At 34.6% G+C, this 141,358-nt stretch overlaps 6 protein-coding genes, 1 long non-coding RNA gene and 1 other non-coding gene across 12 annotated transcripts; 5 read left to right on the top strand and 3 right to left on the bottom strand.

Annotated features, from left to right (window-relative positions):
• The first annotated feature begins 11,443 nt into the window (after positions 1-11,443).
• On the top strand, positions 11,444-17,249 carry LOC120085574 (polyamine oxidase 2). Of its 2 annotated transcripts, XM_039041623.1 has the most exons (11): positions 11,444-11,759; positions 11,957-12,020; positions 12,698-12,813; positions 13,398-13,486; positions 13,579-13,692; positions 13,857-13,944; positions 14,075-14,160; positions 14,245-14,347; positions 15,744-15,841; positions 15,935-16,364; positions 16,477-17,249. In XM_039041623.1, exons 2-11 carry the CDS (start codon positions 11,981-11,983, stop codon positions 16,780-16,782), a joined length of 1,470 nt encoding a protein of 489 aa, XP_038897551.1. In that variant the 5' UTR covers positions 11,444-11,759; positions 11,957-11,980; the 3' UTR covers positions 16,783-17,249. The 2 variants fall into 2 exon arrangements, with proteins under 2 accessions (XP_038897551.1, XP_038897550.1); XM_039041622.1 differs by having other exon boundaries at positions 11,444-12,020.
• Positions 17,250-24,912: 7,663 nt separating this feature from the next.
• Positions 24,913-25,353, bottom strand: LOC120084998 (serine/threonine-protein phosphatase 7 long form homolog). Its single transcript, XM_039040813.1, has one exon. The coding sequence runs from the start codon at positions 25,351-25,353 to the stop codon at positions 24,913-24,915; it is 441 nt and encodes a 146-aa protein (XP_038896741.1).
• A 10,209-nt stretch (positions 25,354-35,562) lies between these two features.
• On the top strand, positions 35,563-35,669 carry LOC120087369. Its single transcript, XR_005484507.1, has one exon. It is a non-coding gene; the product is annotated as a small nucleolar RNA R71 (small nucleolar RNA).
• Positions 35,670-54,271: 18,602 nt separating this feature from the next.
• Positions 54,272-60,981, bottom strand: LOC120086346 (protein NPG1). Of its 2 annotated transcripts, none has more exons than XR_005484186.1 (7): positions 60,721-60,981; positions 59,805-60,044; positions 58,363-58,615; positions 57,062-58,272; positions 56,276-56,423; positions 54,714-55,091; positions 54,272-54,625 (listed from the first exon to the last, which is right to left on the bottom strand). XR_005484186.1 is itself a non-coding variant. In XM_039042956.1 (7 exons), the coding sequence occupies exons 2-6, from the start codon at positions 59,997-59,999 to the stop codon at positions 54,772-54,774; spliced, it is 2,127 nt and encodes a 708-aa protein (XP_038898884.1). In that variant the 5' UTR covers positions 60,000-60,044; positions 60,721-60,981; the 3' UTR covers positions 54,272-54,625; positions 54,751-54,771. The 2 variants fall into 2 exon arrangements, 1 of the variants encoding a protein (XP_038898884.1); XM_039042956.1 differs by having other exon boundaries at positions 54,751-55,091.
• A 2,159-nt stretch (positions 60,982-63,140) lies between these two features.
• Positions 63,141-67,795, top strand: LOC120086787 (pentatricopeptide repeat-containing protein At3g59040). The gene is made up of 7 exons (XM_039043580.1): positions 63,141-63,298; positions 63,852-64,164; positions 64,772-65,062; positions 65,453-65,701; positions 66,256-66,380; positions 66,728-66,826; positions 67,005-67,795. The coding sequence occupies exons 1-7, from the start codon at positions 63,243-63,245 to the stop codon at positions 67,612-67,614; spliced, it is 1,743 nt and encodes a 580-aa protein (XP_038899508.1). The 5' UTR covers positions 63,141-63,242; the 3' UTR covers positions 67,615-67,795.
• A 9,007-nt stretch (positions 67,796-76,802) lies between these two features.
• On the bottom strand, positions 76,803-82,549 carry LOC120087254 (N-acetyl-D-glucosamine kinase-like). Of its 3 annotated transcripts, none has more exons than XM_039044190.1 (8): positions 82,388-82,549; positions 81,998-82,227; positions 81,342-81,489; positions 80,658-80,849; positions 80,118-80,246; positions 79,344-79,513; positions 78,039-78,169; positions 76,803-77,567 (listed from the first exon to the last, which is right to left on the bottom strand). In XM_039044190.1, exons 2-8 carry the CDS (start codon positions 82,203-82,205, stop codon positions 77,493-77,495), a joined length of 1,053 nt encoding a protein of 350 aa, XP_038900118.1. In that variant the 5' UTR covers positions 82,206-82,227; positions 82,388-82,549; the 3' UTR covers positions 76,803-77,492. The 3 variants fall into 3 exon arrangements, with proteins under 3 accessions (XP_038900118.1, XP_038900119.1, XP_038900120.1); XM_039044191.1 differs by having other exon boundaries at positions 82,342-82,548; XM_039044192.1 differs by lacking the exons at positions 76,803-77,567; positions 78,039-78,169 and adding an exon at positions 78,178-79,142.
• Positions 82,550-102,442: 19,893 nt separating this feature from the next.
• On the top strand, positions 102,443-107,531 carry LOC120086234 (DEAD-box ATP-dependent RNA helicase 53, mitochondrial-like). The gene is given in 9 exon segments (XM_039042780.1): positions 102,443-102,925; positions 102,927-102,999; positions 103,450-103,577; positions 103,697-104,108; positions 104,742-104,840; positions 104,997-105,221; positions 105,498-105,659; positions 106,521-106,927; positions 106,929-107,531. Coding segments are annotated over 9 exon segments (1,899 nt in total). The 5' UTR covers positions 102,443-102,602; the 3' UTR covers positions 106,999-107,531.
• Positions 107,532-115,290: 7,759 nt separating this feature from the next.
• LOC120086732 lies at positions 115,291-122,293 on the top strand. Its single transcript, XR_005484302.1, has 3 exons — positions 115,291-115,671; positions 116,640-118,033; positions 121,455-122,293. It is a non-coding gene; the product is annotated as an uncharacterized LOC120086732 (long non-coding RNA).
• The last annotated feature ends 19,065 nt before the right edge of the window (positions 122,294-141,358 follow it).

The following is a 141,358-nucleotide window of genomic DNA, read 5'->3' as shown; positions in this document are numbered from 1 at the left end:
ATAAAAACCTTCCATGGAGCTTCACGTTTCTAAAAATATGGTTTTTTGGCTATTGGGTGGAATATGATTATGTAAATAATGACCTAGCCTTTAATTAGACTCATACATAATCACTTCAATCTTCATTGCCATTGCTAGTTTATCCATTATTCTTTTATTTTTATATCGATATGGAATTAGACTCTTTAGGTTTATTATGGCTTTTGCTTCTTGTTTTTCTTTTCTTCTCCTTTTTAGATTGCAACTATGTCGAAGGGAATTCTCGTTCAAGAAAGCTAGGGAGGTTACAAGACTTGGCAAGCATAAGTATTGTGGCTTCTAACAGAATTTGTCAGGTGTCTCAACAAATTCTTGCAGTTGTTGATCACCACCTCTCTCCTTGTTCTGCAATTTGTTTGAATCTAATTACTGTTGTTTGACCATTATCACCGTTCTTGGCAGGTTTGTTAGCCTCTTGATTAATGTAGAGAACTAGTTTACAGAACAAAGTGATGTTCAGATTTCGGAATGGTCCAACAACTCCTTAGAAGATGGTGTGTCCTTTGTAAATGTGGAGACCCAGTCTACAGAACAAGTGTGCACTTTGTTTTGTTTTGTTTTTTTTTTTTTTGTGGGGGGGGGGGGGGACAAGTTTAAGTTTGTGTTTGTATTTTATAGTTTATAAGTAAGTTCTCGCTCTTGTTTGGATCAAAATTTTAATTTTGCTATATAACGCTTATGAGTTTTTGAAATTTGTTGATTACTTTGGTTTTAGAGTTAAATTATCATCTCCAATTCCTCTTTTGTAACTTATTATTATGGATTTGTGAAAGCAATTAAGAATTTATTTTATGCATGTACATGTTGATTGCTTTGGTTTTAGGGACATGTCGTTTTTAACTTTGTGACCGACATTAAAAATGGATTGGACAATAATTATATCGAACACACGGACAATAATTGAAAAAAATGGACATGATATTTACAAAAAAAAAAAGGATAATAATTTTAGGCTTTAATGTCGGTTTAAAATTGATATTAAAGGGATTTAATGTCGGTTGGCAACCGACATTAAAGATAATATTAGTAAAGCCCTTTAATGTCGGTTTTAAACCGACATTGAAGAGGATGTACAATGTCGGTTTAAAACCGACATTAAAGGGTTTTAATAACACTATCTTTAATGTCGGTTCCAACATTAATGCCCTCTAATGGAATACTTTGCTTTGTGGGTGGAAAGGAAAAAAGAGTAAAAGATGAATTATATAATGAGATACTCTTGTTTTTATTATTATTTTTTTTATGTTTTGTCAATTCGCACGATAAGATATCCTTACCTACGGAAGCACTTGAACATTTTTTTTTTTAATTTAACAAGTAGATCTTGAGGACCCGCATCTCACATCTTATTTATGTGAATATAGCTCAACTGATATCAATTTGTACTATAAATCCCGAAGTCAAAGATTTGGTCCCTCCACTCCACCTGTTGTCGAAAAAAAAGAGAATAGAATCCATGGAAGCTTAAGGGAGATAAATAGTTTGTTGATTAATTTAGTTATGTTCGAATTGATACATGAATTCCATTCAATATTCTAATGGATTTCCACATCAATGGTAGTTTGCAACTATTATGAAAAGTGAAAAAAAAAATATTACAACTTTTAAAATTTAGGTATTTTTGTAACAAATGGCAAAGTTAATGAATACTTTTTGTATTTTACCCATAAATTAACTATACTCTTTTTTTTTAACAATATATGGGACTGAAAATCTAGTCTCGAAGTTGATGGTACGAGGGTATGTTGGATTAACCTAGAAAAAAAATGTTTTTCAAAAAGTCATATTCATTTAAACACTTTTGATAAAAACTTTTTTAAATAAAAATACTTGTGTGTAGCAACTCTTTCTCAAATTTGTTTCTATTACAATTTTTTTAAAAATTTTTATATACTAAGAGTGTTTTTAATAATGTTTAAATTACTGTATAAGACAACTATAAAATACTATGAAATAATAGTTGATAGAGTTGGTCGTTACCGGAGTTGGTGGAGGTGGTCGTCGGCGGGGATGGCGACAGCCAGAGTTGGTTGTCATTGGCCACTCATAGTGGGCAAAGATGGTCACTAGAGTTGGTTTGTAACCATGATAACATAGTGGAAGTGAGGTAGATGATTTATGGGGTATTTTGACAATTTTAATAATTATACAAATTAAGGAGAGATTAACCATTAAACATCCTAAAAGTCATTTTTCTTAAAATTGATTTCAAATTATTATCTTAAACCAATTTATTTTATAAACTCATTTTTTCAAAATCTATTTTGAATGATTGTCAAACATTTGAATTTTTTTCAAAATGATCTATTATTTAAATTAAATACTTGAAAACTACTTTAAACACACTTTAAATATATGTAAGCTAGGTTCATATTTACAATTTAAACTACACTTTGAATACGTTAAGCCCCATTTGTGCTCAAATTATATGGTCCAAGAATCCAAATGTATAATTAATTATGGATTAGTCAAGAAAAGCATAATTAAGGGAGAATTTAGATTTTTTTAAAAAAAAAAAAATAGGGAGAATTTAGAATTAAAAATGTGTTGTAATTGTAATTGTAATTAGTGGAGGAATGTCGGTGCTAAAAGAAACACCGAGTCGGCTCCCGACAGGACATGTTCCAACATATGTTATTAGATTTTTCCATGGATATTGTTTTCAAATATAAGAAAATGAATCGAAATATTTATAAATATAACAAAATTTTATATCTATTTGTGATTGATCGTGATAAATTATTATCTATGTTATAATAGACCTATAAAATAGTCTATCATGATCTATCATACATAGATGATAATACTTTACTATTAAATTTGTAAAGATTAGCTTTATCCTTTAAAATAATTTCTCAATAAATAAACCTAAAATTCAAGTATCTATAATTTTTTTGTTACTATTTAAAAAAAAAAACAACAATAACAAGATACAACCATAACTAGAGAGATCTTTAATTTATAAAAAAATATTCTGGTCTTGACTTTTGAGTATAGTTTTATTTCAATTTAATCTTTAAATTTTAAAAAAGAAAAATACTTTTCATCCCTAAACTTTCTTGAAAGTAACAATTTAGTTCTTAAACTTTGGTTTGTAACGATTTAGTCCATGTACTTTTAGTTTTGTAACAATTTAGTTCATGAATTTTAATATATAATAATATAATCTTTGTACTTTCAGATTTGTAACAATTTAATCATTAACATAAAAGAGATTTATCAAAATTTGATGTCAATTTTTATTATTTTATGATGTAGACTTTGTATTTTATAAAAATATCGAGTCTTTAATTAGTTCATTGGTTTATTTATGCAAAAAATCTCATTAAATCTTAATGTTAATTTCTACAATAGGAACTAAATGTTACAAATTTTTAAGTAAGATGACTAAATTATTACATATTAAAGTTCAAGGACTAAATCCTTACAAAATTGAAAGTTTAGGAACTAAATCGTTGCAAACCAAAATTCAGAGACTAAATTGTTACTCTAACGAAAGTTTAGGAACTAAAATTGATTTTTAACCTTAATTAAAAGATGTTATAATTTTACGTTTGAAATAAGAGTTTTATTTTAATTTGATTCCTAAGTTTCAATATTTACATCGTTAAAATCTTGATTTTCTCTAAATAATCTTTAATATCAATGTCTATTGATTAATTTAAAAGAATTGATTTTTTAAAATTTCATTAATTTTTTCTCTATAAATTTAATTTTAAATTTTCACTTCATAATTACAAATTCAAGGGGATATTATTTGTTATTTAAGACGTGTTTACTTCCATATAATGAAATCGAGTTAGAAATTGTAAAAAGAATCAATTGAAATGAGAGTGTGATATCGTCTCTTAATTCAAAATCTACAAGTTATTCTATATCTTATAACTTTATTTGTTATTTCAAATTATTAATATAATTAAATTGACAAATTTATATTCTATAAATTAACTTCCAACAAGTGAGAGCAATCAAACAAAATATCACTTTCATGTGACAGAAATTTCCAACAATGTGGCACGTCCATCTTATTTATTTCAAATTTGAAACTCCATGATTTTTTTTCCCTTTTAGGAGGAATGCTGTTGATGAAAATTTATTTATTTTTTAAATGAAGAAAAAAAGGGAAGTTAAGAATTCAACATGGGTTATTTTCCCATTGAGATGTCTCCTCAAATATCCCATATTTCATCGTAGGTTTGTACCCTAAGAAGTACTCATGTTTTAGAAGGATGAGGAGATAGACAAACGTGGATATGGTGGACATCTCACACATGCGTCGTCGTTTGGTCGGACGACGTGTGGCGCGCGTGTGTGGAATATTTCATTTATTCAAACAAATTCTTCATCCGTGCATTTTTCAATCTATAACGTGGTCTTAGAGACATAAATCAATCAATTAATTCTCTCCTCTCTTCTCTCCGTTCTCTAATTCACCTCTATTTCCCGAGCAAACCGTAGAAAGGGTATGAGTTTTCCGACCGGTTCCAGTGCAGTTCCATTCGAGACAATATTATCTGGGTTGTTTTATCCAGGGGATGGCGTGACCATTGTTAAACTGCTTGCACGAGAGGCAGAGTCACGAAACGTTTTAAAGAGAGCAAGCTTCGCTACTCAGCTTGTAACAGGTTTCTCTTTTGCAGGTCAAATTTTTATGTCCTACATCGTTCGAGTCGTTCGATCGTAGTTATCTTTTGTCCACTTGAGGTAGCAATACAATAATTAAGAGATATTTTCAAATATAGGAAAATGAATCAAAATATTTATAAATATAATAAAATTCCACTGTCTATCGATAAACCGTAATAGAATACTATCTATGTTTATTTGTGTTATGATAGGCATATATAGTAGTCTATTGCAATCTAAAGTTGATAAATCGTGATATTTTGCTATTATTTATATATACTTTTAACAATTTTGTCATTTAAAATAACTTTCCTATGATTAAGTATTGAAATAATAAACACTAGTTAGCTTAGTAAAATAAAGCCAATTCTATTTCAAATAGGCGATCCATAATTTTTATTCCATGAGAATTAGTTTTAGCTCCACAAAAATATTAAAAATGAGACAAACAAAATTTGAATTCCACATTTTCAATTTTATATCTCATTGACCATTCAACTTTAAAAATATTTATTTAAAATTTTAATTTTATATTGAATATGTTCTTGACATGCACGTTTTGTATTAAAACATTAATGGATCTATTAAATATAAAAATTTATGTTGAAATTTAAACCTTCTTTTTCTTTTTTCTTTTTCTTTTTAAACAATATGTGAGATGGTGGATCAAACATCTGATCTTGAAGTTAATAGTACATATTTGATACCAGTTAATCTATGTTCATTTTGATTAGTAGTGCAGGTTATAAACTCATTTTATTTTTGTCAAATTAAAATATATTGTACAATAATATTTATATATAATTTATAACACACATTTGAAAATCAAAATACTCAACAAAATTGCAATAGAATTGTTTTAGATTTCCAAAAAGCCAAAATGTCATATGGGAATACCTTTTTAACGAATCTTTCGATGAAAACTTATCCGTGACGATATTTTTTCAAGATTAAGATTGTTGGAAAGTCTTGAATTTGTTATTTGATACTTCGAATAACCTAAATTATTTACGTATTTACTATCTTTATGTTATCTACGTTTATGATCGTGGAGGACAAATCTCCAAAAATAGAAAAATAAGAAAAACTGTTTATATAAAATAGCAAACTTTAATCTTCTTTGATAGAGGCTGATAGAAATCTATCAATATCTATTAATGATAAAAACATGTGGAAATTTATCGCTGATAGACACTTATAGAAATCTATCACTATCTATTAGTATTTATTTTACTATTTCTGTAATTAATTTGATATATGTAATAATTTCATAAATTAAAATTAAAATTTCAATTTTAATGTGGTCAATATTTTAGTCCTTTCTTTGAAAAAAAACAGACTACTTTGAAACATGATAACACGAAGTAGGTTAAACTGAAAGATTTAAGGATCTTTCCAGAGCCATTATTTCTAATTTCAACATTTTGAAATGAAAATTTGGTGCCTTTGGCCACGGCTAAGTTCCGTGTCCAACCATTATTTCCATTCCCAATATTTTCATCCATTGCCAAAATTGGAAATTAATGACTAATGTTCAGAATTTCCTATCTTATTAAATGTAATTCCTTTTTTCCCTTCTTTTTTCTTCCTTTTTTTTTTTTTTTTTGAAATTTTGTACATAATTATTTGAAAAGTGAAATTACTTGGACAACTTTGGCTATGTAAAAAAAAATTAGTTGCCCACGAACTTGCATCTCATGCTCGTAAAAGTCGAGTGTCGATAATTTGAAAAAACTTCAAATCAAAAAATTAAAGAATAAAACCAACCAAACCGACTTTTACTCCTCGATGGTCAATGTTGGTTTGAACATTTACTAAATCGACTATAGTCGGTTCGAAGACGGTTTGATCGAAAAACCGACTCCGACCAACCAATGCTCACCCCTAACACTCATCAATGAAATGAATATTTGTTAATCACTGTTGGACTATACTAACGTAATTATTATTATTATTTTGTTAACTATACTAATCGATCATACCAGGGTTTAAGATTAAGTAAAACATAGATTTTTTCTTTTTGAGTTGGTAAAATACAATATTTTAAAAGACAGCCAGTGAAGTTTAACCAAACTATACCTATATTGAGACTAAACCCAAAATCATAACCAACCCATTAAAACTTTCAAACCTTTATTTACTATTTTAAAAAATAAAACTTTCAAACAACTCTAAAAAAGATTGATATTTCTAAAATCATGTAGGAACCAAATCAAAAATTACATTCAAATCATATGGATAATTGTCATATTTTTATTTGTTATTAATAAATTGGAACTAAAAAATAAATTCAAATTTGGAATAATTATTTTGAACTAATTAGTATGAACTTTCTTTCTTACCATTCAAAGTTGTCTACTTTTTCAATAGCAAAAGAATCAATAGCCAAAGGCTTCCAGAAGAATGGCAGAATGTCATAGAGGCTTCCAAATCCAAATTTGATTCCAAAAATATTAATGACATCACAAATAACCTCCACATATAGAGGGAGTATGGTTTGGTTATTTATATAATTAAATTCATCCAAAGTTATCTAAGATTTTGAGTTTAGTAATTATTTAAGGTAGTCTTCAAATTGATTCTTTGAGCTCTTATTGAATTCAATGATGATTTAATGAGTATATTATAAAAAAGAAAGTTTTAGGATGAATTAGATTTATCCTAAAATTTTTATTTTTTATTATATTCAGATAGAAATGTTAAATAATATAGAATTTTACCTCATAACTAATTAGTAATGAAAAGAGTAATTTATGTATATTTTAAAGATTGTAAAATTTTATCTTTCTAATGTATTTTGAGTTCATTGTTCTTAAATCATATCATATTTTTTCTTTTTAAACGAATGTCAGTCAGTTGAGCTTCATATACTTTGATACCATATTAGAAGATAGCATCACCTCAAAACCAATTGAGTTCTCCCATATTTTCAATGTGAAATTCTCTACAATGAATGGAGAGCGTCCTACTCATTTGTTGACATTTTATAGTTATTCTGCTTGAATCTGAGTTTTCTTTTTATTAGAATATGATATTCAATTTGTTTTCACATATTAATTTAAATTTTTTAGTCAATTAGCCTTCTTTAACAGAGTTCAGAAATATTTTTTAAAATAATCGTGTGCGAGTGGATTTTCAAATTCTTAGATTGAATTATTGAAATCCACTTTTCAATTTCATAAAAGGAAAAGTTAGACAATTAATTAATTATTATTATTATTTAAAAAAAGGTGAAATGAATTTGAGCTATAACACAAGACATTATCACAATTAACATTTTTCTTTATGAATATGACATTTATTCCGAGGGTGGACGGTGGGATGGATTCTTGTCTCCATTTCCTTTTTTTTTTCTTCCCCAAGATTAATGCACATCTACCAACAAAGTGATTCTTGGTCGCATTATCAGATCATTTTGACTATTTACTCGAACATGATTCAATTCTTATGTCTTCACAAAAAATTCAAGTATTCATGTAATAGTTATGAATCTTTTAATTTATTGAATTTATTTCAAAAAACGAAATAAACAATTCATATATTCAATAACAACTTTATCGATTTACAGAATACGTTTATTGTTTACAAACCACAAGTTATAGGACATAAAACCCAACAAACTCCCACCTAGACTAAAACTCTGTGGTAACATACATATGAATACATTGAGTTTTTGAGTTTTTTAGAGAAATACAATCAACTAGAGCATCACATACCCATGATTTACCTTTAAGTATCACGTACTCATCCTTAGGCATCAGATACCCATGGTTTGCCTTTAGGTATCACATACCCATGAGTTTTTACTTTTATTACAAAAGAAAAATAAATATTTTTCATGGGTTTTTACTTTTATTACAAAAGAAAAAATAAATATTTTTAAGTATTAAATTCTAACGATAAATCTCATTGTCATTAACACAAGGTATACTTTAAATTGAATTATGCCCGTTTTAGAAGGAATCAATAAAATTAAAAATAAATTATAATTATTTTAAATGGTAAAACTGTTGAAAATACTTTCAAGTATAGTAAAATGTGACTGGGTGATAAACTGCGATATACTTCTATCACTCAATTATAGAAGTCTATTGCAATCTCACTGATAGACAGTGACATTTTGTTATATTTGTAAATAAATTCAGTCGTTTTTCTTTATTTGAAAATAAATTCTTAAATAAATTATTTTATTTTAATTAATAGTTAGTTTTTCGCTAAAAAGGTTAATTTCACACAAACAACAACAATATATTATTTAAAAAAAAAAACAATAATAATATATAAAAAGAGGTAAACGAGATGAGAGGGATTAGTTTCTTTTTCTCCTCTAACTTCCTTTCTATGTACTGTCTAAACGAGAATTCTCCTCGAACAGTTCTCGAACAAAAAAAAAATCTCTCTACCTGAATTTTGGATATTATTAATGAAAGACCTTCATCAACTAACATAAAAGCTAGGAAGCTTTTTAAATTTATGAATAATTGCTACACCCTCTTTCTAATCTTAGGAACCAACTTTTAATCACTAGATGACGATTAGCAAACAAAAAGAAGTTTCACAATCCCCAAATCTTGGAGTTGCTTCAAATCATGGTTTGGGGAGATGTCCCTTTTAGCTGCTATCATTTTTTTTGCTGTCTTTTATTAAATTAAATAATTAAAGTAACATCCTAATCAATTTAGAAACATGCTACCCATCTGTTTGATTTTAGGGTAATTATTTGTAAACAATCTGGCTCATTTTTTTTTTTAATATTTGAAAACAATTCTTTATTTTAGTTTTAAATAGATTTTAACCTCATTTTGGTTGGATTTTTTTATCTTTAAAATTTTAAAATATCTATTTTAATTTTTAATTTTTTAAACTATTTTAGTAATGATTTTTTGTCTTGCTATGTTTCTTTATTATTATTATTTATATTTTACCCTAAAACCTTTTTGTCAAATGCTTGTGATATAACCTGTGTGATTTGAAATCACGTTTGCATACTTGTAGTACACATATATACTTGAAGCTTTATTATTAATTTGTTAAAATTAAAAAAAAAAATGTAATGACCAAGATAGTCATTTAAAAAAGAAAAGGACCAAAATACTCATTTGAATAGTTTGGAGATAAAAATTGAAAAAAAAAATATAAAAATTTATGACAAAGTTTAGAAACTAGAATAATCTTGAATTCAAAAATTAAAATAAGAAGCTTTTTTCTTTTTTAATTTAAAAATAGAAAATTTAAAATAGTACAAAACATGATTAATAATATTAAAGATGTATATGAAAACATTAAGCATGTAGAAGAATATTTAAAAGTATAGTATTTTAATCGAAATATAGCCAGCAAAAACAATCATGAATTCAAAGGATGAAAAGAAGATTCATGAACTAAATTGGCGTTTGCGAGTCAACATTTGTTCTCTTTTTTTCTGTCTCATACGTCATATATAATCGATTCTAGTGTTGACAACACGTTTAAGATAATCTCATTCTTAAAATATTTTATTATAAAAAAACAAAATTGCATAAATTTAGGTCAATCAATAATAAAATACGACCATAAGATTTATGCACAGATTATACAAAATATTTCAAAAGAAAACAAATTATGTTTTAATTTTAAAATTCCATGCTTAAAAAAACACATATTTTTCATGATTCTTTTCAAATATAAAAAAATGAGCCAATTTATTTATAAACATAGTAAAATATAGATCTATTAATAATAAATATTGATATTCATCTATTAATATTGATGGATGATATGTAATAAAATTTTGTTATATTTAAAAATATTTCTAAGTCATTTGAAACAATTATTTCTTTTGTTTTTTATGGACAAAAAAAACTCATCTTTATTTTAATTATAAGATTTGTTGTGATGTGAGTTAAAATAAAATAATTAATAACAACCATCTTAATTTTTTATCTTTTATGTAGTTGTGAATAATAACAAGGTCTATACTTTTTAATTTTATACATCACATATCAAGTAAATTTTAATCTTTAATAAAGGAAAATATATATATTCCTTTAAACAATTTCACTCTCCAGTGATATTTAAAAAAAAAATACAAAGTTCAAGATAAAAAATAAATTTTTTCATTGTATAAGAATTGAGGCCCTTCGTTAAGAAAAAACAATAATAATTGAGGTCTATATCGACATGAACTATGAGCATAGTTCAATTTGTTACAAAATTTTACCATTGATCTCGATGTCTGAAGTTCGATTCTTAATTCCATGATATTATTAAAAGAAAAAATAATAAAAATAAAATCTCTCAAAGTCTAAGAACATAATTAATGTATATTGTCAAAGGGAACATATCCTAACAAATGACTTAACTTTTTGCTTGAAAGTTCAAATCTTTATATCCATATACTAAATAAAACTTATATCTACATAAAGTTCGTAAATGTTTTTTTTTTTTTTTTTTATATATATAATTTAAGTCTAAATACATAATTTTACCATTGTTATTAAAAAGAAAATGCAACGTGAATTAAAAATAGCATATATTTGTTCTTACAATATTCCACAATTAAAATATTTACAGCTCCGCCTTCCTAGAAACAAGCCAAGGCCATTTTTTTGTATTCCCACGTGCCATAGTTTGGCGGTGAACAATACTCTCATCCGCCGACCTTGATATTCCATTCAGAAGTCAACACGTGGCGTACGTGACCTCACGCGCGTAAGGTTTGCATGGTTTGTTTTTCAAAATTGAAAACAAAAATTTTGTCTCCGTGTTTTTGTCTATAAATTCAACGAGGGCTCATAATTTTGGGAACGTAGCATCCTCTCAGTGGCACGGAAAGTGTTTTCGCTTTCACGAGAATTCGATTTGCCTTTCGTTTCCTCTCTGATTTTTGTTTCGATCTGGGGGTTTTCTTTATGCTTTGACGGATCGGAGAGATTTTGTTTTGATTCGTTCGGCAATCGGAGGTGTGAGATCGCGATCGCTTTTCTGTAGAACTTAAGCGGACGTTTTTTGAATCGTAATCGTGGATTTCTTCGGGTTTGATCGATTGGAGTTGGCTGAAGAACGAGGAGGAGTTTGGTCGATTGAGAATTTCGAAAACCGAGGCGCATGAACTGGTTGGGAAAGCTGGGTTTAAACTTGAGTTCTAATTCTAATCACTTCATTACCTGTCTTTTGCTTTTTCTTCTCCATTATTCCCCTCAATTGACTCCTTCTTTGTTTAATTTCGACAATAAATCCATTGATCCCTTGTTATTACTGCATTTGAATCCTGATTCCAATCATTTTCTTAATAATAAACCGACGACTTAAGTTGATTGCTGCTCGTCGTTCAACAATGGAGTCTGGTTCGAGGAGTAATTCCCAACTTCGTAAAGGTCCGGTGTACCCCCTTTTCTCCTCTATTCGTGTTTCCTATTAACTTTTATTTGTTTATTTTTTTAACTCCTATTTACGTCTGCTTAAGTACTTCATGTTGTGCAACTTCCGAGAAAGCATGATCAGCTGAAAATGCCAAATGCGGCTTAATTTGGTTTGATGAAATACAGAGATCGATTCGAGAAATAGGGAGATTATGTTTAGGATCGATCGTTTTGAGGGGTATATCCTAATTGTTTGTTTGTTTGTTATGTTGTTGTTCTTGATTTAGTAAATATTAGTGGTTTCTACTCGTACATTATTGATACAACTTAATGAGATGCTGTCCGTGCAATTTATCGGGATCTCTGAACTTTAATTTTTTCAATGGAGGAAAGTAGTGCTAATCGTTTTGGAATAGCTTCGAAACAAAGCTTCCGGATATGCATGTTAAATTTATCAAAAGAAGGTGAAATAGGATGCAAAATTTTTAAAGGCTTTCTGGCATAGATTGTCTCTACACGTTGGAACGACGTGTGATTCTAATTTGAATTGTTAATATATTTGTCTGCACCAATATTATATTTTTGTGCTTAATTACAGAATGAGAATCTTTGTTATATTCCTGTTATGTAGACTGCAAATAGTTTATATAACCTTAAGTGTGTTTGCTCATATTAGAATTTGGTTGATGCAGCTGTCTGCCATTCAAGTCCTGAGAAAGGACAGGTAAGATCACCTTCGGTGATTGTCATTGGTGGTGGCATTGCTGGAGTAGCTGCTGCTCGTGCTCTTCATGATGCTTCCTTTCAGGTATGTACTATAATATAGAACCAAAAAAATTAATAGTCAGTCACAAGCTATGATAAAATTCAGATTACCTATGTTGCGTTATGTTTTTTTGTCTCTACCATTAAATTTATGACATCACATGGCGAGGGGACCTAAAGAAACCAAAAACTAAAACCCCCTGCACCCTTTTACTGCTGCTTATGATTATCCTAGGAAACTTGTTAGCTTTATTGCATCCCTTGACTCGGAAGGTATATTTGCTGGAGTATTATGTCAGTGAAGTGACATAGCCACGATGTCATTTGGGAGACCTTTGACCTTTTCCCTTCTAAATGGATCTTCCTGAAATGAGGAAAAACAAGTTTGCAGATATTCTAGTTTTGTTCCATCAATATCTTTGAAAACGAATAGTTAACTGGTGGCAGAAGCTTGACATCGAAAGTCTGCCACAGCCTTCAACCATGCTTGGTGAAGGGGAACAATAGGAAACCAATTCCTTGACTGGTTAAAGAAAACTGGATAACTTAGATTACTTGCTTGCGTTTTGGTGTTTTCTTTCAAGTTTTTACGTTCAATTAGATAATTTTTTAACTTCCATTGAACAGGTTATCTTGTTAGAAGCAAGGGAGAGACTTGGTGGTCGCATTTATACAAATTATTCATTTGGTTTTCCTGTTGACCTTGGTGCTTCGTGGTAAGTTTGTTATTTTAATGGCCTTTTTCTAAAGAAACTAACATTCATCACCCACATTTATGTTATAATATCACTTTTCTGTTGATTTTCAGGTTACATGGTGTATGCAAAGAGAATCCGTTGGCCCCCTTAATTGGCAAATTAGGATTACCCCTGTACCGTACCAGTGAGGACAACTCTGTATTATACGACCATGACTTAGAAAGGTAAATGCTCTATTTTCCATCATCTAGTCATGAGTATAGTTTTGGTGGGTTTTGTTTTTATGTTTGTACCCTTATCAGATATGGAGCAAATATGTTCCTTTATTAGAATTCTTACCATCGTTATTGCTATATGTGAATCGTTATAAATCCGATGTGTTTTTCAGTTATGCACTCTTTGATATGGAAGGGAAACAAGTTCCTCAAGAGCTAGTGACAAAAGTTGGTCAAGTATTTGAGGCCGTCTTAGAAGAGGTAAGTTGTCCTTAGAAATCAACATTGAAGTTTGAAGTTTCTGGTTTGCTCGATTTTATTTAAGTTTTATTATTTGTTCCTTTTGATTGTGTGGCCACTTCTCTGAGTCAATCTCCTATGCTTTATACAGGCTGATAAAATAAGAGATGAATATACTGAGGACATGACTATAACTCGTGCATTCTCAATTGTTTTTGAAAGAAGACCAGAATTGAAGTACGTTCTCTCTCGATGTGGTTATTTTAACTTGTCCTTATTTTGCTTCATTTTCAACACTAACCGATAAACATCCTTAAACAGGATGGATGGGCTTGCCCACAAGGTTCTTCAATGGTATCTCTGTAGGATGGAAGGATGGTTTGCTGCAGATGCCAATACTATCTCACTAAAATGTTGGGATCAGGTACTCCATGATTAGTGTCTTTATAATCCAATAATCTCTTTCTTCCTATGTTAGAGGACCGTATAGTGATCACTAAATAGAAATGAGTATTTGCTTTTGCATCTATTGTCGTTAATTCATGGAAGCTGAAAGTTTTTGCATGTTCGAATGATATTGGCTTATAGTAGTGTAGTTGCAATGTCAATTGATCTCTAGTTTCTAGGTACAATCATAACAATTAACAAAAATGTAGTGAACAATGTTGGATGATCTTTCTAATTCTGTTATGGTATTGATATTATGTTTGGCGTGATACTTAACCTGCAGCAATGAAATTATACAATCAGGTCATTCTATCTAGATCCTTATGAAAATATATAAAGGTAAGATAGTTTTTGTGTCTATTGCATCAATTTTTCCGTATTTGGCATTTTATGAACTAAGGGTTAGAACTGCCGACCTTAGACCATAAGGTCAAAGGTTCGAATGCTCACCCACTCCCTCATGGTGTTGAACACAAAATGAACTAGAAGTTATAACTGCCTCTCCAGTCATTACTCTCCTCACTATGGACAGATGGACGTAGAGGTGCAATCATTACTTGGAAATTGGAATCCCTCATTGGCCATGGCCCATTACGAAGTAAATATTTTCCTTTGTTTAGAGAATTAGGCAGTTGAAAAATTATTAAATGGTATACAAGATTGACAGTGACAGGTTCCATTCTAGCACATGCCAGTTTTATTAGCTTTTGACTACTTGAGCACTAGTCTCCTTTGTTTTTTCTTGTTGACTACTTGCTTTGTGGCATAATCATTTTGCCTTTTCCCCCTTGACTTCCAGACCTGATTTAGTCTGGAAACAGATCAGACGAGAGAGGGAAAATCCATGTAATTTCGGACAAAAGCTGCTTCATCTTTTTGTTCACTTTGTTGCTGTTTCTATTTGTGTGGCAATATTCTATGATGGGAGTAGCGATTGGTGGACTTGATGTTTACTTGAGACAATTTAACTAATTTGATACTAATTTTAGTGTCTTAAATTTTGATGGATTAAGTATACAACCATATTCAATTTTTAAAGTTGCACATGCACCTTTCCACCGATAAAAAGATGACTTGTTGGGAATAATATGGGCAAGATGCTTACTTGTGGACAATTTAACTAATTTGATACTAATTTTAGTGTCTTAAATTTTGATGGATTAAGTATAGAACCATATTCAATTTTTAATGTTGCACATGCACCTTTCCACCGATAAAAAATGACTTGTTGGGAATAATATGGGCAAGACGCTCACACTTCAGAGATAAAATCAATTGTGACCTAAAACTTTAGGATTAGTTTTGTTCTTTTCATGCATTATTCTCTTCAATCTTTTCCTAGTTTTCTAAAAATGTGATCCTGATTATTCCAGGAAGAGTTGCTGCCTGGAGGTCATGGGCTAATGGTAAGGGGATACCTTCCTGTTATCAACACTCTTGCAAAGGGTCTTGATATTCGTTTGGGTCACAGGTAAAGTTTGTCCTCTACTTTCTCTTTCTTGTGATTTATATTTTGACCAAGACCTCAGCTTATGATTTAGAATCTTCCTTCTTTGGTTCTCAGGGTTTCAAAAGTAATTAGACGATATAATGAAATTAAGGTCACAGTCGAAGATGGGACAACATTTGTTGCTGATGCTGCTATTGTTGCTGTCCCTCTTGGGGTGCTCAAAGCCAATACCATAAAATTCGAACCTAAGCTCCCAGACTGGAAGGAATCCGCCATATCTGATCTTGGGGTAGGGGTAGAGAATAAAATAATACTGCATTTTGAACAAGTGTTTTGGCCGAATGTGGAGTTTCTAGGAGTGGTTGCGGAAACAACATATGAATGCAGCTACTTTCTCAATCTTCACAAGGCCACTGGTCATTCTGTTCTCGTTTACATGCCTGCCGGGCAGCTGGCCGAAGACTTAGAGAAATTGTCCGATGAAGCAGCTGCTAATTTCGCTTTTACACAACTCAAGAAAATTCTTCCGGATGCATCTGACCCAGTTAGATTTCTTCTTTTTTAAATATTCAAATAAATAGTAGTTGGATTTAAATTGTGCACACAAAAAGCTATTTTGGAACTAGAAAAACTCATCACAATTTTCAAATTTGCAGATTAATTTCCTTGTTTCCCGATGGGGTACAGATGTTGACACACTTGGATCGTACAGTTATGACATAGTTGGGAAGCCCCACGATTTGTATGAGAAGTTGAGAATCCCCATTGATAACATATTCTTTGCAGGTGAGGCAACAAGCACAAGTTTCCCAGGATCTGTGCATGGTGCGTTCGCAACTGGTGTAATGGCTGCCGAGGACTGCAGGATGCGTGTACTTGAGCGTTACGGAGAACTAAACATATTCCAGCCCGTCCTAGCTGAGGAGCCAGTATCGGTACCACTACTGATCTCCCGCCTGTAAGTCGATTCATTCCTTCAATATTGATGATGGGTTTGGCTGGGCTAGTGGTATTGAAAATCACTGCTTTTTGCATGGGATCGATCAAACAATCAATCAATATTTTGGTCAAATGTTGTGGTTTTCTCAGAAGCTGCACGCTGGATTTGGGTAGTAGTGGTCAGGGATGGATGTGCTTTTAGGCTAGCCTTATCTCCTTGATGTGATGGGGGAAAAAAAAACATTTTAAGTGTCTAATATTTTTACTGAATAAAGTTGTCTTTAGCCTTTGGTTGGACATGTACTTTTTCTCTCTTCTGTAGTTGTATGAGGTAATCAAATTATTGATGAAAAATCTGATGAGATTGGGAAAAATGAGAAGAATCTTTTTAGGAGCATGAGCATGTAATGTGGAATATCTTTGCAATGTTGTTGGATCAAGATTCCCTTGATTGATTCTTCTACAACTTGTGAAGTTTAAAGTTTTATCATGTGGAGTCTGTCACTATAATTGCCTTCCCATGTTGGATGTTGGCATATGCCCTGCTTCATTTCAAGCATTCTTGTGACCCTCTGTAATGTTGAAAGGTCAGATTTTTTTTTTTTTTTTGCCCAAAATATATTAATCTCTTATTGTTTGATAATAACAAAACGGTGATGAAATATGTTCAATGATGAATCTTTCCATTTTTCTAATCTTTTTTCTAATGAAAATATTAAATATCCATTCCTTTTTTTAGATCCACCAGTGGCCCACATGATGATGATGATGATGATTATTATTATTATTTTGAGTACGAGGATAGAAATTTGAATGTCAAGAATATATGTTTCGAATTAGGTATTATAATCGTACCTCTATATCTTAACTAATAAAGTTTTGATTGGTAGATCATCATAAACAATCAACTCTTTTCCTAATACCTACCCCCATCTGTACTAAAGAAAGTGTTATTTATTTATTAATTTCCTTTTAAAAGAATAAAATCCCAGTAACTTATTACAAGTGGAAGCTATGAGACAAACAGGAAAATAGGCTAACAAAAAGGGTCATCATTTTTTCTTTTCCATTTTTTTTCAAGAATATGTGGAGTAAGGAATTCAAACTGCGGTCAAGTGTACATACTTATGAATTGAGTTAAATATTATGTTGTAAAAAAAAGGCATATGACATTCATAACGGTTTATCATTAAATTTGCTTGGAAAGTTATATATATATGTTATTTTTTATTAAAAAAAAAAAGGAGAGGTATACGGAAAGAGTATGAAGGATCTATTTTTATCTTTTATTGGGATAAAATTCAAGAATATTGTGGTTTTTGAAATTGATGATAAAAATGGGATAAATGGTAAAGAATTTCAAAGAATAGTGTTGGAATGCAAAGTATTGATAAAAAAAAAGGTTGTTTTGAGGGAAGGATAATCGTGTATCCGGTGCACGATTATGTTTTAATCTAGTTAGTATCATGTCGGCGTTGGTGGACTTGGTCAAAGTCAAATTCGTAGACAGGGTTCATGATTTGATAATTTCTTCTACTAAACTTAGTTATATACTTTGTTGTGTAGTTGTACGTCCTACAAATAAAAAAGTAGAACTCATGTATATGGTAGAGTTTACTTTAGATAAAGAGACATTAGTTCTTTAATTTCAAAATAGAAGTTTACAGGAAATTAAAAGACGACTCTCTTAAAGCTTACCCCATAGGGGATTATCTTCATATGCATCTAAATTAACTTCGTTTTATTGTCATTGTCGTCTACAACGAATACGTCTTCGATTAGTGTTAGGAACGTTGAGTTGTCTTGTTTGTTGAATAATACTTTCTACATAAATCAAAGTTTGGTCACATATTGAACCCAACTCCGATAAATTGTGTTGAACTTAATATTGTTGTACATCTTGGACAAAATTATTCTGTATGATGAAAAAAAATTAATATTAAATAATATTCATATAATATATTTGAGAAATGTAAGATAATAAATCTCTTATCATGCAGTAATAATAAACGCCGTCAGGTCTGATAAAATATTTTGTGATTGAATCATACCAGGAAAAATAGTAATCTAATACAACTAGTCCATTTGTTATTTCTCTTTGTGCACAACGATCATGACGTGCATCAACATGACATGTATTCTGCTTGAATTTGGCGTCAGTCTTGGTCGTGCTTACCTCTTAAATCAATTCGGTGTAGTGCCAGGAGTGTATAGCACAATGAAGTACCGTTTGTCGCAAACCCAATTGTTTCAACACATGATCTGGATGATGTCACTCTACTATATGGAAGCATATAAGAAGGCTAACGGTCAACCAGATATCGTGACCATCATGACAGTAATCAGGTGGTGATGATCAAATATCTTGCGTGTATGGTGTCATAGTTATGCTCGTCCAGGGTGTGTTGCCCATGGTCGCATGTTCGCCTCCACCTCGTTTTACTATGCTTTCATCCTATGTATTTTTTTTTTTGCTAGGCAATTTACTTTCTATGTACTTTTCTTAGTGTTTGACCGCTTGCCTATTTCCATACCTCTAAACCTGTTTTCTAAAACATTTTCTCAAGAACGGGGTGGAGGTTATGAGAAACACTCTTTGTGTCATTGGCTATTTGGATTTAGATTGGTTTACTTGTTCGAGGGCGAGAACAAGTGCCACACAATCGCTTCGAGACCCTTACGAAGGTGCGATTGTGACAGTTGGTATCAGAGCCAAATTGACTCGCGGAGTTGAGAAGTCGTGATCATGTCTACTACGAAACAATGGGGCAAGTCCCATGTTGACCAATTGGGCGAGATAGAAGAGCAAATTTTCTACTTAATAGAAGTTCCTGATCAGGTTCGATTCCTAGAAACTCAGTTACAAAAAGTCTCTAAGAAGGTCGATGAAATCGACGCAGTGGCTGGTCGCTTAGCGGGATGCCCGTCAGGGAATTTTTAACAAGGATTGAAACCCAGAGGAAAAAGCTATGAGAACTGAAAATTCCGAGCATGGGGATGGATTGTCGAGCTCTGTTGCCCTTATGAAAAAACGTGTCGAAGAACTAGACAGCTCGCAGAAAGCGATAATTCAGATGGTGACTGAATTATCCGAAGACTTTTGAGGCACCCTCGATGTTGTCCAAGCAGAGATTGCGGACATCAGTGTAAGAGTTAACCTCACCATGAGAGCGGTGGGAAACCAAGCCCTAGGGGTGTAATCCAATTCAACAGTGTAAAAGTACTCAAGCCTAAGCCCTTTTGTGGGACTCGTGATGCGAAAGCACTAGAAAATTTTATCTTTGATATGAAGCAGTATTTCAGAGCTACGAACATAACGACTGAGGAGTCAAAGATCACCTTAGCGACGATGCATCTAGCAGAGGATGCCAAGTTATGGAGGAAGTTCAGTTTCATGGACATCCAAGAGGGTCAGTGCACCATCGACACGTGAGAGAGACTGAAACAAGAGTTACGTTCTCAGTTCTTTCCCGAGAATGTTGAGATTGTGGCAAGACGTAAACTACGAGAATTGAAACATACTGGCACTATTATGGACTATGTGAAACAATTTTTTGGGTTGATGTTGGACATAAGAGATATGTCTGAGAAAGACAGTTTTCTATTTTGTCAAAGGCCTGAAACCGTAGGCAAAAACAAAATTGTATGAACAGAGAATACAAGATCTCCCAATCGCGTATGCAGCAACCAAACGATTGTTCGACTTAATTGATGAATCTCAAGAGGTGAGGCAACACTCAAGATCTCTTAATAGAGGGAGAAAGAGCAACGGTTCGAGCCCATCGAGAAATAGTGGGGGGATAGAGACATTAGTGGGGATGGTAAAGTACCTCAGTAGACGACTGGAAATACGTGGCAGGGGTAAAATTCTTATTGGCCCTTATCTTGTTATATATGTAAGGGGCAGCACAAGGCGAGTGAATGTCCGAAACAAGCAACCTTTAACACTTTTCAAGCCTCATGAGCCTCAGACTCGAAAGGCAAAGCTGTTCAAGTAGAGGACGAGAATATACAAGCAGAAGAAGATAGAACCCCACGAGTTGGGGCCCTAAGATCTTTAGGTGCCCTCCAGAAGAGTATGGGAGAAACAAAGGAATCTAAAAAAGGCAGACTGATGTATGTAGATGTTTGGGTCAACTATAAGTCAGCCAAAAGTACCATGATCGACTCGAGAGCCACCCATAATTTTATGTCCGAAACAGAAGCTAGACGATTGAATCTTCGTTGGGAAAAAGGCATAGGTAAAATGAAAGTAGTGAACTCTGCAGCCTTACCTATTACAGGAATGGTAAAGAGAACAGTTGTAAAATTGAGGGATTGAAACGGCCCTGCCGATTTCGTGATCGTCAAAATGGACGACTTTGACGTGGTGTTGGGGATGGAATTCTTGCTTGAGCACAAGGTAATACCGATACCCTTCATCAAGTATTTAGTGATCACAGGGTCTACGCCCACTGTTGTGCATGCTGGGATCAAACAGCCAAATGAGATAAAGATGATCTCGGCCCTCCAATTGGAGGACCTTACCCACGAGTTAGTTGAAACCATGGAAGAGAAAGATCCTCAAGACATTTTGTGTGTCTTGAAAAAGTGTCGCGTTATCGAGCCAGACAGTTTACACAATTCCCTGCCTCCAAAGAGGAGGAGAAGGAAGCCCAGACGCCGAGAGTTTCTACACGGGACAGAGTTTGGGTAAGATTGTGCCTAAGACAGTTTTGATGTTGAGGCCAAAGAGAACGTCACCTCGTAAGTAGCTACAGAAGACCCGTGGAAGTCATCGAAAAGGTTGGAAAGCCCCTTATAGGTGCAATTACCATCGTGGATGGAGATTCATCCTTTCCTCCACGTGAGCAAATTGTAACCCTTGAAGGAACCATTAAAAGTCCTTAAGCAGAAGCAAGGGATCGGACCCAAACCCAAAATTTACATAACATAAATTTTACAGCAAAAACATACAAATTATGCATTTAAAAGATAATTCAATATGCTTTAAAACAAAGATTACAAAATAGAAAATGGATTTAGGAAACCTTATCTTGAAGAACCTTTCTTCACGAGATTTCTTCTCCGAATCTTGTCACGTACAATCTCGAACCCTCTAACCATCAATGAGGACACCACCATGAATGTTACCTTTGTATTCTCTGAGTGAGAATCCAAGAGTTTTGTGGGCTCTGTCTATTTTGGAAAAAATGGGATTTTGAGAGAGATGAGAGGAAAAAATGGGATTCAAATTGCCTCAGAACTTTTTTGTGGCTCTCTCATCGTTTTAGTGAAACTACACTAGGAAAAGAGGGGGGATGGAGTAACTCCCTCCCAAAATGATTTTTAAAATAAAATAAAATAAATTTATTTATTTTGATAAATATATTTAATATATATTTATATAATAACTACCTTATCATATAATATTAAATATATATTAAACTATATGTTATATCAAATATAACACATAACTTATAGTTTCTATATTGTATCAAATACAATATAACCTATAGTTTCTATTCTCTCATTAATGACTTTTAATATAAATCTCATTTATATTAAATTTAATTATGTGAATCAAATTCATATAAGTAATATTTGAATCATATTCAAATATTTATTTCCTCTCAAATAAACTTTATCTTATAATGTATCAAAATACATTATAGTAATTACATCATATATAATTAGATTAAATTAATTAGATCACATATAATTAATTCCTTCAATTAATTTGAACAATTCAAATTAATTCAAATATTGATTCTCATTAATTCCCGATGAGCTACAGATGGGACCTCATGGACCAGTAGCTTAAAGCTCTGATGGTACGTGAATAATTAATTAAACTCCTTTAATTAAATTATTCACCATCTGTTAACTGCCGGACACTCCACTAAAGACCGATGCACTCTTCACACTACAGATATATTTCTGTGTCCATTGGATATAACCCGTCAACAATACAATGACCCTTCACAAATTGCTCGTAAGTACAGTTGGGCCAAAGTTACCGTTTTGCCTCTATAGTTACATCTAACTCCTTAAGTACCACTAATCCATCTAATGAACAATAAATCATAGTTCAACTATGATCAAACCCCTTTCGGGCCAGGAGAGGGTGTAGCACCACATTGTTCAAACCCCGAAATCAGCTCTTAAAGGAGCAATTTATGTACTTACCCGATGTTAGGGAAGGAGTGAATTCCTTCTTGTGTAGCTGTGTTCTCAGCTCCCCAATCTGACGAATCCTCAAAATGGTAGGCTTGTTGAGTCAACGATCTGACCACTCTTACTCAACAAATCAAAGGACCATCCTTATGGGCAGGAGTTCACAACTCACTCAAGATTCAGGTCATGTTACCTATAGTCATCCTAGTGAAAGGTAAGTCTCTGTTGTGAACGGCGTTATATAATGAGACTAAACATTTCATAGTCCAGTCTTATACAAAGGCAATTGTGTTCCCAGCTACTGAATCAGACGAATTCCCAAAATGGTAGGCTTATTGAGTCAACGATCTGACCACTCTTACCCATACAAATCAAAGGATCACCTTTATAGGCAAGAGTTCACAACTCATTTAGGATTCAGGTCATGTTACCTATAGTCATCCTAGTGAAATGTAAGACTCTATTATAAACGACGTTATATAATAAGACTAAACATTTCGTGGTCCGGTCTTATACAAACTCTTTTGTATAGAATATCCTCACTCACATGTCTCCACGTGAATGATCAAGATCAGATCATTTGTAGCACTTTACAACAATTGTAACATCTACAAAGCGAATCATTCTCATAGTGTCACCAGGATAAGATATCCACCCTTATCCATCTACTATAGACCATTTAGGTTATCACTTAAACATGATCCACCTATATTTCTCTACATACATGTTTAAGCTACAAAATAACCTTGGATATTAGTTTATTAGTTTGTGGTTAATGCAACTAATTTTGAAATGAAACATCACATATTTTATTACATAAACAAAATATTTGCATAATACAATTACAAAATATAGGACCCTACGAGATTTAGGGCATCAACCCCAACAACTTTATCACCCGACCATGTCGATGAGTGATGTAGGATGGTGACCCGTCTGCCTGCCACAACGGAGAGAATGATAGAGGAAGAAATCAATTAGAGATTTACTGGAAGAAGCGACAGAGTTGGAAGACCAGGACTAGGTTTGAAAGAATTCTTGGAGAAGTGAAAAAGCCTCCAAGACAGAGAAGTTCGTTGGGAGCGCGCGGAAGATCGCAAGGCAACTGCTCAACAATTTGCTGAGTTTGAACAGAGTTGGTTGATGGGGACGTCAACCATTTGAGTGGGGGAGAATGTCACAATCATACTTGTCCAGGGCTTGTTGCCCATGGCCACATGTCTGCTTCCACCTCGTTTTACTATACTTTCATCCTATGTATTTTATTTTGTTAGGTAGTTTACTTTCTATGTACTTTTCTTAGTGTGTGACTGTTCACCCATTTCCATATGTAAGAGTGGTGGATGTATTTTTGTTCAGAATGCACTATATGGAGGTAAGACTAATCATCATATCCTCATACTAGTGAGTTGTATGCTATAAAGTCGTGTTGTTTCTTATTGCTTTCTTGCTATACGAATAATGTTCATTACTTACACATGCTTTCAAACATTTGCGAAAACCTTTTCCTTTAAACCCATTTTTCAAAACCTTTTCTCAAGAACGGGGGTGGAGGTTGTGCGAAATGAATTTTGTGCCATTGGCTATTCAGATTTAGATTGGTTGACTTGTTCAAGGGCGAGAATAAGTGTCGCACAATCGCCTCGAGACCCTTAACGAAGGTGCGATTATGACATACGACGTCCAATTAATCTGACAAAAATTGATAATTAGACACCCAAATTTTTTGTAATATTCATGTATATATATTTGTGACCTAATTGTGCATTAGTCTATCAAATATTTGTCGGTATACTAGCAACATATTTGCTGACTGTTCAGAGGCAATTAATACACCACTTCATCTAAAGTTATAAAAAAATACAATTAATTTATATTCTTACATATAATAATAACGTAATAAATATATAAATGAAATAATACATAACACTGAGTGGACGATGACCTGGGGCCTATAACTAGACTTGTGGTGCTATAATTTTAAATCTATCATAAGTTCATACTTCCAGTAGTATAAATGATCCCACTATTTTCAACGCTTGTGCATCAGTAGCCCGACAAAGTTCTCTATAAAACCATGCAAGACAGGTACCATCCCACGAGTACATACTGACATGCTCGAAATCAGACAATAGAGGGAGAAACATAAGATGTACCAGAGTGTTCGACTTGTCAGTGAACAAAAATCCTCCAATAAGCTGCATAATGTATGCTCGTGCATACCTACATACTTTGATGTCATCGACATCGAGAGGCAAATCTGGAAATTGGGACACTAACCACGGGATACTCGATCTTGAGCCTTTCAGATCATCTGGTAGAATGCCCAATAGCTCGTCACAAATAGTTTTCCAATCACATTGTAATGAACCTGTCAAGGGTTCTCCGCCCACTCTTAACTCAAACTGAATAGCAACACCTGCAACGTAATTGTACATTTCTCACAAGACAGGTGAAATGGGTGGGTTTCTGGTCTCCAATGCTCTACTAACGTAGTAATGAGGTGTCAATCAAGTTGGATAAATCTAATCTGTGCAACTCCAAGAAAACCAGCCTGTTGTACATAAGGAGTAATATGTGGATCAAATGGGATAGTATGTTGTGTAGATGCCTCTCTTCTCCGACAACCCAAAACTACAGTCGAAGAATTATCCCATATCAATTATAAACGATGGATATTTTGTTGATATAGTTGCACAGGATTAGAAGGATCAGGTCTATTACCTAAGAAATTCAAATTACATTACATATAGTCAATTTCATAACAAAATCCATTATATAAAAAATTCCAATATATAAAAAATACAATTACATAATAATAAAAAACATAAAAAATGGATTACATAAAAAAGTCATCAACGACCTGAAGAGGAAACACCAAATCTTTCAGTTGTTTCGATTTATATTTCGTATTGAAAATATTAGCAACATGATAAAGACAATATCGATGATAAGCTCTAAGTTCATTCAAATCAATTTCCTCATTGTTAATTACAGCGAGAATGCCCTTACTGTTTACTGTTAGGATCTATGTCCTAAACTTACAGTTTGTAAATTTAACATATTCTATTTGAAATAAAGATGTTATTGAAGTTTATTCAATAAATGTGTTATCGAATATATAAATTGCACTTATAAAAGCCTAAATCCAATAAACTAAGATCCATGACTATTACATGAGTACTTGGACTTTATGTGGAGACATAAATTGGATCAAATTCGAGTAGATAACCAAAACGGTCTATAGTATACAAATAAGGTTAGGACCTTATTCTGGTAACACTAGCGAATGCGACCCACTTTATATTTAGTACAAATGATGTAATCCTGAATCATTGATGCGTGGAGTTATGTGATGAAATAATGGAGTAGAATGCGATGGTGGAAAATGCGTTGTGCATGCAATTTTTCTCAGTAAGACCCAAGTATAAATCCTACTGAGTTGCTTGGTAAGTCCAGGGTCGAACACAAGGACTAAGAAAAATAGTATGCGATGGAAAATTTTAGATCACTTTGCGGTAACAATTAAATAAATGGTTTAGTTGGTTTGTTGTTTAAGGTATAAAAAGTATGCGGCGAATTTGAGAAAAGAGTAATTATGCGACAGATACACTGAGTATGCGGAGGAATGGGTTAAGAAGGACTTTAGCTAGCGTTCCCCGAGAATGCGTTCAAGCTATGCGATCATGCTACACTCATGCGACAGCAAATCATTTTCCAATGCAAATGCGATAACTCCTATTAGAACTCATGTGATGAATGTGATAATGTCTATAGAACTTATTCCTAAGTCTCTAATTCTTGCCTATGCGATGACGATGCATACAAGGACAACGCGACCACATACAATCATATCCTATCTCTAGGGTGCTTGCGATGCGTTAATAACAAACAAAGCTTATTCCTATTCTTTTATCTCTTGATTATGCGGTTCTAATCTGACTCTTCCGAGCCTAGATTCTAATTTGACTTTTTCAAGCCTAGATTTTATCCTTAGACTACCCTCCCGAGTATCTCTAATGGACGAATGATGCATACATAATACAAGATAATCGCATAGAATGAAGATCTCGGGTTATGCTAGCTAAGTGCTTTTCAACCTATTCGACAAATTTAGCTACTCATGCGTAATGTACATAGAGTGGACAGATATAAAGATGCAATTTCCATTTTCATAAATAAGTTCAGAGTACAAAATGACAATGGAAAATAAGGTAGAAAGCCTGGTAGCAATTTCTTGCTTCCTAAGGCTTTTACACTGTTATCTCTATTCTATCCAAAAGATGTTCTTGCTTCCGCAAGAGTTGGCCCTCTCTCTGATTTTGATGCTCCCGACGCTCTTCCGAGTTCACCGAGACGATCTCTCGGTGTAATCTCCCTTCACTCGCTTCCTCCTTCTAATTAAAAGAAAAACTATGAACAAGGCTAACTTCTAGCTATATGGTGAATTATGTAAACTGAGCGAACTCTTTCACTGAAGATAGCCTTCGGTATTTATAAAGCTTCACGGTGAAGTGCTTTTTATCTCTTATGATTGCATTGATGGGATGACATTAATTCTCTGTTTAATGCGCCGAATATTTGTCACCGAAAAGTTGAGTGTACTTGCTACAGTAGGTCGTTAATGGCTTGTCAACTTAATTCGGAATCGACCGTTATCAACTTTTTGTTCCATCGTGATTTATTAAGCTTTCACCCAGATGCGCCGACTCTATGCGGCCACCTCCTTGAGCAGATTTTCGCGAGTGCAAACGATCGCATAGCCTTGCAGTCGCAGTCTCTTAATGCGCTCGGACGTTAATTTCTTTGGATCGCATTTTGACCTTGCATCAACGCATTTTCCTGCATAAAATATATAAGTTAGTTGTTTTAATGTGATGGACGCATGCGATCGCAATGTTGTGAACTTGATGCTTTTGGACGCAATATTGTCTATTTTTACCATCGCAATCTTGCATTGTTTTATAACTTTGCGTTGTAATAACGTGCATTTCTGTCCGTTATCACACCCCCAAATTTAAACAATGCTTGTCCTCAAGCATAAACTAAAGACTTTCTTTAAAAAGTCGACCGCCTTCTCTTTCCTAGATTTCTCAAGGATGCCTTATTCAAATCCTATGTAGCAAAATATCCTTAATTTTTATCCAGGCCTCTTAAAATAATTCTAAAATTTAGGGACCACAAGTTTAACCTTAAAAAAGACTTTACTAGATTCCAGGGCATCGCATGATTTATTTCAAAAAACTTTTCCAACTAGGATGTTTTCAAATGATTTTTTACTCCTTGCATATTTTAGATATATATATATATATATTCCTTTATGACCTTGCGCTGATCCAAGTGCCTAGCCTTCGTTTTGGCTTTCCCCCACGTGTGTCATGCGGACATCCAACTACGAGCAAGACGCTTTTTCTCAATCTAAACTCATGCCCGTTTGGCAGCAAAGTTACGATCATTTTATTTATGCGTTGATCACGATTCCTACCTTCATTTTGGCTTGCCCCCACGTGTGTCATGCGGACATCCAACTACGAGTAGGATCCGATCGTAACGTTATGATTTTTTTAACCTAAAATTAGCAAGGTTGAAAATAAATACTGCACCCCCAAATTTAAAACACAGCAATGTCCTTATTGTTGAAAGATTGAAAGAAGTCATGCGATGCTCTTAGGAAGTTTCGTAAAAAGTCAGTTTTAAAGAAAGGTAGTAGACTACCAACTTCTAGAAATATTTCATGAGGTGACAGTCCTAAAATTAAGTTGACTCTAGTATATATGAAAAAATAGAAGCATGCGTTTCATCATTGAAATCATAATTGGCAAAGAGAAATCATGTGGTGACTTACTAAATTAATCAATGTTAAATGATTGCGCTGACTAAAGAGGATGCAATACTAAAATGATCAAAGTTAAAATGTGATGCGATGGTGCAAAATTTGGAATGAATAAAGTTAAGGAAATATCCCCAAAATTGTGCTGTCGCCCACATTATTTGTGAACGCATCCTGCTTTGCGGCAAATTGCTTTCTTTGATTGCGGTGACGGAATAAAGTGGTTGCGTCTTTCGTGTAGCACCTCCGAAATCGTTCACCTCGATCGTTGCAATGAAAACATTGAGAGGGTCAAATAATTAAAAAAAAAAAAAAGTTAACAAATTCTCTCTCTCTCTCTTTAAAGATGCCTAAACGATAATCAAAATAAAAGAAGAGTAGTGAGAGTTTGTTAATCATTGGTAAGAAAAGGATATTCCAAAAGGCTTGCGCCCCTGATGATTTTCTGTCGCATGCCAGCGCAGGGGCCACTCGATTTTTCTTCATTCCGGATTTATCAGGTCTACAGAGGTATTTTCCCGATGAAAATCACCCCCGCAATATATCTTGACTCTTTGCCCGTTAACCTTGGACGTGTGGGTCCCATTCTCATTAATCAGCTCGACCACGCCATGCGGGCATACTTCTTTCGGATCAGGGTGACTTTAATTTGCCGGGAAAGAGCCATAGCCGCGAATTGAAAAGTAAGACCTTTTGTCCGATGTGGAGATTTTTTCCGCATATGTTTTGTCGCAAGTTTTTCTGTTCTTGTGAAATTTTGGATTTCTAGCTTGGTTCTCACATCATCAAGCTCGACGATTGGGTTTTCTTGCTTCCTGCTTGCCTTTATAGTCGAAGTTAAGCTTTTTCACCACCCACAGCACTTTGTGCTTCAGCTCAAGTGGTAAATGACATACTTTACAAAACAACGCCAAGGAGTACATGCCTATAGTGTCTTATAGGCGTCCTGTATGCCAAGTATGCATCGTCAGTTTGTTGCCCAATTTTCGTGAAGGCTTTACTCCTTCTCTAATATCAGCTTGATTTCCCGTGGACACTTAGCTTGAATTCGTCTGTGGGGTATGCAGTGCCATTTATGGAGGATATTTAATTTAGCAAAATTTTGACGGAGTAATGACAAAGTGGAGACCTTTTCATTATTATGACATGTGGAGTGCCAAACGAGGGAAAATATTCTTCTTCAGGAACTTGGGACTACCGGCACATACTTGTGGACATGCTTACGCTTCTGACATTTGGAAATGGAGTCGAGGCTACAGATATATTACAATGTGAGCCAATTCGATGGTGGGAATTGGGTCATGAAATCAATGCCCAGACGAATCGAACAATTCCAGTTCTAAAATGATGTTCATGGGCATCGCATGCTTCCATGAAATATTACCCGTGCGTTGGCACCGGTCACACTTCATCGCGTAGTCTCTTGCATCCTTGAATAGTGTTGGTCAATAATACCCACTTTGTAATACTTTCGCTGCTGTGCGTTGGCCTCCAAAGTTCCCTTTATAAGGCGAGTCATGACACTGTGATAATATGCATTGGTGAGCAGCATTTGGTACACACAGGCTTAGAATCTAGTCTAACCCCCTCTTATAAAGATTTGGCTCATCCCAATTGCATTCATGTCTGAGCCGCCTCTTTTGGTGGTCGGTATAGTCTTCGGGAAATTGCTAGCAACCAGAAAATTTACCACGTTTGCATACCATGGCAATTCTTCAATCTTAAATAGCTGCTCGTCTGGGAACGTTGCGCTCACTTTTGACTGGTTGCGGTCAACTTCTGGGTTTTCTAATCTGGATAAATGGTCCGCAACTTGGTTCCCCATCACCTTGCGATCAATGATTTCCATACTGAATTCATGGAGGAGGAGAACCCATCTAATCAATCTCGCTTTGCATCTTTCTTTGTCATCAAATATTTTATCGCCGAGTGGTCAGTGTGAATGAGCACTTTAGTTCCCAGCAAATAAACTCTGAATTTCTCCAACGCAAATATCACCACAAGCAATTCTTTTTCTGTGGTGGTGTAGTTTGTTTGAGTAGAATTCAAGGTTTTGCTCGCATATGCGATGGGATGTAGTATTGTTTTTCTCTTCTGCGCCAGCACTGCTCCCATCACATAACCGCTTGCGTTGCACATTAATTCAAAGGGTTGTGTCCAGTCTGGTGCGATCAACACAGATGCGATTGTCAATGCGTCCTTCAAAATCATGAATGCGTTGAGGCATTGGTCATCAAAGTCAAAATTTCTATCTACCTCCATCAACGCACTTAGTAGTCATGCAATCTTTGAAAAGTCTTTGACAAAACGTCTATAAAATCCAGCATGTCCCAAGAAGCTCCTGACAACCTTTACATTCGTTGGAGGTGGGAGCTTTTCAATCGCTTCAATTTTTACCTTGTTCACCTCCAACCAATCCTTGGAGACCTTGTGCCCAAGCACAATGCCTTCCTTCACCATGAAATGGCATTTCTCCCAATTAAGCACAAGGTTCGTCTCTTCACATCTTTTCAATATCTTCTCTAGATTGTTAATACAGACTTTGTATGTTTGCCCATACACTGAGAAGTCGTCCATGAATATTTCTACAGAGTCTTCGAGATATTCAGAAAAGATGGCCATCATACACCTTTGGAAACTGCTCGGCACATTACAGAGGCCGAATAGCATGCGTCGAAACCCAAATGTTCCATACCGGCAGGTGAATGTAGTTTTTTCTTGATCTTCAAGAGCAATCATGATCTGGTTATAGCCAACATACCCATCCAAGAAGCAGTAGAAGTCATTTCTAGCTAGGCGATCTAGCATTTGGTTGATAAAAGGTAAAGGGAAATGATCCTTCTTTGTTACCGCATTTAATTTGCGGTAGTCTGTGCAAATTTGTCATCCCATGACGGTCCTTTGTAGTATCAGTTCGTTATCTGCATTAAGGACTACCATCATCCCTCCTTTCTTCGGCATACATTGCACGGGGCTAACTCATGTGCTGTCAGCTATTGGATAGATGATGCCCGTGTCTAATGATAACGGGCAGAAATGCACGTTATTACAGTGCTAAGTTATTAAACAATGAAGATTTGCGTTGATAAAATATGTTAGATTGCATCCAAAAAGCATTAAGTTCATAACATTGTGGTCGCATGCGTCCATCCCATAAGTTAACTTGTGTATTTTTGTGCAAAATATGTGTTGACGCAAGGCGAAAAGTGCGATCACTAGAAATCAATGGTCCAGCGCAGCGTTACCGCAAGACTTTGCGGTGATTTATGCTTGCAAACATCTGCTAAAAAAGGATTGTCGCATAGAGCTGACGCAACTTGGTGGGCACATCTGGGTGAAAAGTATAATTTATCATGATGGGACAGAAAGCTGATGACGATCGAATCCGAATTAAGTTGACAAGTCGCTAACGATAACAAGTACACTCAGCTTTTCGGTGACAAATATTCGACACATCAGTCAGAGAATTAAAGCCATCCTATCTATGCAATCATAAGAGAGAAGCCACCTTTCACCCCGAAGCTCTATAAATACCGAAGGCAACCTTCAGAAAAGGGGTTCAGCGAGTTCAAATAGTTCAGATTCTTAGATAATTTTCTCTATAGTTAGAATAGCTTTGTTCTTAGATTTTCTTTTATTATAAGGCGGAAGCGGAAGAAGCGAGATTTTGCCGATAGATCGTTCTAGTGAATTTGAGAGAGTGTCGGAAGCGTCGAGATCAGAGAGAGGGCCAACTCCTGCGGAAGCAGGAATATCTTTTGAACAGAATAGAGTTGGCAGTGTAAAGGTTTTGAGAAGCAAGAGATTGCTAATAGGCTCTCTATCTTTATCTTCCATTGTCATTTTGTACTCAAACTTATCTATAGAAATGGAATTTACTTTTTTATATCTTTTCACTCTCTGTTTATTCCGCATGAGTAGCTAAATCTGTTGAATGGGTTGAGAAGCACTTAGCTAGCATAACTGGGGATCTTTATTCTATGCGATTGTCTTGTATTATGTATGCTTCATTCGTCCATTAGAAATACTCGGGAGAGTAGTCTAAGGACAGGATCTAGGCTTGGAAAAGTCAGGTTAGATTCTAGGCTCAGGAGAGTCGGGTTAGAACGCATAATCAAGAGATAGGAGCTTAGGAATAAGCACTATTTGCTATTAACGCATCACATGCATCCTAGAGATAGGATATGATTGTGTGTAGTCACCTTGTCTTTGTGTGCATCTTGCATCATCGCATAGGAAAATAGTAGAGACTTAGGAATAAGCTCTATGGAAATTGTTGCATTCAACACATGCGTCATAGAACTAGGAACACTGCATTTGCATTGGAAAATGATATGTTGTCGCATGAATGTAGCATGATCGCATAGTTTGATGCATTACCGGGAAACGCTAGTGAAAGACCTTCTCAACCCGTTCCCCCACATACTCAGTGTATCTATCGCATAATCGAACCTTTCTCAAATCCGCCGCCTACATTTACTTTTACACCGCAACCAACAACACAAACAACTATTTGATTTAGTTGGTCACCGCAAGGTCTTCTTAGAAATTATCACCGCATACTGTTTTTCCTAGTCTCTGAGTTCGACCCTGGACTTACCAGGAAACTCAGTGGGATTTATACTTGGATTCCACAGAGAAAACTTGTTGCTCAATGCATTTCCATCACCGCATCTCATTCCATAATTTCACTTCATAAAATAATGCATCATCTAACCACATTATTATCTCCTTCTTTACGACCTCCTTCATCACAGGGTTGAGTCTGTGTTGATATTCGTGTGATTCTCTTCAAGACGAATCCTATGCATGCAATATGCAGGGCTGATTCCTCTAATATATGTGAGCGTCTAGCCAATTGCTTTTACATACTTTCTTAGAATGCTCAGCAGTGCATTTTCTTGGTCTTCATTAAGTGTAGAGGAAATGATTACAGGTAGCTTTTCATTCTGCTCCAGGAACACATACTTCAGGTGGTTAGGAAGGGTCTTCAACCCTATTGTTGATGGTTATTCCAAGGATGGTTTTGTTGTTTTTCTTTCTTCATTCACTGCTGGCTTATCATCTTGGGATGTGATCATCTCATCTTCTTTAATTGTTTTTTCTGTGATCGCATTGCATACTACAATGGATTCAATCGCATCCTCATCTTCATTTTCATCTTCAGGCTTCTCTTCTTCATTCAAACTTTGTTCATCGTCGAATTCATTGAGGTCTTCTTCATCAAGATATTTCATGGCTTGGATAATCTCAAACCTGAGCTTCTGTCTATTCACGCTCAGTGTGATCTCTCCTTTGTACACATTAATCTGGGCGCGACCGGTAGATAAAAATGGTCGCCCCAGGATGATGGGCTCATCTTTGTCTACTTCATAGTCCAGGATGATGAAGTCTGCTGGTAATATATATTTGTTGATTGTAACAAGAACATCCTTCACCTTCCCCTCTGGATGCACAAGAGATATATCTGCTAATTGAAAAGTCACTATCGTAAGCGCAAGCTACCTCACATTCAACTGCTTGAAAATTGACAAGGGCATCAAGTTGATGCTGGCCTCAAGGTCGCATAGCGCTTGACCGATGTATAATCCTCCAATAAAGCAAGGTATAGTGAAACTTCCAGGGTCGCGTATTTTCGGTGGGATTATAGATTTTGAACTCTGCGTCAAAGCCACCGTTGCGAACTTTCCAGTGCCTCTTTTTTTTGTCACCATATCCTTTAGAAACTTCGCATATGCGAGCATCTTCTCAATTGCTTCAGTGAACGTAATATTAATATGCAACTGTTTTAACATATTCATGAAGCGTTGATACTGTACCTCATCATTTTTCTTCTATTTGAGTCTTTGAGGGAATGGTAGCAGCTGTATTCTCACGGTCCCTTGTTTTTTGGCTCTGAGGTGGACGCAATCTTTGGTTCCATTGCCTCTTTTTCTTTTGTTTCTCCTGAGTTACTGCAATCTCTGGTTCCAGTGCAATTGGAGTAGTCCGGCTAAGCTCTTTTTTCTCCCCTACCACAGTCTTTCCGCTCCGCAATGTCACAAGTTGACATTGCTCTTTTTTCGTACCCCCTGGGTTGCGTGGGAGTTCCGTTGAACTCAGCAGGACCCCTTGCGGTCTATTCTTGAGTTCGCCCGCAATCTAGCCTATCTGAATTTCTAGGTTGCGGATAGACATCGCTTGGTTTTGAAGCACTATTTCATTCTTTTTAATGTATTTCTTTAACTAACTATCCAAAGTGGAAGATTGCGGCGCCTGCGAACTGCTAGCTTGATTATGCGTTTGACCATTGGTTCGCGGGAAAAATCCGAGTGGCCTTTTTTTTTACGCCACTGATTGAAAATTTTGCTGTTGATTTTTCTACGCGAAGTTGGGGTGGTTTCTCCACCCAGGGTTGTATGTGTTAGAGAATGGATTATTCTTCACAAAATAGACTAACTGTGGGTTTCTCAGGCATTCCTCTATTTGATGTCCTTCACCGCAAGTAGCACAACTTGTGATCGTCTGGTTGATTGCGTTCACTTGCCCACTATGCATTGCTGGGCTATTGATTGTGATTCCCTGTATCAAGTTCATCATCACAGTCATTTGACTCTGAAGGGATGCGATGGCCCTATTATTCACGTCACTGTCCTTGATTCTCAATCTTTGATCGCTTTCTCTCCAATCTTCATGACTTTTAGAAATATGATCAAGGATATTCTTGGCCTCATCATAAGTTTTATCCAGCAGACCTCTAGTTGTTGTCGCATCGGCAGTCGTCTGCGATGCAGGGTTTAATCCATGGTAGAAAATCTCCATCTGTAAGCAGTCTGGTAAGCCGTTATGCGGGCAATCTCTTACCAGTCTTTTAAACCTCGCCCAAGCGTCGTTGAGCAATTCGTCAGTATCTTGTTCAAAATTTGTGATCAACTTCCTGCTTCTTGCGTTCTCCATTGGAGGGAAGTACTTCTTCATAAACTTCTCAATTACTTGCTCCTATGATATAATCTCCTGATTCAAGAGAATAAGCCCATTTTCGTGCTTGGTCACACAACGAAAATGGAAACAAAGTTAGTCGAACCTTCTCATTGGAGATGTTAGGGAACACACACGTGTTGTAGATCTCAATGAAACTCCGGAGGTGGGTGTGCGGATCCTCGCCACGCCTACCACCAATCTGTCCGACAATTTAGATCATCTGCAGCATCACCGGTTTCATTTTGAATCTTGATCCGTCAAGAGCGGGTCTCATGATTCCTAGGGAGAAAGCATAAAGGTTGGGCGATGCATAGTCCCGAATGGGCATATTGCGGTTGTTCGCCAATAGAATGGGATTCGCCATGACATTATTTTCGTTTGGTGCTCCATTTCCAGGTTGTTCTGCCATGTTATCTTTCTCTTATTGTTGTTGTTGGCAGTTGTGTCTCAATCTTCGTCAGAACATTCTTTCAATCTTTGGGTTGTAATTTGCCAGAGATTGAAAGCTGTAAAGAAAATCAAAAAATTACCGTTAGCACAATGTATTGCCGAAGTCCTTAGTAACGGTGCCAAAAACTTGATGCGTGGAGTTATGTGATGAAATAATGGAGTAGAATGCAATGGTGGAGAATGCATTGTGCATGCAAGTTTTCTCAGTAAAACCCAAGTATAAATCCTACTGAGTTGCCTGGTAAGCAGGGACTAAGGAAAACAGTATGCGATGGAAAATTTTAGATCACTTTGCGATAATAATTAAATCAATGGTTTGGTTGGTTTGTTGTTTAAGGTATAAAAAATATGCAGTGGATTTGAGAAAAGAGTAATTATGCGACAGAAACACTGAGTATGCGGAGGAACGGGTTGAGAAGGTCTTTAGCTAGCGTTTCCCGAGAATTTATTCAAGCTATGCGATCATATTACACTCATGCGACAGCAAATCATTTTCCAATGCAAATGCGATAACTCCTAATTTTAGGACGCATGCGATGAATGCGATAATGTCTATAGAACTTATTCCTAAGTCTCTACTTCTTGCCTATGCGATGACGATGCATACAAGGACAAGGTGACTGCATACAATCACATCCTATCTCTAGGGTGCATGTGATGCGTTAATAGAAAACAGAGCTTATTTCTAAGCTTCTATCTATTGATTATGCGGTTCTAATCTGACTCACCCGAGCCTAGATTCTAATTTAACTTTTCCAAGCCTAGATTCTATCCTTGGACTACCCTCCCGAGTATCTCTAATGGAGGAATGACGCATACATAATACAAGCATAGAATGAAGATCTCGGGTTATGTTAGCTAAGTGCTTCTCAACCCATTTGACAAATTTAGCTACTCATGCGTAATGTACAGAGAGTGGACAGATATAAAGATGCAATTTCCATTTTTATAAATAAGTTCAGAGTACAAAATGACAATAGAAAATAAGGGTAGAGAGCCTGGTAGCAATATCTTGCTTCCCAAGGCTTTTACACTGTTATCTCTATTCTGTCCAAAAGATGTTCTTGCTTCCGCAAGAGTTGGCCCTCTCTCTGATTTCGACGCTCCGACACTCTTCCGAGTTCATCGAGACGATCTCTCGGTGTAATCTCCCTTCACTCGCTTCCGTCTTCTAAGTAAAAGAAAAACTATGAACAAGGCTAACTTGTAGCTATATGGTGAATTTTGTAAATTGAGCGAACTTCTTCACTGAAGATGGCCTTCGGTATTTATAAAGCTTCAAGGTGAAGAGCTTTTTCTCTCTTATGATTGCACTGATGGCATGACATTAATTCTCTATCTGATGCGCTGAATATTTGTCACCGAAAAGTTGAGTGTACTTGCTACAGTAGGTCGTTAATGGCTTGTCAACTTAATTTGAAATCGACCGTCATCAGCTTTCTGGCCCATCATGATTTATTAAGCTTTCACCCAGATGTGCCCACCTTGATGCGTCGGCTTTATGTGGCCACCTCTTTGAGCAGATTTTTGCGAGCGCAAACGATCGCATAGCCTTGCGGTCGCAATCTCTTAATGCGCTCGGACGTTAATTTCTTTGGATCGCATTTCAACCTTGCGTCAACGCATTTTCCTGCATAAAATACATAAGTTAGCTGTTTTAATGCAATGGACGCATGTGTTCGCAATGTTGTGAACTTCATGCTTTTGGATGCAATGTTGTCTATTTTTACCATCACAATCCTGCATTGTTTTATAACTTTAAGCTATAATAATGTGCATTTCTGCCCGTTATCAATCATTCATATGGAAATATGCGAGTGGAGCCATTCTATGCAATGAGTTTGTATAAGACTAGACCAAGAAATAAGTCATTCTTACTTTATAACGTTGTTTAGTATTTAAGACCGACTGTTTCAAAATGATGACTTAGGTAACTCGATCTTAATCTTGAGTTAATTATGAGCTTCTGTTTATTCGAGATCATCCTTAGATTTTCATAGGTGAGGATTGGCTCAACAGTGCTGGCTCAATCAGCCTTCCATTTCAGGGGTAAGATCGGGTAGATAGTTGTGGACATAGGGTGCAAGAAGGAATTTACTCCTACCCACTTTTAGGGATAGTAAAGAAGTTGTTCTCTTAAAGTATTGATTCTAGGTCTTGAACAAAGGGTTCCACCCTCTCACTGGCCCAAGAGGGATTCAGTTTGGTCATTGGATTAGAAACCAATTGTTCATTAAAGGATCAGTGAAACTTAAGGAGCAAGATGTAATCTCAACGGTGAAACGACATTTTGATCCAGCTATTATTACGAACAACCTGTGAAGGGTCGACTTACTGATTACGGTTAAATCAAGTGGACAAAAATATCAAATATATCTACAGTGAGGGAAGTGCAATTGCTGGGCTTTAGTTGAGTGACCCAGTAGTTAACGAATGGTGATTAATTCGGTTTAAAGGTTTAGCCAATTAATCTCGAATCATTGGAGCCCATGATCTGTAGGTCCATTAGGTCCCCTACTAGCTCATAAATGGACTAAACCTTAGAATAGAGTGATGAGTAAATTTGAAATGTTCAAATTTGAATTAAAGGAATCAGTAATTATATACGATATAATTACATGTTTAATTGATGAATTAAACGAAATTTGAGAATTGGATAATGTTTAAATTTGATTTAAATTTCAATTACATGAATAGAGATTCATGTTTATAGAACTAGTGTTTTAATCATTTAATATTGGATATTAAATTATTTTAATTAATTAAATTATTTAATTAGATAAATAAACTTTAATTACAATTTGAAATTTTGATTTTTATGAAAAATTAAATAATAAAATCAATTTTGTTTTAATTTAAGATTTAGAAAATTAAATTAAAATGTGAGAATTGATTTTTAATGTGAAATTAGTTTTGAATTAAATTGGTTTTTAATTGATTTCACTTAGGGGGTTTGTTTCACTTTCAATACCAAAAATTCCACTCAAAATTGCAAGGAGGTGGTGTCAATCTATAATGTAATCTAATTGCATGAGAAAAGTGAACAAAAACAACTCATTTCAGCTGAGATTGAGGGCCATGCATCTGGAATTTCGAAGCTGAAGTGGTGGAAGAAAAGTTCTTCATCCTTTAGCTGTTATACCAGAAAAATTCTCCAAAATTCCCAAAGATCCAACTCATTTTGAATTCCATAATTCAATCTAAGGTTCAAGAGAATAGTAGGGAATATCAACCGGTGGTCTACAACTATTTGGAGTGGAGATTAAAGCTAATATTGTGCATTGAAGAGGTTCTTCAAAGGTATGTTTAGAAACCCTCTTTTTACCTTATAAGCATGCTTACTTAGATGCTAAAAAATTGATGAATTAGAGTGCTTAATGATCCTGATTTCTTTCGCTAATTGCATGCTAATTCTAACACTTATTGTCACACCCCGCCCCGAGCCTGCACTTCTGAGCTCGAGGAGAGGCGTGAGGGACCGCAGATACCACCCTTTTGTGATACCTACTGTCCATCTGAACCTCTTTACTCTTAGTAAACTTTAAGTCAAGGAGATAACAACAACTGATTAAGTAGGCCCACGCCCATTTTTTTTTACAATAATGTAGTATTTAACAACTCTAAGACTTAACTACAAAGTTTACATCAATAACTTTTAAAACCCTCCGGAAGTATGACTGTGGCTTATGGCAGACCTTGACCTTAACAGCACCCTGGAACTCCTCAACTTTCGCTACCTAGGAAGAAAAACATTTGAAAACGAGGTGAGCTTGCTACCCTGGTGAGTGACAAGAAAACCGATTCTTATGTAAAAGAAGTATCGTCATGCCTTAGGTACTTTTACTCAGATACCTTCTCAAAATGTCCTTCAGTATCAAGCTGCTCGGATACATTCTCAAATGTCCTTCAGTATCAAGTTTCAAGTAAAACTAGTCATACAATGACTTTCTTTAAAAAAAAACATAGAAAACATGTAAAGTTGTTTTTATCATAAAACATTAAAATTGTTCCTTAGTTGAGAATAACCCTACTGTGGTTAAATCCCAATGTCAACTGCTAGTCAAGAGAGAACCCTTTTGCTCAATCTCTGACTTTAACTACCTATGTGCACGTAGCCATAACTAAGTACCGTCATACCTGAAAAAAAATGAATAACCTTTTATAAGACTTTGCAAAACCCACATTTTAATTAGCCAATTAATTTTTAGCAAAACAGATTCCAAGTACCCTAAGTGAAAAGACTTCTATTTTGCAATGATGCCCCAGTAAGGCAGGACAAACATCACCGGTGGGGTGATCGGATGACCTTTCACTGGGATGAGACATTCTCAACCATTAGGCAGAACCAACTCTTGGAACTAAACCTAATAGCCACCATTTGTTCGGTCCAGAATAGTTAACCCTTAACAATTCTACGTTAGTAACCCCTCGTTTCCGGCCCTAGAGTCCCGCCCTAATACACTCACCGTAGGGAAAAAGACAGATTAGGACAAGAGACTAAGTAACCTTATCCTCTTACAGGAGATCAAATAAAGAAACGAACAAAACAACCATCCTACAGGAGGACACACCCAGGGTGCCATGAGGCGATGCGCAGAAACTTTATTCAATCTAACGAGGGAGACCGAGGGATATGTTGTCGCACTTCCCACTCCCACTTACTATGAACACTCTTTCCATCCCCCTTAATATTGACCTACCCAAACACCATCCATTGGGGGGACACGCCAAAGTTGCCTCTAGGCCGAGGGTAGATCTCACGGTGTGGACTATGAGGGAGAAACACAAAAGGTAAAAATGAGGCATCAAATGCCCTAAGAACCTCCCACTGAATGTTCTACCTAGGGGTTTATTAACCTAGACAATCCGGCTACTGATTATGATCTAAGTCATTTATAAAGTTTGTTAAAAAACAACTTTTGTCTTTGAAATAAATTAAAAAAAAACAAAAACAAAAAAAAAAACAAATACAAGTAGTCACATTAAACTCTTTAATGGACTGGCCTTAGTTTGCATGCATGCATCAAATCTATCTAAATTACCTTTCCAGGTAGGTTTCCAAATAGGTTTCCAAATAGGGGTGTTCCGTTGCCATCATCTTAAATACCCCAGCCTAGACAGAACCCGCCTTCAACAAAAGGTCTACTATAGATAGACTTGCTACATATTAATCTTTTACTAATTATTTTAGTTCTAATTTCATTTTATAACCATTTATAAAATAAACAACTAAAACACTCATCTCACATAACGAAGTATTTATAACGCTTATAAATATAACATTAAAAAAAAATAATAAAGCATACATAAATATAACTCTTATATTATATGATGCATAAGCATGCATTTATGTAAATTAAAACATGCTTCTCTCAACTATAACACTTATAATAAAGAGAATATGCATGACCTAAAGTGGGATTTATCTATATATGCATACCATATGACATATTAAAAACATACATTGCATATAATAAATAAAAGAGTAATGGATCGGGATGAGCCTTTACAAAACCGGAATGAAATAACTCTATCTATTACATTTTTCATCGAGCAAATGGGTTCACAAGCGAACCGGGTCTTGAATCGCTAGGAGGACTCCATCGTGTAGTAAATGTCGTAGGTAGACAGTCGTCCAGCGCAAACTAGACGATAGGAGAAAAATTAAACGATCGCGTAGACGACAACGAGGCAACGAAGCCTGATCGTCTATGCGATCGCTCAACGCGGTGATAAGTAAACGATTTACCTTTCGTTACTAAGCGATCGTTTAGTTAGTTACTAAGCGATGAAGCTTGCTAATCAAAATGATCGCCTATGCAATCACTTAACGCGACGACAGGCAAACGATTTACCTTGCGTTACTAAGCGATCGTTTAGTCAATTACTAAGCGATAAAGCTTGCTGACCAAACCGATCTTCAACACGATGCGATCAACCGTTGATCACTTACCTGATTGTCTACACAATGCGATCATCAGCGATTGCTTCCCTTTCGACTGCACGATGTGTTGGGTTCTATGTCCTAAAACTCATCGTATGTAAACAATGGAGCTTATTTTGAAAATTCAATAAAGGTGTTATTGAATAGATCTATTGCTTGAATAGAAATCCAATAAACTAAAAGTCCCTTGACTATTGGATTAGTACTTGAACTTTATGTGGAGACATAAAGGTGGATCTGGTTCGAGTAAATAGTCAAAATGATCTATAGTACATGGATAAGGTTGGTTACCTTATTCTGGTAATACTATTGGATACGGCCTGCTCTGTAGTTGTTACAAGGAGTCGTAAAGTGCTACAAACAAAGTGATCCTAATTCGTTCATATTGGACATGAGAAGTGGGGGTGTCCTTGTGCAAAAGAGTTTATACAAGATTGGACCACAAAATGAGTCACTCTTACTTTATAATATTGTTTACTGTTTAAGACTGACTATTTCAAAGCGATGACCTAGGTAACTTGACCTTAATCTTAAGCTAACTATGAACTTCTATTTATCTTGGATTGCTCTTAGATTTGCATAGGTAAGGGTTGGCTCAACAACGCCGACTCAATATGACTGCCATTTCAGGGGTAAGACCGTATAGATAGCTGGGGACATAGGGTGCAAGAGGGAATTCACTCCTACCCGCTTTAGGGATAGTAGAGAGGTTGTTCCCTTAAGTGCTAATTCTGAGGCTTGAACAAGGGATCCCGCCCTCTCATTTGGTATGAGAGGGACTCGGTTTTGTGATTGAATCACAAAACAATTGTTCATTAGGGGATCAATGGGGACTTAAGAATAAGAGGTAATTTCGGGGGTAAAACAGAGATTTGACCTAGCCGTTATTGCGAACAACCTGTGAAGGGTTAACTTGCTAATCATGGTTATATCGAGTGGACATAATATATCTACAGAGGAGTTCAACTATGGGCTTTAGTGGAGTGACCTATTAGTTAACGAATGAGGGTTAGATCAGTCTAATGAGTTTAGCTAATTGATCTCGGATCGTTGGAGTCCATGATCTGTAGGTCCATGAGGTCCCCCTACTAGCTTGAAAATGGATTAGCTCTAGATTAGTGTGATAAGTTAATTTGAAACGTTCAAATTAGAATCAAACAGAATTGGAGAATATATATTTAAATCATATTTAAATATATGAAGATGAATTTGTGTAAAAATTAATTTAATATTAAATTAATTAGAATTATTTAAATTGTTTAAATAATTATTTATTAATTTTATTTGAAAATTAATTTATGAAATTATTTTGTAAAATTAAATTTTGAATTTAGAAATAAAACATGAATTTAAAATCAAAAATAGATTTTGGAAATTGAAAAATTACACAAAATTGAAAATGGGTTTTTCATGTTCATCTTCAACTAGCTTACAAGGAACCCACCACCTCTTCCTTTGGTTTACTCCAAGCATGAGCTGCAACCCATGCAGCACATCTCTTTGCATGATAGTTTGTAATATATTGAAGAGATTGGAGTGAAGAAATGAAGGATGAACCGATTGAATTTTTGCTAAAAAATTCGGATGAAGAAAATGTTCTTCAATGGGTTGGTTCAGTCATTTTCCCTTTGATTTCAGCTTATTTTGAGTCCCACAACTCAATCTAGAACACCAAGAGGATAGTAGGGAAGATCTTGTGGTGGTCTACACAAGGATTTGGAGGATTTAGCAGCTGGAAATGGAGATTTCAATGGTTCGGCCATGGTATGTTCATGAAACCCATTATACTCTGTTTTAGCATGTTTCTTTTCAACCAAAATTAATGAATTAGAATGCTTATGGATCCTGTTCCCTTCTATTGCGCGCTGGTCTTGATCCAACACGATGCGATCAACACTTGATCATATACCCCATCATTTAACCGGCGCTATCAATAGCGATTGCGTACTCCATCGATTGCACGATGCGATCAACCCTTGATCGTCTCCTTCCTAGAAGAGCCACAATGCTTACTCCGATCTTTTTCACGAACAACTCAAAACTCAAACAGACTTTGAATACAGACTCGATAACGATTATTAATGCCCAAAAAATGCAGGGTCCTTTACAAACAACCGCAAATGTAAAAGCATTAAATTAAACCGAGGCTAACATCCATAAATCCGCACATCCACAATAATTTAACGATTAAACAATGTAGAAATGCACCCACCAGGAATGTATTTGTAATTCTTATGCAACAATGAATTGGAATATCAGAAAACTGAGTGCTCTGATACCAATTGAAGGAACTCTTATTCAAGAGTACTTACAAGCAGAAGCTAATGTTTCCAATTCATTGTGACAGAATTACCGCATATACATTCAAACATACTTTCATAATGCTAAAGGGATCAAGAAATCATACCAGATGAAGATTTCTTCTTCACAGCGAGTCTGAAGCCCGACCGTCTACCTCAAACAATCACCACTCGGACAGAAGGAAACGGAGAAGACAATACCACTCAGAGCTCTCAGTATTCTTGGAGGGAGAATATAAAGTGTGGCCTTTGTTCGGATTTGGTAGAGGGAAGGAGGAAGAGAGATCGTACACAACGATCAAGCAAGTGGGAGATGTGGTTGTCTATCGCATAGACAATATGCTTGATCGTTTAGGTAAAGTATACAATCATGTAGTAAAAGTAAGTGATCGTCTAAACGATCATGTAGGAAAAGGTAAACGATTGTCTAAACGATCATGTAGGAAAAGGGTGAGCAATCGTCCAAATGATCGCGTAGGAAAAACTAAGTGATCGTCTATACGATCGTTTAGTAAATATCATGGGCTAAATGATCGCTTAGGAAAAAGGTAAACGATCATTTAGATAATAGCGCGTGACGGTGTAAACGGTATGCGATCGCTTAGCAATATCGTATATGTAAGCGATCGTGCAGTCACTATCGTATGGCACTGATTTTCTAAACGATGACACTATCTTTTTCACAATATTCGCGCACTCCGAGATCAACACACCGTCTGCTATTTATAATGCACTAATCTGTAATTTAGAATGAAGAGGCGCATTCCCATTTCCTTTTTAACCGTCCATTGAATGTGATCTTATCACATTCATAACTTATAAATTAATATCATATATTAATTCTAATATTTTTCCTCTACTAGATATAAATCAAATTTATATCCAATTTCCTCCAAATAATGTATCTCATACATAAAGTTAACTATATCATATTTAATTAACTCGTTCAATTATATCATATATAATCGAACTCCCTCTTGTCAATTTGAACATTTCAAATTGACCAAAAAACTGACTCTCAACTTGTATCCAAGCTACCAAGGGGACCTTATGGACCTATGGTTCGAAGCTCCAATGGTACATGAATAGCTGACTAAACTCTTTAGGAACGATATCCATCATCTGTTAACTGCCAGGCCTTCCACTAAAGACCGACAGTCAAACTCTTCTTGCCATAGATATATTTCTATGTCCATTGGATATAACCAATCATCAGTACGATGACCCTTCACAGATGCTCGTAATTATAGCGGGCCAATTTACCATTTTGTCCCTGTAATTACATCTTCCTCCTTAAGTACCACTGATCCCTCTAATGAACAATACAACATAGTCCTACTATGTGTGAACACTTCTTGGGCCATGAGAAGGTGCATGGCACCACATCGTTCAAGCCTTGGAATCAGCCCTTAAGGGAGCTATCTATCTACTTACCCCTACCTCGGAGAAGGAGTGGATTTCATCTTGTGTAGCTGAATTCCCAGCTCTCAAATAAGACGAATCCCCAAAATGGTAGGTTTGAGTCGGCGTTCTGGCCACTCACACCCATGCAAATCAAAGGACTGCCCTCAATGGCAGAAGTTCCCAACTCACTCAGAATTGAGGTCATGTTACCTATGGTCATCCTAATGAAGTGAAGCCTTAGTCATGAACGGTGTTATATGACAAGACATTAACACTTCGAGGTCAGGTCTTATATAAACTCTTTGTATAGGATGCCCCCGCTCGCATGTCCCCTACACGAATGATCAGGATCAGACCATCTGTGACAAGTCACAACACTTGTGACCATTCCAAAAGTGGGTCGCATCCGTAACGTTACCAAGATAAGGTTTCCCTCCTATATCCATATACTACAGACCATTTTGGTTATCACTCAAGACATGATCCACTTGTATGTCACCACATACATGGGCTTAAAGTTACATAGCAGATAACCAGGGATATTAAGTTTATTGATTTGTGGTAAAATGAAAAACATCTAAATGTGCAAAGTCAAGTAGTGAAGTAAATATCATTTATATTATATATCACAAGTGTTCGTACAAAGTTGTTTACAAACTAATGGACACGAGACTTTAGGGCACAAACCCTAACAATACCTTAGGTACTTTTGCTTAGATACCTTCTCAAAACTTATCCTTCAGTATCGAGTTGCTCGGATACCTTCTCAAATGTCCTTTGGTATCGACTTTCAAGTAAAATTAGTCATACAATGAATTTCTTTTTAAAGCATGTAAAGTATAACACATAGAAAACATGTCTTTAAAAATACTAACGCATGCTTGGTGTATTTAAACACACATAAATAGTTTTTCAATAAACATTCATACATGGCATACGTTTAAAACATAACTCATGGTTTGCTTGAAAATTACTTTGTAAAACTAGCTAGTATGAGAATAATCTTTCTTTAAAACATTGTAAAGATTTAATCAAATATTTAGTCACTCACCTTGATCGTTTAGGAACCTTTCTCTCTAGAAGTTCCTTGACCACCTCGAGCTCCCTTTTGAACCCTAAGATCTAGATTCAATTTAAAGCTCAGATTACTCATAGTTTTAAGCCTTATCTCGAGATACTTCTTTCTAAAAATATGCTCTAAAATGTCTCAGAAAACTTACCTCAAAATCTTAGCTCATAACTTCTCGTGGTTTGGCTAAAATCTTCAAAACATTAAGACTGGCTCAAGCTTACCCGACAGCTCGACCCTTCTATATTTTCCTCACTCTCCAGCCTGATTCCTTTGAGCTTCTTCTTCGGCAGCCCTACTCTAAAAACTAGACTCTCAGAGCTTTTAGATGGTAATAAAATCACTCCAAATGCACGAGTATTCTGGGAGAAATTTTCGTCCCAAGTTGATGCTACTTCCAGACTTCCCTGTCCATCAGCATCACCTCCTCTTGGAACTTCATGACCAACGCATGATCTTACTCCTAATGCATGGTCTCTTTCAGATCCACTTTCTAACACCCTTCTTTAAATTCTTTGAAGAGGATTTAGCTTATTAATGGAAGAGACATCTTGTGGTGGTATTTATAGGCCAAAGGAAATGATCCTTATCATCTTTACCAAGCCTCCAATGCAAGACACCTCCTACTCTTGAAATGTTTGCACCATGTTTTGCCACCACCTACTTCCTTGACATTTACCTACTCTCATGCCACTGCCACACACCTATTTGTGTTGTCCTTCTCATGCATAAGTCTTCCTTTGCATGAAACTTAATTCGTCCAGCTCCTACTAACTCAAGTCTAACCATCTCTCAGTATAGACATTTGTCCGGATGAGTTCATCAATCTTGCGTAACGCAAGCCTCAGCACCACCCCATCGCTTAGTTCCTGCATCTATCGCTTAGCTTCAGCGGCCCATCATGTAGCTCAATCGTTTAGTAAAAGATCTCGCTCTCAACGATCTCACGCATAGCCTATCGTTTAGTTATCACACCCATCATTTACCTCCACCGTTTAGCATTGACGCCGTATTGCCTATCGCTTAACGTCATCGCCTATCGTTTAACACTCGTGCATCGCTTAACGCTTAACGTTATCGTATAGCACTATCGTCTAGCTTCCACGCTTATCATCTAGCGGTTACACTGATCGTGTAGTACGTTGCCTATCGTATAGCCGATCGTCTAGCGCGTCACTTCTCATCGCTTAACGTCACGCGCATCTACACAATCGTCTAGCGCATCGCTTAGCTCCACGCATCTGCAATACGATCGCCTACCTCATCATTTAGCTCCCCATATTGCTACACAATCATCCAGCGCCCGCCTACACGATCGTCTACTTCATCGCGCCGTTCACTTACTATACGATCTTCTACCTCATCATGTAGCGCCACTTACTGCTACACAATTGTCTGCCCAGCGCCTTGCACTCAACATCTCGCTCTCTCCGCTCTTGTTCATGCATTCTCAACGTATGAGCAACTCTTGCCAACGCCTCTTGCCAACGCTTCGGCCAATATGCGTCCAACCCTATAAATGCATGGTTGCCTTTCTTCTCATCTTATGCGTTAATGTCTCCTAACGCATGGTTCTTTTTTTACTTTACACTTAGCCAAATTTCATTAATTAAGGCGTAACTCAAAATTACTCAAGGAAAATCTATTCAACACTTAGAAATTTCCTTCATTTCAACATTGGATTTAACTTTCACTTAGTTAATTCCTTTTATCACCTGCTTAAGTAGAAAAAATGGAAATCCGGGTTTCACACTTATGCTTATCAGAAATCAAGCAAATACCATCTCGTTGGGTAACATATTCACGCAATGCCCACAAAAATTATGACCAACTAGACGAGTTTTCACCTTTAACAATAGCAAAAGCAAGGGAAAATATATGCTCGTACGCATTAATAGATAATGCGGTCAATAATTTCCCCCTATACTTTCCACAGAGATGAGTTCCATTAATCTGAATTAATGGTCTATAATATTTGAACTCTTCTCTTGCGGGACTGAAGGACCAGAAAACTCGACAAAAAATAGTTGTATCTGACACATCAAATGGAAGGAAATACCAATCTGATCGTGTTCCTGGATTGTAATGAACAAAAGTACTCGACCAATATGGAAGTTCTGAATATGATTTCTCTCAATCACCAAACATAGCAATCAATGCTTTTCTCTTGCTTGTCACACCCGCCTATAATTGACATTATACCCATATTGTTTTTTAATTACTTCTTGGAGTAGGGCCATAATGTTGGGATTGGTGTCCTAATTCTCTCGGAGTCTCGTTGTTTTGTAAAGATGCACATTGTTAAATGAATAAAATAAGTGTTATTTAATTCTGGCATTTACTCATATCCAATAAACAAAGCTCCTTGGTCATAGTAGGACTATGACTTATGTTCATTAGGGGAATAAGTGGTACTTAAGGAGACAGATGTAACTATAGGGGTATAACGGTTTATTGGCCCAGTTGTACTTACGAATGATCTGTGAAGGGTTTTCGCACTACTCATTAGTTAAGATGGACAGATAATATATCTATAGTGAGGAGAGTTCAGTTGTCGGCCTTTAGTGAAGTCCCTGGCAGTTAACGGATGGTGGATCCCGTGACTAAAGAGTTTAGTCAGTTATTCACGTACCGTTGGAGCTTCGGATCTACAGGTCCAAATGAGCGTTCCCTTGGTAGGCTTGGGTTCATGTTGAAGGATCAGTTCTTGGTGTTGATTTGAAATGTTCAAATTGACAAGAGGTATTTTGATTATATGTGATATAATCGTATGATGTATGAAATACATCTAGTGGAGGATTGATGTAAATGAGATTTACATTAAATACCATGGAATAGAAAAAGAACTATGGTTTATATGTTTCATGAGATGAAATATTAAAACTATAGGTTATAAATATAGTATGATAAGTTGGTTATCATTTATATTTATAATAATATTGATTATTAGATAATTAATACTTTTTCTTTTAAATAACCAAATGTAGTGAGTGGTTATTGATCATGGTAACCGTGAGGTTTTAAAAGGAAATCAGTTTCCTATTTTTTTTATAAAAAAAAAAAAGAGGTTTTGGAAATTTTGAAAAGTTTTGAGTTTTCTCTCCGGCGAAAAGAAACTCACGAAAGTCGTTAAGTAAATATAGATTTACTAAACGACGGCTGGGCTAGGTAAACAATCGTGCAGCTGCTAGCTAAACGATCGTGCAGTGTTTACTAAACAATTGCATAGCTTTGCTAAACGATCGCTGGCCTAAAGTAAACGATCGTGTAGAATCAGCCAAGCTAAACGATATAGCTAAACGATCGCATAGCTTTTGCTAGACAATCACATAGCTTTATCTAAATGATTGGGCATCGACCTACACGATAGGTCTCCGAATTTTCCCACTTACCCAGTCGTGTACACGATCTGTCTTTCCTCCGTTCGTCTGTCTCACACCAAGTCCGAACAAAGCCCACCCTCTGGATTCTCACACCGAGAATACCAAGGTCGCCTTGTTGGTGGTGTCAGACTCAACTCGACACCCTCGAGGTTTTTCGGAGGTCGTTTGTGGTGCTGTGGAGGCCGTTCGCTGTTGCGAAGGAGTTCGTGACCAAGGAGTTTGTTAAGGACGAACGCGAAGAGTTTGTGCTGTGTTCGTGCGGTGTTGTGATCGTGTAGATCGAGCGCTTGTGATTACAGTTGTTTGATCAGAGTCGCACATCGGAGTGTGGAGACGCGTCCTCTTATGTGCGTTCAGTTTGCTCTCTGTTCTTTATGTTGTTTCATGCTGTAATTTCTCTATATATTTGCATAACCACTTGTATTGAAGTCGACTGTAAATGTATTATTGATTCATGATTGTAATTTGGAATAGTCTTGCTTCCGCTACTCACAGAAATCATTGTCCCGATTTCCTTCACATAGGTATCCCAGGATCAACTCTAACCATATTTTGGATTTCGATACTCATAAAATTTGAATCAAGTTGTGAATGATCTTGTGACAATTATGAGTACAAACATGAGTGGTCCCCTTCAAATCCGATGATTTCAAACATCCAATGGGTTTTACGCCGACATGCCCATAACCTCCAATCACAACCATCCTATGTTTGCATCTCACATACCAAGTATCTTGATTTGATTCTACAACGACAATCTCATAGTGTTCTGTCATGCGGTATTTTTTTACAGCCAACTATAAATCTTCTTTAATGTCAAATAACATTCCTTTTTGTATTAAACTAGAATTATCTACACATCTACTCCTTTCCTCCAATGTTGACATTCGTTCACAAGTTTAATTTGTAATTTTTCAATCTATTTGTGTGACCGACGAAACCAACTCAATATCATGTTCCCCATTTCTATCGTTCCCAAATAATTCATCAAGTTTGACATCAATATCACTGTCTCCATCATTTTCAGGTTCAAGAATGACTAAATATTTAGGAAGCATCAACATATTTACTCAAATTTTTACCATTGTTATAGTCAACCAAAAATATGTTAATACGACAAAAACTTTGTTTCTTCTTTTAAGCCGTCCAAATAAATATATGTTCCAAATAGTCCAAATATTTTTATTTTTTTTACCAGTCTAAACAATCCAAATATTTTCCTAAGTCAGCCCAAATTCAAATGGAAAAAAAATCGAATATGCATCAATCAAATGTAACATTTCAACTGTCACTTTAAATTAAAAAAAAAAAATCGACAATCCAAGTTATGATATTCAACTAACAAAAAAAAAAGTAATCAGTCCAATATGAGATCTATGGAGTATACACTTAAATCAACCCAAATGAAAATAAATTAAAAAAGAAATACCTACGGCGGAAGGTAGATCAACGGGAAGAAAGATGGCGAACGGTAGATCGGTGAACAGCGACAGCAACTAGATCGATAGACAGTGGCGGCAGTTGGATCGACGGTTTTAAGAGAGAGGAAAAAAGTTGGAAAGTTTCAGATAGGAAGAAAGGGAAGGAGAAGGTCGTGGGGTGTAGGGACCACTAAATCGTGTACTTGGCACACAAGTTAGGGTAATCTTGGACCCCGTCCACGATTACCTGGTTAACGTTGCATGACTACCCATTTGGCAGTCTGCGCGTGCCAGGTCACTACCAGGTGTGGCAGATTTACGTGCTCTGAAGGAAGTCGTGTACCGGATACACGATGTAAAGGTAATCGTGTATCGAGTCCACGATTACACAACTCTATTTTTGCCAATAGTTTCAATCCAACCCTATTTTTGTTAATATTTATTAAAATAATATTATTTAAAAAAATCCATTGCAATGTATCGACTTAGATCTCTTTACAACAACCCGGTTTTGATATTATCGCATAAAAAATGATTCAAGGGTTTCGGAAATACGTCTAACTCTCTTTTCAAATGTGATTTTTGCAGAAAAGTAGATTAGGTGTAGTTATCTTATCCTTCCCCTTTTTCTTACAAAACAAAATATAAATAGTTTCAATTTTTTAAAAAGAAAAAAAAAATTATCATACAGTAGATTTTTATTAGGTATTGTTTAGGCTGCTTAAATGATATCTACAATTAAGACTACATTCAAGTTTTTTTTTTTTTTTTTGCTACAAAATCAATGTTATGGCCACCATTTTGGCGACTCAGTTACCACAAAATATACCTATCACAAAATCAAATATAGATTGACATAGACTCGATCGTATAAACACTCCAATGTGATTAATTTCAAATCGTCATTAGATCCAAAGCTTGTACTATTTTAAAGGCATGTGTGAGTAATATGTAGCTTACTATTATTATTTTGTTTTGCAACAAATGAAGATCAAGGTGGGGGATTTTTCAAACTGAGCTATACTTAGACTAGACTGATGTAGTGCTAGTTATTTACAAGTTTTTACATACATATATTTTGTTCATTTTCTTAGGAATAATTATACAGATAACCCAAGAATTAAACCCAAAATACAAACCTAAATTTTTTTAAAAAAATGTCAAATAAACTTCTGTTGATGACATAAACAAGTAAAGCCACGGTATTTTTCTTCCTTTATTTGTTTTTCTTTTTCTTTCTTCTTCTCTAGACCACCGACAGGTCTGGTTTTTTTTCTTCTTTTTCACATTTTCTTCTTCTTCAATTGGGTTTTTTCTTCTTCTTTTTCACATCTTCATCTCCGCGAGAAGTCTTCTTCTCCTATTGGTTTTTTCCCTTCTTCACATCTTCTTCATCTCCACGAGTCTTCTTCTTCTACGGCACTGCACCTTCTCCGGCGAACGAGAGCAAGAGCAAGATTTCCAACTTCTTCTCCGGCACAACAAATCCAAATGAACAGCTCTGATACAACCAACTTCAGTGAACAAGAGCAAGAGAGATGAGTGATTTTGTGAGGAAAGGAAGAGAGAGATCGAGAGAAACCAAGACCGAGAGAGTGAGAGTGACCAAGACCGAGGGAGCAAGAGACATAGAGAGAGTAGTGATTTGTGAGTGAGAAAAAGAGAGAGCAAAAGCAATACTGAGAGAGAGCGAAAGCGAGAACGAAATGCTTTTCCGTGTGTGCGTGACTATATTTTGATAATTTCATCCGAATTTGACGTGAGCAAAGAATCATTCAGCATTTTTTTTTTTTTCAAAAACTAGATTCTTTGACATTTTTTTTGTCTAATTTTTGGATTATTTGTACAAATTCTCCATTTTAGATTGTAATGATCGTCTCCAAAGTCGTAATTAAGTAGCCTTTTCATGAGGCTGAGGGGGAGTGGAGAAATTACCCTTCAAAGTAATTCAATTGTTAGATTTGAGTTTTTATACTTTTGTGTTTGTGCAAATGTCATCATTCTACCCACAAAAATTTCAGCTCAATAGGTAAAAGAGCGGGAAAAAGATATTTTTAAAAAACGTTATTTTTATTTAATTTTTTTTAATAAAAATTGTTTAAAATATACTTTAAAAAAAAGTATTCCAAAAGTTATTTTTGAATCATCGCCAAATATTTTAACTTTTTTAAATAACTTATTTTCAAAATTAAACCAAATACTATGTTATCCCAATAGTTCCTACTGTCAACCAAAAATAAATAAAATAATAAAATGAAAATGAAAATAAAGCAATGGCCTTGTTGATTATATTTATTTATTCATTTCACACTATTGTCACATATATTCAAATATGGAAAAATCTAGGCCAACATACATGCATTCAAATTTTCATACTACTACATTTATAAAAAGAATATATATATAACTATTAATAGGCATCCTTCCCTTTCAAATTCACTCGAAAATTATTAATCAATCTATTTAAACAGCAAACAAAAATAAAAAGAATCTTTCCATGAAAAAAGAAAGTTAATAAATTTAAAGGAAAGAAAAGTAAATGACAAATTCCAGGGTTAAGAAAAACATTGAATAATCCTGAGAGTCTTGGGGAGGTTGGATTGGAAGAAAATTTCATACATCACAACAAATAAACAGAAGAAAAAGGTATAATTCCTCTAATATTGCTCAGTTACAAGAATAAATATACATTGCTGAGCAAGAATGGTAAGAACAAACAATCAATTTTTTAAAATATCCACCAACTCATCTCTCTACAATTCATCCTTTCTAACTTCATATTTATATAGTTTTAAAACAGATTCTTTATCTTATTAAACTTATAGATTAAGTTTTTTCAGTTACAACTTACAGCACAGTTCTTCACATTTCGCCAGTGCCTTCTTTTCGGCCCCGAAGAAAGTGAAATATCGCCTGTGACCATTGCATAGCCAGTTTGAAGTGATCGTTCTGTATTGACAAGAAACGAAAAAATATTTACGATATGTAGAAAAAGTAAGTTTTAAAACTTGATTGATCTAAATCTATAATGACTTACTTAATCCACGAAGAAAAAAAATAATGAAAACTGAGACCTTCAATAAATTAATGACTGACTAGAGAATACTGCTGAAGCTTTCAATGGGATCGGATTCTTCAAGCATGGCGGCCGCCTGGAAGCAGTCTATAGCATCAGCCATTCGTCCTTCGTCCCGATGAATGACCCCTAAGTAAAACCAAGCCTTACGGTTGGTAGGATCTAATCTCAATGCGTCTGAAAGTAAGCTTCTCGCTATAGGCAATGCATCCGGGCCCGCTTTCGACCAAAGAGCACCAATCAAAACCTTGCAAGGAACATAAGACGGTTCGAGTAGGAGAGCATTAATATAAGCTGCTAGAGCTTCTTGTATTTTCTCACGTCCTTCACACATTAGACCTGATGGAATAACAGATATGATGAACATTCAGCTGCGAACAAGTCATTTATGTCAAAGCATGCAGAGAGACAGGACATCAACAAATTTGTACACCACATTAAATACCAATATTTTATTGTGGAAACGGGAAGAAGATGGAAGAATCTAATCATGGACATAATTACTTGCATCGGAATCTCGTAGCCATTATGAGAAATTAATTATTCTTTGCTCAATTGAGAGCTCTAAGTCTTTGTTTGTAAACCATTCTTCTCTCACTTCTGTTTTTCTGTCACTGCCACCCTTTGTCTTCATGAAATCCTTGACAATGGTGAAAATAGGAATAAAAGTAATTTAATTATCACAGTGACATTCTGAATCACCAAATTGGAGAATTCCCTACTTGTGATTGGTCGCCACCTAAATCTACCAATGGTTATATATATATGTAACATACTAATTATCATCGAGAAACATGTATAAGAGAGGGGAAATTTACTGTCATTGACGTAAAATTTATAAATATTAGATGTTGCTAACGTAGGCCTCACTCCAAAAATTAAACTAACAAAAATTCCTAACGAGTATTATGGTAAGCAACGTGCACAAAGTCATGACTCATATTACTTCGAAGTGGCAAAGAAACCTAAAGAAGAAAATGAATTCTGCACAGCAACAAAAAAGTACCGATTTTGTCAAGAGGAATTAAGTTTTCATCAGACTGACTGAATGGGAGATCATATAGAACTCATCGAGACAATACACTCAATGAGAAAAATCCTACTTCTTACACTATTATGGCCCATCGACTCCGTCCCACTGTAGGATAAATGGAAGCTAGTAGTAGCAAACTTCAGCTACTACAAAGTTGAACACATGTTGGCAACATGAAGTTGGACCAAGTTTGAAAGAACCAAGTCCAGCAACTATTTCAGAGAGCTTGTAGTAAATAGTAATTAACTATTTTCCAGATCAAGATCCAGACAGAATGGTTGACGAATAAACTTGAAGGACAGACAATGAAAGAGATCCATTTCTTATGAATTTTCTTTTTCTTTTTCTTTTAATAATAATTTAAGTTGTAAGTCGTAACTAATCGTTCAGTAGCAGGCAAGCAGTGTAAGGTGTACTAATTTGATTTAGAACAGTTAAGAAAATACTATATGCCGTTATTCATGTAGAAAATAAAATATCCAGATCTTGCCTTCACTATGTAGTACTTCTGGGGAGAACTCTTTCAGCTCTCTTGCTTTTCCTAGACATATCTCTGCATCTTTCCAATGTGAAAGGCTGGAGTATAAATTGGCTAGACCATTCCACACTTCAAATTCATTCACTTTATCATCTTCAACCTATTATAAAGGCAGAAATTGGATCACATATGCATACAAAATAAATTGCATCAGTAAGTTATATTCTAATTAAACTGAGAAAAAAGAAAAGATCAGATAAAAAGGTACTAAAAAGGTACAATTAGGTGAATAGGAGTCCAATGACAACTTTACTGTTGCAGATTTTTTGTTATTATATTATACAACTTCTATAAGTTTTTTTTTTTTTTAAATGAATATATACAACTTCTATACGTAAAACTCGGTAGAATTTGACCAGTTAAATTTTCCATCACCAAGGTGGGGCATTCATTATAGAGTCATAGAGTGATAGAGGCTCCAGCTCCATGTCCAAATCACGGTGTCCAAAAATAAGTCTTCACGTGAATGGTAAGGCAGGACAACTTTTTTAAATTCAAACAGAACAATTTAGAAATACCAGATGTTTATAAGCTAGCAACTCATATTCGACAGTTAAAACCAGCAACAAGTGACTGAAAATTTTCTATTTTAGAATAAAGTGTAACTGAACTAAATATCTTCTTCTGCTGGAAAAAAAAAAAGGAACTGGAGAACTATATCTGTGTGTGTGTGTTTTTTTTTCTAAATTTTTTAATTTAATTTTAAAAAAAGGGAGGGGGGACTGTGCAAGTTATAACCTGAGGGATAATTCGGAGAGGTCCAAATGATTTCTTTTGCGCTTGAACTAATGCAAGGAGATAACGGTAAGTTTCGATAGCATCCATATGTAATGATTGAGAAACTTTCAGCTTTGCCTTGAGTCTGAGAAGTGGACCTTGTTCCCATTTTGTTGTCTCATCCATTGCAGCATCAGTGACCACTTCAGCCTCTGAGAATCTCTTTTGGGCAGACAAAACAAGAGCAAGCAACTGCCAGCCTTTTAAGACAGAGCCACCGGTTTCATCAATAAACTTCTTTGCATATTGCAGAGCAGCATTCAAATTTCGATATTCTGAATATTGTACTCCTAACTCAAGCATCAAATCTAAATTATTGCTCTCCAGACCACTTGCTGCCTCAAGAGATTTCAATGCCTCTGACTGAAGACGGGACCTCTCAAAGTCAGAGGAAGACATTTTGGCTTGTTTTCCCAGACAAAGACCTAACAAGCGAAGACCTACACCCTTTAAATGCTCTTCATTTTCTATAGAATTATTCATTACCCGCTGGGCATAACCAACTCCTTCAGCAGCAAGATAAGGATCCTCACTACAGATCTTGGCAGCCAATAATAAAGCTGCCACATCATCTGGTTTCTCATGTTTATGTAGAGACTTTCTCAGAAGATTTAAGGCAACTTTATTCTGTCCTGCTGCACAATAACAAAAAGCTAAATACTTCCAACGATCTACACGGTGATATACTCCAGGCATGACCTCTTCAAGCTGTTTTGCTAAAACAGACGTCTGACTGCACAAGGATAGAGCATATATTAGGTGCTCCATCACCGATGGATCCCATTTTATTTTACCAAGGTAATATTTCTTCACAAGGACCATCAAAAGTAGAATTGCTTCTTCCAAATTATTTTTTGGTACATAAGAACCTTCAAGTTGAACAGCTAAACTAGGAGGACCAGCCTCTACTCCACTGTAAAGCAAAAAAACAGCAAATCCTTTCTGGATCCTAGCACAGCTTTCATTATTGAGGTTCCATTGGCTTAGGAGGGCACGTCTATAAGCAGATATTGCTTCCTGGAAACAGCCAGCCTGCTTCCATAGCTCAGGGAGGAGTTCTACAGCCTGACTGACAGTATCTTGCAATCTGCTATCCACTTGCCCATCAGGAATTCCTTGCTGGAATATCTTCTCTACAGCATCAAGTACACTAGTACACTCATCAGCAGCCTCTGAAAAGTCCCATATGATTGGTTAGAGTTTGAGAGACACATTTAAAGAGATTAAGAAAAATAGTAAATCCATATCCCATTAACACTTACCAGTTACTCTCCCTAGCTTCTGAAGAGACTTCACTTTTAAATATATGGCTTCAAGAACCAGGTTTGCAGCATGCTGCGAAACTGCATGTTGAGATTCAGTGCGCGAGCGTCCCTTTTTTGGAGGTGTCTTCTCAGAAACACTAGGCTGTAATCGTTGAATAGCTGCTTGGAGATCAATACCATCAAACACGCGTAGAGCACCTTCGACATTACCTCTCTGATATTCCAACTTCCCAAGAAGGGCTCTGGCTTCCTGCAATCATTTTTAATGTGGGAAAAACATCAAATTTAATGTTTATAAGCTGCAATCTTTAATAGAATGATTCTCCTAAAAAAATAGTATCATGGAAGTAGGATGCATTATAACGATCACTTCAGTCAATTCTTTGTCCATTCATTGGTAGACTTCCCATATTTGAAGGGGTTAGTAACTAGAGCACTCATGTAATCAAATTATTCTAAGTCGTGGTTTTGGATTTTTCTTCAAGCAAATTTCTGAAGTTTTTGCCTAATGATTATGAGGAAAATGGAAAGGCCATCTTAGGAATTGAAGTCACTGTTTCTACCAACTAATTATTCAAGTGAATGATATACTATTTGAAAACTGAAAATTGCAACAGACACAGAGGATAATAATACTGGCTGGCATCATGGTAGTTGTTTCTTTTAAACACGCTTTGCCTCTATAATTATAGACATAAATAAAATGTATTCAGACTTCTAATAAAATAATTTACGTTGATTAGCTTAAATGAAAATTGAAATTCCTACAGTTAACATCTAAGAAATAAAAGATTGTGTCTCACAAGAACTTCTACTTCATTTGTGTCTCTTTTTGAAAGCTTTTCTTCTCTTCATTTTTTCCTTTTGGTTGTCCTCATGTTTGTAGGCCCATTTTTTTTCCATGTGACCTTTTTGCTTTCATTTATCTTATTCTAATTGGCTCATGTAGAATAGAATTTTACAATCATAGAATCCTAGGTAAGCTTTGGGTTTTTAGTTACATAACAAAAACACTCCAACAATTTGTGGGTGAAGGATAATATACACAAGCAGAAACCAGCGGGTACTTGTTTGATCACAGGTGGAACTAAAAGAAGAGAGCAGCAAAGATTTCCTTACCCCGGATGCAGCATAAGCATATAGATGGTCGATGCATTACTGACTGAACATTATACTCGGGAACTTATATTTTTATATAAATTTAAAAAATGGAGGCCATAAGTGCTCAATTGTGGTTGAGGGTCGGATCAATTCAGTAAATGTTCAAACATGTGGTGATATAAAAGGAAAGTTTAAATCTCCAATTCTTTTTTCATTTTTCCTTCTTGGTCAAAACAGCCTTCAATTACATACTATACTATGTTTGTAACAGTCTGAAGCATGAGAAAAGAATTGAAGTTCATTTCAACCTAATTCTTCGTACTGGTAAAGAAACAAACCTCAAAATTGAGAGATAACCCTTCCCGTAATGAAGATTCTGCCTCTTGGATATTTCCCTCATCGAGCTTTGCTTCTACTTCTGTTGTTTTTATGCAGATCCCATTTGCACAGACTTCTCGGACAACTATTCCTTCATCAGATTCGCCAGACTCCATGGCTGGCTCCCTATCATCTTCATCAACAGTTGACGTCATAAGTTTTACTTTCTTCAATTCCCTTCATGAATTTGCTTCTTCCAACTGCCATAAAAATTCGTGATATATATCTCAAAACCATATAAATCTTGGCATTGGAATGATGGAATCAATCTTGAAAAGATGAAAATATGAAACTTATTAATAGAAAAATAAATGTGAATTGATCATCTTTTACGCGGGAACAGCCTTCATTCATGACCTTTCTTTTTCTTTTTCTTTTTCTTTTTCTCTATTGCGCACGCTTGGCTGGGAAAGGGAAATCAATATCCGGAGATAAAACTACAAAACCATAGATTCTTACTTTCTGTAGTAGAACAAGAAACAAAAAATGCGGTTCTAAATAAAGTTCTTGTTCCCTGATGACGCCAATCAACAAAGGACATAGCGGGACGTCTGGGTCTTTACTTCTTTCCCTTTTCGGTATATTTTCAGCAATGAAACAGTGCATTCAAATGCATATTAGCATCATACCATTGGCACATAAACAGAAATACCTGGATCTAAAACTATTGATAAATAGAATATATGGAAATGCACGTTCCTTTTATCGTTTGGATGCCAAAAAAATTAAGGAAAAAGATTCAACGGAAGGATCGATCATAACAGCAGGATCAAAAATTTTCATCTACTCTTTTGGGCTCAATTTCCGGGTCAAAACTTTTATTTTCTGCATTGAATTTCCAAGACCAGCCGAATACATACAATAATCGAATCTTACCGGAGAAATTGAGGAGCTGACATCAATGGATGCTTGCTTGAAAGGGATCATTGACGACAAACAATAAGCTGAAAACTAGGCAAATGAGGCCGACAATTTGGCCGGAAGCCGACGAGTACGGTGGCGGATCAATTACAATTTACAAACAGCTTGGAGGAAATTGAGGCTCGCAGCATTTGTCTCTCAGAAACAGAGCGAGCAAACGAGATCTATATTTTGTTTTGTAATTTAATTTTTGGCGTCGAACTATTTTTTCTTTTTCTTTTTCTTTTTTTCGAAAAAGGGAAAAAAGCATTTAATTTAAATCTAACGTTGAAAACACATGGATCGTCTTCTACGATTCCAAGGCCCATGTACGTTAATTGGACTTCTTAATGGGCCTTCCAAATTAAGCCCAACAAAGTAAATTTGAAGGTTAACGTTACGGAAAAAATCATAAACAAAATAATAAAAAGTTGGAGGTGTCGATGGCAAAATTAAGGTAAGGATACTTACTTGACCTTCATCTGTTACTCATGTAAAATTCATAATTTGAAAAAAAATCACCTGCAAAACAATTAAATAACATACCAGTGCTTGCTATCTGATGCTTGAGTCAAATTTTGGCAAATGATCAGAGCAAACTTTTGGCAAGAAAAAAAAATACCTTGTGTGAAGTTTATATGAGTAAACATAGAATTTTTCCTAATCCGACAGATTGAACTCATAAAAATGAAATCGGACTAAGCAAAGAAGAGAGAAGAATCAATGGCCTACAAGAAGTAGGCCTCGTGGAAGCATGAGTTGGCCTTAGCTTGCTAACGGAGATCCGCTTGTCTTGTGTCTATGCCTCGGCTTCGGAATGGAAGGCTAAGGCATAGGACCACCTCAGTCAAGGAGAGCATTTGGGTCTACTGACCCAATTGCCTTTAATCGGACTTCTTTTGTCCTATTTTGACCTCTTCAACCTATTTCATGTGTTTCGAGTTTGGATAGATTTTGACTATACTTATTTTGATTTTAGTCGTGTTATTTCTTTTGTTTTTTTAATTTTTTGTTTTTTTTTCTTTGCTTTCTTTTTAGATCTAAAATTACCCATAAAAAGAGGCATGATATTGAAAGGACATATAAGACACATGTATTGGTCAGGGTTCCCCGAGGCAAGGTTCAAGCTCAAAATCATTTCAAAGCTTGTATAAGGTTTGTGTATCTCAAAAGTAAAAAGTCAAAACCTCGAGTCTCTAGTCGACCGATTGAACTCATTCCATCTCATCAGAAGGAAAATAATCAAGTTGCGCTCGACACTGGCACTCTACAACCTCAAGGACCACATCTACTTTAATACTACTCATATTGCACACATCCCAAGTGAGAGTAAGAGAATGAATCTTATAAATAATCTCAAACCACTAACTTCAAACAGTAAAATATTCTCTATGTTACACTTCATTTTTTAAAGCATCTCAACACCACACCGATACGAGTGATCTCCATGTACGTTACAACGGCATGTTCTAACTGGAGGAGAAGGCTAACGAGAGTGCAAAGGACCCGCACGAGACGTCAACATATGTGATTCACAAATGTTATGTCTTTTTGTTTTTGTTTTTTTTTCCATATGTGTGTTTAGATTTGTACACACAAATAGGGGTGTTCATGGGTTAGGTTGGGTTGAAAGACTTTTTAAATCCAACCCAATTGTTCGGGTTGTAAATTTTTTCAACCCAAATAATTATTATTAAAAAATGAACCCAACCCAACCCAACCCAACCATTAAATATTTGGGTTGGGTTGGTTCGGGTTAATCGGGTTATTTATTTAAAATTATGTTCTAAAAAGAAGCAAAATGTAAATATGTGAAAATCTAATTTAATTATTTCTATATATTAAATTAAGATTAACAACTCAATTTAAATTTATATAGTGAAAAATTTCTTTCGTAAAATGCAAAAAAAAAAAAAAAAAAAAAAAAAAAAAAAAAAACTACTTTTAAGAGTTATTGAATAATAAATTATTCAAAAATATTGATTAAATAAAATTAAAATCAATATATGTATAAATAATTGTGTTATAAGTTATAAAAAATATATTTTGTAAAGTTAATAATAAATTTAGGTTGGTTCGGGTTGGTTGGGTTGATTTGAGTTATATTAGGTGAACCCATGAACTAACCCAACCCATAAAATTTCTATTTATTTGAACCCAACCCAATCTAAATAAATTAGAACTCAACCCAAACCGCATGAATTGGATTAAATTGATAGATTTTTTTCAAATCTATCGGATTTTTTTGAACATCCATACACACAATTAAACACAACTTTGTTCTTTAGCTGTGAATTTACCCTTTGGAAGAAAAAAAAACCCTACAAAATGATCTTGAAATACACTTCTTATCATTGGTTAAAAAACAGTAATAATATAAATGGATAAGATATAAAACCGATCGTCTGCATGAACTGGAAAATATCAAGCGCCGAGAGGACGAGGACAGAGCTTCGCTCGTATCAGAGCCATTTTTGCTGAAAATAGAGCTTTCTCAGATGCCTCAAACTCTAATTCTGAAGCCTGTTGTTTCAGCTCCTCTACCCAATTGGAGGTTTTGCTTACTTTTTCTTCTTCCCTTAAACCCCTTCCCGTAAACCCCTTCAATCCTCATTCATTTTTCGTATTTATTCCCATTTGTTTTCTCGCCAACTAATTGCAATTCCATGGAATTCATCTATTCTCTATGTTCAATGGGTTTCTATCTTAATTCAAGTAGCTAACTCGAAAATTCCAGGCACTTTTTGGTTTTGTTGCTCCTTAATTAATGATTTGTGGTCGGTCTCGTACTATCTCTTTGAAGAACTGATTGTTGTTATTAGACTGTTTCATTTACGGAATTCGAAAGTAGTGTGTTTCTTAATTGTCCAAGTTTTTCTTGATTTCTAAGGGGGTTTTAGTACTTTGAGGGAAATGTGGATTTTCTAGGTTCTTTAGGGTTCAATCGGCGCTGGCATATAGTACTTGCCATTGGTTATCTTTGCAAAGTTCTAAGTCATTACCTAAAAATGAAAGTGGGGGAAAAAGGACAACTATGCATTTTTTTTTCTTTGTTGTTGTCTCTGTGCAGATGTTTATACGAATGTGCTTTGTTGTTCTTATTTCAGTAAATCGCAAGCACACACACATTTTATTAGTTCAAACATTAATGTACGTGGAAGATTGGAGGTTACCTGTATGGGTATGTTGACACCCAGAAAGTTCTTACAGAAAAGGAAGAAGTTGGAAGTATTTAAGGATGCAGCTGATGAGGCAGAGCAGAAGAATTGGAGGAGACTGATGAATGAAATAGAGGAGACAGGCTCTGCTGTTTCTGTGCTCCGAAGTGAAAGAATTAAAAATGAGGCTATTCCGAAGGACTTGGTGTTGGGGACCTTGGTTAGATTTAAACAGCTGAAGAAATGGAACCTAGTCAGTGAGGTACAGAGCATAGTCATTTGTATGATTTGATATTTTCCTGTGTTCCGGCAATTTTTGTTCTCTATAGGAGGCAAATAAGAAATTTATTGGACCGATTTCCTGAAAGTAGACTTGAAGGGGTATAAAAAAGCAGTCCAGTGTAAGAAAAAGCAATGCACCATTTAATCTATTTTCTGTCCCTAATGTGTGTGAAACAATTCAAACGCTGTTCCCCAAATCATTAATTTCTTCTTGTTGGAATCAGAAAGTCTACTTAAACACTATGTTCGTGTAAAAATTGTTCATCACAATCTGTGTTCAAACAACTTCCACATGAATACCAAATATTTTCAGTTAAAGAACGTGTTTCTCTTGCTTGCATGGCTATCATAATGTCAAAAAAGTATCATCTACATAAGGATGATACATTGGCAATGTGTAGTTACCTGTATGAAATTGAACTCTTAGGTGTGTTAGTAAGAACTTTCTAGCCACACCATTTGGTCAGTTGGATTTATTTATTCAGTGAGTAACGGTCTTAATCTCTTCCCATCAGTCCTTTACCTTGCGATTTCCAAGCTTCAGATGTGCTGATTGTCCAAAATAATGCCTTTCAACTGTCTTATAGATTCTTGAATGGCTCCGGACCCAGAGCTGGTGGAACTTTAGTGAAATGGATTTCGTGATGCTTATTACAGCTTATGGCAAGCTAGGGGACTTCAATCGTGCAGAAAAAGTTCTAAACTTGATGAATAAGAAGGGTTATCCCCCCAATGTGGTCTCTCATACTGCTCTTATGGAAGCGTATGGAAGAGGTGGCAGGTATAGTAATGCCGAAGCAATCTTTAGAAGGATGCAATCTGGTGGTCCTGAACCTTCTGCATTGACATATCAAATAATGCTAAAAACTTTTGTTGAGGTACTAAGTTCAAACTTATTCTAATTTAAAGCCTTCCCAAGATATTCTTTTGTTTATCAGCCTAATCCTTCAGTTTGACCCTCTTGAAAATCAATAATGTTCTTAATTATTATGAACTTTCGATGCCAAATTTGTGGCATTTATAACTGTATGTGTTTTTGGATGTTATGTTCTAGTGCAGAGTAATTATGCTGGAACTTGAAATACAAACTCTCCCTGTCAAAATATTGACCCAAAACTAAAACTAATCCCAATCTGGAGATTTTACTCTGTTTCTTTCTTCTATTTTTTCTAACTGGTTTTCTTCTTTCAATCCTATGTGATCTTCAAACGTGTGCTGTTCTTGGTTTGTGTTGTTATGGTTCACAAAATGATGAGGCATTACTGTAGGGATCTAAATTCAAGGAAGCTGAAGAACTCTTCAACTCCCTCTTGAACAAGGAAAAGCCAGTGTTGAAGCCAGACCAAAAGATGTTCCACATGATAATTTACATGTTCAAGAAGGCTGGGAATTATGAAAAGGCTCGAAAAGTATTTGCTGAAATGGCAGCACGAGGAGTTCCTCAGACTACAGTTACTTATAATAGTTTGATGTCTTTTGAAACTAACTACAAGGAGGTCTCAAAGATTTATGATCAGGTAAGCCTGTGTGGTTGAACATTGCTATGCATGCTACTTGCTGGTGTAGGAAATTGTATGGGAAAGTTGTCCTGTAGGTTTGTTAGGCAAGTCATTGAATAGTTTTCTTCCCTTAGGAATGGAGCTGTTTAGGTTTCCGATTGAGCAGCACTCTTTCTGAGCCACTGATTTTAAGAGTATATAATGACTTCTCTCTAATTTATGGGATCTTAATTCTATGGCTGCCAAAGTCTTTTTAAGAGTCGTTTCTTTTTAGTCTTAATCTTTTGAGGCAATAGCGAAGTGGATTCAGTCGGCAAGTGTGTAACTGTAACATTTTCTGGGTTGTGTGAACTGATAACAGATCGAATGATGTAGTAATATTGGTAAAATCCAGATTATTAAGGACATGGAATCTCAAATATTTGCTCACTTCCATTGCATCACAAGAATGTTAGCGACTGTGTTGTAGTTAAAATTTTTTAGACTATGCTTTTGCTTCAGTGACCAATGGTGTTGACCAATATTCTATCGAGATGCATCAGATTTTTTTAATTCAAATGCTCGAACTGTAGATGCAAAGAGCTGGACTTCAACCAGATGTTGTCAGCTATGCTTTACTCATAAGTGCTTATGGTAAAGCTAGAAGAGAGGAAGAAGCACTAGCAGTTTTTGAGGAAATGCTTGATGCTGGTATCAGGTTCTTCCCCTCAACACTTCCTTCTTTTAACGCATACGATATCTGGTTGGAAATATATATAAATATATAAAAATAAAATAGGCTGTGAGAGATATTCGCTTGTGAACATTGTAGCTACTTGATGGTTTTATCATATTTAGCCAAGTTTAAAGTTTATTTAAGTTTAGTGTATTCCAAGCTGTGAGTATTTATTTGTGTTGGTATCTTTTGTTAGATTTTATATATGGGTTTCATGTTGCTATTTTGGTTCAAATTCATTTGACAGCACCAGGCATGGCTGAACCAAGTGATGAATAGTAAACCAAAATAGTCATGCACTGATAACTTTTATGCCTGTCATTTTTCAGACCAACTCACAAAGCTTACAATATTTTGCTTGATGCATTTGCAATCTCTGGAATGATCGAGCAAGCTAAGATCGTGTTCAAGAGTATGAGAAGGGACAGGTATTATTATCTGCTTTAATGGTTGCATTAGGTGATTCGGTATCCTGTAGAAGTTTATGTTGTTATAGCTGATGGTTCCTGCACAGAAGTTATTTTGCAATTTCTTTTCGGCTGTGCATTTAGTTCTTTTTGCATGTATTTTCGGTAACAGATTACCACCATCATTTGTTTAATGCAGGTGTAGTCCAGATATTTGCTCTTATACAACCATGCTATCAGCTTACATTAATGCGTCTGACATGAAGGGAGCTGAAAATTTTTTTAGACGACTGAAACAAGATGGTTTTAGACCCAACGTTGTTACATATGGTACATTGATCAAAGGATATGCTAAAATAAATAATCTTGAAAAGATGATTAAAAAATATGAAGAAATGAAGGTCAATGGTATACGAGTGAATCAGACGATTTTAACGACGATCATGGATGCATATGGAAAGAACAAGGATTTTGGTAGTGCTGTTATTTGGTTCAAGGAAATTGAATCTTGTGGCCTTCGGCCTGATCAAAAAGCAAAAAATATCCTGTTATCTTTGGCAAAAACAGCAGAAGAGCTCGATGAAGCGAATCAACTCGTGGGATATTCAAGTCAGAGTAGCAATCCTCAAAGAGCTGGTAAGTTTTTCAGCTCTGTTGTTGAGGATGAGGAAGAAGATGATGATGAATTAGATTATGCAGATGATGTAATTCCTCATACTAATCAAAGAGATGAGAAAATTATTTTAAATGGCATTCATCAACAAAACTTGGAGCAAAATCTGGAGGGGTTATGTGCTAAGATTTGCTAATGTTATATATTAGTGCAGTTTTCTGTTTATTTACTCTCTATGTTGGTATATTGTAATACAAAATCACTTGGCTGGAGAAATTGAAGCTGCAAAAATCACTTAGCCTCTATGTTGGTACACACGACAGTGGAACTTTGATGGCCAGTTTTGTTGTAATATATCCATTCGTTTTTCTCACATATTTTACTCTCTGTTCTTGTCTGGTTAGTCTAAATTTCATTTTATTAGAACTATTGTTATTGCCTATCTATCATATTAAAGATTTTAGGGAAAAGTAGTGTTTTCTCATTAGATTTTTTGTCTAGTTTTTATTTGGTTTCGAGGTTTTAAAATGTTATATTTTTTAGTTCTTAAATTTTGAGTTTGGTTTCAATTTAGTCCTTGACAAAATGTTACAATTTTACTCTTGAGATTTAGTTTTGTTTCAATTTGACCCCAAGTTTCAAGATTTGTACTTTTACCCTGGATTTTTTTTATATACTTACTTTTAGTCTTTGGTGTTAATGTATATGATAGACTTCAAATGCCTCAAGTGACAAAAGTGTATGAGTGACGGAAGCGTACCAAAGAGAGGATAAATAATGAGAATGATAGGAATAATTAAACAATGAAATATGAAGTGGGCCCTAGGAATATTATTAGTTATGGAGGGCCCATGGGGAAGGGAGTGAGTGTATGTAAGGTTGTTAAGACCATGGGAGGGTATCTGAATCATGTTGGTTGTTAATATCTCTTATGAGATTTAGGGAGAGATAAGGGAGCTCTTGAATTCTCTTTACTATTGATAAATAAAATTGATTAAGGCTAAGGCCTATCATTTTGGTATCAGAGCAGTAATTTGGGCATGGTAGGAAAAATGAAAAACAGAATAATTGTTGTAGAAGAAAAGCAGGCAGAAATCGAAGAGAAGATGATTTTGCAATTTAGTGAGGTCAAGGAAAAGATGGATAACATGACTGCACAGATGTCACTGGTCTTATCTCAATTAGAGACGATGAGTAATAATGACAAATGTTCGCCATCATCAGAAAGGACGGTGATGGATAAATGGAAGCAAGTTATAGAGGAAGCATTCGCGCGACCCGGGAACCAAGAACAGACTAAAGATACAATGGAAGGAATACACACACCTTGGAATAAGGAAGCGTCGTTGTTCGACATGAGACTGAGAAAATTAAAGGTACCGATCTTCAAAGATGAAGACGAAGAAAATCCAGATGGATGGTTGCACCACGTGGAACGTTATTTTGTGGTGAATCGATTATTGGAGAAGGACAAGCTAGATGTTGTCGTGTTGTACCTAGAGGGTGAAGCCTTGAACTGGTATCAATGGGAGGACGATTGGTCTCTAGTGGGAAGTTGGGCGCGCTTTCGGGAGTTGTTCCTAACACGTTTTCGACCGGTGAGTGAAGTGGATCGTTACGCGAGGGTGATGAGGTTTCAGCAGGAGACGACGGTGAGGGATTATTGGAGGAAATTTGAATGCTACTCAGCTGGCCTAAAAGAATTGGGTGACAAAGCCTTCGAAAATAAGTTCGTTTGTGGACTAAAAAAGGAGATCCAAAGTGAGATGCTCAAGTTAAAGCCCGAGGGCCTTAAGGCCAAAACGCAAATGGCCCAACTCATTGAAGAGGACCAGCTGCTTCAGCAAAGGATCTAGATCAGCGAATAACCTGAGCACTAAGGACGAATCAAGTACTAGTCGAAGTGCAACAAGCTCCTCGACAACAATTACTCCTCGGAAAGAAGTGAGGGTGAAAGGTAGCAGCAACAACATGTATCGACGTCTGATGGACGTGGAAATGAAGGAGAAAAAAGACAAGGGGCTACACTTTCGATGTAATGAGAAGTTTAACTTTGGATACCGTTGCAAGAAACATGAATTACAGTTTATGTTCGTGCAAGAAAAGGAAGATTTGGCATACGAAAGGGACGAGCTGGATATCGTCGATTGGATGAGCACAAAGATGATGAAAAGAAATTGCGAACCTCTCGCTTAATTCGATGGTTGGGCTTAGTTCCCCAAAAACAATCAAGGTTCGTGGGATTATTGGTGGCTGTGAGGTGGTTGTTTTGATTGTAGGGGTTCCATGCATAACTTCATCATGACAAAATTGGTATCAGAGTTGCAATTGTTGATTTCTCCATCAGAAGGTTATGATGTGGTTCTAGGTTTAGGAAGGTCAGTCCAAGCAACTGGTGTTTGTAAATGTGTGTTTCTTACTATTTCAGATTTCTCTATAATACTTCTCCCTTTACCCTTGAGCAATGCTGATGTAATTTTGGGAGTGTTATGGTTCGAGACCTTGGGGCAGATTTCTTTTGATTACCGCTTATCCACAATGGAGTTTACGATTGGGAATGGTTGATTTGGTTGCACGATGAATGTAGTTTGGTGAAGTCCTAAATATCTCTTAAGTCAATGGTGAAAACAATGAGGGAAGGGGATCAAAAGGTGTTCATTGAACTAAATGCGGTGGATGCAACATAGCGTACAGTGGCTGAGAATAACGATAATATTTAAGATGAGCTTTCTAATGTTCCAGAAGAGATTCGACAGATACTCAGAGACTTTGTATCGGATTTCTTAACACCAACAGAGCTGCCACCAGCTCAGGTTCATGGCCATTCCATTGAATTAAAGCCATGAGCTAGACCAATTAATGTGAGGCTGTATAGATATCCCCATTCCAAAAGGACGATATTGAAAGATTGGTGAAAGAAATGTTGATGGCTGGGATAATTCAACCAAGTAGGAGTGCCTTCTCGAGCCTGGTTCTGTTGGTCAAAAAGAAAGATGGGAGTTGGCATTTTGGCCTTGAATAACGTTACTATTCCAAATAATTACCTTATACCCATAGTTAATGAATTTCTTGATGAATTGTTTGGCACCGTTGTATTTTCAAAAATTGATTTGAAGTCAGGCTACCATCAAATTCGAGTACAACCAGAGAATGTCCATAAAACAGCATTTCAGATGCATGAAGGCCATTATAAATTTTTGGTGATGTCATTTGGATTGTGAAACGCTCCTCAACTTTCCAGACAATCATGAATGACATATTGAAACTGCACCTCCGTCAATTTGTCTTGTTTTCTTCGACGACATCCTTGTTTAAATGGAAGAACATGTTGGTCACCTTTCAACTATTCTGGACATTCTAGTTCATAATTAATTGGTGGCAAATTTAAGAAATGCCATTTTGGAGCAACTAGTATTGAGTACCTGGGCCATATTATTTCAGCAAATGGAGTTTCAATTGATCCGGCCAAACTAGAAGCGATTAAGGCGTGGCCCACACCCTGAAATGTTTAAGAACTACGGGGGTTTCTCGGTTTAACAGGTTATTATCGAAATTTTTTTGCCAACTGTGGTTCAATTGCGCTGCCTCTGACTGAGTTATTAAAAAAGGGGAACTTCATATGGAATGACGAAACTAAGATGGCCTTCCAACAATTAAGTCAGCTATGATGTTCGTACCAGCTTTGGGGTGCCTAACTTTAACGAATCGTTTGTCGTGGAAACAGATGCTTCAATAGTGGGTGTTGGTGTTGTTTTAATGCAAAATAAGAGACATTTAGCCTATTTTAGCCAAGCTTTACCCCTATTCACCATTTTAAGATCGTTTACGAATGCGAACTAATGGCTATCATGTTTGCAATTCAAAAATGGCGTCTATACTTGTTGGGACGAAACTTCATTGTTCACATGGATCAGAAAAGTCTTAAATTCTTATTGGAACAATAGGTGATTGTAAGGGAATATCAATGTTGGATCGCTAAGTTATTGGGACACGATTTCAGTATTGAATATAATATGGGAATTGAGAATTCGACTGCAGATGTGCTCTTGCGTTTGGCTACGGTATGCGAGCTTGGACTACTAAGTATAGTGAATGGGTTAAATACCTCTATCTTCGTTAATCACGTATGTAATGACAGTGAATTACATGCTATCCGCCAAACACTGTTGAATGGCCAACAAGCTCCTTTGGGGTATAGTCTTTGGGGGGAACGACTCTGCTACCAAGGTCGTATTGCCTTACTGACCACATCTCCCACAATTCCCCTATTGTTACGCGAATTCCATAACAACCCTATTGGGGGACATCAAGGGCCCTTAAGACCTATCAGCAATTGGCCAAGGAAGTCTATTGGAGAGAGATGAAGCAGAACGTACAAAAGTTCATGGCATAATGCGAAATGTGCCAACAGGAAAAATATTTGACATTGTCTCCCGTACAAGTCTTACAGGCAAAGTTCATTGCCTTCTACAAGTCTTACCCATTCCGGATCAAGTGTGGGCAAATATTGAAGGATCTCTTATCGAAGAGTTCCATGAGCGTATTCGGATCGCTCCGATCTCACTTTGACCGAAATACATATTATACATTCAATACATACAGTTATGCAAACAACACTAATTATCGGCATGCTATGAACAACAAAATAACAAGGGATTGAGTGCCATACCAGTTGAAGACAATCTTCACACTTTGGAACTCAACGCAGCGGAACCCTCCAAGCGATCTACTAATGCCCAGCAGCAGCATCAACAACAGCAGCACGAACAACCACGCACACGAACGTCGTGGGGACGACACCACCACTAAAAAGCCCCGGGTATTCTCAGAGTGAGAACCCAAAGCGTGGTATTTGGTGAATTTGGTAGAGGAAGGAGAAAACACAAATCGTGTAGGCGATAAGCAAATGGAAGGAAAAGACGCTATCGTATAGCAGAAAATGCTTATCGTTTAGGAGGAGCTACACGATCGTGTAGGATTTACTGAACGATTGTTTAGAAAAAGGTATACGATCGTTTAGTAAAATCGACACACTATACGATCGTTTAGAGAAGCTATCCGATCGTATAGGAAACAGTGTGCGATCGTTTAGGCGGAGAGTGCTATCGTATAGGCTCTTGATTTTCTTTAAGTAATCATTTTCTGTTTTCAACAACGCACTCTCTCGAATTCTTTGGGCGATTGACCAAAATGAAAACTATTTTCATTTTAATTCATCGGTTACAATAACCGACGTTGCCCCACTAACCCACGTCCGAACGTGAAATTTGAATTAATTATCATATAATTAATCAACTAATTAATATAAAATATAATCATATTATATTTTTAACCTATAATTTGATATCACATATCTACTATAGTATTTTCTCCTCTACATGATATAAATCATATTTATATTCTAATTTCCTCCAAAATAATGTATCTCATACATTTAGCAATTATATCATCTATAATTAACCAGTCAAATATATCATATATAATCGAACTTCCTCTTGTCAATTTGAACATTTCAAATTAACCCAAACACTAGTTTTCGACTTTATCCAAGCTACCCAAGGGACGTAATGGACTGTGGCTTGAATGCTCCAAATGGTCCGTGAATAGCTGACTAAAACTCTTAGCCATGAGAACCACCATCCGTCAACTGTCAAGCATTTCACTAAAGACCAACAGCTGAACTCTTCTTACCACAGATATTTTCTATGTCCATCGGATATAACCAATCATAGGAGTACGATGACCCTTCGCAGATGCTCGTAAGTACAGTTGGACCAAATTACCGTTATGCCCCTGTAGTTACATCTCACTCCTTAAGTACCATTGATTCCTTTAATGAACAATACAACATAGTTCAACTATGTGTGAACACCTCTCGGGCCAAGAGAAGATGTGTGGGCCACATCGTTCAAGCCCTGGAATCAACCCTTAAGGAAGTTATCTATCTAGTTATCCTTAACCTCGGTGAAGGAGTGAATTCCATCTTGTGTAGCTGAGTTCCCAGCTCCAAATCAGACGAAATCCCCAAAATGGTAGGTTTGAATCGGCGACCTGGCCACTCGCACCCATACAAATCAAATAACCGCCCTCAATGGTAGGAGTTCCCAACTCACTCAGGATTGAGGTCATGTTACCTATGGTCATCCTAGTGAAGTGAAGTCCTCTGTCATGAACGATGTTATATAACAAGACATTAACACTTCGTGGTCAGGTCTTATACAAACTCTTTGTATAGGACGTCCCCGCTCGCATGTCCCAACAAGAATGATAAGGATCAGACCATCTGTGACAAGTCACAACACTTGTGACCATTCCACAAAGCGGGCCGCATCCGTAGTGTTACCAGGATAAGGTTTCCCTCCTATATTCATATACTATAGACCATTTTTGGTTATCACTCAAGACATAGATCCACTTGTATGTCACCACATACATGTTTGAGTCACATTCAGATAACCAGGGATTTTATTGGTTTGTGATAAAGCAAATAAAACAAGTAACCAAGCAAAAATACAAGATGTGAAGTAAATATCATATATTATACAACACAAGCGTTCGTACAAAATGTTTACAAACTACAGGACACGAGATTTTAGGGCATCAACCCCAACAGATATTTCTATGGATTTTATTGAAGGGTTACCCAAGCCTGAAGGGTATGATACCATTATAGTTGTTGTTGATCATCTGTCCAAATATGCCCATTTTATCGCTCTTAAGCATCCTTTTTCTGCTCATTCTATGATTGGGATATTTGTAAAGGAAATCATTCACTTACATGGGTATCCTCGTAGTATTGTATTTGACCGCGACAAAATCTTACCAGCTTGTTTTGGGAAAAGCTATTCCATATGTTAGGGATTCAATTGTGTCGTTGTATAGCCTACCACCCACAGACGGATGGGCAGACGGAGGGTATAAAAACGTATCTTCACTGTTTCACAATGGGCACTCCTAAACAGTGGGCAAAATGGGTTCCATCTTCCATGGCCTGAATTTAGCTATAACACTTATTTCCATGCATCTGCCCAAGTCACCCCATTTGAAGTATTTTATGGATATCCTCATCCCTAATGTTGGGTTATGTGAATGGCACTAGCATGGTAAGTGAGGTTGATATGCAATTGAGAGATCGTGGTACCATGTTGTTAAAACTAAAGGCCTCATTGCTTAAGGCCCTAACAACATATGGTCAAGGCGAGAAATGAGAACTAACGAGATGTTGAATTCAATATAGATGATTGGGTATACCTTAAGTTAAAGCCTTACAGACAGTCATCGTTGGCAAACACAGTCACTCCAAGTTAGTACCCAGGTTTGTAGGGTTGTTTTAGGTTACCGACCGAATTGAAAAAATGGCTTATCGAATTTCCTTACCACTACAGTTGGGTATTCACCCAGTCTTTCACGTTTCAGTGTTGTACAAAGCCATGGGTTGTAATCTGCCAATGGTGCCAATCCCACCTTCTATGGCTACTGATTTGTGCTATGTTATACAATCGACTGAAGTATTGGGGTTGCGTATGTCCCCAACCAGTGTACAACAGTTAGAGGTTTTCATTCGTTGGGAGAATGGTTCAACATATTGATGCAACGTGGGAGCTGTTGGATATCATTAATGAACAATTTCCTAACTTCCACCTTGAGGACAAGGTAGCTCTTTGGGGGGCAGGTAATGATAGACCTCAAATGAAGTGACAAAAGTGTATCAGCGATAGAAGTGTACCAAAGAAAGGATAAATAATGAGAAGGATAGAAATAATTAAGCAATGAAATAGGAAGTGGGCCATAGGAATATTGTTAGTTATGGAGGGCCCATGGGGAAGGGAGAGTGTATGTAAGGCCGTTGAGGCCGTGGGAAGGGGCATCCGAATCATTTTGGTTGTTAATATCTCTTGTGAGATTTAGGGAGATATAAGGGGCTCTCGAATTCTCCCTCTACTGTTGATAAATAGAATTGATTAAGGCTAAGGTCTATCAATATATTAATTAATTTAAAATAATTTTAAAGTAGAATTTTAAATTTAATTTTATTAGTAATGAAATATAGTAAAACATAATTAATTATAATTCGTTTAAATTAACTCATAAACATTACCATTAAAATAGAAATGTGTGTATTTAGTAAAAATTGATGTTAAATTTGTGGATTTTGAAAGTTAAAGACCAAATTGAAACAAAACTCAAATTTCAATGGTGAAATTGTAACATTTTGAAGTCTAGGGACTAAATTGAAATAAAAAAAAACTAAAACGGTAACATTTTAAAACTTATGAACAAAATAGAAACTAGACAGAAACCTAAAGACCAAAAATATATTATTCTCAAGATTTTATGAAATCATCTTTCAAAATATTTTTGAATAACAATAGATGTGCCTATCCACTTCATAATGTTCGATTAGACGGACTAGTGATGCTTGAATTAGCTAGTTGGTCGATATTGGAAGATGATTCTAGTTAGATGTGGAATAAATTTTATAAGATTAAAATACTATTTCAATTCTTGTACCTTTGATTTTATTATATTCTAATTTAATTTACTTTCAATAAATCTTAAAATTAGTTTTACAAGTAGTTTGTTGTAGTTTTTTTTCTAAGAAAAGTCCCTCTATTAACATTTTCTTTATAAATTGTGAAAATATACACATGCCATTTTTTCCTGTATGAAAATTGTTTAGAGTAAAATTTGACAATTAAGATATAAAGACTAAAATGAAATTCCAAATGATATTTTAACCATTTCTTAATTAACTTATTTTGTAAGTAACTTTTGAAATATATAATGTTAGACCAAAGGAGAAATCCAATATTATTATTATTATTTCTTTGCAAAAGGAAAAAAAATAATATTGTTCTACCAAAAAAAATTCCTTTTAATACTTAGTTGATTGTCACATTAGCATTTTTTAAGAATGATGTGAAGCCCAACGATATTAAACAATTATTTTTCTTATTTATGAAAAGAACCCACCGGTATGCATAAATAGGGTACGTTTCATGAGTCAAAATGAGCATAATTTAACTAACATCAAATATGAACTATCAACTTCGAGTTCAAAGGTTCAATCCTTCCATCCTTCATATGTTAAAAAAAATATATTTTATTGAAATGTTGATATAACATTAAATTTACTACCTTAAACTTTTGGATCAATCAAAACATGATATCGGAAGAACTTGTTCAGGAAGTCGTGTATTCAAAATTCTGCAACGTTATTCTCTCCCATTAATATTGGATTTCCACGTATTGGGTGAATTCACAATGTACAGTTTATAAATAAACATTTCAACTTTTATCACAATGTTTTTGACTTATGAAATCCAAAAAGGCTTGCATTCAATTGGATTTTCCCTCCATATAAAGTTTACAACAGACATGTAATTAGATTGCTGCAATCCACAAAGCTGACCATAACATAAATAGTACTACATGGCAATAAAAGCACAATGCATGCTTCATACTCTAAACAAAAAAATATATTACCTTAACATGAAGGAGATAAAACAATGATGAAAATCAACAAAGACCTTGCGACTTGATGTTAGGTACTTAAGCACCTTGGAGAACCACATCCCAAAAGCTAACTATTAGGGTGGGAGAGTCAAGCCTCTTAAGTACCACATTGGTCATCTCATTCTAACCAATGTGGGACAAAGGCATCCCATACTACCTTGGTTCCTAACAATACCCCATCCTCGAAAAGCTGACGTCTCAACGGTTACTCCGACGGTACTTCACTCAACCATACCCGGTCAAAACCCTCCGCCGGTTCCACTCCGGAATATCGACAACCGACTCTAATACCATTATTAGGTACTTAAGCACCTTGGAGAACCACATCCCAAAAGTTAGCTATTGGGGTGAGAGAGCCAAGTCACTTAAGTACCACATCGGTCATCCCCATTCTAACCAATGTGGGACAAAGGCATCCCATACTACCTAGGTTCCTAACACAAGACTGCTTCAAGTTTCTACCTTATCTTTCCAACATTGCTAATTAAGTTTGGTCTGACAATGAAACTGTACAGTTCATGTTCATCAGTTTTTTCTCATCAAGCTAATGAACACCTTCTATATTCCTTCCTGTTGATAATCCTTACTCAAAAAATTCCAGGCCAGCAACGCTGCACCAAGCGCGGGCTCCACCTGCAACGAAAAATGAGGATTTTGAACAGTAGGAAAATAGGGATCGCTTTTGCTTTATGATTCTCATTCTAGGTAAATTGATGAAGGATAACTATACCATCTGCCATCACATAGTTGGAGTCCCCTTCTTGTAGAGAGAGCTCCCTTTTTTGTAGGTTTGTATTTTATTTGTTCGTGTATTCTTTCATTTTTGGAGAATGAAGGTTGTTTTCATATCGAGGAAAAAAAGAAAAACTATACCATCTGCCGTAGTTCATAATTTAACTTGAATTTAGGCATCAGTTGCTCCTCTTCAATTGTGAGTTCAAGAAAACTAGGGTATCTAGAAGATTGTTCTCATTTTCTTAATTTGTTATTAGTACCAGTAGTCTACTATTAATGGGTAAATGAATTCACCATAACTGGAAAAGTAATATGAAACAAAAACCACAGTTGCAAGAAGATACAGAAAAGAGTGTAAAATGGGCTTACCTTAGGCCAAACAGGAAGAACCCCAGGATATTCTTTGGATATAGAATTTATGACTTCTTTTGCTATATCCCACCTCCTTTTGGCTTCAAGTACACCACCAACCATAACAAGAGGAAACGCTTCGTGTCCATCTGCACAAGGGATTGTAACTCAAACAGATGAAGAAGATCGCAAATCAAGAGATTAAATTATTGAAAGCAATAATAGGAAGAGATCTTAAGGGGAAAAAGAGTGCTGATTAGTATGCCTGCCACTACAGAATTTTGATGAAGCATATTCAAGATGTTGAATGAGAAATAAACTTTACATGACTTGCATCTATGGGTAGATATAATCAGAAGACGTTATGAAACAGACTCTCGACCCATAAAGACTGAGGAGAAATACCTAATTCCCGTAAATATTTGTTAAGCATTCGGCAAATGATCCAAAATAACAAGACCCCATCCACAATCTACCTGAAGGTTTGCCCTAGCTCAAAAATAATTGGCACTAACGGTGTTTTTAAATGTATAAGACACACCTAAGCGTAGTCTTCTGGAGCTTTAAGTGTGAGTGGAAAAGAAAGGCAAACGGCCTTTTTTTCTTCTTCTTCTTCTTCTTCTTCTTCTTTTTTATTTATTTATTTTTATGGTGAGGTGTAATAAAAAATTTACATATGAAAAATAAATACATATGTAGAATAATAAGATAATGATATTCCCTAAAAAAATAATAAGATAACAAAACCAAAAAAATTAAAAATTAAAAGTGGTTTAGGCAATAAGGCATGCACCACTAGTGCTAGGCGCTTCATTATAATCGAGACGCCTAGTAGGGCTTTTCTGGGAGCTCGCTTCTCAAAACACTAGATAGTAGAAGGATGAATTTCACAATTTTGGTAGAGCACGGAAGACAATCTAGAGCAATGCATGATCATCAAGAAATTCACACAATGGGCTTCACCAAACTTTGAATCTCACTGTGGAGAAAATATTTACTTGCCAGTTGCAACTTGCAAGCGATCATTAGACAAAAAATTTAGGTTAGGAGCATTTTAGATTTTACAGACATTTCACAAGAAGAAGCCTGGAGTACTTGTAGAAAAGTACAGGGGGTGATTGCCTGTTGATCACAAAATACAACACCATCATAAGTGAATTGAAATGTAACTTCCTCCTATACAAGCAGTCACATTATAACGCATATAAATTATAATAAGTGGATCAAATGGACAAAAATAAAGCGTAAAAGTTAATACATATATAAATGCAGTGCATGAGAGGAAAAATAGATCTCAATAAATAATGGACGACGATTCCATACCTTCACCAGCTAGGCCGAGTCTTTGAATTACAGCTTTCACACTCAAAGCCAGCTCTTCAACTGAATCGAGGAGGATGTTGTTAGCAACCTCATCACCTGCCTCAGCACATGCTACAACAACTGGAACAAGAGAAGCAATTCGAGCCCAGGATGGATCCGCATATGTCCACCTGATATTAATATTGTTAAATATTTGCTAGTTGCTATTGCAAAATCATATTACAGTACTATAACTCACGACATAAGAACTGACCAGATCCTCGTATACTTATTTTCTAACAAGAAAGCTCTGTAGTTAGAGCTGAAAAAAAAAATCACAGCTAACGGCCTAAAATATTTTTTTTATTTTATTTTATTAAGAAAACATAATACAAGGAAAGATCAACTGAAAATTTACATCGCACCTCCATAAAAATGAAAAATATATAATCCACTTTCTCGAAGCAAGTTCTCTTCTTTTCCATTTGCATGACTAACTAAATGGGTGTAAATGAGGGAAGAACCGTTTGCAAAAGGTTTTGCAATGAAAAATATAAACTTGTTTCCCTGCTGAATTATAATCCTTCCAGGGGATCACATATACAACATCATTATTGAATAAATCTCATTCAAAGTCCCCACCTCCAAGTGGGTATATATGGAAACAAAACATGCTTATTTGCACAAGAAGTGGAATCGTAACAAGGTCCATTCAGTTTTTCACCATGTAAAACAATGACCAGATAAACAGGAGACTTATACTACAACTGCAATCTTAGTATTTTAAATGCATACCCTATTAGTTCATCTGGAGAAGAAAGATCAAGTGTCTTCAAAATGCTATAAGTGAGTTTTGTCTGAGGACCACGTCCATCATTAGCCCTAATTATTGCAGTTAATGCCTGTGCAGCTATCCCATATCCACTGGAAGAACATAAACATTAGTTTAGAAATAACAATCAAACGTAGGTGCAAAAGTTTCACAATTAAAAATTAAAATATATTGAGTTTGTTCATCCCACCTCTACTCTTCTTTATAAAAAAAGAAAACATTGAATTAAATTAATAATAAAATTAAGCACCAGAAACAAATTGTTCCCAGTATCGACCTTTAGTCAGATGCTAGAGTAAGGGATAAGGGCAATGTGGGCATGTTTAAACTCCTCAGACTCTTAGTACCAAAGGCTCAACAGAAAATCTAGAAGATGCAGAAGGGTCTCCTATATCACACTCAATCATTATGCCTAAGTTTTGTTTACATCGACCTAAACCCAGACTCTTAACAATTTGTGTGTATGTGAGAGACAGTATTGGAGAATAAAATGGAAAATCCACCTTCCCCAATCACCTAAGATTGGTCCAGCACCAGCAGCTCGAGCATCTCGGCCATCTTCTGTGAATCCATAAGCAATTGTTCCAGTTCCAGCAATTAAAACACATCCATGAAGCTTTCCCATAGTGCCACTTGCAAGAGCCGCCACAGCATCATTTTGAACATATAGGTTTACGTGGCAGGGAAAGATATCCCTGTTCATCATAAATTAGTACAAACAAATTGTCGATCTTAGTAAACAGAGGAATTTGCAAGCCCTAGTCTTGTGTGCCTCAAAACTCTCAAAACAAATCACGAGAAAACTGTATTTATTCTGAACCAAGGTTTCACCAATTAGTAAAAGAAAATCTTCAGCAACCCAGGTAAATTCTAAGCAAGCATCTTATGCCGTTTTCCAGGTGTGCATGCGTCCAAGTCATGATACCATCGTCAAGGAAGCATTATGGCAGGAGGTCAATTAGCTTCATAGTAAGCAAGACATCAATTGCAGTTCGTGATATCAAGTCTTGTAGAGCTCATGTGCATTTTTAGTCTATTCCAACATATTATCTACTCCCATCGGAGGGGCTACTGAGAGCAATACTCACTCACTCTTCTACTGTTGAGGTATAAATAGACAGGCAAACCAACGACAAACGGAAAGCAAAATGAATTTTAAATTACGGATTTACTAGAAGTAAGAATACCTGAGCCAATCCAAAATTCTTTGTTCATCCGTTGGATGGTTGACCCCAGAAATAGCTAGGCAGACAGCTCGAACTGAAGATCGAATTGAACCAGACTTTGAAAGTGCCTCCGCCATAACTTGCTCCAGTGTTTCCCTCGCAGCAGTTTCTAGAGATGAGTGCGGGTTATCATATTGTTACCATTCAAATTCATGATAAAGGAATCAGGCATGCTTACAACAGAACCCAACACGGACACCAAACACCTAAATTTGATACTTCCATGAAGGAATCGTTATTTGTACCCACTATAAACTACATGCAACAAAAGAACATGGAAATACAATACAATGAAGGTGCAGACAAACAATTAAAGAAGGTAATAAAATCTGGAATTTGATGGGAAAAATTCCAAACTCTTGCAATGAATCGTCTATAAGGGAAAAAAATTGGCGGAAAGGAAATGCCCAGATAACTAACAAAACCCGATCAGGGATTGTAATGAAATCTTCAATCGTCTTGAATGTTTACTTGTTTGTGTTATTTGGGACGAGAATCATATAAGTGATAGTATTTTAAAGAAGTAAAGTCAACTCATGGTCCAAATTGACGCTGCAAAAGCGGAAAACATAGCCATAAGCCTATAACAGAGAGAAATGACAAAGATAGTAAAGTACCGCCAACACTATTATGATTTGAGCAGCCACCAACAACACGAGCGAGCATAGGACAAGACATTGAAGGAGAAACAACTCGACGATCAGAGAGAGCAATACAAACGCAAACGGTAGAAGTGGTACCGCCATCGATTCCAAGTATAATATCATCTCCGCCAAGAATCTCGTGCTCAAAATCCCACAGTTCGCCATTTCTGCACCTCTTCATTTCTGCTCCAGACTCCAGCCGCCTAGATCAAGAGCAAAACAGTGACAAATTGGATCAAAAGTTAAAAAATACAAGAAAACTTGGCTCTCGCAGTCAAAACACCAGAACTTCATGGTCATATATACAGAAAATTTACAATAAACTACAGTAAGAGATAGCGAGAGCAAGGGATGGCGACGAACACGAAGCGACAAGAAGGAGAAGACAGAATTCGAAGTAGAATTGAAACTGTTCATAATTTTTCTTCTTGAATTTGTTTGCTAAAGAAGTCGATGATGATTGCGGACAAGATTTTGTTAGACTGTGATTCGGGCGGCAAATGAGCCATCTGCTAAATTTTTTTGAGGACAGACATTTGGTTCGAGTAGTAATAAATAATAAACCGATTTTGAGGGGAAATTTTGTAATATTCATGTTGGCATTTTGTCGATTTTGCATTAAACTTGGTCCTTTTATGCAATTTTTAATCTTAAAACAACTTAAAAGTTGTTTTTTATTGTTTAATTTATTTGTAGTTAAGTATCATTGTTCTTTGTACGCATTGTTAAGTTATTTTGTTATTAAATTGTTTTCATCCTGTTACAATAAAATCCCTTTGGATTAGCAACTTAGTTATTTAGATTTATTTTTCTGTTTTGCTTGTTGATTCTTTTGTATTGGCTATATAAGCCTCATTTTACTCTTCAATAAAAGCCCCCATTACAGTCAAAGATTAAAAATTACAGTTTTTTTTTAGTGATTTATAGTGAAGATGGGTGAGGATAAGCATTTTATGCAACCAGCTATTCCAATTTTCGATGGTCACTATGACCATTGGAGCATGCTTATGGAAAACCTACTGAAATTCGAAGGGTATCGACACTTAATTGAAAATGGTTACAAAGAACCAGGAAAGGGAGAGATATTGTCAAGGTGCAATAAAAGGAATACGAAGATTTGATGTTGAAGGATCTCAAAGCTAAGAATTATCTATTCCAAGCTATAGATACAACCACTCTGGAGCAAATTTTGGAGTAACACACAGCAAAATAAATATAGGATTCCATGAAGAAAAAATATGAAGGAAATGCAAAGGTTAAACACTCAATTCTCCAAGCATTCAAACGTGATTTTGAGATCCTAGAAATGAAATCAAGTGAAACTATCACAAAATATTTTGCTCGTGTTATGAGTATTGCAAACAAAATGAAGACCAATGGAGAACAAGTAAATGACATCGTGGTTGTTGAAAAAATTCTTAGAACTTTAACTGATAAATTCAACTATGTGGTAATCTCAATTGAAAAATCTAAAAATATTGATACACTTTCAAATGATTTGTACATGAGCAAAAGTTTTGCATAAACAAAGTTGAGGAGCAAGCTCTTAAAGTGACGATTGATGATCAAAATGAAAATGAAGGTCGAGGTCGAGGATGAGGACGAAGAGGATATAGAGGCAAACGTTGAGGACGGAAACCTTTCAAGAAGGCAACAATTGAATGTTACAAATGTCATAAGCTTGGTCATTTTCAGTATGATGCCTAACACTAGAAGAAACTAACTGTGTTGAATTGAATGAAGAATAGATGTGAATCATGCTTCACAAAAGACATGTGGTTTCTTGAATCATATGAGTGGTAAGGGAAGTGACATGAGGATTTCCATGAGCAGGGGAATGATCGTTCCAAAATTCAATTGTATTTGAACATACACAATTACAATGAAGAAACGAAAACATACAGGCTATACACAAAACAAAATTACATAATGCTTTAGAAAATAGATCAAAGGATAAATTACACATACCTTTGAAGACTCATCTTCAATCTCTCTTGATCACAAACGCTCATTCAAACAGCAAGACAACAATCATGAATACTCGAACACTTCGACCGCAACACAGCACGATCACAACGACCACGAACACAATGATCTCCAAGATCATGAACACAACGAATGACCTCCAAATACCTCGAACTATGTCGAGTTGAGTACGACACCACCACAATGGCTACCTTGGTATTCTCAGTGTGAGAATCCAGAAGTGTGGGCTCTAGTGGACTTGATTAAAGGAAGAGACCGGAGGAATAACAATCGTGTAAACGATTGAGCAAGTGGGAGATGACAAGGTCTATCGTATAGCAATGCCCAATCATTTAGAAGAAGATTTGCGATCGTTTAGCTATCGGCCAGCTGAGGGAACTGTCATGTAATATCACTCCACGATCGTATAGTCTCTCTTTAGTATCGTTTAGTGAATCTAATCCACTCGACAACATTTGCGTGAGATCTTTCCGAGAATGCTTAATTCTCGCAACCACTCCTAAATTTAGGAAAACATTTTTTCTTTTATCTTACGGTTACCATGAAACCATCAATAACCTCCCACTCAATTGGTAATTAGAGAAAAATATATAATTATCCAATAATTAATATTATTATAAATATATATGATAACCAACTTACTATATTTATAACTTATAGTTTTAATATTTCATCTCATGAAACATATATTAACCATAGTTATTTTTCTATTTCATGGTCTTTAATGTAAATCTCATTTACATTAATCCTCCACTTGATGTATCTCATACATCATATCGATCATATCATATATAATAGAATTACCTCTTGTCAATTTGAACATTTCAAATAAACACCAAGAACTGATCCTCAACTTGAATTTATCGAGCTACCAAGGGGATCTAATGGACCTATAACTTGAAGCTCTAACGGTACGTGAATAACTGACTAAACTCTTTAGTCATAGGATCCATCATCCGTTAACTGTCGGACACTCTACTAAAGATCGACAGTTGAACTCTCCTTACCACAAATATATTATGTGTCCATATCAACTAATCAATAGTGCGATAACCCTTCACATATCGCTCGTAAGTACGGTTGGGTCAATAACTATTATGCCCCTATAGATACATCTAACTCCTTAAGTACCATTGATCCCTCTAATGAACATAAGTCATAGTTCTACTATGACTGAGTTATCTCTTCCAAATAAAAATTATGCCACTATGTTCAAGCTCTGGAATCAGCCCTTAAGGGAGTAATCTATCTACTTATCCTGCTTCGGAGAATGAGTGAATTCCATTTTGTGTAACTGAGTTCCCAGATCCCAAATCAGACAAATCCCCAAAAAGGTAGACATGTTGAGTTGGCAATCTGGCTACTCTCCCCCATACTAATCAAGGACCGCCCTCAAAGGCAGAAGTTCCTAAAACAATCAGGATCAAGGTCACTATGGTCGTTTAGGTGAGATGTAAGTCTCCAGTATCAACGGTGTTATATATAGAGACTAGTCATCTCGTGGTCCGGTCTTATACAAACTCTTTGTATAAGACACCCCCACTCACATGTCTCCACATGAATGGTCAGGATCTACCATCTGTAGTAGTTCACAACACTTGCAAATTTCTACAAAGCGGGTCGTATTCGTAGTGTCACTAGGATCAGGTATCCCTCCTTAGTTCTTATACTATATAATTTTTTAGGTTATCACTTAAGGCATGATCCACTTGTATATATTATATACATGCTTAAGTTTACATACAATAACCATGGAGCTTTGTTTATTGGATATGAGTAAATGTCAGATAAAATAACTTTTATTTTATTCATAACAATATGTATAGTTTACAAACTACGAGACTCTGGGAGAATTAGGACACCAATCCCAACATATGTTACTAGAGAGGGACTTTCAGATGAAGACAACATTGAAGCTCACATGGCTCAGACTGATGCGAATCCAGTTAGCTTTGAGGAAGTATTAAGATGTCCTAGATGGAAGTTGGCAATGGACATTGAGATGGTCGTAATTGAGAAAAACGACACGTGAAAGCGGACTGAATTGCCGTTAGGTGCAAGGAAAATTGGGGTAAAACGGATTTACAAAACAAAATTCAATGGACGTGGAGAGGTGAATAAATACAAAACAAGGTTAGTGGCTAAGAGTTATTCACATCAACAACGAGTGGATTATTCTGAAGTTTATGCACCAGTTTCAAGAATGGATACAATTCGTATGGTACTATCTCTGGCAGCACAGAAAAGGTGGAAGATTTTTCAACTTGATGTAAAATATGCTCTTTTTTTTTTTATGGAAAATTAAATGAAGATGTCTATATAGAGCAACAATGGATTATGTGCATAGAAGAAATGAGCATAAAGTATATAAACTGAAAAATATATTATTTGGCCTAAAACAAGCTCCTAGAGCTTGGTTTAGTAGATTAGAAGCATATTTTGAAGGAGAAGGTTTTCTGAGATGCTACAGTGAACAAACCTTGTTCATTAAAAATGGCTACAAAGGTAAGATTCTTATTGTGAGTATTTATATAGATGTTTTAATATATACGAGTGATGATGAAGATTTGATGAAGAAATTTAAAGAATCCATGTTAAGTCCATTTAATATGTCAGATTTAGGGAGCATGAGATTTTTCTTGGGCATTGAAGTTTTGCATGATAGAGATGGTATATATATTGTCAAAGAAAATATGCCCAAAATGTTTTAAAAAGATTTGGAACGGAAAATAGCAATGTCGTGTGCAGTCTCATTGTACCAGGTTTTAGGTCACATAGCGATGAAGGAGGAGATCTAATTGATGAACATATTTTGAGCAAATAGTTGGAAGTCTCATGTATCTAACTACCACTAGGCCAAACATCATGTCCATTGTCAGGTTTATCAGTTTTTTTATGTCGAAGCCTACAGAATTACACTTACAAGCAGCTAAAAAAGCAGTTCGGTACTTGAAAGGGATCATTAATTTTGAGATATTTTATGTATAAGATAAAGGTGAGGAACTTCTCGCTTTCACTGATTCCGATTATGTTGGAGACATTGAAGATAAAAAAAAAAAAAAAAAAAAAAAAAAAAGCACATCTTGATATGTATTCTTAATGAGCTCAGGAGCCGTCTCATAGTTTTCTAAAAAGCAAACATTGATTACTTTATTAACCACTAAGGCTGAATTTATAATTGCAACAACATGTACCTGCCAAGCTATGTGGATGAAAATAATATTGGAAAAACCAGGATTTAAGCAAGACAGAGGTACAACAATTATGTTTGACAACAACTCTACAATTAAACTCTCCAAAAATCTAGTCATGTATAGGAGAAGCAAACATATAGATATACGATTTCATTTTCTTCGAGATTTAGTTAAAGATGGTGTGATCAAATTGGAATTTTTCAGGACTAATGACCAAGTTATTGATGTGATGACTAAGTCCCTGAAATTATAAGTATTTCAGAAACTTCGAAATTTATTGGGAGTAAGTGAAATACCAGACGAACTCCACACTTGACAATGTCTAGTTTCAGGGAGAGATTGTTAAGTTATTTTGTTATCAAGTTTTTTTTTTTAAAAAAAAAAATTCTATTAGAATAAAATCTCTTTGGATTAGCAACTTAGTTATTTAGATTTATTTTTCTGTTTTGTATCACTTCTTTTGGTGGGTTAGTATCTTTTTGTTAGTTTGATTCTTTTGTATTGGCTATATAAGCCTCATTTTACTCTTTGATAAAACACAGAGCATTTATCCAATTTCTTCAGAATTTTGCATTTATATTCTGCATGCGAATGACCCAAAAATTGAGTAAAAAAAGGTCAAATGAACCAAATTAAAAAAAAATGTTGAATGACCCTTTGTCGATGTCCATTTCGGATGAAATTACCAAAATATACTTGCACGCAAACAGAAAAGTATCTCATTCTCGTTCTCTCTTTTATATCTCTTGCTCTTTCTCTTCTCTCTCGCTCCCTCTATATATCTCTCACTTTTTTCCTCCCTCTATATCTTCCGCTCTCAACACCCATCATCCCTAATTTTCTTCAGGTTTTCCAAATCATTCGAAGTACAAAATTAAGCTTCAAAGAGTAGAGCCGAGATTCGGCCGCATTGGTCGAAGATGCGTCGGTATCATTGGTCAAAGCTGCATCAGAAAATAACAAAATCCTGTCAGAGAAGGAGAAGGAGAACGAAATCGTGTTGGAGGAGAGGAAGAAAATCGTCTGAAGGAAGGAGGGAAAAAGAAAGGGCATGTCTCCAACTTCACTTTTCCATGACATCGGCAAAAGGTCATTTGACATTTTTTTTTCAAAAACTAGGTCATTCACCATTTTCGACCTTAAAGAAGGGTTAACTGTGCAATTAGCTCATCTATTATGTTCGTTATTGTTGCCATCTAGATGCGATGAAATGCCTTATGTCGTGCTCTTCAATATGTATATCTCTTAATCTAGCTATAATGTTTTCTCTAATTAAATCCAAGTATAGTCTAACTAGAATGTGCCTCGGTGCGATCTGAGAGTCGAACTTAGGGACATGTGCTTAAAATGTGCAGTAAGGTTTTTGTTCGATCTTGACATGGTGTTTTAATTATAAAGTAGACGATGGAAATGTGTATCTAAATATCCTATTTAATCTAGGCGATGGGATGAAGGAAATAGATACGATAATAATTGCAATTCAAAATAAAGTAATACATGACAAGAATGGATAAAATAACAACAGATGAATAGGGTTGAGAAAGATTCACCAATATTTTTTAAGCAATGCATAAGTTATGCATTCATGCCATAAAATCATAATTAACGAAAATATAGAGAAACAAAAGGTGCAGGAAATAAAAGAAAAATGAAGAAATCAAGTGGTAGGTGACAATCTCTTGCTCCCTGAAGCTCTTAGTGGTGATTGCTTTATACTGACTGCAGTGATCTGGAGGAACTCCCTCTTCTTTCTGGGATAATTACCTAGTTCTCACTCAAAATTCTCACAAGAAAAGCTTGGAGGAACAATGGTTATGGAGGGTTAGGATAGATTTTTTACAAAACTTTTCTCTCTCGGTGGATGAAATTGTTTTCAACTTATTGGATGAGCTATTTATGGGCGTCAAAAAGTGAAGGTCATACCTCTTTCTAATGATGGTTTGATGCCTCGCATTAAATTCCATGCCCTCTATGTCATTTGCTACGCGCATCAGAGGTCCAAATTGTGCAATAAACCTATCACATTGGCCACCAACTTGCTTTGTTAACTTGATTTCTACCGCCTACGCATTTGTCGTTTTCTATTTGACGTGTTTTGCTTCATTGCGTGGTACTATGTGTTGCAAAGTTGGTGTTGAACTGATGTATTTTTTGTTGCAACTTGTTTTGCCTATTTTTCATTCATCCTGCATCCAAAAGTGACATATTTCATATTTTTTCAAGGATTGTTAGTTTTGTAATCTCATGATTGCAAAATATTATTATTCGTGTGGATTATTTATCAAGCTGACACATTTTCCTTTGATTTTTCTTAATTGTTCTTAATAAAAAAAAATAATAACTTGTATTTCTACAAGTTATCACACACAAAAAGTGATTCAACGGGCATGATGTTTGTATAATCAACTTCAAGATCAGATATTCAATTTTTTCATTCACCCACCCGCACATACGTACGTATGTACATACATACTTATACTTTTAAAATTTCTGATTTTTCACTTTTGAGCTTTACAATTTGTTCTAAATAATGCCAGTTGAAGGTTGTTTTCAATTAAAATAAGATAGAAATTAAAGTGGTAGTTCTTCTACGTATGTACATACATACTTATACTTTTAAAATTTCTGATTTTTCACTTTTGAGCTTTACAATTTGTTCTAAATAATGCCAGTTGAAGGTTGGTTTCAATTAAAATAAGATAGAAATTAAAGTGGTAGTTCTTCTATATATTGGGATGCATATGTAGTATTATTTACTACATCATTTATGTAAATTAATATGGTAGCTTAAAAGTAGATTGTGCATATGATTTTAATGATATAGTTTGAGATTACATAGATAGTAACGAAAAACTTTTTTTTCTTCAATTCAATGACTATACAGTTAGAGGATTAACCAATCGACTTTTGAAATGATAATTAGTATCTTATTTATTGGATTTTATGAGTTGAAAAATGGTAACAACTATTTTAATTGGTATTTGTATACATTTGTATACAACTATTTTAATACATTTGTATAGAAGATTTATAATAATTAAAATATTTGTGTCGTTAAATAATTATGTTTATAACTTTCCTTGATTTGAAATAGGTATTAAACCTCATATAAAAATAGTTAATGGTCGAGATATGCTCATACTCACAACTAGTTTTATAATAGTTTAGAATTTAAACTTGAAAAAAGTATGTGTTGAATACTCTGGACTTTTCAAGCGTGTTTTAATATTCTTCTATTTAATCTGTGCGACTCATTCTCTTTCCTATATTTATTTTGTTAAAGCAGATTTTGTTTCCCTTTATGAGTACTTATCCCTTACGGGTTTGAAACTTGCAGGAGAAGGGTTCACCATTCGGGGATTAAGTGGAATATTAGCCCGAAAATGCAACTCAATTTATGCGCTGACTGAACTTGCTTCATAGACAAGGCTCGTTCCTATTTTTTAGCTCAACTATGCACATGTGTTGATGGTGATTTAAATTTTCGACCTCTCAATCGGTCAAAAGTACATTATTTGTGTTAGTTAAGTTATTTTTATATTGACTTTTTAATCTCGTATTTCAATACGTACAATTTAAAATGTACAAAAAATAAAATAAATCGACCATGAGACGTCTTTATTTGTATACTCAAGTTTTTTTTCTTTTTTGACAATATGCAAGGACGAGAGATTCAACCTCATACAATATTAGTACGTTAAAGTCAAATTGCTATATTTATTTAATTAGATGTAATCTTGTTTGGTTAAGTGATGTATCGAATATTGTCCTATTTTTGGGCATTTGTTAAAAAATAGTGACTTAATCATACATTTTATATTAGGAAATGAAACATCAAGATCATATTATTGTTTATCTTTTTATATATACAAATTATTGGGTTTTTTCAATAAATAACAAAAAGAAGGTTATTGATTTTTTTAATATTATATACACAAACTTTTGAAACATCCAACTATAAATAGTGTTTGAGTACGTCCAAATTATTATAATATAATAATAATAATAATAGATGGTAGTGTCACGTTTAGTGTCCAATGTCAAGTGTCATTTTTTTATTAGCATGTGTGTTGGTCATGTGTCATTCAACCACCTATGCATGGTGTCCAAGTGTGTCACTTCCTACATGCCAAAATTCCTTATAAATAAGTGGTCATTTGTGAATTTTGTAGATACACATACATTGGTTGAAATTCCATAAATGTTGGAGAAAGTGGAGATTTTTGGAGGAAATTTCTATCTTTTTAAATATAATTTTTCTTATTTATTCCAAATTTAGTTATTTAGTTATTTTATTTTATTTATTTATATATTATTTTAATATTACATTTTCTCGATATCTGTGTTTCCATTGTGTCTCGTTTTTCTCCTCAAATTCACAACACGTCATTAGCACGAGCTCCTGTCGTTTTTCCCACTAAAGGTAGGTCATAAAGGTATGTCGTTTTTTTTCCTCTTCGTTGTAATTAATAAATTTAATGTTATTTTGCATATTTAATATCTATTAAATTTCTAATATAAATATAATATTTCATGATAGTATTGCAATGAAAAATCTCACAAAATTAGAATTTTTCGTTCTTGATGTTAACGACAATAATTATTTGTCTTGGGTGCTTGATTCCAAAATCCACCTAGATGTTGTGATTCTGTATTCCACCTGGATGTTGTGAATCTTGGAGAGACTATTAAAGAAAGAACAATAATTGTCCTTCATCGTCATCTCCACGAGTATTGTATGTTGTGAATCTTGCCGAATTATGACTTTCCTTCATCATCATCTCCATGAGGGATTGAAAATGGAGTATCTTATAATAAAATATCCTCGTATCTTGTGAAAATTTTTGAAAGAGAGGTATGATCATAAAAAAAAAAAAAACAATTATTATTCATAAAGCTTGCTATGAGTAGATACACTTGAGGCTACGAGATTTCAAATCGGTAAGTGACTACAACTCCGCATTATTTAAAATCAATTCGAAATTGTTGTTATGTAGAGAAAAAATTATTGATGTTGATATGTTAGATAAGACATTTTCTACATTTCATGTCTTGAATATGCTTGTGCAACAACAATATCGATGAAGGGTTTTAAACAATATTTTAAACTAATTTCATGTCTTCTCGTGGCTGAACAAAATAACGAGTTATTGATGAAAAATCATAAATCTCGACCAACCGAAATGACAACATTCTCTTAAGTGAATGCTGTGAATTTTAATACTAATTGTGGTCGAGGTCGTGGTCGAGATTGTGACCGTGGCAGAGGAAGAAATAATTATTATTTTCGTGTTGGTCATTCTAATCATTCAAATTTCAAAATAACCACACAAAATTATGATCATAAAGGAAAAACTTCACAATATAAGAGTTCAAAAAGTGTTGAAAATAGATGCTTATGATGTTGGGTGACTAAAAAATGAGCAAAGAATATCTATGTCCGACAGACACTGCAATTACACATACAATACTTGCAAGTAGAAAATATTATTCCAAATCGACAATACTGGAAGCAAAAGTCAATACGATATTGGGTTTTGTAAACTTGATTGAAGGCTTTGGAAAAACAAGTATTATTTTGCGTAGAAGAACAAAATTACAATTAACCATATATTGTTCTCTAGTCAATCAAATAGAAATCTACTTAGTTTTAAATATATATGTTGCAATTGTTATCATATTGAGACTGATTGTAAGAATAATGTGGAATATCTATATATCATATCTACTGTCTCAAACGAAAAATGTATACTGGAAGTCTGCTTTATCTTCTGAATTATATTATACTCATATACGACTAATTGAAGCATATGCAAGAATGAACCTATAGTTCATGAATCCAGACATATTTACATCTTGGCATGACCGATTTGATCATCCAGGATCTATAATGATGAAGAGAAATATTGAGAACTCAAATGGACATCCATTGAAGAGCAAAAGATTTTTCAATCTAATGAATTATCATGTGATGTTTGCTCTCAAAGAAAAATTATAATTAGACCATCACCAGCTAAAGTGAGGATTGAATCACCTACATTTTTAAAACGAATTCATGGTGATTTATGTAGATCTATTGACCCATCAAGTTGACCGTTTAGATACTTTATGGTATTAATAAACGCATCCAGCAGATGGTCACAATGTGCTTATTATCAAGTCGAAATCTTGCATTTGTAAGATTACTTGCTCAAATAATTAAGTTAAGAGCATAATTTCCTGATTATACAATTAAGACTATTCGTCTAGATAATGCTGGTGAATTTACATCCCAAGCTTTTGATAATTATTGTATGTCAATTGTGATAAGTGTGAACATCATGTAACTCATGTTTATACAAAAAATGGTTTAGTAGAATCATTCATAAAACGTTTGTAGTTAATTGCTAGACCATTGCTTATGAGAGTTAAGCTTCCTACATTTGTATGGAGACATGCTATTTTGCATGCAACGTCACTTGTACCCATTAAGCCAATATCTTATCATAAGTATTTGCCATTACAAATAACTTATGGTCACGAGCCAAATATTTTCCATTTGAGAATTTTTGGATGTGCAATATTTATTTCAATTGCTCTACCACAACGTACTAAGATATGTCCTCAAATGAGGTTAGAAATATATTGGATATGATTCCCGTCAATTATTAAATATCTTGAACCCCTGACTGATGATGTATTTACTGCACGATTTGTTGGTTTTCATTTTAATGAGACAAATTTTCCAACATTAGGGAGAGAAATTAAGTGTTGGAGTTTATGTCCTAAATCTCATATATCTTGTGGTCTATAAAGACAAATTACATATCTAATAAAACAATAAGTATTTTATTGATATTTAGACTACATTATTTCAATCTACTAAACTAAGATCAAAGGTTATCTCATGAAACTTAAACATGTTTGTGGAGATATACAAATGGATCATGTTTAAGTGATAACTTAAATAGTTTGTAGTATATAGATAAGACTAGGTATCTTATCCTGGTGACACTACAAATACAGCTCGCTTTGTACATATTACAATTGTTGTAAAATGCTACAAATTATCTTATCCTGATCATTCATGTGGAGATATGCGAGCGAGTGTATTCTATACAAAAAGTTTGTTTAGACTAGCCCACGAAATGAATAGACTCTCTATATAACACTGCTGATAGAAGAGACTTACATTTCACTAAGATGACCATAGATGACTTGACCTTAATCCTGAGTGAGTTATGGACTCCTATTTATGAGGGCATTCTTTTGTTTTGTATGGGTGAGAACAACCATATTTGCCGACTCAATGAGTCTACCATTTTATAGATATGTTCGAGCAGGGAGTTGGGAACATAGATACATAAGATGAAATTCACTCATTCCCGTCTTTAGGGGAGTAGATAAATTGCTCCCTTGATAGCTGATTCCAGGTCTTGAACATTGAGACTTCAACCTCTCATTGGCCTGAGAAGTGTTAGTTTATAGTTGGATTATAATTGTCTGTTCATTAGAGGTATCGGTGGTAGTTAAGGAGTTAGATTTAATTATAGGGGTAAAACGGTAATTTGGTTCAGTTGTAGTTATAAGCATTTGTGAAGGGTTAACTCGTTGTTGATTGGTTATATCTTTGGACATATAAATGTATCTACAATGCGAAAAATGTAGCTACCGGTATTTAGTGGGATGCCTGATAGTTAAATGAATATTGATTTATTCAATTTAAGAGTAATTAATTTCATATCATTGAATCTTCTAATTTGTAGGTCCATAAAGTCCTCTTGTTAGCCCAATAAATGAAAGAGATGAATGATTTGATTGTTCAAACCAATTGATGGAATAACATATTAATGAGATTAATATGATATGGTTAACTATAGATCTGGTCTATAATCAAGAGAAAAATGTTTGAATAGGGTTTAATTTATTAAATTCTTATAAATTTGATTCATAAAGAATGAATTAATTAATTTTGAGAGGTAGAGACAAATAAACATATGATGTTTATTAATTAATTAAATATATATTAAATTGGATTTAATATGGTTATTTAATTAATTGGCTAATTAATTAAATGATGGTTATTTAGTTAAATTAACTCCAAGGGTAATTTTGGAAATTTATTGAGAAAATCTCCATATAAATTCAACATTTTGCCCAAATTAGGAAAAAATGGTGATTTTCGTTTGATGAAACCCTAGCCTCCATTTCATTTTCCTCTCAAAATTTATCTTATCCATATTTTATATTCTTCTTCCTCAACTAAGGTGTGAGAGACCACTTTTCTCCTCTTGGTTCTTAGAGAATAACGAGGTCTTGCTTACGATGGTGTCTATTGTTCGTTGGAGAATCGTTTCGAAGAAAACGACGAGGAAATCGTGAAGAGTTCAGAAACCGACAAAGGTATGTGATATTCTTCTTCCCATATTCTCTTCTCTCTTCCAAGCATGCTAATCTAGTTTATCCTCTGTTTTGTTATGTTTTTATGTTGATTTTTTTACATTTAAACCGATAGAATGAAATGCAAGGTGTTCACATGCTTCCACTCGGGATTCTATCCCTTCATTTAAGTTGGAAAAAAATTTACATGGAATGCATCGTTATTGTTTCATTTAGATCCCCGTACAGATCAATATGAACTTGAAGTTCAGAAAATAATTTATTTGCAAGATATAGCAAATCAGTTACCAGATGCATTTATAGATGTAAAGAAAGTAACAAAGCCACATTTACTAGATGCAAATGTTCCATCGAAAATTGATATCTCAACACAGCAAGTTGTCACTAATGAGTCTGGAACACTCCAAAAGCATGGTAGATCAGTTGGTTTCAAAAATAAAAATCCTCGAAAAATAAAAATAATTAATAGTTAAGAATACTTGGTTGAGGATGTAAATATCCATGAAGAAATCATCGACATGACTATTGATGAAGGTGAAATACCTAAAGATAATAATAAGATCTCAATAAACTATGTCATAACAGGAAAAAGTTGCAACCAAACTAATATAGTTATTGACTTGTATATTATTGCTCTTGATATTATATCTGAAAATGAAGATTCTGAACCAAAACTTGTTGAAGAATGTCAACAAAGAAAAGATTGACATCAGTAGAAAGAAGCAATCAAGACAAAATCAAACTCACTTTCAAAATGTCAGGTTTTGGACTAGTGGTCCGAATACCATAAGGTATCAGACTAGTGGGATACAAATGTGTTTTTGTGAGGAAAATAAATGAAAATAATGAGGTCACAATGTATAAAGCAAGACTAATTGCACAAGATTTTTTTCACATATGTCTGGTATTGATTATGAGAAGACGTATTCTTCGGTGGTGGATGCAATTACATCAAGATATTTAAATGGTCTGACTGTATATGAAAATAAGGACACACATCTTATGGATGTAGTTACAACATATTTATATGGATCCATTGATAATGATATTTATATGAGAATCCCATAAGGATTTAAGGTACCTGAAACATATAAATCAAATTCCCGATAATTTTATTCAATAAAGTTACAAAGTTCGCTATATGATTGAAACAATCAGAACGAATGTGGTACAATCGCCTAAGTGGATATTTATTGAAAGAAGGATATCAAAACAATCTAATACGTCCATGAAGAGAAACTAGTGACAGTTCCGCAACGGAAGCGGGGATCGATCCCATTTTTTTATTTTACATAATTTCAGAAACTCCTAATTTTGAAAATCAACTTTAGCAACTTGGGTATCGGTGATGACAGGACTTTCGAATCAAATGCGCTCACCCAGCGAGAAAGGTTTTATCGGCTTGACCTCTTTTCGTCAGTAAATAAGGTCTCGACGAGCCAATCAAAGATAGCGGGAATGACCAACACATAACATGAATAAATATGCATTAATAAATTTAGATTTACAGCATGAATTTCATGGGAAAGTGAGAAGGAGAATTATTACATTTGAATAACACATCTTCACGAATTCCCTCGAACGGACCCCGATCTCTTATTTGATCAGGTATAGTAATTTCCTTACTTACAATGTATAGGAACTACGACTATAGTCGAACCTTTTGGATTCTCTAAGGTTGAGAATTGACAGGAGTTGTGGGCTCTGCCCAACATTGAAAGAGGGAAAGAAAAGGATGAGAGGGAGAGAAGAAGATTTTCTTCTCTGTGGTTTTCTTGGGAGAGACCTAGAGAGAATTTTTCAGGTCCAAACAAAAATGGAAGAAAACAAATGAACTCTCAACCACTCACTACACGTAACATTATGAGAGAATAAGGGGGAATTAGTTTGTGTGTGTTCGAATCATATTCAACTATTTAATTCATCTAAATCATTTATGGTATTTAATATAAATCATATTTATATTAAATTTAATTATATGAATCTCATTCATATAATAAGTATTTGAATCATATTCAAATTCCTCTCAAAATATTGTATATTATAATGTACGAAATATATTATATTAATTATTTCACACATATAACTAATTTAATTAATTATATCATATATAATTAATTCCCTCAATTAATTTGAACACTTCAAATTAATCGAAACAAAATTCTCAATTAAATCCTCGCTGAGCTACAAAGGGGGCCTTATGGACCTGTAGATTAAAGCTTCGATGGTGCTTGGATAATTAATTAAACTCTTTAGTTAAATTACCCAATTTCCATTAACTATCGGTCATTCCACTAAAGACCAATAGCTGCAGCTTCGCACTACAAATATATTTTTGTTTCTATTGGATATAACCAATCAACAGTGCAATGACCCTTCACGAATTACTCGTAAGTATAGCTAGGTCAAAATTACTGTTTTGCCCCAATAGTTACATCAACTTCTTAAGTCCTACTGATTCCTCTAATGAACAATAAGTCATGGTTCAACTATGATCAAGTCCCTCGGCCAAGAGAGGGTGTGACCACATTGTTCAAGCCCCGTAATCGGCCATTAAGGGAGCAATTTATCTACTTACCCTGACATCATGGAAGAAGTGAATTTTGTCTTGTGTAGCTGTGTTCCCAACTCCCCAATCAGATAAATCCCCAAAATGGTAGGCTTATTGAGTTGGCAATCTGGCCACTCTCACCCATATAAATCAAATGACTTCTTTCATTAGTAGGAGTTCATAACTCACTCAAGATTTAGGTCATGTCACTTATGGTCTTCCTGTTGAAATGTAAGTCTCTATTATTAACGGTATTATATAACGAGGCTAACCATTTCGTGGTCCGCTCTTATACAAACTCCTTGTATAGGACACCCTCGCTCACATGTCTTCACATGAATGATCAAGATCATATCATTTGTAGCATTTTACAATACTTGTAACATCTACAAAGTGGGTCATATCTGTAGTGTCACTAGGATAAGGTACCCAACCTTATCCATCTACTGTAAACCGTTTAGGTTATTATTTAAATAAGATCTACCTGTATGTCTCTGTATGCTTGTTTAAATTATATAAAATAACTTAAGATTTTAGTTTATTGGATTGAGTGTATGCTCATAAAATAACAATTATTTTATTAATAACAATTTGTTTATACAATGTTTACAAACTAAGAAAATACAAGAGATTTAGGACACCAATCCTAACAGTCCATGTGTTTTTATAAAGAAACCACTGTTAGGATTTGCTATTATAACTGTGTATGTTGATGATTTAAATATAATTAGAACTCCTGAAAAGTTTTAAAAGGCAATAAAATATCTTAAGAAAGAATTTGAGATGAATGATCTCAGAAAAACAAAATTTTTCCTTGGCTTGCAAATTGAGCATTTAGAATATGAGATATTTGTTCATCATGAGATGTTTTGAAAAGATTTTATATGGATAAAATACATCAATTGAAGATTCCAATAGAAGTTTGTTCATTAGATGTGAATAAATATATATTTCGACCTCGAGATAATAATGAAGAACTTATTGGTCCTTAAATACCATATCTTAGTGCAATTAGTGTGCTTATGTATTTTGCTAATAATACAGGACCAAATATTTCATTTTCAGTAAATTTATTAGCAAGATATAGTTATTCTCCAACTAAAAGACATTGGAACAAAATTAAGCTACTTCGTTATCTCCGAGGAACAATTGATATGGGTTTGTTTTATTCAAATAAATCAAATTTTGATCTAGTTAGTTATGTAGATTATGGATATTTATCTGATCCACACAAAGCTATATCTCAATCAGGTTATCTGTTCACATGTAATGGAATTGCTATATCATGGCGATCGGTGAAACAGACCATAATAGCTACTTCCTCAAAGTATGTTGAAATTATTGCAATTCACGAGGTTAGCCGAGAATGTGTATGACTAAGATCAATGACTCAGCATATTCGTGAAACAATGGTTTGTCTTCTAGTAAAAATCTTCCAACGATATCATACGAAAATAACATAGTATACATATCACAAATCAAATGAGGATATATTAAAGGAGATTGACAAAACATATTCATCGAAGCTTTTTTACACTCGTGATCTTAAAGAAAATGACAACATTACTGCACAGCAAATTTGTTCGAAAGATAAACTGACAGACTTATTTACAAAAGTATTACCTACCATAACCTTTGAAAAATTGGTGCACAACATTGGAATGTGGCGATCAGAGATCTTAAGTGATGCTTTCATGGGGGGAGCAAATATATTCTTTTAAAAGTATAAATTATATTAAATATGTATTATTTTTCCTTCACTAGGATTTTTTTCATGAGGTTTTTTCCTAGTAAGGTTTTAATGAGGTATATTTCATATATATAATGGGCATCTAAGGAGGAGTATTATACATATTACAACAATAATAATAGACGCACATTAGTGTCATGCTTAGTGTCCAATGCCAAATATCATCTTTTCATTAGCACATGTGTTGGTCATGTGTCATTCAACCACCCATGCATAGTGTCCAAGTGTACCACTTTCTACTTGTCAAGATTCTCTATAAATAAGTGGTCATTTGTAGATTTTGTAGATATACATACAATAGTTGAAATTCTATGAATTTTAGTGAAAGTGGAGCTTTTTGGAGGATTTTTCTATTTTCTATAATTTTTCTTATTTATTCTAAATTTAGTTATTTAGTTATTTTATTTTATTTATATATTATTTTAATATTATATTTTTTCCGATATTTATATTTCGGCCGTGCCTCGTTTTTCTTCTCAAATTCGTACCAAAAATCATATTATTGTTTTTTCATGGTAGTCCCAACTCCCCACCATTTAATAGTGTTTTGGAATAACTCGGGAACAAAATCAAAATTTTCTATATATACTCATGGAAATTTAAATATAAAAGCTAATAACTTGAAAACAGATTAATCTGAAAACTATTAGCAAAACAAATTTATTAATCAAAAGCTAATAATTATATTAGTAAAAAAACTAAAAAAAAAGAGAGAACGAATTAGCTCATCTAATTTATTTATTTTTATTACATTCATTTTTTTTTCTCAAAGTAATTCATTGGCTTTAGAAGTGGGACAAAAAAAAAAAAGAAAAAAAAGAAAAATTAAACCAATCCAAATTCATCCAATAGTTTGATTTGATTTCTAGTATAAAATTGGACATTGGTTTGTATTTGGAGAAAACAAAAAAGTATTGGTTTGGGTCGATTTTATTATCATCTGTCAAATTACATTAGACGTTGTGTTTAACCAACAATGTTGATGATAAAGATATTTTTTTCCCAATGTGAATATAGTTCAACAACAGTTAGCATGTATATGCACTTTTTCGCTCGAAATTTGGTGTTAAAATTTTCAAACTTCACATTTATTATACTATTTTGATTTTAGACATTTGATAAATCTTTATGAATTAAAATTTTTAACCAATGAAGTCATTAAAAAAAAAAAAAACATATATCAACAAGATATGAGTTAAAAAATATTCTCATGATAGGAACATATATTAGCTATCAACTTCTTACATCGATTAATAACTGACGGATTAAATTTCCTATTTAATTTAGTTGGGTTGATTTCTTAAAGTAAAATAATAAAACAATAAAATTTGAGAACTAAAGTTATAATTATTTCATTGAAGAAAATTAAATTTAAATATTTAACGATTTTGGCCTAAACTTAAAAGTACTTTAATTTTGAGTCATACCATGGAACCTCTCTTGGAGGTGCGATCTCTAATTGAAAAAATTGGGACTATGTTATTGTCTTTTGATAATGTCTGCTTCTACTTTGTGCAAAGAGATTGGACTATGTCATCATCTTTAAAGCTATTTAAAATAAATAAATAAAATAAAATAAAATAAAATAAAAGTCGAGCTTTGTAAGTTTTTGTGCTTGCTTAATGGTCGATTTGGTACAAAATGAGTTTTTATAGTTTTGTTTTTAACATTATTATTTCTTAAAATTAATTTGATAATTATAGAAATATCAATAGAGGGTGAAATAAAAAAAAAAGAAGAAGAAGACAAATATGAGAAGATGAAAAATATCTAATAAAAGACTATTGCGATATATTTGATTTTTGTAGTAATCATCGCATCTAAAACAGTCTTCTAAACAAAGTGAAAGTTATGCATTAATAATTTGGGAACAACATTTTAGAGAGTCTATAATAATTCAGGTAAAAATTAAAAGTTTAAATTGATATAATTATCAAGTCAACACGAGTTTTTGCTCAATTATGTAGTTCTTATCCCATTGATTGTATTAAAAAAATATATAATCATTATCTTTTTAATTGATATGATATTTGTTGAATACAATATTTGGGACAAAGATTCAAATCTCATACTTGATCTGCGTCCATAAAAAATAATACCAAAATTTAAAATGTCGACGTGGCAAAAAAAAAAAAAAAACGTTGGTCTATATTTTATTAAAAACATTGATAGAAAATCTAAAAAAGTATCATTGTTATTTTAATAAATAAACATCGGTAAATTAGTTAAAAGTTTCATTATTATATTATATAGTTTTTTTTAATAAAAAAAATATGATTGCATTTAGGGAGAAATGTTATATTAATGACCACTAAGATCACTTTAGTACATTGTTACTCATCTTGAATATTTCATATTTATAAATTTTTGTTTAGAATATAATGAAAGATGGTTTATTTTAGATGACCATATTGAAACCTTGAAAATATATAAATGTTGATAAAAATGTGACGTCTCGAACGAAATTTAATTATATATATAATTTAATGATAAATTGAACTAGTTCAACTGATATAGTTGTGAAGCCATTAATTTTAAATCCCCAATTTATCTTATAAAAAAATGTGACAACAAAATCTATAGAGGTCGGTTGTTGCCCTAATTCGCTCTTCGAATTTTCTTAAACCCTAGCCAACCCCATCAGCCATCAGCCATCTTCATTTCATTCACAATTTCTCTTGGAGCAGCTCTGTGTTAGTTGATTCGTGCTTAAGGACGATGATGAGTGCAATTCTTCTACGGAGATCCGCTGCCTTAGCGGCCTCCAGAGGTAGAATCAATTCCACTTTGTTTGCCCCAATCGCGAACTTCTTAGCGTCTCCAGTGGTTATTAATGGCGGCGTTGTACCTGCTGCTGAGTTTGGACATTTATCTAGTATTGGGGTGACGGAGAGGCCTCTGGGTTTTGGTTTTCAATCGAAGGGATTTCATGCGACGTCTGGGCCGTTGAATTTCAAGGCGTCGTTGGTTTCCCAGGCGGAGTTTGCGGTGGAGGAGTATGATGACGGTAGCAGTAGTAGAAGTGGGAAGGACTCGAGATTGCAAAGCTGGGATTGCGCGGGAGATTGTCTCTGCTTTGGAGAAAAAGGGTATAACGAAGCTCTTCCCGATTCAGGTACCGTGTTTCTCATTTCTTACATTTTTTCCCTAGCTTCTGCTGCTGGATGAGATCAGAGACATGGATAGAATCGTAGAGAAGAAGTTTCGACGAATTTGATCACTTCTTCGAACAACAATTTTTTTTTTTTTTTTTTTTTTAATCCACTCTCTCTAACCCCAGCTTGGATATTGAACTACCGCAATGAAATTATGCTTTTATTTCTTATGGATGAGTCGTATTTGTTATGAGAGCTATAGGCCATGTTCCTTACTTCGAGACATTTTGGCTGTACGTGATATCTGTATTTCGGGATATGCTTATCGTCCTATTCTTCAGTCGAATAATGCAATTTACACGTTTCCATTCAGGCTGATATTAGTTCCGTTTGGTTATGTTTCGAAACTCGTTTTTCATTTGCATCGGAGTCTGAAAATGTGTCGTTTAGCCTCTACAATCTTTTTTCAGAGGGCCGTGCTAGAACCAGCAATGCAAGGGCGTGATATGATTGGTCGTGCTAGAACTGGAACAGGAAAAACGCTTGCTTTTGGAATTCCCATCTTGGATAAAATCATTCAGTTCAATGCGAAGAATGGGTTTGTGCTTTCATCTTGCTTAATTTCCTTCCAGCGTGCTTTAGTTTCTACTGAATTCTTCATCTGGGAAGGGTGTGGATTGTTATCTGTTAAATTTTAATTCGTTAGAAATTATGCAGAAGAGGAAGGAACCCGTTAGCCCTGGTTCTAGCTCCAACAAGGGAACTTGCTCGGCAGGTTGAAAAGGAGTTTGAAGAGGCTGCTCCTAGCCTGGACATGATCTGTGTTTATGGGGGGACACCAATTTCACGCCAAATGAGGCAGCTTGACTATGGTGTTGATATCGCTGTTGGCACACCTGGTCGCTTGATTGATCTTCTCAATAGGGGTTCTCTAAATTTATCAGAAGTCAAGTTTGTTGTTCTTGATGAAGCAGACCAGATGCTTCAAGTAGGCTTTCAAGAGGACGTTGAGAAGATCTTGGAGAGGTTGCCTCAGAAACGTCAGAGTATGATGTTCTCTGCAACAATGCCATCTTGGATCAGAAAACTATCCCAAAATTACCTAACCAATCCATTAACAATTGATCTTGTGAGTATGTTGGCTATTTAATATATTTTCTGCTTCTTGGAATTTATTTATATCGCTTAAAAGCATAGCCATTCAATTAATAGACTCAGAAACTGAAGGTGGGTTGCACATGATTTTTTGAATAATGAAAAGTTCTCCTGCTAGTCAAAATTCCCCTTCAATTTTCTCATGAAGTTTTGGTTTCAGGATTAAAAATTTAAAGATTTTAAAACGCTTACAAACGTGATTAGTGTTCTGTTGAAGGTACTTATAAAAAGCATTTTAGTTAACGGCACTACCATCAGAAAGGTTTTGTGAACCCACTTAGTAGCTAAGAGCTTGTTTGCTCATTGCATTTTTTTTTTGTTTTACTCTCACAAGACCCTGGGAAGTGAAAAAAAAAAAAACCCATCTTCATAAAAAGGAAAAAAACAATGTTGATTCTTTCTTTTGCATTATTTAATGTTTATCACAATAATTTATGTATTGCATTATGAATGTTATGATTTATTTCCACATTTGTTTCATTTGTACATGGGGTTTTGAGGGGATAACTTTTTAAAACTAATGGAAAGGCAAAAACGAAAAAAATATGGAAAAGCCCATCTCTATGTAATTAATACATGGGATTTGACAAAACTTACAAATTTTCAGGTTGGAGATTCTGATCAGAAATTGGCAGACGGAATTAGCTTATTTTCAATTGTTTCAGACATGTATGGAAAAGCATCAATAATTGGACCTCTGATAACAGTATGGACCCAGAACTTTTCTATTTGTTTGTTTTTGTTTTCCGTGTTTGGTTTTTTGTTTTAATTTTTATATATATTTTCTTATCTGGCCCTATTATTTCATGTTGTTGACTGTTTGCTTTCATTTTGCTGTTGCCATTTATTATCTGCTTGTTAGGAACATGCAAAAGGAGGGAAGTGTATTGTTTTCACTCAAACTAAACGTGATGCTGATAGATTAGCCTATGCAATGGCAAGGAACTTCAGATGTGAAGCTTTGCATGGAGATATCTCACAGAGTCAGAGAGAAAGAACTCTTTCTGGTTTTAGAGAGGGACATTTCAACGTTCTAGTTGCAACTGATGTTGCAGCAAGGGGTCTCGACATACCTAATGTTGATCTTGTAAGTGATAATCTTTCTTGATATTTCTTCCTCAATTTTATCTTGTTATCTGGTATGTAGCTTCTGGGTGCATGGTGAATTATTCAATACTTTCTTCTCAATAATTGACCTTACTCCATCTTTGAAAATAGATTAGAGCAGTGTACTAGTAGTATCAGGCCCTATCATCTCTCTTCCTCTTGTGCTGTTAGGAGTATATTTCGTCTGTATGTGATTAATCATTATCATTGTAAGGATTCTTTCTCACTGCTTCCTTTTTTTTTTTTTTAAAATCAGGTAATACATTTTGAGCTTCCAAACAACACAGAAATATTTGTCCATAGATCAGGCCGTACAGGTCGTGCTGGTAAGAGAGGTAGTGCTATTCTTATTTACACAGAGGATCAATCAAGGGCTGTAAGAATGATTGAGCGTGAAGTGGGATGCAGATTTAATGAGGTTAGGATCTCTCTTCAGCGTCAAAATTTTGCAACTTGGGATTCTGTTAAATACATAACTAGAACTTCATCCACGTTTCTACATTTTTACTCCTGAGAATATAAATATTAATATCTGAATTGAGGATAAGGAGTAGGCTTAAGAAAATATCTATCCTGCCTTTACTCACAGTAAGTTTCTGGCTCCAGTAACAGCCTCCACATAGATGCCTGGATTCCCTGGATACCGTTTCATACATTTTTTAGAAGTCGAGGATTCATATTTCAAGATTATCTTACATATAAAAGAACCAAGCCTATCAAATATTTTCTAAATCCTATCCCTGAATTTTTTAACTTTAAAATTGAGATGGCTTGTTTTAATCTCACATGATAAGCATATATGAACATAGTTCAACGGTAATTGGCTTGTACTTTTTCTTTTGACGTCGGAGGTTCAAATCCTCATATTTCATTACTTGTACTAAAGAAATCTCACCTGTTAACAAGCAACACCTAGAGACAACTATAAAGGGTGGGTTTCCATGCATATTTGTGTTTGTTGAAAAATCTAAATCAACTCATGCACCGCCCCCACCCAACCCCCCCCCTTATTTTCTAAACATCTTCTGAATATTTAGAGGCATTTGTCATGAATATGAGACAAGTACGATAGGGAGGAGGTAGGATGAAATCTCTGTCCTATATTCTGCGTAGTTGAGTAAATCCAGGGATACCAATCACTGTAGGCGCTACATAATTAGATAATTGACTTCCCTAGTAACCTCCCATCTCAGGAACTAGGAGTAAATATTAGTCCACGTTGGAGTATATCATTACTTGATGTGGAGTTGACTCTGATCGCTTTGTTCTTGATTATCAGCTTCCAAGGATTACTGTTGAGGCTGGCGCTCATGTGGATATGTTCAGTGGAGGTGGTGGTGGTCAATTTGGCACTTTTGGAGCATTTAGAGATCGTCGAATGAGTGATTCAGGTCGTTTTGGCAGCCAAAGAGGTCCAAATTTCAGTCGTTCAGGAGGTTATGGAAGTTCTGGTTTTGGCCGATCTATGGGTAGAAATAGTGGACCTAACTCTGGGAATTTCGGTTCATTTGGTCGCAACTCAAACAATGAGGGAAGTTTTGGTGGTTCTGGTTCTGGACGTTCGGGTGGGTTTGGAGATTTTGGTAGTTCAAACCGTTCGGGTGGGTTTGGAGATTTTGGTAGTTCAAACCGTTCTGGCAGGTTTGGAGATTTTGGTTCAGGTCGTAGTTCAGGATTTGGTGACAAGTTCTAGAAACTCTGGCTTATTTGGTGACAATATGGATGCAAATCAGAGCTATGAGAGAAGGCAATTTTAAACTAAAATGGTGAGCGATGTTCTTTACTAGAAATTTGAAATTCGTAATGGCTGGTTTCCAGATTTTCAACCTCAAGAGGGTGACACCATGTTAAGGAGATAAGGGTTCTTTTTCAGAATAAGTTCAGATGTTCTTGTAGATTTGGTGACAATCTGCTTTTATGCAGGGGACAGCATGGGGAAATAATTGCCTTGGATTCATGAAGAATTTTTTTCATAAGCAAGATGACATGTATCAGGGATTTTGAAGTAGGGCCATGACCATGTGCAACGAATGCCACAATTTCTTATATTTTCTATTGAGATTTCAAATATTTTTGCAGTTAATACAAATGTTGTATTCACTTTGATGGTGAATTATCCTCGAGATTTTAGGAATCATCCTGTAATATATGGTCTCGTGTATAAATCGTATTAGGCATATCATCATTGTGTTGTATTTTACCCTTTAAGAGGGTTTTTTCCCGTCTTGCTCATCATTTCTAAATCTATTGTAGAGGGGTTACATTTGAATCCATAACAAAAATGTTGTAAGGGAATACTCAACGCTAGAAAGGATCAAATTTGTTCTTGCGTTTGGAGAAAGAACATTGTAGCGATTTGACTCTAAGTCGTAGAAAAAATCAAAGACTTGGAAATACCAAATAGGAGTTTGAAAAGTGGATGTAGGCCAATTGTGTGAAATCACTATAAAATTTTGGGGAATTGGAGTGTATAGTGAAATTTGAGGTTTTATTTTGAAAAATGGTAAAATCGTCCCATAATAAGAATTATGGCAACTCCAAAATAAAAAACATATATCGCTAATTGTTTTGCCTTCCTAATTTTGCTCATATAGTTAACCTAATCTCTATATTTAATTATTTTTTTAGATTCTATTTAACTACTTTTTGAATTTATCCCACCTTAATAAAATATTCAGAATTTTCTACTAAATTTATATTTGAAATATCCATATATTATTAAATCTTCTTTATCCATATATTCTATTCAAATCTCTAGTTGTATATGCTATGTTTGATATTATTTTAACATTTTTGGAAAAAAAATATCATTTCTTCAAAATTAGTTCTATACATTGCCATAGCTTGTTACTTACACAAAGGTTTCATTGATTTAGGTTTTCTCGTGGTTTCTTTACAATTAGGATTTGATTTAAAATATAAATAAACCAATCTCTTCCTTAAATAAACCAATCTCGTATAATTATTGAAGCTTCTCCCCGAATTATATTTAAATTTATATTTTATTATCAATTTAGATTTTATCTAACTACTTATCCATTTTTTTAATTAAAATAAACAAAAACTTACTGTTTTTTCTATCCAATTTATATTTGAATTTATTTTTTATTATCAAATTTGATTTTATCCAACTAATTTTTTTATTTTTTTATATGTTTGTTACAAATTCGATTGTATCTAAACATTTTTTTTATTATTTTATACATATTGTTATCAAATTAATTTGATCCTTTTTCTTTCCTTTATATTTTCGATGTTTTCAATTTTTCATATACAAACATGTAAAAATGGCTTGTTGAACCTAAAAAGAAAATTAAATTTTAAATGTTTGACACATGTGGGTGTGTATATATATATATTTCAGTTTATTATTATTATTAGTATTCTTATTTTCTTCTTATTATTATTTATTAAAAGAAGATAACAAAAAATCCTAAATCTCATTTTCTTCATCTTCTTCACTTAGCCGCCCCCAAAATCTCATTTTCTCCTTTGCATTCTCATGTCTTCGTTGGTTCAACAATTCTTTCTTGAATTCCATCACCTTGGATAGCTTTTAACGACCACCCTCACTAGGTTGTCGACCTTTTTTCGCTTGCACACATGTTACCTGCTTTTGTTTCTACTTTGAACATCATTTTCAACAATGACATTCCGGGATTGATAGGTTTAAAGTTGGCTTTCAAGATCTATGGTCACATGGAATGAAGATGATGAGACTCCCTACAACTGATTTGGTGTCAAACGCAATCATACTTCCAATGGTCACATCGTTATGAAGTTGTAATTCATTCGCATATTCATTTGCCAACAACTTTCCTGGTAAAATCAACTTTGCTTTGCTCTTTCTCACCTTAGAGGAAGTCCATTGTTGTATACATCCATAAGTTTCTAAGGACCCCTATCGGCAGCTCGTCATCTTCCCTTGCATAAAGGACCAATTTTTAATTTTGCTTCTGGAATATTTAGATACCATGTATTTGTGGTTCTAGAACGTCTAGGTAGAATGTATTTGTGGTATTATTTTTATTTGTAGTTTTAGGGTAGTTTTGTCATTTACTAATTAGTATTTTTTATTATATAAATTTGTTTTGCTATTTTTATAATTTTGAAACTTTTTTGCCATTTTTCAAAATGAAACTTTGAAATTTGTTGTTTTTCTTGTCAGCCCTAAAATTTTCGGTGTTAATTTCTCCATTCCTCTTTTACTTCCTTTTGCAATTAATTTTTTGTTATATATTATTGTATGAAATTAATTGCAATATTTTTTTTTTAAAATTAATTGCTTAATGTTTATTTAGGTTGGTTGAATTTATCTTTATATATCTTATAGATCTTTTTATTAAAATTAGATTGGGTGCGTAAAGGTGTTAGTTTTAATCCTTGACTATTTTGGTTTGAGTTTATTTGCATGAATTTTTTTTGTTTAAACTACTTGTTAGCTGAAAGTTTATTTACTTAATTGGGCTTATTGTGGAAAAAGTATAAATCCTATTCATCTCTTCTAAAATTGTCATATTGATTCATACACTTTCTCTAATTCATGTTGATCGGGGATGCTCTCAGAGTGTCACGAGGTCAAGCATGAGTTTCACATAAAATATAATTCTTATGTTTGGATAGTTGACATAATGTAAAACAACAAAGTTTATTAAACTCATTAATAAACTAATCACATTATGATATAATAGAAGTTTGACTAATTCGTTTCAGGTAGGAGTGTCTCGTTACGTCCGCTTAAATATTCATGTTTTGTTACCGTCCATTTAAATATCCTAATCCAGACATAAACTTTTTTTGGTTAGAATCCTTTATAAGTAGTTTTTTATTATTTAAATATTTTAATTTACTCATTTTAAACTATTTAAAACTAAATTAAAATATCTATTTTAATCTAATCTCATTAGGTAAGTATGCAATTTATTTTATTCTAATTTCATTGGAATTTTAATAAAGAAAATCAAAGTTTTAAGCTGTTTAAAAATTTGAATATAATTTTATTTTTGTTCAAGTAATATCTTAATCTGATGAGGCATGTAATATTTCTAATCTCATGAAAAATTATAAATATAAATCAAGATCATGAACCGCCGGGAGCTCGTATGAGAGTGGGTTTAACTACCCTAACTATGGCGGAATATTTCTGAGATGTTAATGAACAAGACGTGCTTCTATTTATCGACAATATCTTCCACTAGATTCATTCCTTTTGCTCTTGAGATCCTAATGCCAACTGCAAGATAACATCAGAAGCGTCAATGCATCGTCGAATAGGTGGATCCTAATTCTATTAGAAAGACATGCACTATTTGTAATCTCATTAAAAAATTATAAAGATAATATAAAATTAAACTAAAATTGTCTTTATTTAAACCTGCCATTTTACTTAATTCTTCATTAATTATCTAATATAACTCTTATATTTTAATTAAAGAATAATCTCTACATGAATCTCTACAATAATTTAAATATAACACTTATATTTAAATAAAAGAGAATCTTTACATGCATTTAATTAGTTATATTAATAATTTAAATATACATTTAAATTTAAATAAAATGTATAGTATACATGATGAGATTTTAATCTAAATGACATATCTTATACAAAATTTGAAATTTAATTTAGATCATATACGTCATACGTAGTTAAATTAAAATAGCAAAATTGGTTGGCATATTGAACATATTTTAGAAATTAAAGATAAAACTCAAAACTACGATTATTTGAATTTCAAGACATATCTTGGTCTTCAATTTCATATTTGGCTATTGGCTATTGGCTATTAAAATTTAGGGTTTGAAACAACCTAAATTTGACCTATTGAATCTTCTGCCGTGGTAGCTTCAATGACGTACTTTAGATGAAGTTCTGTTGCAAATTTTCCGGAAGATTTAATGACGCACAAACCATGACAAACAATAGCAGAATTTCCGATTTTGCAATTTTCCAGATTTTCTAGATTTCTTTAATTTGAAAAAATACATGATCTTTCAAACTTCACTACTTTTTTCATCAAAATAAATGAAAAATATACAAGAAAAACCTAACCCTTACGGATTTTACAATTGATTTAATCAAAGCTTTAAAATTTAATGCTCAAATATGAATAAACAATCAATTTTGCAAACTGCATTTAGAAATACGTACATCTCATATATTTATTTTAAGAGCAACCCACCATTTTTTGTTTTTAATTCAAATAAATATTTAAAGATTGGCCCTGATACCAATTGAAGAGAATTGAATCCTGGCGAGAGCGTGTGATCGCTTTATTTGATTTGTTTAAACAGTTAAAAAAACAAATAAACATGAAAAATGTTAAGCAACATATCTTTGTAAAATCTCCTCTTGAAACTGGTAGTCTTCTTCTTGAATTCTTCTAATTCCACGAGATCTTCGTTGCTATGACTCTAGCAAGAATCCGGCTCATGGGAAGCACTTCTTGAAAGAATAGAGGAAATATAGAAGAAGAATTTTCTCATAACAAGAATTTTCTCATAACTTTTCTAAGAAAATTGGGAGAATTTCTAAAGGGAGGGTTTCAAAATATTGTTTATTTAGGATTTTTGAAATACCCCTACAATGGAAAATCCAGAAAATTTACAGAGATTAACAAAAATACAACTTAGTACAAAATTATCCTAGGTTAAGCATGCAATTTAATTTTTTCTTTAAACAAAAAAAATTAAAACTTTACCTTTGTAGAACCAAATGAAAACCCAATTCACCAATTGGGATTTCACGAATACCATCAAGAGAGTACATTCCTATTCTTTGAAAATTCTTGAGGTAAAATTGGTTTGTGGGAACCAATTCTAATTAGGATTGGAGCAGGAGAATTTGAGAGAGAAGAATTTGAGGTAAAATTGGTTTATGGAATCAATTTAATATTCTGTATGTTGTATGTTTTACAGATAAAAAATACAGTGTCTTTTGATCAAGAGAGCGAAACGTGGGATTACCCACGTTTTAGATAACTACCCTATGTGGAAGTTATCTATTTAATTAATTTAATTAATTAAAATTAATAATTAACTAAATCTGATCGAATTAATGATTTCATTTAAATCATATCTAAATGAAACATCTCACACATAACCTGTATTTTAATTCAATTGATTTAATTAAATTAAATTTAATAATAATTTATTTCTCCAATTAAATAGCTAGCAAATTAAATATCAAATATTTAATTTAGTCTACATTTGAATCATATTCAATTGTATTTCTCTCACAACTTACAGTTTTAATGTGCATCAAATACATATTAATTTTTAATCTATAGGTTTAATATGAATCTAATTCATATTAATATTTGACTCATTCAAATATTTAATTCTCCTAAAAATTAATTTTAAATCATATCAAAAATTAAATTTATATTATAAAGTTTAATTAAAATATAAATTTTATATTATAATGTATCATTATAGATTATATCATTTTCCTAAGTGAATTTGCACATTTCAAATTCAAGATATAGTTACATCAATTCCCTTTATGAGCTATAAAGGGAAACTCATGGACTTACAGATTAGAAGCTCTAACGATTTGAGATTAATTGGCTAAACTTATTAACCAAATTAATCAATATTCGTTAACTGTGGCTACACTCCACCAAAGACCCACAACTGCATTCTTCTCATTGCAGATATATTTATATGTCCACGGATATAGACCAATGACAGAAAGTTAGTCATTCACGATTGTTTGCAACATCAATTGGATTAAACTACCATTTTACCCATGGGTTACCTCTGTATCTTAAGTACCATTGCTCTTCCAATGAACAACCTGTTATGGTCTAACCATTAAACAAAAACCTCTCTCGGGCCAATGAGAGGATAAGACCATTTTTTTAAGTCCCAAAGACACAATTTAAGGGACATTTATCTACTTACCCTAAAGTCGGAAAAGAGTTAAATCCATCTTGTATCATTATGTTTCCAACTCCTCCTTTCTCTTGTCCCCAAAATGATAGGCTTATCGAGTGGCGACCTGACCACTCCCACCCATACAAAACAAAGGACAATCCCTCGTGAACAGAAGTTTATAATACACTCAAGATTAAGACTAAGTTGCCTAAGTCATCCTATTGAAATAAAAACCTAACTAGTCAACGGTGTTACATCTAGTGGTTACTATTTCACGATCCGGTTTTATGCAAACTCATTGCATAGGATACCCTACTTGCATGTCACCTACACGAACGCATTGGATTATCACATTTGTATTCAATGCAAAGTGAGTCATATCCATAATGTCATCAGGATAAGGTACCTAGCCTTATCCCCATACTATAGACCCTTTAGATCGTATCTTAAACATTTATTTATAAGACAAACTAGGATGTTAGTTTTTTGTATTTAGAGTTATCAAGACAAAATAAATACAACACAATCAATAACACTTATTGAAACAACACCGATAACTTTTTATTGATGATGGTCAATATTTACATTTACTATCTACGAGTTATAGAGCATAAAACCCAACAATTAGTGTGTTCTATGAGGGCTCCCAAGAGCTTTATTTATAGGTTACTCATAATCCTTTTGGGACAACCTTTTTGCATAGATTTAAAATTAAATATTTAAAAATATCAAATATTAATAAATATCTACCCAAATAATATGTTTAAAATATTTAAATGTTTATCTTCTACCTAATCTTTAATTTGAATTTCATCCAAATTAAATAATCAATTATTTGAATCCAATTCAAATTAATTAATTAATTCTCCCTCTAATTATCTAATTCAATTTTTATTTAAATAAAATAACTTATTTGAATGGTATCCATCCAAATAAATAATTAATTGTTTGAATCTTATTCAAATTAATGATCCCATTATCTCTTTAATTTGAATCATATTCAAAGTAAATAATTTATTTATTTTTATGGATCTCGTCTAAATAATTGATTAATTATTTGAATCACATTCAAATAAAATAATTCTCCACATTATAAAGTTATTGTATCTTATTCAAATAAACTTTATAATAATTCGTGTAATTAATTGTATCTGATACAATTAATATTTTTCCTTGTAAATTTGAACATTTCAAAATTTCTTTCAACGTAGTTGATCCTTGTTGGTCTATGGTGAGCTAGCAAGGGGACCTTATTAACCTACCGATTATAAGCTCCAATGATACAAGATTAATGAGTTAAACTCATTAATTAAATTAACCTTCATTCATTAACTACAAAGCAGACCACTATAAACTCTAGTTGAACTCTTATGCATTGTAGAATAAGTTGTGTCCATGGATATAATCAATATAAGCAAGCCAATCCTTCATCGGTTGTTCATAATTACAGATGAGTCACATATTCATTTCACCCTTGTAATTATAACTTTTTCTCAAATATCACCGATTCCTCTAGTGCACAATTTGTTTATGATCCAACCATAAACTAAGTCCCTCTTGGGCCAGTGAGAAGGTGCGACTCTTGCTCAAGATCCGAAATCAACACTTAAGGAACTATTCATCTACTTATCCTATGCGGGAAAGAGCGAATTCCATCTTGTGAAGTTATGTTCTTAGCTCCCCATTTCGTCAAGTCCCAAAATGGTAGGCTTATTAAATCAGCAACTTTGGGCCACTCTCATCCATGCAAATCAAATAACCAACCTCACAAACAGAAGTTCATAAATCATTTAAGATTAAGATCGAGTCGCACATGATCATCATATAAAATATTAATCTCATCAATTAATGAATTTACAAAGAGAGATTAAATATCTCGCAGTCCGATCTTATACAAACCTTTTGTATATGATACCCCACTCACATATCTCCATATGAATGGTTTGGATCAAACCAACCATTTGTAACTATTACAAAGTGGGTCGTGTCCACTACGTCCAGATAAGGCACCCAACCTTATCCATATACTAAAGACCTTTTAGGTTATCTCTTGAACGACCTTGTATGTCAACTACATATTCAATACTACATATGATAACTTTGAATTTTTTCGATTAATGGATAAATTAATATTGCGTAGTTAATAATGACACTAATCAACTAATAAATTACAAGACTTAGAGCACAAATCCCAACAATCTTCGACCCAAAAACTCTCCTAGTTCAACTTACGGTCCAACCCAAGACTTTTGTTTCTCCTTAAATAATTTGAAAACAAAAAGAAACCCTAAAAAAAAGAGAGACGTGCGCTGCTTTTCATCTTCAACTGCTCGACGCCTCTCTTCTTCTCTCGTAGTCTCCACTCCACGACCAAACGTTCACCTTTTCTTAATCTCCATCTTCTCTTTTTTACGGAAAGCCTTCATTTTCACTTTACACCTCCACAGCCAGACCTTCAACTTCACCGCTCAGCCACAACCATCCGTGTTTCCTTCGAATTTCGAAGCTCCATTTCGCCACTGGAGATCGAGTTCAGTCCACTCAAACAAAAGGTTTTTTTTTTTTTTTTTTTTTTTTTTTTTAAAAAAAAACTTTTAAGTACTGGATTTGGATCTGTATTGGATTTCAGGATTTAGAAGTTAGATGATTGTATTTGAGACAAAAAGAAAAAAGAAGCAGTGAAGTTAGATGGGATAGAATAAGTAGCCAGAGGAGAAGTATTAAAAAATTGGTTAAAAATCGAACCAAACTGATCTGAATTGGATCAGGTTGGTTTGGTTCAAAAACTGAAACCAATGGATGCCGGTTTTTCACGGCTCTTCTTTGTTATAAACTGAGCACCTCAGTTCGATCATTGGTTTTGGCCAAAATCGGACTGAACCGTGCACACCTCTATGAGATACAATTATAAAATGTATATAGATACATTATGATATAAAATTAATTTTGAATGAGATTTAAAAGTATACTTTATTTTATGAGAGATATAAATATTTGAATAAGATTTAAATGTCATTTAAATGAATGAGATTCATAAAAACTGAATGAGATTCGTATTAAAACTATATGTTATATCAGAAAAGTAAATATTTGAATAAGATTCAAATATTATTTATATGAATGAGATTCATATAAATTTGTAGGTTAAAATTAATAAGAATGAGATTCATATTAAAACTATAGGTTATGTGAGAGGATATTATTTGAATATGATTAAAATTAAATTAAATATATGATAATTAATTAAATAACTAATTATTAATTAATTAATATTTGTTAAATTATATATTAAATTTGATCTAATACACGCAGACACACACATATTAAATATTAAGAATTACTCCCAAAACATATTGTTGAAGGGGAGTTGTAACTCATCCTCCATCCAATTTTTTCACACTCTCCCATTAAGAAAACTTTATCTTTTTCTTTAAGTTCTCTATAAAATTTTTCTCCCTTCCAAATAAGGATCCTACCATCATTGAGTTTGTGTCTCACTTCGTGTTCTGGCTGTTTGTAGGAATTGGAAGAAGTCTTGAGTTTGTGTCTGTTCATGAGATCGACGCAAGGAGAAGGATTTTGTTGAAGGCGGTCTTCAAGAGATATTCTTCTCATTTCTTAATAGCATGTTGTAGAATTAATATCTATCTTGCACATTTTCTATGTATTTTCTCTATTTTTCAAGTTTCCAAAACGAATTTCATTGGCACAAGCATTCAAGTGCTTTCGATGGGGAATTCAATTCCTTCAAATGGATCAACATTGAAAGGCAAATACAAATATGTCATGTTGGTGCCTATTTGTTTCGACAGTAATAACCAACTATACCCACTTGTGTATGGGATAGTCGACAAGAAGTCTGATTCTTGATGGTCATATTTTATGCAACACCTTAAAAGTTGCATAGGGGAGGACCTAAACATGGTCATCGTTTTTTACCACCACAAAGGAATAACGAACGCAGTAGCCCGAGTATTTCCAAATACGTTCCACGCATTGTGCACTTACCACTTGAAAAAAAACATAGCGAAGGATAGTGTGATACTGAAGGTTTTCAATGATGTAGCGAGAGTGTATAGGGAGTATGAATTCAATAGATATTTGGAAGAACTGCGTGGTTTCAAAAATGGTGTCGTGACACAATACTTGGAGAGTGTCGGGTTAGAGCAATAGACTCGAGTCCACCAAACTACAAGACGGTAGGACAACATGACAAGCAACGGTGCAGAGTGCTTCAATTCACTTACAGTAGAGGCAAAACTGCTACCAATAATACCTTTGTTTGAATTTATTAGAGAAAAACTCAAGGAATGGTCTTTCGACCAACAAAACTAATGGTCAATAAAAACTCAAGGAATGGCCTTTCGACCAACAAAACTAATGGTCATTCTGTACGCCATTATATTTAGACAACATTGAAAAGCAAATGGCAGAAGATTTTGAGATGGGTAGATGGTACCGGATAAGTCCAATTGACTATCATACATTCATCGTAAAGGACGATCACTTGGATGGTATTGTCAACATAAACAGTCATCAATGCACATGTAAAAAGTTCGACTTCATGGAGATTCCATGCTCACATACAATAGTTGCTATAAGGTCTGGGAACATTAACCCGCACACGTTTTTCAGCCAATCTTATAGTGTGAACTCCCTTATCTTTGTGTTTGCAGAACCCATCTTCCCCACTGGACATTCTTCAGAGTGGAGGAGACCATCAGGATACGTGTATTTCATTATACGACCACCAAAAACAACCTCCATTGCTGGTTTGTCGTGTGTTAATCGAATTCCATCTACTAGAGAACAAGGGGCCTAAAGATGCATGGGGTGTGGAAATTCGGGACACAATAGCAGAACGTGCACTAAGCCCTTGTCAAGCAATATAAATAGTGACCAACGATGATAAAGGTAACCAATATACAAATGTGCTTCCCATTATGTTTTTATGTGCTTATTTTATTTTCTTATTTATTAGACTATTCATTTTTTTTTGTCAACACACTAAAATGGTGATAGGGGCTATGGCGGTGTACAATTCATTGAGCTGGTCATGATATCTCTTATAGGGATGAAAACTCTAATATAGTTGAAGAATACAAGACCAAACTCGAAATTAATTGAGAAAACATGAAATACCTATACATTGGAAAAAGCCATAAACATTACAGAGATAAAAAACAAACAGATTACTGTAAAATTAACCCTATGTTAAATATGCTTTAAAAAATACAGAGAAAAGGGAAAGAAACTTACGTTTGTAGGATCGAAAATCTAATTCTCCAATACGTTGGAATTCCACGAACACTACCAAAAGTGTAACCTTCCTATATCATCTGAGAAACCTTGAGGATTGGTTTGTAGAGACCAATAATTAATTGGAAAAGCAGGAATAAATTTAGAGAGGGAGAGAATTTTGTGTACAGAACACTTCTGGGTGCATTAATCTTTTCCTGCATACGTCTTACGGGTGTTTTATCAAAGGAGAGAGAGTGAAACGTGGGAGTCTGTGAACTCCCTACGTGGAAGTTAACTTTTAATTAAAATTAATAAATTAATTTTAACTACATAAATTAATTAATTTAATAATTAATAATTAATTAAATCTTATTTAATTAATACTTTCATTTAAATCATATTTAAATGAAACATCTCTCACATGACCTATAATTTTAATTCAATTAATTAAATTAAATAATTATTTAATTTTTCAATCAAATAATTACCAAACTAAATATCAAATATTTAACTTAGCCTATATTTGAATCATATCCAAATGTCTTTCTCTCATAAGCTATAGTTTTAATGTGCATTTAATACATATTAATTTTAACCTATAGTTTTAATAGGAATCCAATTCATATTAAATTAATATTTGAACTCCTTCAAATATTTAATTCTCCCATAAGTTTATTTTGGATCATATCCAAAATTAAATTTATAAAATTTAATTAAAAAATAAACTTTATATTATAACGTATCATTATACATTATATTATTTCCCTAAGTGAATTTGAACATTTCAAACTCTATTCAAGACATAGTTACCTTAATTCCCTTTATGAGCTAAGAAGGGGACCTCATGGACCTACAGATCAGAAGCTACAACGATATGAGATTAATTGACCAAACTCATTAACCAAATTAACCAATATTCATTAACTGTGGGTACACTCCATTAAAGACCCATAGGTTCTCTATTTTCACTACAAATGTATTTCTGTATCCATGGATATAGATCAATAATAGCCAACTAGTCCTTCACGAGTGTTTGTAATACCAGTTGGGTCAAATTGTCGTTTTACTCTTAGGTCATCTATGTATTCTTAAGTACTAATGCTCATCTAAACAACCTATTTATGGTCCAACCATTAAACAGAAACCCTTTTCGGGCCAATGATAGGGTAAGGCCCATTGTTCAAGTTCCGGAGACACCACTTAAGGGAACACTCATCTACTTTTCCTAAAATCGGGAAGGAGTAAAATCCATCTTGTATTATTATGTTCCCAATTCCTCACATGGTCTTGTCCCCAAAATGATAGGTTTATTAAGTCGGCGAATTGACCACTCTCGTCCATACAAATCAAAGGAAAATCCTTCGTGAACAAAAAATCATAATAGACTTAGGATTAAGACTAAGTTGCCTAAGTCATCCTATTAAAACAGAAACTTAATTAGTCAACGGTGTTACATCTAGTGGTTACTATTTCATGGTTCGGTCTTATGTAAACTCATTGCATAGGATACCCTTACTCGCATTTCGCCTACATGTATGGGTTGGATCATTGCGTTTGATTCAAAAACAATGTGGGTCATATCCATAGTTGTTGGGTATGTCCTAAAACTCGGAGTTTATAAACATTAAACATATTCTATTCACAATAAAGTTGTTGTTGAAGTATTTATCAATAAAGATGTTATTGAATTTTATTCTTTTATAAAATCCAATAAACGAACCCATGACTATAACATTAATATTTAAACTTTATGTAGAGATATAAAAGAGGATCAAGTTTTAGTATATAGCCAAAAAGGTCTATAAGTATATGGATGAGGTTGGGTACCTTATCCTGGGGACACTATGGATGCGGCTCACTTTGTATATTGATACAAACGATGTGATCCTAAAATCGCTCATATGGAGATATACGAGTGGACGCATTCTATGCAAAAGACGTTTGTATAAGACTGGGCCATGAAATAGTCACTTTTCTTTATAACAACCGTTTACTGTTAAAGCTTACTATTTCAAATTGATGACCTAAGGTAACTCGATCTTAATCCTGAGCTAACTATAAACTCTTGTTTATTCGAGATTATTCTTTAATTTGCATAAGTGAGAGTGGTTCAACATCACCGCTCAATAAGCTTCCCATTTTAGGGGTAAGACTAGATATATAACTGTGGACATAGTCCTACAAGAAAGAATTCACTCCTACCCATCTTAGGGTTAGCAGATAGGTTGCTCTCTTAAATACTAACTCCTGGTCTTAAACAAAGAGGGCCCACTCGCTCATGAAAGAGGGAGATTTGATTTATTGGTTGGACCATAAACCAATTGTTCAATAGAGGATCAGTGGAGACTTAAAGAACAAGGATAAAATGGTAATTTTTACCTAGCTATAAATAAGAGACCTGTGAAGGATTGATTTACTGATTATGGTTAAATCAAGTGGACAAAAATATATCTATAACGAGGAGAGTACAACTACTGAGCTATATTGGTATCTCTCAGTAGTTAATGAATATTGATTAATCCATTAGGTCCCTTTATTAACTCGTAAAAGGATTAAACTTTAGATTAGAATATTGAGGGAATTTGAAATGTTCAAATTCAAATTAGGGTTTGGATAATTATATTCCATATAATTAACATTTAAATTTATTGAAATTAAACATATTTGGAGAGTTCGATATATTTAAATAATGATTTAAAATTTTAATTACATGAATAGGGATTCATGTTTGAATTAGGTGTTTTTATCAATTTAATATTTGATATTAAACTATTATTATTTAATTAATTAAATTTGTTTAATTAATTAAATCAATTTCAAATTTTAAAATTTGAATTCAGAAGTTAAACTTAGATTTTATTTTATTTAATTTTGTTTGTAAATTAAATTGAATGAAATTAAAATTGAAAAAATTGAAAAATTGTTTTCAATCCATTGTGAATTTTTCCGAAAATGAAGACCTAGCTCACTTTTTTAGTGATATTTGAAATGTCAAATAGTTAATTAATTGATTTTGCATGTTTAATTTGATTAAATACCTCAGAATTCATTTGAACTTGAGGCATGCAAAGGAAATTCTGAATTTTTTTTGCAGAGAACTTAGTTTTCTGTCTAACCTTCCAATCCAATCCAAATTCCCTCTCGATTGGAGCTCCACCATTCAATCCAAGGCTTGAGATTAGTAAAGAATTATTTTTTGGAGGTCTAATACAAAGTTTGAAGGAGAATTCTGTGGAGAAAGCAAGGAATTTGTGGAAATCATCAAAGGTATTCAACTTAAAACCCTAATGACAAAACTGTGAACTTGCATGCTTGTTACTCAAATTAATGGTATTAGAGTGCTTAATGATTCTGTTTTCTTCTATGTTATGCATGTTTACTCTATCATTTGGTATTAGAGCATGATTTTAAGCACTCAATTAACGTTAACTCGAGCATGGTGGGTGAATTTCATAAGTTGCATGAAATGTCTACTGATATGGTGTTTTTTCAGTTTTGGTATTAGATTATTCTTTAATTATGTTGTAATTGTTGTAATTGGCTCTTTGTTTATGGGCCTTAATGTGTGATGAAAAGTCTACAATTTTGTTAGATCAATAGAGTTGTAATTAGGTTGTAATTGAAGAAAGAAGCAAGAAGCAAGACAGGTTAGTTGTAGTTTTTTCAAAGATAATGCTACTGCTAGGCAGCATTACAACGCTGCTCATCTCAGCCTAGAATGCACATGCGCGAGGAGCCGGTTTGAAGGAGTGGTCTGGTTCAATGAGTTTGACTGGTTGAAGGTCCGATTCAAACAGTCTTGGTCCGTCCAGCACTTTTTAGAGTTTTGGATGTCTGGTTCGAGTGGTCCAAAAGTGTTTTGAAGCTGTTTTGGGTTATTATTGTAGTAATTAGCTTATTTGCTTGCTTAGGATGCCAAAAAGGGTCCATATTAGTGTATGTTTAATTATTTATGTATGCGATGTATGTTATAATTAAATTAAATCTTGTACGTACATATTGTATGCCATGCATATTTTAAAATCCCACCATAGAAAAGCATGTTTCATGTATTAAAAGTATGTTATAAATAGTTATAATATGTAGTATTCATGATATCGGGTTTCATAAGTTTAATATAATTATTATATTAAAGTATGGAATGCTTGATGTATGTTATAGCATGTCTATAGTTTTATAAAGAGTTATAAAATGGATTAGATATTTAAAATCTATAATAAAGAAAAGCAGTATGCTCACTTACGATTAATAACAACAACTTGGTTTAATAGTTAAAATAGATCGTTATCTTGTAAAACTTTGGTAACAAACTCAAATTGATCTATAATCCTGTTTAAGGTCGAAGGTACTTAAGTTGACGGTTTACGGAACACATGTAACTTGGGGATTATAGCCCAATTATTAAACATTGTTAACCCGATTTTATAATCAAGCGTGAACAGTGTGAGGTAATAAAATGGTTTTATCACTTAGACATCGTAGGTTAAAATTCAAATATAATCGTTATACTTGGATAAATGACCTAGACTTAAGATTGTTTTTTAGCCAGAATCTACCTAATTAAAAGAATGTACCAAAACAATTAGAACACTTCAGTGGGAGATTAATAATATATATGATATATCATTTGCTCTCGCATCCCTAAAAGTTCACACAGTGAGATCCATGCTCAGCTTCATGTCGCTTTTATTGCAACTACTCCATTCAAAAAGTGTTAACATGAGTCAATAACAAGGTGAATAGGGGAAGTAGTTCATAGTAAGTGGGTGCAGGAAATGTGTCAGCATATTCTACGGTCTCTTCCATTAGTTTGAACCATGAGATTCTTATGTTGTGCCTGTTGTCGTTTTTAGGTGGCATTAGCTAGTTATTTTTTGCGGTTATCCCCTCGGAGGATTTTAATATAGGTTTCAAAACAACTCAAACTTTAGAAATGAATAGGGTTTCATAGTTTCGTTTTGAATATTGTCTTCCAAATCGGGCATGTCCATACCGTTCTATGGAATTTGAAAATGGAAGGTCAAATTACAAGAGTTACTAAGTGTTAGTAAGTTCTTGACAAACGGTAACTATATAACTAATAGAATAAAGAGTTATTCTGGAGTTAGTATTTAGTCAATAATGTCTTGCTTCAGTGAAGGAGTATTTGACTGCCCCTTGGTAGCATCTATTCTGACTCACTAAAGTATCGTTCCAAATAAATAAAGAAATTTGGATACTTTATTGCTTTTCCTAAAATTGAATTTAGATGCAATTTTTTCTGATAGATTTTGTTTATATTTTAGCATGTCGAACTCGATTATTCAACTTTTAGCTTTCGATAAATTCAATGGCAAGGGTTTCTCGAATTGAAAATCAAACATAAATATGATATTAGTTGTCGATGACATGAGGTTCGTTTTAACAGAGGAATGTCCTCCGTTTCCCAGTTCAAATGCAAACTAGAATGTTCGGGATGCCTATGACAGGTGGATCAAGGCTAATGAAAAAGCCAGAGCCTACATTTTAGCACGCATATATGATGTGCTCACTAAAAAGCATGAAACCATGGTCATTACTAGAGAGATCATGGAGTCATTATAAGGGATGTTTGGACAACCATCCTCATCAATATGACATGATGCTATAGAATACATTTACAATTCTCGTATGAAGGAAGGGACCTTTTTTAGAGGACACGTCCTGGATATGATGGTTTACTTTAATGTAGTAAAAGCGAATGGTGTTGTCATAGATGAGAGGATTCAAGTCAATATGATAATGGAATCTCTTCCGAAGAGTTTTCTAACTTTTTGCACAAACGTTATGATGAATAAGATTGATTACAATTTGACAACTCTCTTAAATGAACTCCAGACTTATCGATCTTTAATGAAAAATAAAGAAGGGGAAGCAAATGTTGTTACCTAAAAGAAATTTCTAAATGGATCTATATTAGGTACAAAAGCTTTAGAAAAGAAGTCTGGTCCTTCAAAAGATAAAAATATCCAAATGAAGAAAAAGGAAAAAGGGAAAAAGAAGGCTCGTGCTAAAAAGAGCAAGACAAAAGTTTCAAAAGAAAAATGTTTCTACTGTAACGAGGATGGGCATTGGAAACGAAATTGTCCAAAATACCTTGCAGAAAAGAAAGATAAATTTGATTTACTTGTAATAGAAACATGTTTAGTGGAAATTTCTCATTTGACCTGGATACTGGATTCAGACGCCGCTAATCATATTTTCACTTTCATATAGGAAACTAGTTCTTGGAAGCAGCTGATAGAAAACGAGATGACTTTCAAGGTGGGAACAGGTGAAGTCATTTTGGCTAAAACAGTGGGAGATATCAAGTTATTTTTTGGAGAATCTTACATTTTGTTAGAAAATGTGTATTATGTTCTTAAAATGAAAAAGAACATAATCTCTATCTTCTGTTTATTAGAAAATATGTATGAAGCTATTTTTGATATAAATAAAGTGTTTATTAGTTCAAGAGGTATTCAAATATGTTCTGCTAAACTTGAAAATAACTTGTATGTGATAAAACCAACTAAGGCAAAAACTATTTTAAATATAGAGACGTTTAAAACAATTGAAACTCAAAATAAGAAATGAAAAATTTCTTCTAATGCCTATCTTTGGCACTTAAGACTTAGATACATAAATCTCAACAGGATTGAGAGATTAGTAAAGAATGGACTAAGTCAGTTAGAAGACAATTCTTTACCTCCATGTGAATCATGTCTTAAGAAAAAAAATGACAAAAAGATCTTTTTCAGGAAAAGGTCTTAGAGCCAAAGAACCTCTAGAACTTATACATTCAGATCTTTGTGGTCTAATGAATATTAAAGCTCGAGGAGGATCTGAGTATTTCATCAGTTTTATTGATGATTATTCTAGATATGACTATGTTTGCTTAATGCTTATAAGTCTGAAACTCTTGAAAAGTTCAAAGAGTATAAGATTGAAGTTGAGAACTTATTAGGTAAACAAATTAAAACCCTTCGATCAGATCGAGGTGGCGAATATATGGATTTAAAATTCTAAATTTTTTTAGTAAAATATAGAATTCAATCCCAACTTACTGCACCTGGTACACCACAACTAGGGTTGGCAACGAGGCCGGGGCGGGGCGGGGATTCCCCTACTAATTCCCCGCGGGGAATCCCCTGTTAGATCCCTGCGGGGATTCTCCATTTTTTTCTTTTAATTTTTTAAGTTTGGGCTTGACTCTCACTCTCTCTCTTTGTTTTCTCTTGGGACACTGAAACCAGAGAGAGAGATTTTGAGACAGACCCCATTCTTCATTATTCCCAGTTTCAAAATCAAAGGTAAACTCTCTTTCTTATATTTAGTCCATTCTGTTCTATAAATTTTCTCTCTTCACAAAACGCCTTTCTATTCTATTTTCTTCTTCTCTATGGACGCTTCACCATTCTTTTCTCTTCTTACTATTATTAGATTCTGATGTTATATTCAATATTGGGCTTACAACACTATAAGTCTATAGTATACATTATAAACATACATATAAATAAGTTATTTTATATATTATAAATATATATTGGTCAGGGTCTGAGGTCGGGGCGGGGATACCATCCCTGTCCCCAGACGGGGCCCAAAAAAAATTCCCCGGTTTGACCTCATCCCCGTTCAAAACCGAGGATTCCCCACCCCGACCGCGAATATAACAAAACAGTGTAGCAGAAAGGAGAAATCGAACCTTGTTGACATGGTTCGTTCAATGATGAGTTATACCCAGTTAACTCAGTTTTTTGGGGGGTATGCCTGCTATATATATTTTGAATATGGTTCCCTCAAAAAGTGTTTCAGAAACATCATATAAGTTGTGGAAAAGATGTAAAGGTAGTTTACTTCACTTCAGAATCTGGGGATGCCCGTCACATGTATTGGTGTAAAACCCTAAGAAATTAGAACGATGTTAAATAATATGCCTATTTATAGGATAGCCTAAATAAGCAAAAGGTGGTTTATTTTATGATCCTTAAGAAGATAAAGTACTTGTATCGATAAATGTTATATTTTTAGAGGAAAACCACATAAGAAATCATCAACCTCACAATAAACTAGTATTAAATGAGATGTCCAGAGAGTCTACAGTTAAATCAACAAAAGTTATTGATCAAGTTGGTCCTTCAACAAAAATTGTTAATAAAATTGATCCATCACATCCTTCTCACGAGTTGAGAATGCCTCGATGTAGTGGGAGGGTTGTTTAACAGCCTGACGGATTGTTTACTCTAGGCAAGCTGTCACTTAGTAAATACTGCACGATCGTTTAGCTCACCCAAGCTATCATTTAGTAAATCTGTATTTACTTGACAACTACCGTGAGTTCTTTTGCGAGAGAAAATCTCAAAACAATCTTTTGTAAAAACTTACTAAAAATAGGAAAACCATTTTTCTTTTATCTCACGGTTACCATGAATCGAAAATAACCACCTATTCAATTGGTTATTAAAGAAAAAGAATTAACTATCCAATAATTAATATTATTACAAATATAAATGATAACCAACTTACCATACTATATTTATAACCTATAGTTTTAATAATTCATCTCATGAAACATATAAACCATAATTCTTTTTCTATTCCATGGTACTTAATGTAAATCTCATTTACATTAATCCTCCATTAGATGTATCTCATACATCATACCGATTAGATCATATATAATCAAAATATCTCTTGTCAATTTGAACATTTCAAATCAATACCAAGAACTGATCCTCAACTGAATCCATTGAGCTCCCAAGGGGACCTTACGGACCTATAGCTCAAAGCTCCAACGGTACATGAATAACTGACTAAACTCTTTAGTCACGGGATCCACCATCCGTTAACTGCAGGCACTCCATTAAAGACCGATAGTTGAACTTTCCTTACCACAAATATATTATGTGTTCATCTTAACCAATCAATAGTGCGACAACCCTTCACAGATCGCTCATAAGTACAGCTGGATCAATAACCATTATGCCCCTGTAGTTACATCTGTCTCCTTAAGTATCACTAATCCCTCTAATGAACATAAGTCATAGTCCTACTATGACCGAGTCTTCTCTTCCAAAGAGAAGTTGTGGCCACTATGTTCAAGCCCCAGAATCAACCTTTAAGGGAGCAATCTCTCTACTTATCCCTGCTTCGGGGAATGAGTGATTTCCATCTTGTAGATTGAGTTCCCAGCTCCCAGATCAGACAAGTCCCCAAAAGGTAGGCATGTTAAGTTGGCAATCTGGCCACCCTCACCCATACTAATCAAAGGACCGCCCTCAAAGGCAGGAGTTCTCAAACCACTCAGGATTGAGGTCGTGTCACCTATGGTCCTTTAGGTGAGATGCAAGTCTCTAGTATCAATGGCGTTATATACAGAGTCTAGTCATCTCGTGGTCTAGGTCTTATACAAACTCTTTGTATAGGACAACCCCGCTCGCACGTCTCCATATGAATGGTCAGGAACTACCATCTGTAGTAGTTTACAACACTTGCAAACCTCTACAAAGCAAGCTGTATCCGTAGTGTCACCAGGATCAGGTATCCCATCTTAATCCTTATACTACAGACCTATTTAGGTTATCACTTAAGGCATGATCCACTTATATATCACATATACATGCTTAAGTTCACATAAGATAATCAAAGAGCTTTGTTTATTGGATATGAGTAAATGCCAGAATTAAAAAACACTTATTTTATTCATTAAACAATGTGTATCTTTATAAAACTCGAGACTCTGGGAGAATTAGGACACCAATCCCAACATAGACTATGCAGAAACCTTCTCTCTTGTTGCCATGATTAAATCTATTAGAATACTTTTATCCATTGCTGTTTTTTATGATTATGAAATATGACCAATGAATGACAAGACAACTTTTCTAAATGATTATCTTGAAGAAAGTATTTACATGTCTCAATTAGAAGGGTTCATTGAACAGACATAGTCATTGGATATTTGTTAAGAACATCCTCAAGTATCTTTAGAGAATGAGGGACTATATGCTCTTGTATGGCTAAGGATTTGATCCTTAAGGGATACACTTATTCTGATTTTCAAATCGATGTAGATTCTAGCAAATTTACTTCAGGATTAATATTCATTCTAAGCGGAGGAGCTATAGTTTGGAGAAGCATCAAACAGAGTTGTATCGCTGATTCCACCATGGAAGCTGAATACGTAGCTGTATGTGAAGCAGCTAAGGAAGCAGTATGGCTCAGGAAATTCTTGACTGATTTGGAAGTGGTTCCAAATATGCATTTGCCAATCACCCTATATTGTGATAACAGTGGAGCAGTTGCCAACTCAAAGAAACCTAGAAGCCATTAACGCAAAAAGTACATCGAGGAGACATGATAATGAAGAAAATAGCCTTTAAAGATAATCTTGTTGATCCATTTACGAAGGCTCTCATGGCTAAAGTATTCGAGGGTCACCTAGTAGGACTAGGACTACGAGCTTCATCAATATAGGGAAAGTGGGAGAATGTCAAGGGTATTTAGATGCCCTAATTTATTGTAGTTTTTTTCTCTCTCATACTCAACATTGTATATTTGTATATATTTAACACTCACTGGAGTTTTAGTCCAAGTGGGAGTTTGGTGGGTATGTCCTAAAACTCGCAATTTGAAAACATTTAAACATATTTTATTCACAATAAATTTGTTGTTGAAGTATTTATCAACAAAGATGTTATTGAATTGCATTCCTTTATAAAATCCAATAAACGAACCCATTGCTATAACATGAACACTTAAACTTTATGTGAGACATAAAAGAAGATCAAGTTTTAGTATATAGCCAAAAAGGTCTATAAGTATATGGATGAGGTTGGGTATCTTATCCTAGAGATACTACGGATGCGACCCACTTTGTATATTGATACAAACGACATGATCTCAAAATCGTTCATATGAAGACATGCAAGTGGATGCATCCTACGCAAAATACGTTTGTATAAGACCAGACCACGAAATAGTCACTTTTTTTTATAACAACCATTTACTATTACAACTGACTATATCAAATTGATGACCTAAGGTAACTCGGTCTTAATCCTAAGCTAACAATGAACTCCTGTTTATTCGAGATTATCCTTTAATCTGCCTAGGTGAGAGTGGTTCAATATCATCACTCAATAAGCCTCCCATTTTAGTGGTAAGACCAGATAGATAGTTAGGGACATAGTCCTACAAGAAGAAATTCACTTTTACTCATCTCAAAGTTAGCAGATAGGTTGTTCCCTTAAGTACTGACTCCTGATCTTGAAAAAAGGGGCTCCACCCTGTTGTAACAGAGAGGGATTTGGTTTATTGATTGGACCATAAACCAATTGTTCAATAGAGGATCGATGGAGACTTAAGAAGATGTATTGCAGGGGTAAAATGATAATTTTAACCTAGTTGTAAATATGAACGACTTGTGAAGAATCGACTTACTGATTATGGTTAAATCAAGTGGACAAAAATATATCTATAATGAGGAGAGTGGAACTACTGAGTTATATTGTTATGTCTTGGTAGTTAACGAAGATTGATTAGTTCGGTTTTAGCCAATTAATCTCAAATCATTGGAGCTCATGACCTGTAGGTCCATTAGGTCCCTCTACTAGCTCGCAAAAGGATTAAACCTTATATTAGAATATTTAGTGAATTTGAAATGTTCAAATTCAAATTATGGTTTGGATAATTATATACCTCAAAATTCATTTGAATTTTCGGCATGCAAAGGAAATTCTGAAATTTTTCTGCAGAGAACTTGGTTTTCTGCCTAACCATCCAATCGAATCCAAATTCCCTCTCAATTGGAGTTCCATCACTCAATCCAAGGCCTAAGATTAGTAGAGAAGACTTTTGTAGAGGTCTACTACAAAGCTTGTAGAAGAATTATGTAGAGAAAGCAAGGAATTTTTGGAAATCAACAAAGGTTTTCAACTTGAAATCCTAATGACAAAATTGTGAACTTGCATGCTTGTTACTCAAATTAATGAAATTAGAGTGCTTAATGGTTATGTTTGTTTCCGTGTTATGCATGCTTACTCTATTAGTAGTGTCACCAGAATAAGGTACCCAGTCTCATCCCTATACTATAGACCCTTCAGGCTATATCTTGAACAGTGATCCCTGTATACCTCAACATATAGTTCAAGACTCATAAGACAACCTATGATGTTAGTTTATTAAATTTAGGGTTATTAAGTCAAAACGAATACAACACAATCAATAACACTTATTGAAATAATATCGATAATACTTTATTGATGACAGTCAATTATTTACATTTACTATCTACGAGTTTTAGGGCATAAAACTCAACATCACTAACCCGAGGCAGCGAGAGAAAAAATATTGAAATCGGTTTGCATCGCGTCTGGCCTCCAAATCAGGTCAGGGTGACCCAACATCTGGTTAGAAGGTACATCCCTATCACGATATGCATTAGACCCAGTTTGGACAATTTTATTTATTCATCACGTATGCATTATGAAATCGGGTCAGGGATTTGGATAAAGAATCAGGTTGGATGGTTCGTTGCTACTGTGATGAAATGCCAGATGCAATTTATAGTCATCGCATCTTGTTGCCTAAATCAGGCTAGGGATATAAAAAATTGCTCGGGCTAGAGGGTAAATCGCGAGCATGATGTCAATGTTAGTTATGAAATAGACATATGATGTAAGTAGAAGGTTGTAAATCATACATTTGGGAGGGACGGTTACGAAACTTAAAGGTATCGAAGAATAGGTCATTTGTACAACAACCTTGTGTTGGGCTGTAGGTAATTTCAATGGATGTTTTTCTTAAAAAAAAGTACTTTAATTTGTACATTGTAGACTTTTACTCGAGAAATCACTAAGAGGGTGTTTGCGCCCCCTATTTAGAGTTGGGCGGGTGGGCTATTATAGCTCACCCAACGTTTGGGGCTCCAAATACTTTAGTTGGAACCCAAATCTCATTTAAGCAGAGATTATGTGGATCAATTATTTTTCTCTTCTCAGTTTTCCTTACTCCGATTATCGTTCGATTATATTGCTCCATTTCCCTCCATCTCTTCTCCTTAGGGTTTGGCCATTGTTCCCGATCAGCGTCGTTCCTGGTGGGTTTTGGAGTTTCCTCTTCTCTATTCCTGTCGATTGACTTCCATTGTAGTTCTCTTTAGTCGGATTTGAAGAAATCCTTCACAGATCTAGACTACGATATGTTTAATAGTCTAAATCTGTGTTTTTCTCTAGATTCGTAACCTTTTCTTTCGTCTTCCTCTTTCATCTTATCGTTCCAAATACCACTCCCGTTCCTCTTTTATCTTGCCGCTTCTTTCAGTTCTCTTTGCTCTCTTTGCTCTAAATAAGGGTTTCCCTTTGCCTCTTCTTTCGGTTCTTTAATCTTTTGTGTTGTCCCTTCTGTTTATTTGAGTCTGAAATCGTACAACCATGTTGGAGTTCAAATCTTGCTTGGTTGGGGATGGAGATCCTTGTTTGGAGCATGGTAGGGGATGGAGGATGGTGTTCGGATCTTGGTAGGGTTACAGATCCAATGGTAATTCTTTTTTCTCTTCACTAGCCGATGATGAGCCACTTTATATCTCATTCTTTTTTTTTTTTTTTTAATAAATGTAAGCTTATTTTTTACACATCTTTTCAGCTTACTTCGATTATTTTGCTTTATGCTTGATTTCAATATCTGTTATTGGTCTTTGATGATCAATGTATATGTTCTGTTCAATGGCTATTTTTGTTTGATTATCAGTCTCTATGCTTGATTTCAGTGTTCTGTTCTATTCTACGATTATTGGTCTATGATTATCGGTCTTTAATTATTTTGCAAATATTTCAATGACTCGTTTTGCATTATTATTGTTATTTTTCTTTGATTACTGGTCTTTTATTATCAGTCTTTGATTATTTTGCTACTATTTTAATGAATCCTTTTGCATTACTACTGTTCTGGTCTTTGATTATTTTACTACTATTTAAATGACTCTTTTTGCATTGCTTCTGTTCTTGGTCTTTGATTATTTTGCTAATATTTCGTTGACTCTTTTTTCATTGCTTATGTTCTTGGTCTTTGATTATTTTGCTACTATTTCAATGAATATTTTTGCATTGCTACTGTTCTTGGTCTTTTATTATTTTGCTACTATTTCAATCACTCTTTTTGCATTGCTTCTGTTCTTGGTCTTTGATTTTTTTGCTACTATTTCAATGACTCTTTTTGCATTGACTCTAATGATCAATGTAACTGATATACCATGATACATCATATTATCTAAAATTCAGAACGACTTAAGAAAGAATTTTTTTGCTCTAAGACTAGTTCTTACTATCTAAGCATAATACTAGGATAGTTAATTGTTTGTTGGCTTCCTTGGTTGTTTTTTTTTTCCAATCTCATTGCAACTATGTCATAACTCTTGTTTGGTTCCAAAGTTGTTCTTGTTTGCTTTACTCTAGTTTGATTGCAAGTACCCTGTTGATGTGATTGACAGTAGTGGTTTCTTTGGTTCTCAATGTATTTGGTTCACATCAATGGTACACTATTCACTTTATTTCACTAGGTGGGGTTTCCAAGGTGTACTTATTAAACTTGACCTACCCATGAATGAGACCTATTTCCAAGGTACACCTCTTTTTCTACCCATGACCTAGCCATGAATGAGACTTAAACTTGACTTACTCATGAATGAGACCTACTTATTTCCGAGGTGTACTTTATTTCTCTTCTCTATAAATGAGACCTTTTTTCCTTACAACTATGAGGACAACCCTATCTTCACCACACCATTGTTGATAAGTCCCTTCCCTCTCCCTCTCTTTTGTGTTGCTTATCCCATCACATGTTAAGTCACTTTCACCTTTTTCTTTATATTATTACTAAAGCATCTGTTTATTGATTGTTAATATCTGGCAGAAATGCCAGTTATTACAAGCCTTTTATTTAGAATCATGAGGGTTGATAAGTAGAAACGTGGTGATAATACTTAGAATTTGCGAAAAATTGAGTTTTGCGTCAATTAGCACCTAAATCCTCACTGACCCCTATATTATGCGTTATTCCATGCCAAAGTGTCTATTTTTGTAGCTATCGCAGGAATCAAATGCATGTGTTTGAAATAAGCTATCACAGACAAACGCATGCGCTGAAGCCAGGCGATCGCAAAGACAAACGCATGAACTAAGCAATCACAGACGGTAATCACATGCGTCCAACGCGTGGAAGTGCGGTAATCACATGCGTCCAACCATGGAAATTGCGGTGACCAAATGGATATTGCGGCCACGGAGTGATAACCATAATAGAAGATCGCAAGATGGGTAGAACGTGTTGATAACTTCAGCTAAATTAAGCTCGGACGCATACCTTGGGAGTATCAACAAGATAAGGCGATGTGACAATGCCCATACCGCAACAAAAGTAACAGTGAGTCATACTGTCATCATTATAGCTACGGCGTCTAAACTCTATAAATAACCCTTGGGACCTTCATTTTAAGACATTCGAATTTCTGCCTCAAGGCAGAAATTTGTGATCACAGATGAGAGCTTGAAAGAATAGTGAGAATTATTTATCTCCACAGCCTAGACCGAGTGATGATCGGAGCATTCGCCGGAGATAGAGCTCGAGAGAGACATCTCCACCATTCAACCATGGCAACACCGGCAGCCTTGATGCAGAGTCCTTCCTTTCCCTTCTAATCTCTGTGTTGTATTACATTTTAGCTTAAGATATTAAGATATTTTGTGATCAATGCAAATCTTAACTCCTTCATTGTCGTCTTTTTCATCATTTTCATCTTTATCATAGTTTATCTTTAGCATTTATTCATCAAAGACAATTGCATGCTTAATCGTGTAGCCTAGAGATAGGGCGCATAAAGCAACCCCCCAAGAGGTATGCGTTGTGCGAGTTTAGTGAGTTAATCCTCTTTGCTTGGTGAAAGGATGTAGCAATGCCTGTCTATGGGATGTTGCATTGCTTGTCTATAAGTTAAGTAACTGCGTCTAACTGCCTGAGAAGGTAAGAAATGGAACACACTAAAGCAAAGTTCACATTGTTCCTAGAGATAGGCTCAATCTTATGTTTGACGCAATCATGCACTATAGAGATATAGTCATGTGGCTGACCACCGAGAGGTGTGCGACGCGTTAGTGCAATGAGCTGGGATTACTCGGGCGATTTAAGATAATAAACATTACTATGCGTTAATGGTTGTGTCTCTACTTATTCTTATTGCAAGTCTTCTATTGCTCAATCTGTTTAGTTAGGAGTAGGAATAGTCTGTACATCTATTAAACTTCTTTTTATTTTCCTTTTCATCGCCGCAAACGCATTGCCTCACAAGAATTATTGAGTAACAAGTCCTTGTGTTCGACCTCGGATTACCCGAGAAACTTGCATTTGCGTTATACTTGGCGCGAGCGTAAGAAAACTTGTGATAGGAACGCGTGGTCATTGCATATTAGTCTAACGCATCTTCATCCCGACGCATGACCTCTGATGCATGGGTGCAAACGCATAAGCTATGTCTAACACATGAATTCATGTACAGTCCCATCCGTCCATAATAAATAAATAAAACAATCCGTTCCTAAAAATATCAACAATTGTCATAGCATTCAACTTATTAGAGAACAAGTGAAGCTTCACATTTCTTCCTTCTATTGTATGTAAGGTGGTACTCTTCTTTATCTCAATTTTCTTTTCTTTTTTGTCCTTCTTGTTTATTTCTATGGTTAGTAGATTAAAATTTTTTTTTTCATGTGTTGTAGCTCGGGTAGAAACTAATCTGTACTTCTTCTTTATCTCAAATCCCATTTTGTATATTTGAAGTGTTTTTTGATATAAAACTTAAATCCTTAAAATAATTTAGTTATATATTAATTATGCTTTTGCAAATGATTTTCTTTCAGTTATATATGAATCTTTTCTTTCAGTTGTTTGTTGATTTTCTTCCTAAATACTTGTTAGGCTTCATCACATTTTTCTTTTTATTGATTTATTTTTCATTTAAAACTCAAGATTTGATCATGAGTCTAGAAACTTACTAAAATCAAGACTATTTTATCAATGAGAATTTTAATTTTAATGTTCATATTCAAAAAATCTTTGACATCTAAGGTCATGTCACATCAACCTCAATAGGATTGAGAAATTGGTGAAATGTGGACTTCTAAATGGTTTAGAAGAACACTTATTGCTGGTATGTGAATCATGCCTTGAAGGTAAGATGACCAAACAACCTTTTACTGGAAAAGGTTTTAGAGCCAAGGAAACCTTGGAGCTTATACATTCAGATCGTTGTGGTCCGATGAGTGTTAGAGATCGAGGTTTTCATCTCTTTCATAGATGATTATTCAAGATATGGGTATCTATACCTAATGCAATATAAGTCTGACGCCCTTGATAAGTTCAAGGAGTATAAGGCTGAAGTTGAAAACTTGTTAAGTAAGAAGATAAAAACACTTCGATTTGATCATGGTTGATAGTATATGGACTTAGAATTCCAGAACTATATGATAGAACATGGAATCACGTCCCAACTTTGGGCCCTAGGTACACCTCAGCAAAATGGTGTATCATAAAGGAGAAATAGAACCCTCTTGGACATGGTTCGGTCTATGATGAGTTATGCTTATCTTTCAGACTCGTTTTGGGGATTTGCAGTGGAGACTGTAAAGGAAATCTAAAACAGAGATCTCCATGAAGAGCGGAAGTAGATCGTTCCAAATTCCAATCAGAATGAACACAAACAATTACAGTCTTAAACGAAAACTAACAGGTCATGCATAAACAGAAATTACAGCATGCTATAAAAGATTACAAGGGATAGAGTATGCGTACCTTTGAAGAACCATTCTTCAAGTATCCTTCAATTAGTCTCCAATACGTCCAGAACAATACTCGAACACAACGAATGGACCACCACCAACACAAACATCTTGATGCTCCTCGAACCCAATCGAGTCCAACTCGATTCACGAACAGAGTGAGGATACCACCACAAGTGTTACCTTGGTATTCTCGATGTGAGAGTCCGAGAGTTATGGGCTATGTATGATCTTAGATTGAGGAAGAGATGAGGTATGCAATCGAGTAGACGATCGAGTAAGTGGGAGATATGAATACTGTCTATTGTATGGATGATATACTCGATCGTTTAGAAAACGCAAGCCTATCGCATAGAATTTGCTACTCGATCGTGTAGCAACGATCAACTAAGTAACTATTGTATAGTCAACTCTAAGCGATTGTGTACGCTCTCAACAGCTATCGCTTAGTAAAAACTCTTTTTACTTGATAGCCTATTTCCGTGAGAATTATCTAAATGGATCAACTACTAAATTTGGAAAACAATTTTCCTTTTTATCTCACAGTTACCATAAAACTTCCAATAACCTCTCACTCAATCAGCTATTAGAGAAAAAGAAATAGTTATTATATAATTAATATATTATAAATATATATGATAACCAACTTATCATAATATATTTATAACCTATAGTTTTAATATTTCATCATATGAAACATATAATAGTTCTTTTTCTATTTTATGGTACTTAATATAAATCATATTTATATTAATTCCTCCAATTAATGTATCTAATACATCACACCAATTATGTCACATATAATTGAATTTCCTCCTGTTAATTTGAACACTTCAAACTAACTCAAAATCTGATTATCAACTTGAACCCATTGAGCTACTAAGGGGACCTCATGGACCTATAGCTTGAAACTCCAACGGTACGTGAATAATTACTAAACTTTTTAGTCACGAGATCCACCATCCATTAAATGTCGGACACTCCACTAAAGACACAGAAATATATCTGTAATGCAAAGAGTGCAACTGTCGGTCTTTAGTGGAGTGACCATCAGTTAATGGATGGTGGATCTCGTGACTAAAGAGTTTACTCAGTTATTCACGTACTGTTGGAACTTCAAGCTACATATCCATGAGGTCCCCTTGGTAGCTCAATGGGTTCAAGTTGAGAATCAGATTTTGGGTTGGTTTGAAATGTTCAAATTAACAAGAGGAAATTCAATTATATGTGATATAATTGGTGTGATATATTAGATACATTAATTGGAGGAATTAATATAAATATGATTTATATTAAGTACTATAAAATAGAAAAAGAACTATGGTTTATATGTTTCATATGATGAAATATTAAAACTATAGGTTATAAATATAATATGATAAGTTGGTTATCATATATATATTTATAATATATTAATTATATGATAGTTAATTCTTGTTCTCTAATAACTAATTTGAGTGGGAGGTTATTGGAAGTTTTTATGGTAACTATGAGATAAAAGGAAAATTGTTTTCCAAAATTAGTAGTTGAATTCACTCGGAAAATTCTCACGGGAAAAGGCTATCAAGTAAAAGAAGTTTTTACTAAGCGATAGCCGTTGAAAGTCTAAACGATCGAGCTAAGAGTTGACTATACAATAGTTACTCTTTTGATCGTTGCTACATGATCAAGTAGCAAAGTCTATACGATAGGCTTCATTTTCTAAACGATCGTGTACATCGTCTATACGATAAACAGTCTTCATATCTCCCACTTCTCGACCGTATACCTTCTATCTTCCTTAATCCAAGATCATACAGAGCCCACAACTCTTGGATGCTCACACCGAGAATACCAAGCTAACACTTGTGATGGTGTTCTAACTTTGTTCGTGGATCGAATTAGACTCCATTGGGTTAAAAAAGCATCCAGTTGTTCGTGTTGTTGGTGTTCTGTTCGTTGTGTTCAAGTGCCGTTTTGGATGCAGAAATCCATCGAGGGATACTTGAAGAATAGTTCTTCAAAGGCACACATACTTTATCCTTTGTATCCTCTTTTAGCATGCTGTAATTTATGTTTATGCATAATCTGTAAGTTTCCGGTTAGACTGTGATTGTTGTGTTCATTCTGAATGGAATTTGGAACGATTCACTTCCGCTGCTCATGGAGATCTCTATTTAGATTTCCTTCACGATTATGGTGTGTTGCCTTCTTCATAATCTTATTAATAAGGAGATGAATACTGCTGAAATACCCGAGGATCTAAGTGAGGTGGACTCACATTTTTCTTCCATTAGTGGGGACAAGATCAATTATATTGAGAGTTCAAATGAATGGACACAATGGAGAGATGAACTTGAACATAATATGTTTTCTGACTGGAAGTTACATAACAATCAGTAGCTTCATGCTTAGTTTGTGGCTTTTACAATGTATTTTTTTTAATTTCATGTATGCGGTTTTGGAAATCAATTTCCAAATTTCTTAATATAATTAGATTGACTACCTTATATATTGTAAATAATACATCACATGAAAATTTCTTTCTTTACTACTTAAATTGTATTACGATGTACATGTAGCACGACGAAAAGTTCTTATAAAGCTCCAAAGCATACTTGGACGAGGGAGGAAGAGTCAAAGCTGGTGGAATGTTTGGTGACTTTGGTTGAATCTGGTGGATGAAGATCAGACAACGGGACCTTTCTCCCTAGGTACTTGGCACAGTTACAACATATGATGGCTGATAAGATACTTGGCTGTAGAATACAAGGGACCCCCCACCTTAGATTGTAGGGTAAGGAGCCTTAAAGGAACGTACAAAGCTATAGCAGAAATGCAAGGATCGACATGCAACGGGTTCGGTTGGAATGAAAAATTCTAATGCATCACTGTGGAGAAAGAGACGTTCAATGGTTGGGTGAAGGTAAAATTTCATAAACATTTTTTTCCATTCATCGTCACCTGTTATATTGACCAACCATACTCTTCATGTAGTGCCATCCTGCAGCAAAAAGGCTCATGAACAAGTCATTCCCATATTTTGATGACTTAACCTACATCTTCGGCAAGGACCGGGTAATTGGAGAAAGGGCAGAGACACTTGGTGACATGACCTTAAATGTGCCAGGGTGTATGCATGAAGGTGCTCTTATTGGGAATTCACAAGAACATAAGTTGTCACAGGATGAGTTTGATGGAATCCCGACTGGTTTTGGTTCTGAATGAGGCAATTCATCAAGGGGTTGTAAGAGAAAGCATTATGGATATCAGTTTGAGTTGGTTGAGGTTTTTAAGAATGCAATGAACTTTGCAAATGACCAACTGAAGTCCATTACTGAATGGTCGAAAGAGCAACGTGTAATAGAGGTTGAGCTACGTGCCAAGGTTGAATGAACTTAATGATATTCTAGAATTGCAAACTTGACAAAAGGTGAAGCTTATAAATATCATATTCCGCAATGTGCAAAATATAGAGAGTTTTTTGTCTGTTCCAACGGAGATAAAATTGGAGTATTGCAAGCTTCTTCTTCTAGACAACGTCTGGCCAACTATTTTCATCACCTGCTTTTCCATGTTTAATTTGGACATATCTAAATTATGGCTTGTACTTGATAACAGGTAGAAATGCACGTTATTACAGTGCTAAGTTCTTAAACAATGCTGGCTTGCGTTGATAAAATATATAAGATTGCGTTAAAAAAGCATTAAGTTTATAACATTACGGTCGCATGCGTTCATTGCATAGAAACAGTTAACTTTTGTATTTTTATGCAGAATATGCGTTGACGTAAGGCGGAAAGCGCGATCACAAGAAATCAACGGATGAGCGCAGCATTACCGTAAGGCTTTGCGGTGATTTGTGCTCACAAACATCTGGTTAAGAAGGATTGCCGCATAGAGCCGGCGCAATTTTGTGGGCGCATCTTGGTGAAAGGCATAATTAATCACGATGGGACAGAAAGCTGATAACGATTGAATCCAAATTAAGTTGACAAGCCGCCAACGATAACAAATACACTCAGCTTTTCGGTGACAAATATTCAACGCATCAGTCAGAGAATTAAAGTCATCCCATCTGTGCAATCATAAGAGAGAAGTCGTCTTTCACCCCAAAGCTCTATAAATACTGAAGGCATCCTTCAGAAAAGGGGTTCAGCGAGTTCAGATACTTAGATAATTTTTTCCATAGTTAGAATAGCCTTGTCCATAGTTTTCCTTTTTATTTTAAGGCGGAGCGAGAGAAAGGAAGAGACGTCGGAAGATCACTCAGAGAAACTCAAGAGAAAACCCGAAGGCGTAGAAAGCAGAGAGCGGGCCGACTCTCACGAGAGTGAGACTATCTTTTGAACAAGAGTAGAAAAGACAGTGTAAAAGCCTTGGAAGCAAGAGATTGCTACCATGCTCTTTATTCTCTTCTTGCATTGTTATTTTGTATTTCAACTTTATATCTATACAATAGAAGTTCTCATTCTATATCTGTTCACTCTCTTAGCATGCATGAGTAGCTAAACTAATCGAATGGGTTGAGAAGAACTAAGCTAACAGGACCTAAGATCTTCATTGCATGTGATTATCTTGTTTTATGCTGTGCCCAACACCCCTTTAGAGCTACTCGAGAGAGAGTCTAAAGAAAGAACATAAAGACTCGAGAGAGCTAGGTTAGAATCTAGACACGAGAGAGGAAGATTAGATCTGTATAAAGAAGAGAAAGGGACTTAGAGATAAGCTCTGTTTTCAACCTGCATTGCATGCACCCTAGAGATAGGTATGATATTATGTGGTCGCCTTACTTGTGTGTGTGTCATTTTGTCATCGCATAAATAATAATAAAGGCTTATGTGTAGGTCTTATAGACTTGTCACATATATTGCATGCGTTCTATCATTAGAAGTCGTAGCATTCGCGTTGAGAGATGGTTTACTATTGTATGTGTGTTACATGGTCGCATAACATGAATGCATTTTAGGAAGTGTTAGTCGAATCCCTTCTCAACCCGTTCACCGTATACTCATCGCATCTTCCGTTTTATCAACTCTTTTCGAAACTCCGCCGCATTTTTTTTTATTTTTATTACCTCAAACAATAATCCAAACAACTATTTGATTATTTGGTTACCGTAAAGTCTTCCTGAAAGTTACCACCGCATATCGTTTTCCCAAGTCCCTGAGTTCGACCCTAGACTTACCAGAAA

This window comes from Benincasa hispida, chromosome 9 (assembly GCF_009727055.1).
Source record: "Benincasa hispida cultivar B227 chromosome 9, ASM972705v1, whole genome shotgun sequence".
Lineage (NCBI taxonomy): Eukaryota > Viridiplantae > Streptophyta > Magnoliopsida > Cucurbitales > Cucurbitaceae > Benincasa > Benincasa hispida.
This window is presented reverse-complemented; position numbering and strand designations above follow the sequence as displayed.

Coding starts and splice junctions, on each gene's coding strand:
- LOC120087254 (XM_039044190.1), bottom strand. CDS start 82,205: ATGAAGAGGTGCAGAAATGGCGAACTGTGGGATTTTGAGCACGAGATT. Junction 81,490..81,997: donor AAATCATAATAGTGTTGGCG/GTACTTTACTAT, acceptor ACTCATCTCTAG/AAACTGCTGCGAGGGAAACA. Junction 80,850..81,341: donor AGAATTTTGGATTGGCTCAG/GTATTCTTACTT, acceptor TATGATGAACAG/GGATATCTTTCCCTGCCACG.
- LOC120084998 (XM_039040813.1), bottom strand. CDS start 25,353: ATGTACAATTACGTTGCAGGTGTTGCTATTCAGTTTGAGTTAAGAGTG.
- LOC120085574 (XM_039041623.1), top strand. CDS start 11,981: ATGGAGTCTGGTTCGAGGAGTAATTCCCAACTTCGTAAAG. Junction 13,487..13,578: donor GTTGACCTTGGTGCTTCGTG/GTAAGTTTGTTA, acceptor GTTGATTTTCAG/GTTACATGGTGTATGCAAAG. Junction 13,693..13,856: donor TACGACCATGACTTAGAAAG/GTAAATGCTCTA, acceptor TGTGTTTTTCAG/TTATGCACTCTTTGATATGG.
- LOC120086787 (XM_039043580.1), top strand. CDS start 63,243: ATGCCTCAAACTCTAATTCTGAAGCCTGTTGTTTCAGCTCCTCTACCC. Junction 64,165..64,771: donor AATGGAACCTAGTCAGTGAG/GTACAGAGCATA, acceptor ACTGTCTTATAG/ATTCTTGAATGGCTCCGGAC. Junction 65,702..66,255: donor TCTCAAAGATTTATGATCAG/GTAAGCCTGTGT, acceptor CTCGAACTGTAG/ATGCAAAGAGCTGGACTTCA.
- LOC120086346 (XM_039042956.1), bottom strand. CDS start 59,999: ATGACGTCAACTGTTGATGAAGATGATAGGGAGCCAGCCATGGAGTCT. Junction 58,616..59,804: donor GGTTATCTCTCAATTTTGAG/GTTTGTTTCTTT, acceptor AAATGATTGCAG/GAAGCCAGAGCCCTTCTTGG. Junction 56,424..57,061: donor CTCTCCGAATTATCCCTCAG/GTTATAACTTGC, acceptor CCTTTATAATAG/GTTGAAGATGATAAAGTGAA.